Source organism: Odocoileus virginianus, chromosome 31 (assembly GCF_023699985.2).
Source record: "Odocoileus virginianus isolate 20LAN1187 ecotype Illinois chromosome 31, Ovbor_1.2, whole genome shotgun sequence".
In the NCBI taxonomy this organism is placed as follows: domain Eukaryota; kingdom Metazoa; phylum Chordata; class Mammalia; order Artiodactyla; family Cervidae; genus Odocoileus; species Odocoileus virginianus.
Genome location: NC_069704.1, coordinates 16,371,162 through 16,493,057, shown reverse-complemented (window position 1 = coordinate 16,493,057; position 121,896 = coordinate 16,371,162). Strand labels below are relative to the sequence as shown.

The 121,896-nt window shown below is 39.0% G+C and overlaps 1 protein-coding gene, 1 non-coding gene and 2 pseudogenes across 3 annotated transcripts; 1 reads left to right on the top strand and 3 right to left on the bottom strand.

Annotated features, from left to right (window-relative positions):
• Positions 1–365: 365 nt before the first annotated feature.
• Positions 366–529, bottom strand: LOC139032491 (U2 spliceosomal RNA; annotated as a pseudogene).
• A 4,226-nt stretch (positions 530–4,755) lies between these two features.
• Positions 4,756–71,937, top strand: TMEM38B (transmembrane protein 38B). 2 transcript variants are annotated; one of them, XM_020869476.2, is made up of 7 exons: positions 4,756–4,965; positions 23,534–23,690; positions 39,720–39,904; positions 40,395–40,457; positions 40,909–40,996; positions 45,975–46,092; positions 70,009–71,937. In XM_020869476.2, the coding sequence occupies exons 1-7, from the start codon at positions 4,854–4,856 to the stop codon at positions 70,222–70,224; spliced, it is 939 nt and encodes a 312-aa protein (XP_020725135.2). In that variant the 5' UTR covers positions 4,756–4,853; the 3' UTR covers positions 70,225–71,937. The 2 variants fall into 2 exon arrangements, with proteins under 2 accessions (XP_020725135.2, XP_020725136.2); XM_020869477.2 differs by lacking the exon at positions 40,395–40,457 and having other exon boundaries at positions 4,761–4,965.
• Positions 71,938–85,353: 13,416 nt separating this feature from the next.
• On the bottom strand, positions 85,354–85,458 carry LOC139032518 (U6 spliceosomal RNA). The gene has a single exon (XR_011485059.1). It is a non-coding gene; the product is annotated as a U6 spliceosomal RNA (small nuclear RNA).
• Positions 85,459–101,587: 16,129 nt separating this feature from the next.
• On the bottom strand, positions 101,588–102,396 carry LOC110122094 (large ribosomal subunit protein uL30 pseudogene; annotated as a pseudogene).
• Positions 102,397–121,896: the final 19,500 nt, after the last annotated feature.

Here is a 121,896-nt window from a genome sequence, read left to right as displayed (position 1 = left end):
TCAATGTATGACAAAACCCACTGCAATGTTGTGAAGTAATTAGCCTCTAACTAATAAAAATAAATGAAAAAAAAAACAAAAAACAAAACAACAACAAAAAAGATTGTGTGGTGTCAGTCCTTCAACTTCATTCTTCTTCACTTTGTCTTTGGAAGCATGTCAAACAGATATACTTAATTTTCATTTGCCAATATTCTAACACATGGCCACCCCTTGCTGAGAGACTGGAAAAAACATTAATGTTTTAACTCAGCATACAAAGTTGGATATGCCTGTTGGGTTAGCCATCTGATGGTCTTTGCCATAACTTCAGGTGATGGGGAAAACATGCTATCCAGATGTCCATGGTATCTTTGTGACACTCACAGATGTACCCCATGAATGAGTCAGCTCTGGGAGCCTGCTGTAGAGAGTATCTATAGCAAAAAGAAAAAAAAAAACTATAACAAACACTTGTGAACTAGAAAGCCTTTTGTTCCTTTTCTGTAATTTCCTACACTTGATCTTAGCCAAAAGGCCGAGAAGCAATTTTTCTGTAATTTCCTTATCTGATACCTTGACCCTGGAGGACACAGAAGGCGTAAGGGACAGAAGATCAGGAAAGGCTGAAAGACCACCCCATGCCCCTTTCCCCCACTGCAAGGCTCTGGGCCAGGCAGACCTGAGCTGAGGGACTGGGGAAAAGCTCTGAATTAGATGCAACATTGACATTTTAACTGGATTGGACTTTTAACTTTTTAGTATCTTAAATGATGAGGAAGTCATGGAATTTGCTGACATAAAGGTTGGGGGCTTTGTCTGGAGGATAATAAATCCACTTCCTGATGGCCTCACTGAGTTCAGCCTCTTCACACTGGTTACGCTGGAAACTACAAACTCCTTTAATCCTGGCTGTTGACCCACAGCCCTGACTCCTAGTAGGTCTTTCTTGCTCTCATCTGGTAGCATTTTCATTGCTGTGGGGATGCTAGATCTGTCAGTAAAAGGCAACTTTAGGAGAACCATTTGGGTTGTATGGGACCAGAGAAAGCCCAGTAGGGAGATTGATTATAGCAAGATAATAACAAATCCTGGTCTGTCACTGCCTGCCTTTGTGATCTCGATCTACCTCTGAGTTGCCTTCTCTGAAATAAATGGCCTAAAAATGATTGTAATAGACACCTCTTGTGATGGCTGTGTGACTCCATCCATTCTCAGGACACTGCCTCCGATACCTAGGGAAGTGACCCAGCATCCCTCCGAGGTGATTAACCAGGAGAGGGCATGTGTCCCAGGAGAGAGCAGGCTTTCTTTCCTGGCAGTATTGAATTGGGGACACAGAGACTAAACAATGTTGACATTGACTATCGTTAGTAACTAAGAGCAGCCCACACCCACCTGCTGCTGCCAGCCTCAGAAATGCCCAACTTTTTGTTCTTTTGGGGGATTGATGGCTGATTCCCTGGTAGCCTGGTAGCCAAATCCCTCACTTTGTTTAAACTGTTCAGAACTGTTTTATTTGACTCACAACCAAAGTTACTTTTTTTAAAGAGTCCATTCAGCTTGCACAATTCTATTATCCTTTGATTTAATGGTACCTGATACTCTTGAACAGAGATGAATACTAACTTGAAGGACCGGTAACCATAGACATCCAGAGGCCACGGCACCAGTGGGTGACTGCAGTTTTGGCAGTCCTTACACTGATGAACACTAGAGATAGCCCTTTTAATAACATCAGATCGTTAAGTAGGTAAATTTGTACTTGTTACACATGGAGAATATTTTTAGTGTAATAGTTTATGTTACAGGTGTAAATGATGTTTACAGAAAAAGATTTTAGTTTCCAGTGTAAGAAATGTAAGCCAAGTTATTATTTTCAAGTCACCACATTAATGCGTACTATTAGATACACACTGAATCTAAAGAGTTGAGTATATAATTCAATTGGTTTATCACTTAAATCTCATTTGCCAGCATTTCATTGTACTGATTGAATTCAGGGCAATTGATGCTCTTTAGTTAATCCTCCTTGATAATGAGGACCATTAAAAAGTAGAGTTAAAATTAAACATATTTTGTCTTAAATGTCATACATTATTACACTATAATTTGAAAATGCATAGTTATCAAATCCCTATAAAAATAACTTTAGAATGAAAATACCTAACCAGATACTAAAGATTAGAAGTGAAATTGGCTCCTCTAATGTGAAACTTCCTCATCATGGACACTTCATGGTTTTTAAAAAGTTATTGTTATGACTTCCCAAAGTGAAAGGCCTGCCACTCAGTGGATAGAAAGCAGTATTGCAGATTAGTAGCTACCTTTGTGGTGGGCTTCCCATGTGGCGCTAGAGATAAAGAATCCCCCTGCCAGTGCAGGAGACACAAGAGACGCAGTTTTGATCTCCAGGTCAGGAAGATCCTGTGGAGTAGGCAACGGTACCCACTCCAGTATTCTTTCCTGGAAAATTCCATGGGCTAAGGAGCCTGGGGGTTGCCGTCCATGGGGTCCCAAAGAGTTGGATACAACTGACCAAGTGATCACACATGCACATGTACACCTATGTGGTGCTGGGTTTTGAGATGCTGTCAACTTGGTCCAGGGGATAAATGATCAAGTTATGCAGAATTAACTTGATGATTAATATTAGATGCATATCGATAATGTTTGTATATGCATTATGGAACATGCGGTCCAAAATTCATTTTTTATAAAGTAATTCTGAACTAGGAATTTTTTGCTCTCCTCCCACCCCCTGCCTCAGGGACATTTGGCAATTCTGGAGACATTTTTGTTTGTTACAGTGTGTGTGTGTGTGTGTGTGTGCACGCGAGCGTGTGCGAGCTACTGGCATTTATTAATAGTGGGTAGAGGACAGGGATGCTGTTCAACATTCCATAAGATATCCCATAGGAATACAAATTATTCAGCCCAAAATATCAAGAGCATTGCTGTTGAAAAACTTGGTGTATGACAATTAGTTTCACATGTTTTTGTACTAAAAATGCTTCGAATATGTTTAGTCAAAACTCTTTTCCAGATTTCATATGATTAGGCCAGTTTTGCATTCTATTATATAAGCAATACTTTTATAATTTGGATTTCTTTTATCTGCAATAATTGTGTAACTTTGTAAACTGCTTCCCTGGTGGCTCAGAGGATCAAGTGTCTGCCTGCAATGCAGGAGACCCGGTTCGATCCCTGGGTTGGGAAGATCCCCTGGAGAAGGAAATGGCAACCCACTCCAGTATTCTTGCCTGGAGAATCCCATGGATGGAGGAGCCTGGTGGGCTACAGTCCACAGGGTCCCAAAGAGTTGGACATGACCGAGCGACTTCACTTTCTTTCTTTCCAAAAGTCAGGGCAGGTTTTAATTTTCATGAATAATTTCCTCAAATCTTGCCTTTCCCTGTTACCAATTTAAAGTCTCCCCTCCTTTCATTGCCTGCTTCATTCTTTTCCACCCATTTCATTGGAACAACTGAAGCACTGACCAGAAGCAAATACGGTGAGCACAGTTAAAATGTAGATAGAAGGTGTCTTTTTGTGAGGTTATGATTTCGCTTCTCTTAGATTAAAAAAAATTCTTTAGGCTCTAGGCAGATGAGGGGGGGATCTAGCATATTTTTAGTTTTGAAATAAAACAAGTTTCAGATTACTCGTAGAGTCTGAAATGATCAGTTATTTTCTGTTGGAATTAATGTTTAGGGTAAGAAAAATGTTTGATATATCTTTAAAAAAAAATACTAGTGCTTTTCACTCTTGCCCTATTGGTGTTAGTAATGAATTTAATTATGCCTCAGAGTGATGTTGGCATAGACATATGATTTAGAGTTATTATAGTATTTTAAGTCCAAGGACAAAACACATACTTTGTGGAGTTTAAGACATTAAAAGTAAAATTTTGGGAAATAACATCCAAGTTCTGCCCCTAAATTCACAATACTAAAATTCCAAAGATAAAGAAATGTATAAAAACTGTGGAAAGAACACACTGAAACATCAAAATGTAAATAATCACCAGTTGCTTTTTTTCCTTAGTTTGGTGCAAGATCACCTGGTAAGATTAGTAGTAAAGAACCAGTCTGCCAATGCAGGAGACATAAGAGAGTGGGTTTGATCCCTGGGTGGGGAAGATCCCCTGGAGGAGGGCTGGTGACCCACTCCTGTATTCTTGCCTGGAGAATCCCATGGCCAGAGAAGCCTAGTGGGCTCCGGTTAATGGGGTCAACATAGAGTCGGATACGACTGAAGTGACTTACCACGCACAACTCTGAGCGTCTCCTCTTGTGGACGGCGTTTATCGAAAATTATAGAACTTTATACTAAAAAGGGTGAATAAAATGTATGTAAATTTTAAAAAGCTGCCTTAAAAAAATTATAAAGGATCCCAGAGTCCTGCGACTTTATGTGGGTTTCATTTATCAATACTTAGCATATTAGAAATAACTAAGAAACATTTAAAATAGTTCTTTATTCGTTTTAAAAATAACAAATGAACTAAATGTTAACAGAAGTAATGCATTTTTTATTCATTACTTATGTTGCATTCATCTGCCCATTCACCAGGTCTGGCAAAGCCCCCTGCACCGAGAAGATGCCAGGCCCTTATTAGGAGAACAAGTTTCAACAGTGGGGTGCAGCCGGCTCACCCCGCTCACCCGCCAACCGCCCGCGCGCCCGAGGCTCCCGGGACACGCGGCCCCGCCCCTCCGCGCGCCAGCGTCTTGAGCCAGGGCGCACGCGCAGGTCTCCGGGAGGCCGCGTCGAGGAGCGCGCGGCCGCGGCCGTCCCCTCCCCCACCCCTCGCCGCGCACGCCGGGAACCCGTCTCCGCGCCTGCTTCGGCTGCGGCGGTCGGTAGTCGCGATGGACTCTCCGTGGAATGAGCTGACCCTTGCCTTTTCTCGCACTTCCATGTTCCCCTTTTTTGACATCGCCCACTACCTGGTGTCGGTGATGGCGTTGAAGCATCAGCCGGGTGAGTGTTGGGCGCCGAGGATCGTCCCTCTCAGGGACCACTCACTGCGGGGACGGCCTGAGCGGGGTGAGCGGCCGAGCTGCCTCGCGCCGGGAGTCCTGGAGTCAAGCTAGAGGGGCGCCATGGAGAGGGGGCCCGTCCGACCGCCGAGTAGAAGGGGAAACTGAGGCCGCGGAGGAAGGTGGCCCCCGACTCCGCCAGAGGAGTCACGGGGAGGAGTGCGGGGCCGCCCCACTGCCACGGGCGGGACTGCCGGGACAGGTGAAGGGCGGCCGCAGCCACTTTTGGCAGTCCAGGACTGCCCTCGTTCGCCCTGGGGTGGCGCCGTCTCCCGGCGGTGCCCCCTCTTTCTTGGGAAGTATTTTTAAATGACCTGGGAACCGAGCTCCCGCAGACCGCAGGTCTGACTTCGTCGCTTGGACTAGTAACTCGTTCTGGACTGCTCTCTGGTTCTGAAAGTTGTGTAAACACTGAAATAAAATGCCTCAAGTAGGCACCCGCTACATTCCCCTAACGCGAAGGTCTCCCACCTTGCTTAGCATGTTAGACACTGGTTGCTGAGAGGAAAGTGGATTCCCACTGGGCGGTCATATGAGTGACATTGCATAAGAAGAGCGCTTTGGTGTAGTTTCACTGCCAGTAGAATGGGTATGTGGTCTTAAAACAGAGTTTTGAGTTCCTTTAAGTGCATTACAGGGAGCAATGTTTGTTTTTTCTTGTATTTTTCATTCAGGATATGTTTGCTCCTGTATTGCTTGACTTTTGCTGTTGTTCTGCCTGCCTTTTCATTTTGTGCTCTCTTCTTTTTTCCGAGGTCAGGTATTTTCTTTGCCTTACTTTCTCCATGTTGATGCTGCCTTTGATATGCACTGTCCTACAGTCAGTGAGTGAAGGCTCCAGGATGATGCTGTGCCTCTTATGGTCTGATTTTTCATTTAACATTTTTTTAAAAAGTGATTTTTAATTTTTTGGCCGAACCAACTGCATGTGGGATCTTAGTTCCCCAACCAGGGATGGAAACCGCACCCCCTGCATTTTGAAGCCTGGAGTCCTAACCACTGGACCTATAGGGAAGTCTCTGGTGGTTTTTTTTTTTTTTAAACTCATGGACCTCTGAAATGTTTTTCATTTAAATTGAGATTGGTAGCTCAGTCTAAATCATTGTTTGATAGAAGTTTTGACCTGGATAAAGGGAATAGTAGTGTATTAAATTGGAATAGATAATCATAAGAGACACTTTACTTGATGTGAAAATAAGTATATTTTATTACTTTATCGTATTTAATACTTGATATTTTCTTGTATAGGTTAGATCAGAGCTTCTCCTAGTATGGTCCAGGAACCCCAGGGGTTCCTGACATTTCCAGCTCAAAATTATTTTTGTAATAATATGCAGGTGTTGTCTTTTTCACACTCATTTTCTTACAAGTATACAATGGAGTTTTCCAGAGGCCAAATGACCTGTCATACTGTAACAGGTTGAATGCAGAAGCAGATATGAGAATCCAGCTGTTTCCTATTTGAAGGCAGACATTAGAGAGACTGACTCAAAAAATGTGACTTTTCTCACTAAATATTTTTTGCTTTGGAAAATAGTTATTTTTCATGAAGAATGCATTATTTGTTTCAACATTAAGTGCATTTATTTTTTTAAAAATGAATACATAAAAAACTAAAGATTTTTGTCATTTAAAACTTTTTGATAGTTTTATTTATTCATTTTTGGCTATGCTTGGCCTTTGTGGCTGCATGAGCTTTCTCTAGCTGCAGCGAGCCGGGCCCCTCTCCAGTTGCGGTGCGGGTTTCCCTGCAGTGCCTGCTCTTTTTGCAGAGCACAGGCTGTAGGGCACACGGGCTTCAGAAGTTGTGGCTCCCAGGCTCCAGGGCACAGTTTCAGTAGTTGTGTCAAAGGGGCTTAGATGCTCTGTGGCATGTGGGATCTTCCCCGGTCAGGGATCAGCCTGTGTTTCCTGCATTGGCAAGCGAATTCTTCACCACTGAGCAACCAGGGAAGCCCTGATTTTTCTCATTTATAATTTCTAATATGCTAGATATTGGTAGCTCGAATAAATAGAAGCTCTTTGGGATCTTCAAAAAAAAATTTTTTTTTGAGTCAGACTTTTGAAAGGTTTAATTTACATATATTCCTTTAAATATAAAATTCTGTTATTTTGGACAGACATACAGTCATGTACCTACCACCACAGTCAAGATACAGAAGAGTTTCATCATCCATCCCAGATTCCTTCCTACGCCTTTGTAGTCAGCCCTCCCCAAACCCCTGGCAACCATTCATCTACTCACTATTTTGGGGGGCTGTAGAGGAGTCCTGAGACCAAAATCTTTGAGGACCACTGGACTAACTGGACACTGATGCAGTATTCCACCTGGTGTAAAAATGTTTTATTCCAGTACTAGTACTTGTCAACATATAAAAAGTGTAGAACTCACACTAGCATGTGAGATGAGTGCAATTGTGTGGTAGTTTGAACATTCTTTGGTATTGTCTTTCTTTGGGATTGGAATAAAAACTGACCTTTTCCAGTCCTGTGGCCTCTGCTGAGTTTTCCAAATTTGCTGACGAATTGAGTGCAGTACTTTAAAAGCATTACCTTTTAGGATTAGAAATAGCTCACCTGGAATTCCATCACCTCCACTAGCTTTGTCTTAGTAATGCTTCCTGAGGCCCACTTGCCTTTACATTCCAGGATGTCTGGCTCTAGGTGAGTGATCACACCATCGTGGTTATCTGGGTCATTAAGACCTTTTCTGTACAGTTCTTCTGTGTATTCTTCCCACCTCTTCTTAATATCTTTTGCTTCTGTTAAGTCCATACTGTTTCTGTCCTTAGTGTGTCCATCTTTGAATGAAATATTTCCTTGTCATAGTTTCATTGAGTTACACAAAACTGTGATCCACGTGATCATTTTGGTTACCACGAGGGCGGCGTAGAAGGGCGTGCACTCATCTTCTGCTGTGAGTATTTGGGAGTGTCTGGCAGAGGCCTGGGTTGATGGCGGCCTGCTGCGGAGTCAGAGGCACTGGCAGCAGCAGTCCTGGGAGGTGCAGCGTGCTGCCATAAGTCCTTTTGGAGAAGGTCGGTATTACCCCTTTAGTTGTGACTAATAGTGTAGGGTTTTTTTTCATTTATTTTTTCTATTTTCCTGGGTATCTTATTGGGCTTCCCTGGTGACTCAGCTGGTAAAGAATCCTCCTGCAATGAGGGAGACCTGGGTTCACTTGGGTTGGGAAGGTCCCCTGGAAAACGATGATGCTGTGAAAGTGCTGCACTCAATATGTCAGCAAATTTGGAAAACTCAGCAGTGGCCACAGGACTGGAAAAGGTCAGTTTTCATTCCAATCCCAAAGAAAGGTAATGCCAAAATATGGTCAAACACGCACAATTGCACTTATCTCACACCCTAGTAAAGTAATGCTCAAAATTCTCCAAGCCAGGCTTCAGCAATACGTGAACCGTGAACTTCCAGATGTTCAAGCTGGTTTTAGAAAAGGCAGAGGAACCAGAGATCAAATTGCCAGTATCTGCTGGATCATCAAAAAAGCAAGAGAGTTCCAGAAAAACATCTATTTCTGCTTAATTGACTATGCCAAAGCCTTTGACTGTGTTGAGCACAATAAACCGTGGAAAATTCTGAAAGAGATGGGAATATCAGACCACCTGACTTGCCTCTTGAGAAACTTGTGTACAGGTCAAGAAGCAACAGTTAGAACTGGACATGGAACAACAGACTGGTTCCAAATAGGAAAAGGAGTACGTCAAGGCTGTGTATTGTCACCCTGCTTATTTAACTTATATACAGAGTATATCATGAGAAACACTGGGCTGGAAGAAGCACAAGCTGGAATCAAGATTGCTGAGAGAAATATCAATAACCTCATTTATGCAGATGACACCACTCTTACGGCAGAAAGTGAAGAAGAACTAAAGAGCCTCTTGGTGAAAGTGAAAGAGGAGAGTGAAAAAGTTGGCTTAAAGCTCAACATTCAGAAAACTAAGATCATGGCATCTGGTCCCATCACTTCATGGCAAATAGATGGGGAAACAGTGGAAACAGTGGCTTACTTTATTTTGGGGGGCTCCAAAATCACTGCAGATGGTGATTGCAGCCATGAAATTAAAAGACGCTTACTCCTTGGAAGAAAAGCTATGACCAACCTAGACATCATATTAAAAAGCAGAGACATTACTTTGTCAACAAAGGTCTGTCTAGTCAAGGCTATAGTTTTTCCAGTAGTCATGTATGGATGTGAGAGTTGGAGTATAAAGAGCGCTGAAGAATTGATGCTTTTGAACTGTGGTGTTGAAGAAGACTCTTGAGAGTCCCTTGGACTGCAAGGAGACCCAACCAGTCCATCCTAAAGGAGATCAGTCCTGGGTGTTCATTGGAAGGACTGATGCTGAAGCTGAAACTCCAATACCTTGGCCACCTGATGCGAAGAGCTGACTCATTGAAAAGACCCTGATGCTGGGAAAGATTGAGGGCAGGAGGAGAAGGGGACGACAGAGGATGAGATGGTTGGATGGCATCACAGACTCAGTGGACGTGGATTTGGGTGGACTCCAGCAGTTGGTGATGGACAGGGACTCCAGCAGTTGGTGATGGACAGGGAGGCCTGGTGTACTGCGGTTCATGGGGTCGCAAAGAGTCAGACACGACTGAACGACTGAACTCAACTGAACCCACTCAGTGTTCTGACCTGGAGAATTCCATGGACTGTATAGTCCATGGGGTTGCAAAGAGTCAAGTATTTTATTAGGAAGTTGGAAAATGCTCTTTTAGGAGCTGTTGGCTAGAAACCATATTTGCAGAATATTTTTGTCATTAATTTTAATTTCTTATGCTTTTAATCTGTCCTCTCTTTTTTTCTTTTTTAAATTTTCATTAAAATAAGCACATTTCTTTAGTCCTGCACTGATATCAATCTGAAAATACTCAGACTGCTATTTTCTGTTAGACATCCTGAAAATTTAATCCACAGAGATTTTTACTTGATTTTCATACACAATCTATTATTTTTTATTAATTCTCTGACCACTATTTTGCTATCTTCCGTCAAATCATATGTAGTTCATTAAGCAGCTGTTTGATTTATTAGGTCTAATACTATATTAGATTGAGGATACTAGAATGAAAGATATTCTTATATCCCTAGAAGAACTTGATTGTTCTGTTGTCATCTTTTCCCCTTCCCCTGCTCATCCTCCCTTTCCTATTCTTTCCTTACAGTGTCACATAAGGTTGTACTACCTTTCTTTTTTTTTTTTTAAATATTTATTTTTTTTTTGGCTTCCCTGGGTCTCTGTTACTACACACTGGCCTACTCTAGTTGCAGAGAGTGGATGCTACTGTCTAGTAGCAGTGTGCAGGCTTCTCACTGCAGCGGCTTCTCTTGTTTTAGAGCGCAGGCTCTCGGCCTGTGGGCTTCAGTCATTGTAGCACATGGGCTGCATCGTGGTGCACAGGCTTAGTTGCCCCACAGCATGTGAGATCTTCCTGAACCAGGGGTCGAACCCGTGTCCTTTGCATTGGCAGGTGGATTCTTAACCACTAGACCCCCAGGGAAGGCCCTACAGCTGCTGCCTTTCTTACACAATAACAATATTCATTTCAGATAACATGCAAAACATTCCAGTATCTTTAATTCTAATCCTCATATATCTCTTTAGGTAGGTAGTATTGAACTCATTTTACAGATGAGGAATACTTTTATACGAATAAAATAACTTTACTTAAGTCACATAGTTTAGTTAATTATAGAGCTAGTTCTTAGGCTAATTTCAAAGTTTTGAACTTTTCTTTAGCTCTCTCTTTGCAGATTCTGGTTTCTCAACATTTAACAATTTCTCAGTAAGTTGTCATTTGACATGGTTATTTTCTCCCATGGTTTTGGCCATTTCTACATCACCAATCAGTTTCTCATTTGCTTTCAGGAATTAAATCCAGAAATAAAGTTTGTCATTGTTCCTTCCTATAATCTGTGACAGATGAAAAGATAAGTAAGGTAGGAATTTATCAGTTTTTAGGATTCTGGGAAGGTGGCAGCATAATTTTGCTATCTTTATGAATTCCCACGTAAAAACATACAGAAAAGTACAAAAATAGTCATAAAGGTACAGCTTAGTGAATTTTCAGAATATGCACAACTAAGTTAAGCAACATCCAGAGAAAATAGAACATCTGTGATATCCTCAATAGAACATCCATGCACCCTTTGTTATACCATGCCTTATAAAGCCAGAGCAGGTTCTGCCCAGTGCGGGGTAGAAAAGTGTATCTCAGAAATGATAGTCCATTATTTACTTCTTTGAGTTCAGAGAATCTTACTTAAATATCTTTAATATTTTTTAATCTAAAGGGAAGTTAGAATATTTGAGTGACCTGACCAAATATTAATCGAGAAGTGTGCTGTAGTAGAAAGAGTTCATAAAGTCAGAAGTCAGAAGACCACTGTTTAGTTCAAACTCTACCACTATCGAGGTAGCTTGGGATGAGAACTTAAAACTCAATTGCTTATGCAGTGAGTGAGCTGGACCAGAACACCAGCTGAGCAGTGTGTCCTCCTCGGGAATCTCAGTTTTGACTCTAAAGAGCTCTTTGTCCAAGCTTCTAAGTTTTAATAAGTTGAGCCTATCCTGTGTTCGCCCAGGAGTGGTAATAGCTTTCTGTAGTTATACCTGTATGGCACCACAGTATTTACTTTTTACCTTTTCAGATCTTATGATTTTATGCCCACTTCTTTATATTAAGTTCTCTTTGTTAATAAAACTTTATATTTTCTGTTTCCTGACTGGACTCTGACTGATGCAAAAACTTAAGGGTAAGGTTTAACTTACATGCTTGCTGGTTTTCATTATGTTGTGTTAAAATAGCTAAAGTGCTAGCTACTTCTTGTTTGTAGGTCCAGTCAGCATAATGCCTTCAGTGTAGCAGGCAGTTGTGACATTCTGTGGACTCTCAGTAAGATCAAAGTCTCTGTGGACTTTTTTGGAGAGCAGAAGCGTTGACAGAGATCTGAGGCAAGAGTGTGATAGTGTATTGTTAAACCTGCCAAGTAAAAGCAAAGTGCTTTTGGGATTCTTTGCAAATTAATATGGAGAAAAAAGCATTTCTTTACCAGGTTACAGGGATTAATATTAATTTGTTCAAGTAAAAATACTGTATTTTGAATACCAGTTGGAGTTACTACCTGTCTGCATTTATTTATAATTCAGTTATTTTTCAAGACCCATCTGCTTTACACATAAACAGGCAAGTTGTTAAATGGAATGTGATAGCTATCATTATCTTTCATGTTTTTTGATCATGGCACTCATCTCTGTAATACTGCTTTTTAAAAACATCTTGGTGAGAAGGAGAAGAAACTCTAGTGGCTTCTCCTTGACTGTGCTCAGTTGCTCAGTTGTGTCCTAGTCTGCAGCTCTGTGGACTGTAGCCCGCCAGGCTCCTCTCTGTCCATGGGATTTTGTCCAGGCAAGAGTACTGGAGTGGGTTGTAATTTCCTCCTCCAAGGGATCTTCCCCAGGGATTGTACTTATGTCTCCTGCATTGGTGTATACTTATATATAGTTGAAAGTCACTTAGTCATGTCCAACTCTTTGGGACCCCATGGACCATACAGTCCATGGAATTTTCCAGGCCAGAATACTGGAGTGGGTAACCTTTCCCTTCTCCAGGGGATCGTCCCAACCCAGGGATCAAACCCAGGTCTCCCACATTGCAGGCAGATTCTTTTTTTTTTCAATTGGAACTAATTCCTTTTTTATTAAATAAGCTTCATTTGGGAGCTGACTACCACAGACCTCAGGAGAAAATGCATCTTGCTTTTGCAGAGATCAACAAAGTTCAGCAATGCCCAAGCTCCTCTTTCAGAGAGGCCAACCTCAGCTTAGAGGAAGGGCTGAGAAGGCTTCCACACTGAAGGTGACATGGAGAAGACGTAGTAATCACATGGGAGCCAGTCCAGGAGCAAACCAAGTGCATGGCCACCTGCTGCTTCCCTGTGCCCTGCCAGGAGAGCACAGCGAAGCAGAGGCATCCAGGTTCCCAAGCGGGCACCAGCAACACCTCCAAGGCAGACCTGAGGAACCTGGGGATGAGGTTCCAAAAGTAGTCCCTGCAGAGGCCAAGAGTCTGATCAGGAATAAAAGTAGATGGGGGTGGGGGCCTGGTGTGTGTGTGCTCAGTCCTGTCTGACTCTGAACCCTGTGGTCTGCAGCCCACCAGGCTCCTCTGTCCATGGGATTTTCCAGGCAAGAGTACTGGAGTGGGTTGCCGTTTCCTTCTCCACAGGCAGATTCTTTATCAGATGAGCCACAAGGGAAGCCAAGAATACTGGAGTGGATAACCTTTCCCTTCTCCTGGGGATCTTTCTGACACAGGAATCGAACTGGGGTCTCCTGCGTTGCAGGTGGATTCTTTACCAACTGAACTATCAGGGTAGTGGATCCTTTACCACTGAACCACCAGCGAAGCCCTCTGCTTGATCATTCCTACCATAATGGTTCTTATTCTGTGGATCAGAGAATCAATATGGGGAGTGTGCCAGTTGCTAAGTATGTCTGTTCTCGTTATACAGTGGGGAACTGGGGGACAGGCTGAATCTGTGGTTTTACTTGGCCCACTATGATTTGATCTGAAACTCCTTGAATTGTGTTACAGATAATCTGTAAACCTCTGTTGCCTACATGATTATTTTCAAATAATTTCGATGAAAAAATGTACTTGAGGCATATAAGATATATTATGTTACTTTTTTTTTTTTTTAAAGAGATAAATCTATAAATGGGAAAGACTAGGACAGTTTAATATGCAATTTAAGAATACTTAACATCTGGTGATAAGGCTTTAAGATGGCTAGAACATTCCCCTGCTTCTTTCTGGAAGTCACATCAAGCACCAGCAAGCTTAATGCTGTTTGAAAATAGCTACAGTGCAACTAACTCTTAGAGATACGTTAGACTGAGTGTTTTACTGGAGTAAAACTAGACTGAGAATATGAAAATGAAGAAGTCAGGTGTGCAGTAATGCCCTTCTAAGCTTTTTTAACTAAGTTAATAAAACTGTTTTAAACATAGTCTAATAATTCATTTGGCCAGAGAATGGATTTATTTTCTGGGTGTGATTTTAAGTGAATTTAACAGCACAGAATGTGACTTTTATTTCTCAGCTTTCATTTCATAATGAAACTATTTTGATGTTAAAGTTGCCTGGTGGTTGTATGTTTCAGTGTCTCATACTTTGAATTAGATTCAGGTTTCAGTGTGACTAATTTTGCTAAGAGTTTGGGGGAAATAATTCTATTGATAATGTATCACAAATATCTTAAGGTAGGACAGATAATTTTTTTTTCCTCTTTTAAATGTCAGTATGTTTAATGTGTCTAAATTAACATAGCTTATTTCTTAGCCAGAGGAATACACCTTTGTTTAAAACTGAGGAGAAATTAGCAATATATTAACATTTTTTTCTTCTGAAAATTATTTATATGCCCTAAAGATATACAGCTGTTTCTTTTTTCTTTTTTCCTGTATTTTCTTTTTCTTTTCTTTAAGCTAAATTTTGAAAGCATTTTATTTTTATTTTGGTCATGTCATGTGGCCTGCAGGATCCCCTGACCAGTGATCAAACCTGCACCCCCTGCAGTGGAAGCACAGTGTTAGCCACTGGACCACCAGGGAAGTCCTTGTATTTTCATAGTTTAAGTTCACATTAAACTAACTCTGGTGCCGGTATGATATATACAAAGGAACACAATACCCAAATACTTTCTTGTAAGATTGTCTCATGGTGAAAAATGTATTACCACAATCTGTGTACTGAAGAAAGATTTAAAGAAAAACCTGTTTGAGTTAGAGAAATTTTTCTGGCTGACATAATTTTGAAAATTAGGCATAAAAGCCTGGTATGAGAAAGACCCTGCCTTTGACTATTTTTTCTTTTCCTTTTTGGTCTAATAAAACCTTAGTTTCATTGATTTAAGACTGTTGGGGTTACAAGTACCTTTTCAATGCCATGATGTGTCACTCTCATCCCAGCCTTGCAGTCAGAACTCAAAAGAGTTATATCTTGGGCTCAAGAGAATTGAGTCAGAAGCAGCCCAAGAGTTGCATTTTCCTGGCCTCTTTTCTCTGTTGTCAGTAATCAATCCATTCAGCAATTAAATCAACATGGTGTCTGACATGTACTGGGTAGTATATATGTGTTTTTATGTATATTCTCTCATTTTAAATTCTTAAAAGTTATGTATTATTTTCACTTTATGAAAGTTGAAGTTTAAACTAAGACAGGTTAAAAGTCCTACAAAGAGTCACAGAACTGGTACGTAATTACAGCTATCTCTCTTTGTGACTTACAATAAAACTAAGGGACATTAATGGTAGTAAAATTGTCATATATTCTTGAAATATTGCATATACATTTTTCTGCAGTACAGTAAACATTTATAGAACATCTACTTTATACAAAGTTTCATAAGTATCTCAAGGGGTAACAATCTTATAGTGGAATTAACACTTGTGAACAAATCTAGAAAATGATATATCTCAGGAGGAAAGGATAAAATACTGGTACATTGAGGGAAAAGGAAAGTTATTTTGACAGACTAAACTGGAAATGCATATTACATGAGTGAATAATTTATGTGAAAGCATCAAATTTAGTTAACTTGATTTGGATTGTTTTAATAGTCAAAGGAAAACATTTTGGATCTCTTTGAATTTGTCTCCAGTGGTCCCCAACCGTTTTGTCACCAGGGACTGGTTTCATTGAAGACAATTTTTCCATGGATTGGGGTGCAGGGGGATGGTTTCCAGATGATTCAAGAAAATTGCATTTATTGTGCACTTTTTTCTATTATTTCTTATTTAGCTCCACCTCAGATCTCAGACATTAATTAGATCCCAAAGGTTGGAGACCCCTGGTCTAAGCCAAATTTTTAGTGTCAAATGGATGATTGTAATGGGGATAGAGACATATTCCCTAATAGTGTATTTACCAAAAGTAATAAATTATTTTGGAATGTGCCTTCATAGTAACTGTGCAGTGATGGATCCGTTGTATTAATAGCTCTCATTCAGTTAAGAGCTCCCGTTTCCAGAATGTGTCTGCAGAACTAGTCTGGGTATAATATCTGAGAGAGGGAGACACACACAAGGCAAGGTTGAGGGAGAAGAAGGTCTTGAGCGGGAGAAGGAGTGTATGTGTGTGAGTGAGCATAGGAAAAAAGACTGGAAGCTGTCACCCTATAGAAAATGAGTGTGATTAAAAGGTAGAAGTAGAGAGGAAAGGGTAATTTTCTTTTTATTTCTGTTTACTTCCATAATATCTCTCTTCCCAGGTGATGCTAGTAGTAAAGAACCTGCCTGCCAGTGCAGGAGTTGTAAGAGACTTAGGTTCAATCCCTGGGTTGGGAGGATCCCTTGCAGTAGGATATGGCAACCCACTCCTGTATTCTTTTTTTTTTTTTTTAATTTTTATTAGTTGGAGGCTAATTACTTTACATCATTACAGTAGTTTTTGTTATACATTGAAATGAATTAGCCATGGATTTACATGTATTCCCCATCCCAGTCCCCCCTCCCACCTCCCTCTCCACCCGATCCCTCTGGGTCTTCCCAGTGCACCAGGCCCGAGCACTTGTCTCATGTACCCAACCTGAGCTGGTTATCCGTTTCACCCTAGATAATATACATGTTTCAATGCTGTTCTCCTGAAACATCCCACCCTCGCCTTCTCCCAGAGTCCACAAGTCTGTTCCATACATCTGAGTCACTTTTTCTGTTTTGCATATAGGGTTATCGTTACCATCTTTCTAAAGTCCATATATATGTGTTAGTATACTGTAATGGTCTTTATCTTTCTGGCTTACTTCGCTCTGTATAATGGGCTCCAGTTTCATCCATCTCATTAGAACTGATTCAAATGAATTCTTTTTAATGGCTGAGTAATATTCCATGGTGTATATGTACCACAGCTTCCTCATCCATTCGTCTGCTGATGGGCATCTGGGTTGCTTCCATGTCCTGGCTATTATAAACAGTGCTGCGATGAACATTGGGGTGCACGTGTCTCTTTCAGATCTGGTTTCCTCGGTGTGTATGCCCAGAAGTGGGATTGCTGGGTCATATGGCAGTTCTATTTCCAGCTTTTTAAGAAATCTCCACACTGTTTTCCATAGTGGCTGTACTAATTTGCATTCCCACCAACAGTGTAAGAGGGTTCCCTTTTCTCCACACCCTCTCCAGCATTTATTGCTTGTAGACTTTTGGATAGCAGCCATCCTGACTGGCGTATAATGGTACCTCATTGTGGTTTTGATTTGCATTTCTCTGATAATGAGTGATGTTGAGCATCTTTTCATGTGTTTGTTAGCCATCTGTATGTCTCCCTTGGAGAAATGTCTGTTGAGTTCTTTGGCCCATTTTTTGATTGGGTCATTTATTTTTCTGGAGTTGAGCTGGAGGAGTTGCTTGTATATTTTTGAGATTAATCCTTTGTCTGTTGCTTCGTTTGCTATTATTTTCTCCCAATCTGAGGGCTGTCTTTTCACCTTGCTTATAGTTTCCTTTGTTGTGCAAAAGCTTTTAAGTTTCATTAGGTCCCATTTGTTTATTTTTGCTTTTATTTCTGAAATTCTGGGATGTGGGTCATAGAGGATCCTGCTGTGATTTATGTCGGAGAGTGTTTTGCCTATGTTCTCCTCTAGGAGTTTGATAGTTTCTGGTCTTACATTTAGATCTTTAATCCATTTTGAGTTTATTTTTGTGTATGGTGTTAGAAAGTGTTCTAGTTTCATTCTTTTACAGGTGGTTGACCAGTTTTCCCAGCACCACTTGTTAAAGAGGTTATCTTTTTTCCATTGTATATCCTTGCCTCGTTTGTTGAAGATAAGGTGACCATAGGTTCATGGACTTATCTCTGGGCTTTCTATTCTGTTCCATTGATCTATATTTCTGTCTTTGTGCCAGTACCATACTGTCTTGATGACTGTGGCTTTGTAGTAGAGTCTGAAGTCAGGCAGATTGATTCCTCCAGTTCCATTCTTCTTTCTCAGGATTACTTTGGCTATTCGAGGTTTTTTGTATTTCCATACAAATTGTGAAATTATTTGTTCTAGTTCTGTGAAAAATACCGTTGGTAGTTTGATAGGGATTGCATTGAATCTATAGATTGCTTTGGGTAGTATAGCCATTTTGACAATATTGATTCTTCCAATCCATGAACACGGTATATTTCTCCATCTGTTTGTGTCCTCTTTGATTTCTTTCATCAGTGTTTTATAGTTTTCTATGTATAGGTCTTTTGTTTCTTTAGGTAGATATACTCCTAAGTATTTTATTCTTTTTGTTGCAATGGTGAATGGTATTGTTTCCTTAATTTCTCTTTCTGTTTTCTCATTGTTAGTGTATAGGAATGCAAGAGATTTCTGTGTGTTAATTTTATATCCTGCAACTTGACTGTATTCGTTGATTAGCTCTAGTAATTTTCTGGTAGAGTCTTTAGGGTTTTCTATGTAGAGGATCATGTCATCTGCAAACAGCGAGAGTTTCACTTCTTTTCCTATCTGGATTCCTTTTACTTCTTTTTCTGCCCTGATTGCTGTGGCCAAAACTTCCAAAACTATGTTGAATAGTAGTGGTGAGAGTGGGCACCCTTGTCTTGTTCCTGATTTCAGGGGAAATGCTTTCAATTTTTCACCATTGAGGGTGATGCTTGCTCCCACTCCTGTATTCTTGCTTGGAGAATCCCTTGGACAGAGGAGTCTGGCAGGCTGTGGTCCATGGAGTCACAAAGAGTCAGACATGACTGAAGAGACTTAGCACGCACACTTCTATAATAGTGATAGCTAATACTTGTTGCTTACTATCTGCTAGGTCCCCATTCTAAGTTTTTAAAATGTAGTCACTCATAGTCAGTAGATGGGGAAACAGTGGAAACATTGAGAGACTTTATTTTTGGGGTCTCCAAAATCACTGCAGATGGTGACTGCAGCCATGAAATAAAAAGACACTTACTTCTTGGAAGAAGAGTTGTGACTAACCTAGACAGCATATTAAAGGGCAGAGACATTACTTTGCCAACAAAGGTCTGTCTGGTCAAAGCTATGGGTTTTCCAGTGGTCATGTATGGATGTGAGAGTTGGACTATAAAGAAAGCTGAGCACTGAAGAATTGATGTTTTTGAACTGTGGTGTTGGAGAAGACTCTTGAGAGTCTCTTGGACTGCAAGGAGACCCAACCAGTCCATCCTAAAGGAAATTGTCCTGGATATTCATTGGAAGGACTGATGCTGAAGCTGAAGCTCTAATAGTTTGCCCACCTGATGAGAAGAATCGACTCATTTGAAAAGACCCTGATGCTGGGAAAGATTGAAGGCGGGAGGAGAAGGGGATGACAGAGGATGAGATGGTTGGATGGCGTCACTGACTCAATGGACATGAGTTTGAGTTAAGTCCAGGAGTTGGTGATGGACAGGGAGGCCTGGTGTGCTGCAGTCCATGGGTCGCAAAGAGTCGGACACGACTTAGCGACTGAACAATAACTAATTAAAACTAAAAACTATAGACAATAAGATGCTGGAGTTCAGCTTTGGCTCCATCTCTTCATTCTTTCTGGAGTTATTTCTCCACTGATTTCCAGTAGCAACTGGGCATCTACCTACCTGGGGAGTTTATCTCTCAGTGTCGTATCTTTTTGCCTTTTCATACTGTTCATGGGGTTCTCAAGTCAAGAATACCAAAGTGGTTTGCCATTCCCTTCTCCAGTGGACCACATTTTGTCAGAACTCTCCACCACGACCCGTCTGTCTTGCGGGGCCCTTCATGGCATGGCTCGTAGGTTCATTGAGTTAGACAGGGCTGTGATCCATATGATCAGGGTGGTTAGTTTCCTGTGATTGTGGTTTTCAGTCTGCCAGCCCTCTGATGGAGAAGGGTAAGAGGCTATGGAAGCTTCCTGATGGGAGAGACTGACTGAGGGGGAGACTGGGTCTTTTTCTGATGGGCGGGGCCATGTTCAGTAAATCTTGAATCCAGTTTTCTGTTGATGGGTGGGGCTGTGTTCCCTCTCTGTTATTTACCTGGGGCCAAACTATGGTGGAGATAATGAAGATAATGGTGACCTCCTTCAAAAGGTCCCATGCATACACCACTACACTCAGTGCCCTCAGCCCTGCAGCAGCCACCACCGACCCATGCCTCCGCTGGAGACTCCTGGACACTTACAGGCAAGTCTGGGTCAGTCTCTTGTGGGGCCACTGATCCTTTCTCCTGGGTCCTGGTGCACACGAGGTTCTGTTTGTGCCCCCAAGAGTCTGTTTCCCTGTCCTATGTAAGTTCTGGCAGCTCTATGGTGGGGTTAATGGTGACCTCCTCCAAGAGGGCTTATGCCATACCCAGGTCTACTGCACTCAGAGCCCCTGCCCCTGCGGCCATCCGCTGCTGACGCGAACCTCCACAGGAGACATGCACAGTTCTGTCTCAGTCTCTGTGGGGACTCTGGAATTTGTGTTATTGGTTAAAAAATATTTTATCCTAGTCTTTTGTTATATAGAGGTTAGAAAAATTGTTTTAACAAGTTGTCTTTATTTACTTATGACTGTGCTGGGTCTTCCTTGATGGGTGTGGATTTTCTGTAGTTGCAGTGAGTGGGGGCTGTTCTCTAGGTGTGGTGCACGAGCTTCTCGTTGAGGCGGCTTTGCTTTTTTGCAGAGCATGGGCTCTAGGTCTCATTGGCTCAGTAGTTGTGGCACATGGGCTTAGTTGCCATGTTACATGTGGGATCTTTGTGAACCAGGGGTTGAACCCATGGCCGTGCATTGGCAGGTGGAGTCTTAACCACTGGACCACCAAGGAAGTTCAGAAGTTTTAAATTTTAATGGTGTCAAACTTATAAATCTTTTTCTTCATGGCTTTTTTTTTTTTTTTACTATTCTTAGATGACTAGATTTTAAAAAAATGAATGTTAAAATTTTTATCAAGTGATTTTTTACTGTCTAAAGGAGTGATCCTATTAATTTGTTAGTATAGTGAATGATTTTAATGAATTTGTGTTGAACCTTCCTTAAATTTTTTGGAGAAAAATCTACCTGGTTATGATTTGTGATCCTTTTGAAAAACTACTGATTTCAGTTTGTTATGGATATATTTGTGTACTATATAAGTTAAAATTAGAGTGTGACTTACAGTGTCTTCTTCCTCTTTTTTTTCTTCCCTCCTGCCTTTCCCGCCTCCCTTTTTCCTGACTCCTGTCCTCCTTCCTCTCTCATTCTCTCTTCCTTATCTTTCTTCACATTTTTTTATGTTGGTGTTATGTTGTTTCACAGAATAATTTAAGTTTTTCTAAACTCTATAATGGTTATATAATATAAAATGAGTAATAAGAAATTATTTGGTATTTGTCCATTAGTTTATCTGGATTTCACACCTTTCTTAGGATAGATCTTGGACTACCCTGTAATTTTTTTCTCATAGTTACTTGTGTGTTCGAGTTTCTATCTAGCCTTAAGGGGATTTTGCAGTATACAGTTTTTTAGGAAAATTGTCCATTTCAATTTCCATTTCAACTATATGTTCACCTTTATTAAATGTTTTCTTATCATAAAAAACTCAAATATTTCAATTTTTTGCTTCTAATATTATACATTATTTTCATTCCGACCCCTCTCCACACCCATTTTTCAGACTTACTGAACAATATTCTGTTTTATTGGTCTTTTCCAAGAAGAGCTTTGGGTTGGCTTTATTGATTGCCTGTCTCTAGCATGTATTTAGTTTCTACTTTCATGTTTATAATTTGCTTTTATTTTTCTGGCCAGGTTAAAAAATTTTTTTGTACTGTTTCCTGTAATAATTTCGCTTATAGACAGTTGCTGGACTAGCAAGGAACTCCCATGTACTTTACCCAGAATCACCAACTGACATTTTGCCCCATTTATTTAGTTTTTTCCCCAGTTTTATTGACCTATCATTAACAAAATTATGTATATTTAAAGTGTACAATGTGATGATTTGATATACATAGTACATTGTGAAGTGATTACTACAATGAAGTTAATTAACACGTTTATCATCTCACATAGTTACCTTTTGTGTGTGTGTGTGTGTGTGTGTGTGTGGTGACAACACTTAACATCTATTCTCTTAGCAAATTTCAAGGATATAATATAGTATTATATAGTATTATTAACTATAGTCATTATGCTGTACATTAGATCCCAAGAACTTATTCATCTTATGTGTAAAAGTTTGTACCTTACCATTTCTCTGAATGTTTTTATCTCTGTATTTTTGCAGAACCACTTTAGTGTAAATTGGAGGCATTTTGCCTAGTTACTTCTGACTACTTCAGTGTGTTGATTTTAAGAGTCACATTACATTTATCAAAATCAGGAATTTTAACAGTGATACAGTGCTATTATTAAAGCCACAGTCCATGTTCAAATTTTATCAATTTGTTGTCCATAAAGTTCTTTTATAAATGTTCTTTCTCATTCTGAAATATGGTCTAGGGAAATGCATTGTATTTAGTTGTCTCTTTAATGTCATTTAATCTGAAACATTTCATCAGACTTTTTTTGTGTGTGTTCATGTTGTTAAAATATAGACCAAGTGTTTGTTGTTAGTTTTTTTTTTTTAAGAATAGCCCTCAATTTGAGTTTGCATAATTAAACTAGTTGAGGTTATACATTTTTTATATAGTAGAAATACTGCAGTAGCAGTGATGTGTCCTTAGTGCATAATATCAGAGACCACCTGATATTGTTTGTTTATAGTGATGTCTGCAAAGTTTGCCCAGTCTAAAGTTACTATTTCTCTCTGTAATTAATAAATAATCTATTAGGAGACATTTGATGATGTTAATACCTATTTCTCATCAGCCTTTTACCTCTGAGTTTATCATTCTGTTTCAAGTCTGTCATATTGAAACTTAATAGTTTTTCAGCTTTATTTTCTAAAGTACTTAAGATTATAAGTTTTTCTTAATATATTACTTTGATATATTAACTAACATACTTACAGTACGGTTGGAAATGAAGACAGTAGATGGGGAGATTGTCTATATAATAATGTACTATGCGGAAACTGGCAATAAGATCCTGAAGTGAAGTGAAGTCGCTAAGTCGTGTCCGACTCTGCAACCCCATGGACTATAGCCTACCAGGCTCCTCTGTCCATAGGATTTTCCAGGCAGGAATACTGGAGTGGGTTGCCATTTCTTTCTCCAGGAGATCTTTCCGACCCAGGGATTGAGCCTGGGTCTCCCGCGTTGTAGACAGTTGCTTTACCGTCTGAGCCACCAGGGAAGTCCAGTAATGTCCTAAAGAGGGTGTTTTAAAGGTGTCCCAAGTTACCCATGTCTTAACAAAATGTTTCCAGTGCTGATTTAAAGGACACGAGATACAGTTTATGATGATCATGATTGTCATACTTATGAGTAATAGTAAGTTCTGGAAAATTATAAAGTTAAGAAGTATGTTTCTTTAGTGCCACTAGTACCTCAGGACTTGGTCAGTGCACAGTATCTCAAACATTTACCTTATCATTTCAGGAGCAGCAGAGCTGGCATGGAAGAATCCTCTGTCAAGCTGGTTTACTGCTATGCTCCACTGCTTTGGTGGAGGAATTTTATCCTGTGTACTGCTTGCAGAGCCTCCACTTAGGTTTCTTGCAAACAGCACTAATGTATTACTGGCATCTTCAATCTGGTAAGCTGCCATTGTGGTGAACTATTTAAAAAATTGTTCTGTAAATTGTTAGTAAATGGTATTTTGTTCTTTAAAAAATATTTTATGTTCTTAGAAGTTAACGCATTTGCAAGGGAAGGCACCCAAATAGTGCCCAAGGTTTTAAATGCAAAGTATATCTCTTTCTCACCCATCTCCCCTGTTCTCTCTCAGAGGTAGGCATTGTTACCATTTTCTTATGTGTATTTTAGTTCAGTTCAGTTGCTCAGTCATATCCGTCTCTTTGCGACCCCGTGAACCTCAGCACACCAGGCCCTCCCTGTCCATCACCAACTGCCGGAGTCTACCCAAACCCATGTCCATTGAGTTGGTGATGCCATCCAACCATCTCATCCTCTGTCGTCCCCTTCTCCTCCTGCCCTCAATCTTTCCCAACATTAGGGTTTTGCAAATGAGTCAGCTCTTCACATCAGGTGGCCAAAATATTGGAGTTTCAGCTTCAACATCAGTCCTTCCAATGAACACCCAGGACAGATCTCCTTTAGGATGGACTGCTTGGATCTCCTTGCAGTCCAACGGACTCTCAAGAGTCTTCTCCAACACCACAGTTCAGAAACATCGATTCTTTGGTGCTCAGCTTTCTTTATAATCCAACTCTCACATCCATGCATGACTACTAGAAAAACCATAGCCTTGACTAGACAGACCTTTGTTGACAAAGTAATGTCTCTGCTTTTTAATATGCTGTCTAGGTTGGTCATAACTTTCCTTTCAAGGAGCAAGCGTCTTTTAATTTCATGGCTGCAATCACCATCTGCAGTGATTTTGGAGCCCCCCAAAATAAAGTCAACCACTGTTTCCACTGTTTTCCCATCTATTTGCCATGAAGTGATGGGACTGGATGCCATGATCTTAGTTTTCTGAATGTTGAGCTTTAAGCCAACTTTTTCACTCTCCTCTTTCACTTTCATCAAGAGGCTCTTTAGCTCTTCACTTTCTGCCATAAGGGTGGTGTCATCTGCATATCTGAGGTTATCGATATTTCTCCCAGCAATCTTGATTCCAGCTTGTGCTTCCTCCAGCCCAGCGTTTCTCATGATGTACTCTGCATATAAGTTAAATAAGCAGGGTGACAGTATACAGCCTTGACGTACTCCTTTCCCAATTTGGAGCCAGTCTGTTGTTCCATGTCGAGTTCTAACTGGTGCTTCCTGACCTGCATACAGGTTTGTCAAGAGGCTGTGTCTTTAGTGGAAGCATTTCAAATATGAAAGGACATCAAATACTTGACCCCCAACAGTTGATCTTGTGAACCTAACCTGTGCTTATACAACTTAATAATCAAGAGCGTGACCAACTGCACAAAAAGTCCCAAGTGATTATGATATCTCTGGTAATTGTTCTTGTCATACTCTGTTCGATTTTTCTGAGTCTTATGAAATTTAACATTACTTTGGAAGTGAAGAAAAAAATGTTAATAGGAATTGCTTTGGATTCTTGCAAATTCTGCTTCAGTTATCTTTAAGAGGAGAGATCCTCTAAGTTAAAAAAAAAAGTATAATACCAATCAGAGAGCTTTGTTAAACCAAAAGCAGAAACTTTTGATTAAAAATCAAATCAATGAAATATGTGACATTAGGAACATTTGAAGTTAATTTTTATTGTGACTTTTTTTTTTAATTTTTAAAAACTTTATTTATTTGGCTGAGTTGGGTCTTAGTTGCAGCATGAGAGATCTTCATTGCATCTTATGGAGCTTTTTGTTGTGGCACATGGATTCTCTAGTTGTGGCAGTTGGTCTTCTGTAGTTTTGACACAGGGGCTTCACTTACTCCACGGCTTGTGGGATCTTAGTTCCCTGACCAGGGATAGATCCACTTCCCCTGTATTGCAAGGCAGATTGTTAACCAGTGGACCACCAGGGAAGTCCCCATTGTGATAATTTTAAATATGTGTTCAGTTGCTAAGTCGTGACTGACTCTTTGTGACCCCGTGGACTGTAGTCCACTAGGCTCAGACTCTGTCCATGGGATTTCCTAGGCAAGAATACCGGAGTGGGTTGCTATTTCCTTCTCCATTTAAATATGTAACCAGTTATAAAAGGGGATGTTATAAATAGTAGTAGCAATGGGAAAAATAGTGGGAACCCGTAGCCATAGAAACTGTTTGGAGTAGAACAGTAAGTTTGGATAGCAAATACGTATTGAGCTGTTACCATATGTCAGCTAAATTTTATATTCATTGTCATATCATAAGGATCTAATGAAGTAGCTCCTATTATTTCCATTTGAAAAATGAGAAAACTGAGGCATAGAGAAACTTCACTGTTCTTTTCATACTTAGTACATGATTGAGCTAGGATCAAAACCAGGAAGCCTGACTGCAGAGCCTTGACACTTCACAACCACTTTCTCTCATTTGTTTGCTTAACTGTTTCTTAAAGTATAACCTTTCAGTTACTATGTGTTTTAAAACATTTTCTCAAGGACTTTTATTTCTATAGCAATATTTTAAAAGGATATTAACATTTTGGAGAATTTTTTTTTAATGTGTCTAAGATGCTGAAGCTATATGAGAGTAGGATATCCAGACTCTGACACTTTTCATCACTTTCAATTCTACTCCTATATACTAACTACCACTATTGCCTGGACAGTTGCAGTAGCTTCCTCAGTGGTCTAGCTGCTTCTTTCATTATCCCCCTGAGTCTTGTCTTTATTTTTGCTGCTGTTTAGTCACTGTTGTATCCAACTCTTTTCGATATAGTGGATAAAAAGTGATTATTTAAAAATAACTTATTAGAACATGTTACTTCTATGATCAGTATTTTCTTATCTTATTAAGAGGAAAATTCAAAACTCCTAGCATACCCTGTAAGACTGTAAAATCTTGCTTCCACTCTGTGGTAGTGGCTTTCTGGCCTGTTCCTGTCAGCCTGCTCTGGTCACGTTGGCGCTGCCGTTCTCTGGAACACAAAGGCATTGTTCCGTCTCAGTGCCTTTGTGCTTGCTCTCTTTTCTCTGTGGTGTGCTTTTCCCAGGAGGCTCATGTTTTCTTTCTTGGAGAGGTCTTCTCTAAAAAACATACCTCCTCTCCCATGACTATCTCATCATGCTTCTTTTTTTTCTTCCTAGATTTATTGCTGTCTGGTGTGTCCTCTGTTTATTTCTTTTTATGATGGTTTGTCTCACTCCACTAGAATTGCAGCCTATCAGAGCAGGGACTTTGTTTTGTTGATTGTGTGCCAAGTACTACTGTTCTAGGCTCAGTAAGTACATTGCTAAAGGAATGGACTGCTTGTGTTACATGGGATTTCTGTAATCGAGTGCTGGAAATTACAGATCTTGATTAGTGGTTCATTAAATGAAATAAAATTGCTTGTCTATAGATATATACTTCCTTGGCTGAAACTTAGAGATATGTTAGAAATGGAAAATAGATGCGTTTTTATGTAGTTAACTAATAGTATAGTATTTAGTTGTTAATTTGAAATCTTTTATTATTCCCATTTAATACAAGAGGAAATTGATGCTTGATATATTGATAAATGATAGGGTCTCAGTTTCAAATTAGCATGCTCTTAACCAAGAAGAACTTTCATTATAAACAATATGTTTTTTAATTTAAAAGTTTCAATTAATATTGAGTAGGTACAAAGGAATATTTATAAAATATGCAGAGTACAAAGAATTATGACACAATAAAAACTTGTATATCCATCATTTACATTAAAAAAATATTCAGTTCAGTTTCTCAGTTGTGTCCAACTGTTTGTGACCCCATGGACTGTAGTATGCCAGGCCTCCCTGACCACCTGGAGTTTACTCAAACTCATGACCATTGAGTCGGTGATGCCATCCAACCATCTCATCCTCTGTCGTCTTACAAAAATATTTTATTATAAAGTAAAAATTCATAAAACCAAGTATATCACCTGATAAATTATTGCTAGGTATATCCTTGAAACCATGACCCAAGTCAAGAAATAAAGCTTTGTCATCTGTCCCAGAAGTTCCTTCTGGGTGTCACATTCCAATCACAACTCCCTTTCCACCTTAAATAATAAAAGAAGAAAAGACTGACTATCGCCATTTTGAAATTCTCAATTAGTTATCAGACGAAAGTCATTAAGAGTGCTAACGTCAGCAAAAAAAGCTAATCAGACATTTTGGGTCTCTTATGGTCTTGCTAAATAAAGGGGTCTAACCTGAATTTGATTTGGATTCTTTCTTCCAGAAGAAAGTACAAGGTGAATCTTATATTAACTAGCAAGGAAGCTAATCAGTCTCAAGAGCCAATCTGAAGAAACTCCCCCTGGTCAATGAAGGGACAATTTGAGCTTTAATAATAAAATTCCAATTTATTGAAACCCATAAAATATGCCTAATCCATGAGCTCATACTTACTTAAATTTTTTTTTAAATAACAAAAACAAAAATAACTGGTCACTTTTGGAGAACATCAGGGGACCAATTCATATCCTGAAAACTGTAAACAAAGAGCAAGAATCTAGTATTTATCCTTCCTTTCCTAAATGAATGATACAACTAGGTAACCAAATAATAGATGATAGCACACCATTATCCTGACTTTTATGTTTATGACTTCTTTGCATACAAAATTTTATCATCCAGATGTTCATTACAAGACACTATAATTTAGTTACATCCATTAAAAATTTTAATGTCTCTTAAGTCTCTCTGATTTTATTAGTTCCCTTTCCATTCCGTTTTTCCTTATAGTTGTCTCTTGAAGAACCAGAGCTGTTTGACATGTAGACTTTTCTATGCTCATGAGTTTGCTGATTGCATACTCATGGTGCAGATCATTATATTGCTCTATTCTCTGTGTTTCCTGATAATTGGCAGATTGATCCAGAATCCAGAGCAGATTCATGTTCAGTTCAGTTCAGTCGCTCAGCTGTGTCCAACTCTTGCGAGCCCATGATCAGCAGCACGCCAGGCCTGCCTGTCCATCACCAACTCCTGGAGTCCACCCAAACCCATGTCCCTTGTGTTGGTGATGCCATCCAGCCATCTCATCCTCTGTCGTCCCCTTCTCCTTCCAGATCCCTTTAATTAGCAAGACCGTAAGAAACCAGAATGTGTGATTAGCTTTTTTTTTTGATTGATGTTAGTACTCTTTTAATGACTTTCATCTGATAACTAATTGAGAATTTCAAAATGGCAATAGTCCATCTTTTCTTTTATATATTAATTTAAGTAGTATTATAGATAAATGCTCCCCACTAATCATCCATTATTTGGTTTCCCAAGTTGTATAGTTCATATAGGAAAGGGGGGATAAATACTTGATTCTTGCTTTTTATTTACAGTTTTCAGGATTATGAACTGGTCCCCTGCTGTTCTTCAGAAGTGACCAGTATTTTTTGTTGTTGCTGTTGTAATTAAAAAAAAAATTTTTAAGTAAGTATGAGCTCATGGATTAAGCATATTTTATGGGTTTCAATAAATTGGAATTTTCTTATTATTAAAGCTCAAATTGACCCTTTGTTGACCAGTGGGAATCTCTTCAGATTGGCTTGTAAGACTTTGATTAGCTTCCTTACTACTTAATTAATACAAGATTCATCTTGTACTTTCTTTTGGAATTACTAATTTCTGTAGGAAACTGGTTCCTTTTAGGAGAAAAGGTATTTCAAGGTCACAGTCTGAACACTAGACATGTACATTATTCCTAATTACTTATGATTTTTCGATCTTCTCAGTGGACAGAGCTCGGAAAAATAAGGATAAAATAACTCATGAGTTCACTGATATTTCTAACTCAAATTCAGGATCATAGAATTTATGTAACTTTTCTCCGTTACATGTGTGTCTTCTTTCTTCCACACTAAGAATTTTGATTTAAGAATTCAGTATCACGGTAATCCTAGTCTATGCCCTGACCAGTAATGCTGAAGAAGCTGAAGTTGAACAGTTCTATGAAGACCTATAAGATCTTCTAGAACTAACACCCCCCAGAAATGTCCTTTTCCTTACAGGGGACTGGAATGCAAAAGTAGGAAGTCAAGAAACACCTGGAGTAATAGGCAGATTTGGCCTTAGAGTACAGAATGAAGCAGGGCAAAGGCTAATAGAGTTTTGCCAAGAGAATGCACTGGTCATAGCAAACACCCTCTTCCAACAACACAAGAGAAGACTCTACACATGGACATCACCATCTGGTCAATACTGAAGTGAGACTGATTATATTCTTTGCAGTCAAAGATGGAGAAGCTCTATACAGTCAGCAAAAACAAGACTGGGAGCTGACTGAGGCTCAGATCACGAACTCCTTATTGCCAAATTCAGACTTAAATTGAAGAAAGTAGGGAAAACCACTAGACCATTCAGGTATGACCTAAATCAAATCCCTTATGATTATACAATGAAAGTGACAAATAAATTCAAGAGATTAGATCTGATAGACAGAGTGCCTGATGAACTATGGACGGAGGTTCCAGACATTGTACAGGAGACAGGGATCAAGACCATCCCCAAGAAAAGAAATGCAAAAAAGCAGAATGGCTGTTTGAGGAGGCCTTACAAATAGCTGTGAAAAGAAGAAAAGTAAAAAGCAAAGGAGAAAAGGAAAGATATACCCATTTGAATGCAGAATTCTAAAGAATAGGAAGGAGAGATAAGAAAGCTTTCCTCAGTGATCAGTGCAAAGAAATAGAGGAAAACAACAGAATGGGAAAGACTAGAGATCTCTTCAAGAAAATTAGAGATACCAAGGGAACATTTCATGCCAAGATGGGCTCAATAAAGGACAGAAATGGTATGGACCTAACAGAAGCACAAGATATTAAGAAGAGGTGGCAAGAATACACAGAAGAACTGTACAAAAAAGATTTTCACGACCCAGATAATCACGATGGTCTGATCATTCACCTAGGGCCATACATCCTGGGATGTCAATTCAATTTGGCCTTTGGAAGCATCACTACGAACAAAGCTAATGGAGGTGATAGAATTCCAGTTGAACTATTTCAGATCCTAAAGATGATGCTGTGAAAGTGCTGCACTCAGTATGCCAGCAAATTTGGAAAACTCAGCAGTGGCCACAGGACTGGAAAAGATCAGTTTTCATTCCAGTCCCTAAGAAAGGCAATGCCAGAGAATGCTCGAACTACTGTACAGTTGCACTCATCTCACACACTAGTAATGCAATGCTCAAAATTCTCCAAGGCAAGCTTCATCAGTACATGAACCGTGACCTTCCAGATGTTCAAGCTGGTTTTAGAAAAGGCAGAGGAACCAGAGATCAAATTGCCAACATTCGCTGGATTATCAAAAAAGCAAGAGAGTTCCAGGAAAACATCTATTTCTGCTTAATTGACTATGCCGAAGCCTTTGACTGTTTTTGTCAGCACGAATTGTGGAAAATTCTGAAAGAGATGGGAATACCAGACCACCTGACCTGTCTCTTGAGAAGTCTGTATGCAGGTCAGGAAGCAACAGTTAGAACTGCACATGGAACAACAGACTGGTTCCAAAGAGGGAAAAGAGTGTCAAGGCTATATATTGTCACCCTGCTTATTTAACTTACATGCAGAATACATCATGAGAAACGCTGGGCTGGATGAAGCACAAGCTGGAATCAAGATTGCTGGGAGAAATACCACTAATCTTAGATATGCAGATGACACCACTCTTATGGCAGAAAAGGAAGAAGAGCTAAAGAGCCTCTTGATGAAAGTGAAAGAGGAGAGTGAAAAAGTTGGCTTAAAGCTCAGCATTCAGAAAACTAAGATCATGACATCTGGTCCCATTCAGTTCAGTTCAGTCACTCAGTCGTGTCCGACTCTTTGCAACCCCATGAATCGCAGCACGCCAGGCCTCCCTGTCCATCACCAACTCCCAGAGTTTACTCAAACCCATGTCCATCGAGTTGGTGATGCCATCCAACCATCTCATCCTCTGTCGTCCCCTTCTCTTGCCCCCAATCCGTCCCAGCATCAGGGTCTTTTCCATTACTTCTCGGCAAATAGATGAGGAAATAGGGGAAACAGTAAGAGACTATTTTTTTGGGCTCCAAAATCATTGCAGATGATGACTGTGGCCATGAAATTAAAAGATGCTTGCTCTTTGAAAGAAAAGCTATGACCAACCTACACAGCATATTAAAAAGCAGAGGCATTACTTTGTCAACAAAGGTCTGTTTAGTCAAAGCTATGGTTTTTCCAGTAGTCATGTATGGATGTGAGAGTTGGACTGTAAAGAAAGCCGAGCACCGAAGAATTGATGCTTTTGAACTGTATTGTTGGAGAAGACTCTTGAGAGTCCCTTGGACTGCAAGGAGATCCAATCAGTCCATCCTAAAGGAGATCAGTCCCGGGTGTTCATTGAAAGGACTGATGTTGAAGCTGAAGCTCCAGTACTCTGGCCACCTGATGCGAAGAGCTGACTCATTTGAAAAGACCCTAATACTGGGAAAGATGGAAGGCGGGAAGAGAAGGGGACGACAGGGTGAGATGGTTGAATGGCATCACCGACTCAATGGACCTGAGTTTGAATAAACTCTGGGAGTTGGTGAGGGATAGATAGGCCTGGTGAGCTGCAGTCCAAGGGGTCACAAAGTCAGACCTGACTGAGTGACTGAACTGAACTGAAATGTAGAATTTTGATTCTTAAGGACACAAGACATGATAGACGTAGGATATTTCAACACTGCTCATTTATTCTGTATCATTCATGCCATAAACAATAGTTTTGGAATAATAATATGAATACCACCACTGATATGATTACTGAAAATATTAATTTTTTGCATATACTCTTTTCATTCTCTTCCTATTTTCAAAATAGATGTATACTATTCTAAACTGTCATAGTAATAGTTATTATGTACTGTATTCTTCCCTTCTTAATTTCTTTTCAGTCTTTGTTTTATAGCTAACTGTATCTTTTATTTTTTTTTTAAATCAGGCCTTATGTCTGTGTCTGTAGTAATTTTGGTTTTCTGAAGGTTTTTTTCTCTAATTCATTCATCTGGAATAGTAGTTCCCAGATTCTCATGTGTTGATAAGTTTGTGTTTTTTGTACTTGAAAGTCAGTTTTATTGGATATAGGATCATAGAATCGTACTTTCTAGGTCTGAGTATTTTAAATATGTTACTCTCAGTTTTCTTGTGTTATGAAGCATTCTGTGAAAAACTGATCATTTACTTTTCTTTCTCTTTTAAGTCACATGCTCTTCTTTTCTGAATGCTCTGAAGTTTTTTTTCTGGCATGAAAGTCTAGTAATTTAAGTTAAATATTCCTAGTTGTTGGTCATTTAGGGGTCAATATTTTTAGGTATGTGGTCTGTCCTTTTTAGTAGCTGTGTATGTGTGTGTGTTTTAAATTGAGAAAACTGTTTTATTATATGTACTCTTCTCTTGCTTTGATTTTCTCCAGGAACTCCTATTGGCTCTTTTTTGCCTTTCTTCAATGAACCTTTTTATGTCTTTAAAAAAGTTTTTAAATTTTCTTTTTTACCTAATCTTTTTAAAATTTTATTTCTCTTTGATTTCCTTCTAGTTTGGTTTTTATTACTGAAATAATTTTTTCTTTATTTTTTTTTCCTTACTCTTCGTGAGTATTTTATATCCAGTTCTCAGTTTTTCTATTTTTGATGTGCATTGTTCTTTTAAGTGTTGTATCATTTTCTTAATGTCTTTACCTTGTTTTGAAATAGGTTGCAGTTTTGATCTGTTTTGTGAACACATTTACCTGAGTACTTTCATTATGGGGATTTTTTTTCTCTTATAATAATAAATTTATATAAATTTGACCTTGATAATTTTCTGTTGGTCATTTTTATGTGGAATCGTTTCTTGAACTTTTAAGATAAAGTGAAATTCATGAAAGATTGTCTGACTTCGTAGCGCTCCTGCATCTGTTGTTGTTATATAGTATTAAGAAGATGATGACTTGCTTCCTGAGCTTTCACTGGTCTCTTCCTCTTCCGCAGTTTGGTCTGTGCTTTCCCCTGCTTTTGCTGTTCTGTCCTCCTCAGTTTTTGTTTTTTTTGACCACATGTTTAACTTCCTGACCACGTGTCCAACCTGAGGCCCTCTGCAGTGGAAGCTCACAGTCTTAACCACTGGACCACCAGGGAAGTCCATGCTCAGTTTTGATTTTCACTATGGGACTTGTTCTAGAAGGGAGCCTAGGTGGATCAGCTTTCAGAGTTCATAGGGACTACGTTGGTCCAACCCCTGTGGACCTTCTTATCATGGACCCTTTGTCTCACCTAGTATTGGAAATGTCAGAATCCTTCCAGTTTCAGCTGTTGTTGTTTTCCAAGTTGGCCTGCTGTATTTTCTAGTGAATATCCATAGGTATTTTGAAGCTGTTTTGTTCTTAGGTCCATTAGTTTCCGCTTACCTGCTTCTTCCTGTCAAGCAGTTTAGGTCTGTGGATGCTGGTGATTTGCCTCTACCCGTTTACACTTTGGGATTTGAAGGGATACCTTGTCACATAGTTTTGTTGTAAGTGCTGTGGATGGGATTTTGGCTTTGCTATCTAGTTGCCCTTTCTGTTTTTATGTGGGGATTTGAAGAGATCAAAATCTGTGTGACTACTGCTGCCACCCTCTTCCCAGAAACTTGCCATTAGTTTTGATGTCCCTTGTGTGACCTGCCACGCTCAGCCCAATCCCATCTCCTTTCTTCCTTACTCACAGGTAATAATTACTCTTAATGTTGTACCTATCATTTCTTTACTTTTCTGTGTAGTTCTGGCATATATATTTCTAAACAGTATATTTCATGACAGTTTTATAAATGAAATTATATATATGTATTTTTCATTGACTTGCTTTTTTTGTTCAGCCTTTGTTCCTGAGATTCAGCCTTATGGCGTATGGTTATAATTTACTGATTTTCTCTCCTGGATAGCTTATCAGAATGAATTGTGGTGGTATTTCATCCATTTCTTTGTTGACATAGAATTGTTTCTTTTTTTTTTCTATTACAATGTTGCTAAGAACATGATACACATGGGCAAGATTTTTCTCTTGGTATAACTTAAGAGTATATTTATTGAGTTACAGGGAAAGTGATTTTTAAGCTTTACTAGATAATGACAAATCATTTCTCAAATGATTATGCTAATTTACATCTCCACTGTACTGCACTAAATCTAAGAACTGAACTGCACCAATAACTTAAATACTCATATTTCTCTCTCTCATCCCATCTCCCTGCAGTTTTCACACAGATATTTTCTACCTTGTTTGTGTTTATCTTACATTTTAAAAAAAGGTGTGTATCTTACATATGAATATCTGAACAGTGTATCTTTTTAGTTTTATTTGTTTTTTGCCCTGATTTGAAATGAGTATTATACTTTATATAGTTCTCTAGGGCTTTTTCCACTCAGCATTATGTTACTTAGATTCATCTCTGTTTTGTTTGTTAGCTGTGGTATATTCCTTCTCATTGCTGTATAATCTATTATATTAACATCTATATTTATTCTTATTCTGATGACCTTTTTTATTGGTTCTAGTTGTTTTGTTGGGTACTCCCAAACAACAGCAATAACAGCCACTGACATAGTACTTACCGTTTCAGACACTTTTCTGAGTGCTTTACATCTGTCCTCTCATTCAACCTCACAGGAAACCAGTGAGGCAAGTTCCGTTTTATTTTCATTTGGTAGATAAGGGATCTGAGACAAGAAGGCTTAAATAAATTGCCCAAGGAATCACAGGTATCTCGTAGCTGGAGCCAGGATTCAAAGCTACCTGGTCGTTTAGTCTACACTTGCACAGTGTTTTGTTTTGGATTGGGGAATACATTGTCTTTGTGTTCACAGACCCTTAAATACAAAAAAATGGTGCTTGCTTAAAGACAGTGTATTTAATGTTTTCTTTTTTCAGGTTTTAATGTTGAGAACAAGTTTCTAATCTTTGCTTCATTTGATTTTAATTTGAGGGATTAAAATAATGCTTGTATTATGCTTTTAACTGTAGCAAGCTAAACTAAGGGAGTATGTGAATACACTTACTGGGAAGGTCATCTTTAGTATAATAGCACATGGTGCTCACATCTGCAAATCAGCACCATCTGCTGGCAAAGGGAAAGAGTAACTTGGTATGTCATGGTATGTTTAGTGTTGTTTGGAAGACAGTATAGCCTTTCATAGGATTTTTCCTTTTGAAAACTGTTTCTGGGAGGAAATAAATATTTTATAATTTGTCTGTGTATTGATTTTTATGCCCCAGTTTATTTTCCTTTCACTTCTAAGTATGTTATTATATATTGCACATTTACTTAACAGACTGCATTTTTATGAGGAAAAATACAATAAAAAGTATAGTTATGTAAGTGTGTCATTCTGTAATAGTCTTTTTCAGAGAATATACATAAAGTTATTAATTTGTTAGAATAATGAGAGCCAGCGAAAAGCTGTCTTACTGGATTAATATGAACAGCATTTAGTTTATTGCTCTCTTTTGGCTTGGTTAAGTTACACTGTTTTTGTTAGTCAGAGGGGGGAGTTAAGGGGGATTGAAGGCAGAGTTCTCACTGATTAATCGTGGGAAGCTCAACTCTTGGTATTAACCTAAATTCTCATTTCATCTTCCTATTTTAACTGTTTCAACTTTCATTTGTCAGTGGCCTCACATCCTGTTTGTATTCTGTTTTAGACTAACTTTTGTTATTTAGCAACTCTCTCTGTTAATCTAAGTGACTTAAAAATATATGAGAAATAAATTGCCTTCTTGTTCCATTTCATGTTATGTTGCAGTCCTTCTTTTCTGATATGTTTTCTTGAAGCGCTTTAAAGTTAAAAGTTTCTTAGATGCTACAATTTTAATTAAAGTTGAAATTATAATCTTTACAGAAGGAGGAACATGATGATTCCTTAATGAGTGTTGGTTGAGTTGAGTCATCAAAGGAATTTTTAAAAGCTAACGTGTTATAGAGCAGGAATGGCTGTTTAGGGAGCCACTGGTCTGATTTGCTTACTTGTAAGTCTATGGAGCACAATAAACAATTCTTATTTTGCCCTGTGGCTGTTTAACACTTGACATGAGAACTATTTTTATTTGAAATATTAGTGTGTTATAGGTATACTTTAGAAATATCTGAAATGCTATAAAGAATTATTTATTAGAAATAGCAGTAATTACAGATTTTTAGACCATATGCCAAAATGTCACATAACTGGATATAAAAACTCCAAGATTGGGACTTCCTTGGTGGTCCAGTGGTTAAGATTCAGTGCTTTCACGGGAGTGGGCACGGGTTTGATCCCTAGTTAGGGAACTAAAGATCCTCCATGCCCCTGCATGCATTCAAAAAAACAAATGTCAAGATTGCTCTTGTAGTAGTTTAGGCTTTTAACTCATGCTGAAGATAGTTTCTGTGTAGAGAATGAAAATGGGGTCATTTGTATTATTTTTCTTTTGTTGCATTTTTGTCTGAGTATTTTGAGCATGCATTATTTTCATTTTATTTAAAAATATACTTTAAAAAATTGCTTAAATGTAACTCTTTTCTTTGCCTGGCACCTAGCCTACTTCCTGGAAATTTTGTTCTACCTTTAAAGAGAGGCTTTCAAAATATTATATAAACATGTAAAGTTTTTATATCATACCTGTCATTTTCAAAAAGCTTTTAACTAAGGTAATTTATTTCTTTCTTTAAAGCTCTTTAATTATCAGATGGTTCTTTGATTTGATATATTTTGTGTTTTGACTCCTGCTAATTATTTAACTGTTAATAAATGATTTAACTCAGGGCTACTTTTTATTATGCTGAGTTTTAGGTGAGGGGGTAACACAGTGAATGATTCCTGCCATTAAGGACTGTTATAATTTATTATAAAGAAAAGGTATAGAAGAGCTATGTTGAATATAGGAACCATCAGAATTTAGTCTGAACTGAGAATATTAAATAAAACTCCCAAAGTCAATGTATATGGTAGTATTTGAGTGAAATCGTGAAGAAAAGGAAGAATTCGTAAGTGGAGTTGAAGAAGAGAGGGTGTTTCAGGCCGAACAAATCATTGCATCTTATATTTGGTCTCTGAAGTAATGTTTTGGTGAACAAGTTTCATATTCCATGAATACTTTTGGGAGTTTGGGTTTATGAACCATGAAGTAAGATTAACAACTTCTTTTAGAAAAGATAGAGTACCTCTTTTAAGCAGTATATTCCTCTTTGCTTCAAGATAAATATTCTGCTTTAAGCACAAAATTGTCTGTCAGAGAGTGTTAGGACTATGGGGGTGGGGGGGTGCTGAGTCTTCCTATCAATCTACTGTTAATTGTTGGACAGATGCTTAGAACAAGTGAAGCTGCAGAAAAAATTCACCTGAGGAGTGAATTATTCTTAAACTAATATCACAGTTTGATTGGTTGAAACTTAAACTTACTCAACTGAGTTGAAGAACAAGCTTCATATTCTTTTAACTGAAAATGTGTTTTTCCTTAATATGAATGAATCTGTCTTGTTGAGAGCTATGACCTTTCTCTGTATAGGTTGAAGTTTATACACAAAGGGGCACAAGTGAAGATGTAAGTGGGGTTGAAATGCTGCTCCTTGCTCAGCTACCAAAGGCTCTTTTCTAATTCCAAAGACACTCTACCTAGAGAGGGCTTCCCTTGTGGCTCAGCTGGTAAAGAATCCACCTGCCCTGTGGGAGACCTGGGTTCAATCCCTGGATTGGGGAGATTCCCTGGAGAAGGGAAAGGCTGCCCACTTCAGTATTCTGGCCTGAAGAATTCCAGGGACTGTAGTGTCCATGGGGTCACAAAGAGTCGGACACGACTGAGCGCCTTTCACTTTCTGTCTAGAGAAACCCCAGAGCAGAAGTGATTATCAAGTTCAAGTTCAGTTGCTCAGTCCTGTCTAACTCTTTGTGACCCCATGGACTGCAGCACACCAGGCCAACCTGTCCATCACCAACTCCCGGAGTTTACTCAAACTCATGTCCGTTGAGTTGGTGATACCATCCAATGATCTCAGCGTTTGTTGTCCTCTTCTCCTCCCACCTTCCATCTTTACCAGCATCAGGATCTTTTCAAATGAGTCAGTTCTTTGCATCAGGTGGCCGGAGTATTGAAGTCTCAGCTTCAGCATCAGTCTTTCCAGTGAATATTCAGGACTGATTTCCTTTAGGATGGACTGGTTGGATCTCCTTGCTGTCCAAGGGACTCTCAAGAGTCTTCTCCAACACCACAGTTCAAAAGCATCAATTCTTTGGCACTCAGCTTTCTTTTTAGTCCAACTCTCACATCCATACATGACTACTGGAAAAACCATAGCCTTGACTAGACGGACCTTTGTTGGCAAAGTAATGTCTCTGCTTTTTAATATGCTGTCTAGGTTGGTCACAATTTTTCTTCCAAGGAGCAAGCATCTTTTAATTTTATGTCTGCAGTCACCATCTGCAGTGATTTTGGAGCCCCCAAAAATAAAGCCTCTCACTGTTTCCATTGTTTCCCCCATCTACTTGCTATGAAGTGATGGGACCAGATGCCATGATCTTAGTTTTCTGAATGTTGAATTTTAAGCCAACTTTTTCACTCTCCTCTCTCACTTTCATCAAGAAGCTCTTTAGTTCTTTGCTTCCTGCCATAAGGGTGATTATACACTTGCTTTATATTGTTGGTGCATTCAACACTTAGCTTCTAGAGTAGTACAGACAGAGATTAGGAACTTACTGCATATATAGAGTACTCAGAAGTACAAACTTTATATTCCTCTTTCATTATGACTTTTTGGCAGATTTTTTTATGTGCTTCATGTGATTTAAAAAATTCACTTCAGAACTTCCCTGGCAGTCCAGTGGTTAACACTCTGTGCTTTCCTTCAGGGAGCATGGATTTGATCCCTGGTTGGGGAACTAAGATGCCACATGCCTCATGGATCAGCCAAAAAAAAAAAACAAACTGACTTAATTCAGTCTGTGGTCTTCTTGCAGTCAAATTCCATGTCTATTTGGATATTCCATTTGTTGTGTTTTATCAGATTGTTATTGCTGATATGCTAGATTTTTTTGTTCTGATTACAGTCATATTAAAATATTTAAATTTTAATTTCAGGTATATTGCATTTTTTTGCCCATGTGACCTAGTTTCCCAGGGATACTCATTCCTACCTGTTCAACTGTTGGCTGCGGGAATGAAGGAAGTGACCAGAACTTGGAAAATAGTAGGTGGAGTCACACATGCTAATAGCTATTACAAAAATGGCTGGATAGTCATGATAGCTATTGGATGGGCCCGAGGTAATATTAACAACATGTGTTCATAAATATTCTGTTATTGGTATACTACAAATGTTCTTTAGTTACATTAATGGGAACCACATACTTTAATAGCAGAGACTTCTTTGGAAGATGAAAACATTGTTTATCTTGGCTGGTTAATTTAATTCAAAACTGGCACTCTTAACTAGTGCTAGTCATCAGCCATTATTTTATACCTGATTATCTTAAAATATAGAATATTTATTATTGGTTTGATTAATACCTGTAACCAGAGAGATTCATAGTTAATTAAGGTGTAGCTGCCACCATAAATAAAACAAGTTTACATAAGACATTATGTGGTGTATCTAATTAAAAAAACTTTGCTTTGTTCTTTCTGGCTTTTTTTTCCATCTTGAATACTCTGAAATAGTAAATGTGATTGATTATGGGTTCATGTTCACTCTATATTACCTACCTTTATTGTTCTTTTGTAAGTTGAAATTAAATTTTCAATCTGTTGTTACAGTTACTGCACCTAAAACTAAAATCAGAGAAGGAAATGATAAAGCAGAGGAGTTTATTTTTTCAGGTCAGAAACAAACCTCAAATTACATCTCTGTCTGAGACCCCACTTTTAACCTTAATTATAGTGCAATAGACAGCTGCCATGAAAGAATTGCAGTTATCTCAGTACCATAAATGTACAAAGCAACTTTTTTCTTCCTCATAAAAATTATAGCTTGGAATTTTAAGTCAGGAGGTAGAATTATGGCTGTATTTCATATATTTTCTCAAGAATGTCTGGTTAAGTATTCTTGTGTTGGTGGCTCAGATGGTAAAGTATCCGCCTGCAGTGCAGGAGACCTGGGTTGCATTCCTGGGTCGGAAAGATCTCCTGGAAAAGGGAATGGCTACCTACTCCAGTATCCTTTCCAGTATCCATTGACAGAGGAAACTAGTGGGCTATAGTCCATGGGCTTGCCAAGAGTTTGCCGTGACTGAACAACTAACACATTCCTATCTTATCTTGGTCTTTTTAGGTGCAGGTGGTAGCATTATCACGAACTTTGAGCAGTTGATAAAAGGATGTTGGAAACCAGAAGCGGAGGAATGGCTGAAGATGTCCTAGTGAGTTGGTATAGACTATACTGAGACGTGGTCTTTTATCTTTAGATTTTACCAAATTTATTTTTAAAGCATTTTTGGGACTCTAAATGTGAATGAAACAAACAGAAAGACAAATAAAATGATAATGGGACGAAAACTAGGAAACCTATTTTTTTTTTTTTTTTCAGAAAGTCTACTGTCTTAAATGTAGCTTTAAAAATAAATATTGATTACTTTTACTGTGGGTTCCTCCTCTTAGAAAATAAAACCAAACAAAAGCTCTTAGATTATTGTAGAATTGTGGGAAGAGAGTGTATTTATGAACTGAGAACAGGAGCAGACTTCTCTGGAATCAGTGGCAGGCTCTTGGCATTAATGTAGCCATTAATGAAAAATGGCTACATCATCGCCCAGATTTCAAATTATTCATAATTCTGGTAGTAAAATGTCAAACTTATGTGAATAGTCAATACATTATCATAAAGCTCTGTTAGTTACTTTAAAAATGAGAGTTGAGTAACTACATACAAAAAATAAGAAAAAGAGGAAATAACCCATTCTGTGCTTGTACAATTCAAACTACCTTTGCGCCCATTTAGGAGAATCTAATTGTTAGATTTTTCTAAAGGCACTGACCCAATCAAATAAGTCACAAATGTATTCCTGATGCAACTGAAAATGAAACAGAGAAATATAGTTACCATTTGCATAATTCAGTAAGGAAAGACTTAGGCTTTAGTGGCCATAATAAGTAAGGTGAGGAAGACTTAATGTAAAATAAACTCATTAGAATGGATTAAAAATGAGGGTTGGGAAGTAGTATGAATGATGAGGTATGTGTTTGAATGAACCAGTAGATTTCAGGATGTTTAACTTAAAATGTATCCCTTAAAGCTTGAAGGAGGTAGTTTAGAAATAGAACAAAGGAAGCTTTGATTGATAAATAAGTAAATAAGTTATAAATAAGGCATTAGTGAAAGGGGATATTTTTCTCATTTTGAGTATATGCTCTGAAATTTCTTCCATGAAACATTTCTCAAGGCTGTAAAACTGAAATCAAGTTGTGATTCTCCTGTGTTTAAAACCTTGTAGTGTCTTGCCCAACTGGCCTCTGAGACCCTCCAAGATACATGTCTCCACCACACCCAATTTGCTTTGACTTCAGCTCTCACTGTTCTCTTTCTTGCTCACTGCACTGTATCCTTGAACAAGCCAGGTGTTGTCTGTTTTAAAACTAACTTCTCTCTCTGTCTAGAATCTTTTTCCTTCGGTGACTAGCTCCCTTATCTACTTTGCTCAAAGTAGTTTTTCAGAGCTTAACTTCTCAATGAGGACTGCCTTACTTAAAATTGAAACACTTCTGTCTCTTCCCCCCTACCCAGCATTTATCATATTTTATAATTTACTTATCCATTATGTTTGTTTTTCTCTCTCCTTGGCTTCCCCTCATGCTTCAAAGAATACCAGAGGTCAAGTACAGGGATTTTCTCTCTTCTGATTGCTTTTATAACTGGAGCACCTACCACACAGTAGATAGTAAATGCTATGTGGATGATTGAATGATTAGCAGTTTGTCAAGTGAAATCATGGGGTCCATTATGATATTTTGTGTATGTGTGGAGATATATCTATATATATGTGTGTGTGTGTGTGTGTAAACTTGGAAAATAGTAGTTCTGTGTGTGTGTGTGAGAAAGTGGAAGTGTTAGCTGTTCAGTCGTGTCTGACTCTTTTGCTACTCCCATGGACAGTAGCCTGCCAGGCTTCTCTGTCCATGGAATTTCCCAGGCAAGAGTACTGGAGTGGGTTGCCATTCCCTTCTCCAGGGAATCTTCCTAACCAGGGATCGAACCCATGTCTCCTGCACTGGCAGGCGGATTCTTTTACCACTGAGCCACCAGGGAAGGCCATGTGTGTATTTATGTATACAGTCCATGGGATCAGGAAGAGTTGGACATGACTGAGCAACTGAGCGCACACGCATACAAATATGACACAGGGGATCCATGCCATTAGTCAAGATGATCCTTCACAGACCTTTCCTGGATAATCTCATCTTTATTCCTGGCTTCTGCTGTGAGAGCTGAATGGATCCATGAATTACACACCTAGTCTCTTAACACTAGCAAAAGTTGCCCAGCCACACCCTTAACTCTCTCTCCACAGCTAGCTTTTCCTGAGAATAACTCTCCTAATTTTGTCATTTTTTACAGTCTGGATAGGCTGATAATTTCCCAAATCATCAAGTCTTGGTTTCTTTGTTTAGCAGTTATTTCCTCAATTCAAAGCTTTCCTCTCACACATCATTGAAAGAAGCAAGAAGAAACCAACTCAGACCATCAGCAGTTTGCTTCCAAATCTCAACTAAATATCCAGGTTCACTGCTTACAGATTATGCTTTCCACAAAACTGTAGCACATATAACTAAATACCTTTCTTTCAGTTTCCAGTATCATGTTCCTCATTTCCTTCTGAGACCTCACCAGCACCTCTAATGTTCATGTTTCTACCAACATTCTGTTTATTCCAACATACGTATTCTCTAAGACCATAAAGGCTTTCTTCACTATGCAAAACTATTTGGTAAAAAATATATGAAATATATGAATACATATATGTGTTGTTTAGTCTGAGTCATGTCCGACTCTTTGTGACTCCATGGATTGTAAACTGCCAGGCTCTTCTGTCCATGGGATTTCTGCAGCAAGATTACTGGAATGGGTTGCCATTTCCTACTTCAGGGGATCTTCCTGACGCAGGGATTGAACCAGTGTCTCTGGTGTCTCCTGCAATGGCAGACAGATTCTTTACCAACTCAACCACCTGAGAAGCCCATGTGTCACACATAGGAAGCCCAAAAGATTTTTGAAGATGTAATATCAACAGAATCACTGTCAGGTTGGACTGAAAAGGACAGAGATAAGATGAAGTAAAAGAAGTTAGACTCTCAAAATTCTATGGGTAGTAATAGGCTGATAAAACTTCTTAGCTGTAGACATATGCTACCATTCAGGGAAAAGGTGGAAATTGTGGTCTTAGAAACCGAGGCTGGACCCATAGGCTGGAGTCACAGGTGAATAAGCCAGAGTCATAAGTGCAGAGATTAGAGCTGCAGACTCGGAAGATGGACCCCCTTAAGCCATGGAGAGTTAGTCCTGGGTCTTGAAATCTAATGGAATTTGATCTGCTGAATTTTGAAATTGCATAGGTCTGTGATCACTTTCTTCTTTACATTTCCTCCCTTTTGGAATGGCAGTGTCTATAGCTGTTATCCTGGAGCCTGTTCCACTGTTGTATTTTGGAAGCAGATAGCTATTTACTAGATTCACAGGAAATTAATAAGCATAAGAATTTTCTGAATGCATTCTGATCTTCCTAATCAATCTCACCGACTGTCTTCTAAATCCCAAGGCTGCTTCAACCACCTGCTCCAATTTATTGTTTACACAATCCTTGCTCCTCCGATTCATTGCTTGTGAATTTATGCTCTAAGAGAACACAGTCCAAAATACTGTGTGTGTGTGCTGAGATGCCCTTGATGAGGCACTCTGTTACAGAAAGGGAACTATTAGAAACAGAGTAGCAAAACAACATTAAGACGGTGTCTTAGTGGAATTAACCAATTTTTAAATAAATCTCATTCTTTTAAAAAGTCAGTTTGGTGTACATTTTATGATATAATTTATGATGTACATTTGTGATATAATGTACATAATTATAAAATAATTGATATATATTAAGGAGTGTCTTAGACACTTTTACCATTAGAGACGCACAGTCAAAAAGCTTGTGAACCACTGTCCTAAAACAGGAATGCTGCCCAGTTATTGGTAAGCAAAATCCAAATCCTGTTACCCAGCCTAATTCTGTTTTCAACTCAATCCTTAGTTTGTAATAATTAAAGAAAGAACTTATTTTTCACAAAGTTATTTATAAGGACTTTTACATTTGTCGTATTTTACACTATGGCTTTCTGAGAGTTTATTATTTATCTTTTTCTAGTTGTAAGCATAAACAGCTAGAAAATGATGTTACTGAGATATACTTTTAAGTGTGTGGCAAATATATGACATGAAAATAGTACTTATTTGTAGATTAATATCTTATTATAGACTTTAAATTTAAGATATTGGCTAATGCTAATGTTTTGTACTGGAGTTAGGTAAGTAATGTGCTGGTGCTGTTTTATGAGAGTGATTAGGCACAGCACCCTGAAGTGGACTGTGGGAGTACAGTTGGCCCTCTGTATCCAAGGTTTCTGCCTTTGTGTATTAACCAACTGTGGACTAAAAATATTTTTAAAAAATTCCAGAAAGTTTCTGAAAGCAAACTGAATTTTTCATATGCTGAGAGCTGTTTACATAGTATTTATATTGTATTTACAACTGTTTACATGGCATTTACATTATATTGGTATTACAAATATTCTAGAGATTATTTACAGTTTGTGGGAGGATGTGCATAGATTATATGCAACTATGTCAGTTTATATAAGGGACTTGTGCATCAGTGAGTTTTGGTATTTGTGGGGGGTCCTGGATCAAATTGCCTGCAAATACCACAAGGTGTTCACACCATGGAAAATGAGGAACTGCTACAAATCAAGACTTTCTTTTCCGTTCCCCATCCCACCCAAGGAGCTTGGTTAGCACTGTAAGATTTTTCAGGATTAATATGCTTTTCTCAAATCATGCTATAGAATGTGGGACTTTCAAATCCTTTTGAAACAGTGTTATGTGGTCAATTCAGAAATATTGCATATAGAAAAGCTCTGTCTTTATCAGAAAGTCACAGTATGTATGAACCTTCTAAAATCTGATACTATATGCTGAGAAGAAAGGTGTTTAACTTTATATAACTCAGCATTTCCAAAAGTTTATAGAATTCATTTTTGTGTTACATCTATTAATAACTCATATAATATTTTGAGAATACTCTGAGAAATATAGAGATAAATCATGTTTATTACTTATTGAGTTAAAATATGTTTTATTTTCAGCACTGCCAAGGTAACCCTGCTGGGATCAGTTATCTTCACATTCCAGCAAACCAAGCATTTGGCAATATCAAGGCATAATCTTATGTTCTTCTTTACTGTGTTTCTTGTGGCCACGAAGGTAGGTGTTCAAAGTAGCAATAAATCAGTATTATAGATTCTGTGTAACCAGAATTCTGCATAAGGCAAGTAACAGAAATAATTATTTTGTATGATAGTCTAAAAATATCAGTTTTGGGGAGTTTATTCAACACGTCCATGACTTACTGAAACAGCTCTTCTATGATTCCTTATTTGATTTATGCTGAGGCTATCATGAAGGATTTGCAGATAGCCGTTTAATACATCTGCCTGCAATGCAGGAGACCTGGGTTTGATCACTGGGTCAGAAAGACCCCCTGGGGAAGGGAATGGCAACCCACTCCAGTATTCTTGCCTTAAGAATTCCATGGGTAGTGGAGCCTGGCAGGCTATAGTCCATGGGGTCGCAAGGAGTCAAACATGACTGACTAACCCTTTGACTTTGTAATACATTGGAAGCCAGAGAGTAGCGGAAATAGCCAAGGCTAATCAGAGACTGTGAAGTGTTGTGTCATTTGTAAAATGAGGTACTTGGCGTAGATGTTCTCTGAAGTTCTTTTAAACTTTTAATATTTTTATATTAGTACATATTTGTGGTAAATCTCTTTAATTACTATTGCCTGACTGGATGTTTTATCCCTTCTTAAAGATAGGAAATAGTATGATATCATAGGTTTTAGAGACAGGCAGTCTTAAATTCAAATCCTAGCTTTGTTGTCTAATCACTGAATAGGCAAGTTACTTAATATCTCTGAATCCTGATTTCCTCATCTTCACTGTACTGATTGTTGACAAGATTGGAGATGACATGTGTTATTCTATGACTGTGTCTGACACATATTATGAATTTTACTTGCAGCTTTATGATGAGACTAATTCTGATTATTCTTCTTAAAATTATTATATATTGTTCACTGGTATACAGTTGATTTTTAAAGTATTATTTAAGCCTAGAGAAATCTTATAGATAACTCTGTGTCAGCCTAGATATTTTTGGCTGAAAGCAAACCTATGAGATGCTTAGAAGGAAAACAGAATATGTTATATAAATTTATATCTTAGAACTAAATCACTGTAGAGATCATTTATTTTTTTTCCCAGTATTCTCTGCAGTAGAGGTGATCTGTGGTGGTTGTACTTCAGATATCTAAGGCAAAATCTCTTCATATGTGCCTTCTTCCAGTCATTAAATTTTGAGCTGTTTTTTTTGGTAATAGCTTAACTGAAGTATATTTTACACACTATACAATTCATCCAGGTAAAATGTTCAGTGGTTTTTAGCACAGAGATGTGCTACTGTTACCACAATTAATATTAGAACATTTTTGTCACCCCCAAATAAACCTCATAAACATTAGCATTCCCTTCATGTTTTTCCTCATTCCGCTCAACTGTAGGCAACCAGTGATCTGCTTTATGTCTATAAATTTATCTGTTCTAGTATTTCATGTAAGTGAAGTCTTAAGCGTTGGACCTTTGGGTCCAACCAAAGGTTGGACCAAAGTCCTCCCCAAAAAAATCTTTTTAGAAAATGATTTCTCTTAGAACTGCATTTTGGACAGTATATGTGGTTATTATATAACTGTATGTTATTGTTTGATATTTGTTGAGACTTCATTTTTATTCTTTTACTGATGAGATTTTGTAATTATTATTTGTATGTGTGAAAAGTAAATATATTCTTTATTTTGAAGGCATAGGGAGTCTGCGTTTATCTACATATATACTTGTTCGTTATGTTTCAGATGTATGGTTACATTTTCCCTGTCTCATCTATTAATTTCTTCCTTTCAGAGAGAAATATATTTAATTTATCCTTTCTTCTCCTCTTGTTTTTTTTTCCTTCTCTTCTTTCCTTCCCTCCTGTCTTTTTATCCTCCTTTCCTTTCTTCCATAGCTCAAGCAAGCTGAACATTCTTTGAATGTTCTGTCCTTGTTGGGGAGGGGGGTTCCCAGTTTCTTTCAAGGACTTAGTTCTACTTTTCCTACTTTCAAAAGTCCTTTGTGATTGTTAAAACTCAAGTCTCAGAGGAAAGAAACTTGTGCCAACTGAGACTCTTGGTATGGGGGAGGCACATGGGCTTTGGAATTAGACAGATATATGTTAAAATCTAAGCTTCACAATTTCGAGTAAGTCATTTGTTTTTCAGACTAGAATTATACATAACCCAGGGGATATATTTTGATATTATGTACAGTCATATTATAAATATGATACATTATGTATCATTGATTAAGCTTAATGTTAATTTATTTTAAATGCTTTAAAGTTGAATAGGAATATATTATGGAGTAGAATCCAAAATTCATGTACATTTTTAAGATAAAAATGACATATTTGGCTTGTTTTGGTTATTTTTTTGGCTATTGGGATATTTGTATACTGGGATATATTTGGCTATTGGAATTCCCTGATAACTCAATTGGTAAAGAATCCTCCTGCAATGCAGGAGACCCAGATTCGATTCCTGGATCAGGAAGATCTGCTGGAGAAGGGATAGGCTGCCCACTCCAGTATTCTTGGGCTTTTGTTGTGGCTCAGCTGGTAAAGAATCTGCCTGCAATGCAGGAGACCTGAGTTCGATCCCTGGGTTGGGAAGATCCTCTGGAAAAGGGAAAGGCTACCTACTCCAGTATTTTGGCCTGGAGAATTCCATGGACTGTGTATCTGTGGGGTTGCAAAGAGTTGGACACAACTGAGCGACTTTCACTTCACTTGGTTATTTTGGCCAAGTTTACTTTCTCCCACCAGAGACAACTTGAGAAAAGTTTCAGAAGCATGAAATATCTTTTGGTTCCTCAGTGTAAAACATTATGTGAAATAGTGTAATTGTGAAATAAAGCAAAAGGAGACTGGAGTGGTCAAGAATGATTAAAACTGAAAAGAGGCTGTTGAATTTTGAAATTAAGAGGTATTTGGTAACCTTGGTAAAAGTAGTTTCAATGGACTGTTAGAGAATAGAAAAATATTTTTAATAGACTAGGTGAATAAGAGGAAGTAAAGACAAAGAGTGTAAACTACTTTAAAGGGATTTAGAGTTGAAACAAAAACAACTTGGGAGAGCAGTTTGGCAATATCTGACAAAGTTGAAGATTTATGTATCTTGTAAATTAGTAATTCCATTTCTAGCTATAACCTGTATGAGTCTTGCAAGGTATACAGTACAGAGCCCAGCTTTATCAGGATCTCTTAAAAAATGTTTTAGCAAAGAATAATTTACAAGAAACTTAGGAATGAGCTCCTTTAAAAATTAAAAAAAAATCAACTTTACTGTAGTATAAGTTGCATAATAAAATGCACTCATTCTAGAATTTCAGTAAACTTGTATACCTTTGTAAGCACCACCACGACCAAGATACGGAATGTTTCCATTACTTGAATAAGTTGCTTGTGCTCTATTCAAGTAAATCCCAACCACCACCCATGATGAAATCATACAGTATGCATCTTTGGTGTCTGGCTTCTTTAGCTCAGCAGAAGGTTTTTGAGATTTACCCATGTTGTTGCATATTCTTTTTTATTGCTCAGTAGCATTATATTCTACAATTTGTTTATCTAAGGAGAGTAAAAAAAGTTGGCTTAAAACTCAGTGTTCAGAAAACTTAGATCATGGCATCTGGTCCCATCACTTCATGGCAAATAGATGGGGAAACAATGGAAACAGTGACAGACTTTATTTTTGGGGGCTCCAGAATTACTGCAGATGGTGACTGCAGCCATGAAATTAAAAGACACTTGCTCCTTGGAAGAAAAGTTATGACCAACCTAGATAGCATATTAAAAAGCGGAGAAATTACTTTGCCAACAAAGGTGTGTGTAGTCAAAACTATGGTTTTTCCAGTAGTCATGTATGGATGTGAGAGTTGGACTAAAAAGAAAGCTGAGCGCTGAAGAATTGATGCTTTTGAACTGTGGTGTTGGAGAAGACTCTTGAGAGTCCTTTAGACAGCCAGGAGATCAGCAGTCCATCCTAAAGGAAATCAGTCCTGAGTTCATTGGAAGGACTGATGCTGAAGCTGAAACTACTGGCCACCTGATGCAAAGAACTGACTCATTTGAAAAGACCCTGATGCTGGAAAGATGGTAGGTGGGAGGAGAAGGGGATGACAGGGTGAGATGGTTGGATGGCATCATCGACTCAATGGACCTGAGTTTGAGTAAACTCCAGGAGTTGGTGATGGACAGGGAGGCCTGGCATGCTGCAATCCATGGGGTCACAAAGAGTCAGACATGACTGAGCAACTGAACTGAACTGAATTACCTGTTAATGGATTTTGGGTTATTTCCAGCTTTTAATTATTTGACTAAGGTTGTTATGAATAAAGCTGCTACGAACATGTTACTTTGTGTGGAGATATATTTTCCTTTCTCTTGGATAAGTAGTAGAATTATTGGGTCATATGGAAAGCTTATGTTTGACTTTTTAAAAAATTTATCTTTAATTGAGGTAACGTTGGTTTATAACACACAAGTTTCATGTGTACATTTTAATTTTACTAGTGTAAAGACTACAGCTGTGTGCTTACCATCAGAAGCTTACTTTAGGGAATTCCCTGGTGGTTCAGTGGTTAGGACTCGGTGCTTCCACTGCCTGGGGCCTGAGTTCAATCCGTGGTGGAGGAACTAAGAGCTCACCGGCTGTGCAGTATAGCCAAAAGTTGTTTTTTTTTTTTTTAATTAAATATATTTTCCATCTGTCACCATACAGTTGATCTCCTTTACTCGTTTTTCCCTCCAACTTTGTCAGCTTTGCCTATCTTTTCAAAGAAACAGCTCTTAGTTTGGTCTTTTCTATTTTCTTTTGAGTGTCTGTTTTGTTTCCATTCTGATCCTTACTATTTCCTTCTTTCTACTTTATGTTCTTCTTTTTCAAGTTTCTTTTGGTGTAAGGTTAGATTGTATATTTGAGATTTTTCTTGTTCCTTGAAGTAGGCCTTTAGTGCTATAAACTTCATTCTTAGTACCACTTTTGTATCATCCCATAGATTTTGGTGTATTATGTATTTATTTTATCTTCAGGTAGTTTTTGATTTCTCCGTTGATTTCTTCATTGATCCATAGTTGTTAAGTAATGTGTTGTTTAGTCTCCACATATTTGTGACTCTTTCCATTTTCTTCTGGTAGTTGATTTCTAGTTTTATACCATTATGATTGAAAAAGATTCTTGATCTGATTTCAGCCTTCTTAAATTTACTGAGACTTATGTCCCAACATATGGTCTATCCTTGAGAAAATTCTGTGTGCAGTTGAGAAGATTATGTATTCTGCTGTGTTTGGATGGACTGCTGTATGCAAATCTATCAAATCTATCTGATGTAATGTTTCATTTAAGGCTGCTGTTTTCTTATTGACTTTCTGTCTGGATGATCTATCCAGTGATGTAAGTGGTGTATTAGAGTCCCCTACTATTATTGTGTTGCTATAAATTTCTCCCTTTAGGTCTGTTAATTACTTTATATATTTTGGTCTTCCTATGTTAGGTGCATATATAATATTAATAACTGTTAATGTCTTCTTGATGCATTGTCATCTTTATCATTAAATACTGTCCATCTGTCTCTTGTTAAATTTTTTGACTTGAAGTCTGTTTTGTCTGATATGAGTATAGCTACACTCGTTTTTCTTTTGGCTGCTGGTTCTGAAGAATCATCTTTCATCCCTTCAGTTGAAGCCTACGTTTGTCTTTGGAGTTGAGGTAAGTCTTCGGGAGCACACACGGTCGGGTCTTGTTTAGTTCATCCAGCTACTCTGTCTTTTGATTGGTAGATTCAGTTCATTTATGTTTAGGGTGATTGTGGCTAGAGGAGGACTTGGTACTGCTGTTTCGTCTTTTGTTTTTTGACTGCTCTGTATCTCCATTGTTTCTTCTCCTTGTGTTTCTGTCTCCCGTTTTGTTTGTTGGTTTTCTATGATGTTCTTCTCAGCTTCTTCTTTTTCTCTGTTTCATGTCTTGCTCTAGATTTATGTTTTGTGGTTAACATGAAATCATAGATAATGCCACGTCATAGATAAAATCATCCTTTTTCCGTGGATAGCATTTTATCTTCATTTACTTATGTAAGTTCTATTCTTTTTTCTTCTCCTTTTGTGTTTTTGTCATCTCAGATTTCCATTTTATGTTGTGAATTTGTTACCATATTGAAATAGCTGTAGTTATTTTTCTTTTCCCTCTGACCTTTAACCTTAATGCTATAATTAAAAAAAATACTTTGGTGTTGAGTTGCAGTTTTCTGATTCTGTTTGTTACCTTACTGAAAATATTGTGTGCTTTTACTTTTTTATTTCTTAAATTTCTTGTGAGGCAGCCCTAGTGTTAAACTCCTCAAGTTTTTGTCTGGGAACAAACAAGACCAAATTATAACTTTGCTGGATAGAGTATTCTTGGCAGACAGTTTTTAACGTTTCAGTATTTTGAGAATGTCATTTTACTTCCTCCTGGCCTATAGAATTTCTGCTGAGAAATCTACTGATAGCCTAATGAGGGTTCCCTTGTAGGTTACTATTCTTTTTTAAGAATTCTTTCTTTGACTGACTTTTGACAATTTTAATATAATGTATTTAAAAAGCTCTTTTTGCATTGAGGTAGTTGGGTATTTTTTCATGGATTTAAATATCTAGTTCTTTCCCCAACTTTTGGAAGTTCTCAGTTATTGATTTTTTTTTTTTAAAGATAAGCTGCTCCCGTCTTCCTCTCTTTTCTTTCTGGGTTACCAATTACTCTAATGTTGCCCTTCCTAAAAGAGTCAGATCTTTCTCATAGAATTTTCCTATTTTTAAAATATCTTGAGTCTCTTTCCTCTTCTACTTCTATCATTTCTAGGTTTTTATCTTCAGGCTCACTAATTCTCTCTTCCACGTGGTTTGCTCTATTTCCAGTGCTTTCTAATTCATTCTTCTGTCTTGTTTAGTGTGTTCTTCAGCTCCAGAATTTTTGTTTGATTCTGTTAATGCAGTGGATTATACTGATTTGTTTTTTTAAATGTTGTATAAACCTTTCATTTCTGTCATAAACCCCACTTTGTCATGGTGTATCTTTTTTGTGCATTGTCAGATTCAATCTGCTAATATTTTTCAAGTATTTTTTTCCACTGTGTTCGTGAAATATATTTTGTTTGTAATCTGTCTGGTTTTGTATCATCATAAGACTGAACTTATTAAATAGGTTGAGAAATGTTCAGTTCTCTACTCTCTGAAAGAGTTTATGTAGATTTGGCATTATTTTAGGCATATGCTATAGGACAGTTCACATTATCTATTTTATTTGTGTTCATTTTGGTAAGTTGTACTTTTCACTCATTTCTTTCTTTCTTTTTTTTTTTTTTTTGTAGCCATTCCCTTCTTCATGGGAATCTTCCCATCCCAGGGGTCAAACCTGGGTCTCCTGCATTGCAGGCAGATTCTTTACCATCTGAGACACCAGGGAAGCCCATATTCAATTTAAAATTGGTTGCCTGGATAATATGTAAATTATATTTTTTCTCGGTTTAATTGAAACTAGTTACATACAAAAGGGGTGTGTGTGTGTGTGTGTCCGGACGTGCGCACATGTGTGCATATGATGGATGTCTAAATAAAAAGGTTAGTCTAGGTTGATAAGGTCTCTTGATATAGATAATAACCACAATTTTATTATCACATTTGCAGCAAAGCATAATTCCTTGGCATTATTGAATACTCAGTGTCCAAATTTTTCCTGTTTCTCCAGAGAACATGGATACTTATATTCAATTTAAAATTTATTTTCTTGATAACATGTAAATCATATTTTCTCTCAGTTTAGTTAAACCTAGTTACATACAAAAGCTTGCTTTAGATGTGTGTGTGTGCATTTGTGTGTGTGTGTGTGTGTGTGTGTGTGTGTGTGTGTGTGTGATGGACATCTAAATAAAGAGGTTGATCTACGTTGAAATGGTATAAAGTGGGAAGAGCAATGCATTCTCAGAGAAAGTGTATTAGTCACTCAACAGTATCCGACTCTTTGTGACCCCATGAACTGGAGCCCACCAGGCTTCCCTCTCCATGGAATTCTCCAGGCAAGAATATTGGAGTGGGTTGTCATTTCCTTCTCCACACTCATTTCTTAAGTGCCATTTAAATTTTGATTTTGTTAATGTGAAATTGTTAATAGTAGTTCTTTGTTATCCTTTTTGTGTCTGTAGTGATGTATCCAGTTTCATTTCTGGTACTGATCATTTGTATCTTTTTCTCTCGTTTCAGATTGGTCTAACTAGAGGTTTATTAGTTTCATCAGTTTGAAAAATTTGGCCTTTGCTTTCATGTTTTCTGCTTTTTAAAATTTTATTGAAGTATAATCGACTTACAGTGTTGTCTTCATTTTTCAGATCTACAACAGAGTTTTATATATATATATACATATATTATTCTTTTTCAGATTCTTTTCCCTTTTAGGTTATTCAATTGAGTTCAGGTCAGTTGCTCAGTTGTGTCTGACTCTTTGCGACCCCATGAATTGCAGCACACCAGGCCTCCCTGTCCATCACCAACTTCTGGAGTCTACCCAAACCCATGTCCATTGAGTTGGTGATACCACCCAACCATCGCATCCTCTGTTGTCCCCTTCTCCTCCTGCCCTCAATCTTTCCCAGCATAAGGGTCTTTTCAAATGCGGTAGCTCTTCGCATCAGGTGGCCAAAGTATTGGAGTTTCAGCTTCAACATCAGTCCTTCCAGTGAACACCGAGGACAGATCTCCTTTAGGATGGACTGGTTGGATCTCCTTGCAGTCCAAGGGACTCTCAAGAGTCTTCTCCAACACCACAGTTCAAAAGCATCAATTCTTCTGTGCTCAGCTTTCTTCACAGTCCAACTCTCACATCTATACATGACCACTGGAAAAACCATAGCCTTGACTAGACAGACCTTTGTTGACAAAGTAATGTCTCTGCTTTTTAATATGCTGTTTAGGTTGGTCATAACTTTCCTTCCAAGGAGTAAGTGTCTTTTTAATTTCATGGCTGAAGTCACCATCTGCAGTGATTTTGGAGCCCCCAAAAATAAAGTCTGTCACTGTTTCTACTGTTTCCCCATCTATTTGCCTTGAAGTGATGGGACCAGTTAGTTCTAAAAGGTCTTGTAGGTCTTCATAGAACCATTCAACTTCAACTTCTTCAGCATTACTGGTTGGGGCATAGACTTGGATTACCGTGATATTGAATAGTTTGCCTTGGAAACGAACAGAGATCATTCTGTCATTTTTGGGATTGCATCCAAGGACTGCATTTCGGACTCTTTCGTTGACCATGATGGCTAGTCCATTTCTTCTAAGGGATTCCTGCCCACAGTAGTAGATATAATGGTCATCTGAGCTAAATTCACCCATTCCTGTCCATTTTAGTTCGCTGATTCCTAGAATGTCGACATTCACTCTTGCCATCTCCTGTTTGACCACTTCCAATTTGCCTTGATTCATGGACCTAACATTCCAGTTCCTATGCAGTATTGCTCTTTTAGCATCGGACCTTGCTTCTATCACCTGTCACATCCCCAACTGAGTATTATTTTTGTTTTGGCTCCATCCCTTCTTTCTGGAGTTATTTCTCCACTGATCTCCAGTAGTATATTGGGCACCTGCCGACCTGGGGAGTTCCTCTTTTAGTATCCTATCATTTTGCCTTGTCATACTGTTCATGGGGTTCTCAAGGCAAGAATACTGAAGTGGTTTGCCATTCCCATCTCCAGTGGACCAAATTTGGCCTTGGAGTACAGAATGAAGCAGGGCAAAGGCTAATAGAATTTTGCCAAGAGAATGCACTGGTCATAACAAATACCCTCTTCCAACAACATAAGAGAAGACTACACATGGACATCACCAGATGATCAAAACTGAAATCAGATTGATTATATTCTTTGCAGTCAAAGATGGAGAAGCTCTATACAGTCAGCAAAAACAAGACCAGGAGCTGACTGTGGCTCAAATCATGAACTCCTTATTGCCTAATTCGGACTTAAATTGAAGAAAGTAGGGAAAACCACTAGACCATTCGGGTATGACCTAAGTTAAATCCCTTATGACTATACAGTGGAAGTGAAAAATAGATTTAAGGGACTAGATCTGATAGAGTGCCTGATGAACTATGGACGGAGGTTCGTGACATTGTACAGGAGGCAGGGATCAAGACCATCCCCATGGAAAAGAAATGCAAAAAGGCAAAATGGTTGTCTGAGGAGGCCTTACAAATAGCTGTGAAAAGAAGAGAAGCAAAAAGCAAAGGAGAAAAGGAAAGATATACCCATTTGAATGCAGAGCTCCAAAGAATAGCCAGGAGAGATAAGAAAGCCTTCCTCAGCGATGAGTGCAAAGAAATAGAGGAAAACAACAGAATGGGAAAGACTAGAGATCTCTTCAAGAATATTAGACATACCAACGGAACATTTCATGCAAAGATGGGTTCGATAAAGGACAGAAATGGTATGGACCTAACAGAAGCAAAAGATATTAAGAAGAGGTGGCAAGAATACACAGAAGAACTGTACAAAAAAGATCTTCACGACCCAGATAATCACGATGGTGTGATCAATCACCTAGAGCCAGACATCCTGGAATGTGAAGTCCAGTGGGCCTTAGGAAGCATCACTATGAACAAAGCTAATGGAAATGATGGAATACCAGTTGAGCTATTTCATATCCTGAAAGATGATGCTGTGAAAGTGCTGCACTCAGTATGCCAGCAAATTTGGAAAACTCAGCAGTGGCCACAGGACTGGAAAAGGTCAGTTTTCATTCCAATCCCAAAGAAAGGCAATGCCAAAGAATGCTCAAACTACCACATGATTGCACTCATCTCACACGCTAGTAAAGTAATGCTAAAAATTCTCCAAGCCAGGCTTCAGCAATACTTGAACTGTGAACTTCCAGATGTTCAAGCTGGTTTTAGAAAAGGCACAGGAACCAGAGATCAATTTGCCAACATCTGTTGTATCATCAAAAAAGCAAGAGAGTTCCAGAAAAACATCTATTTCTGCTCTATTGACTATGCCAAAGCCTTTGTGTGGATCACAATCAACTGTGGAAAATTCTGAACGAGATGGGAATACCAGACCATCTGACCTGCCTCTTGAGAAACCTATATGCAGGTCAGGAAGCAACAGTTAGAACTGGACATGGAACAACAGACTGGTTCCAAATAGGAAAAGGAGTGTGTCAAGACTGTATATTGTCACCCTGCTTATTTAACTTATATGCAGAGTACATCATGAGAAACGCTGGGCTGGAGGAAGCACAAGCTGGAGTCAGGATTGCTGGGAGAAATATCAATCACCTCAGATATGCAGATGACACCACCCTTATGGCAGAAAGTGAAGAGGAACTAAAAAGCCTCTTGATGAAAGTGAAAGAGGAGAGTGAAAAAGTTGGCTTAAAGCTCAACATTCAGAAAACAAAGATCATGGCATCTGGTCCCATCACTTCATGTGAAATAGCTGGAGAAACAGTGGAAACAGTGTCAGACTTTATTTTGGTGGGCTCCAAAATCACTACAGGTGGTGATTGCAGCCATGAAATTAAAAACCGCTTACTGCTTGGAAGGAAAGTTATGGCCAACCTAGATAGTATATTAAAAAGCAGAGACATTACATTGCCAGCAAAGGTCTCTAGTCAAGGCTGTGGTTTTTCCAGTAGTCATGTATGGATGTGAGAGTTGGACTGTGAAGAAAGCTGAGTGCCAAAAAATTGATGCTTTTGAACTGTGGTGTTGGAGAAGACTCTTGAGAGTCCCTTGGACTGCAAGGAGATCCAACCAGTCCATCCTAAAGGAGATCTGTCCTCGGTGTTCACTGGAAGGACTGATGTTGAAGCTGAAACTCCAATACTTTGGCCACCTGATGCGAAGAGCTAACGCATTTGAAAAGACCCTTATGCTGGGAAAGATTGAGGGCAGGAGGAGAAGGGGAAGACAGAGGATAAGCTGGCTGGATGGCATCACCAACTCGATGGACATGAGTTTGAGTAAACTCCAGAGTTGGTGATGGACAGAGAGGCCTGGTGTGCTGCAATTCATAGGGTTGCAAAGAGTCAGACACGACTGAGTGACTGAACTGAACTGATGGGACCAGATGCTGTGATCTTAGTTTTCTGAATGTTGAGCTTTAAGGCAACTTTTTCACTCTCCTCTTTCACTTTCATCAAGAGGCTCTTTAGTTGTTCTTCACCTTCTGCCATAAGGGTGTTGTCATCTGCATATCGGAGATTATTGATATTTCTCCTGACAATCTTGTTTCCAGTTTGTGCTTCCTCCAGCCCAGCTTTTCTCATGATGTACTCCACATACAAGTTAAATAAGCAGGGTGACAATATACAGTCTTGGCATACTCCTTTCCCGATTTGGAACCAGTCTGTTGTTCCATGTCCAGTTCTAACTGTTGCTTCCTGACCTGCATACAGATTTCTCAAGAGGCAGGTCAGGTGGTCTGGTATTCTCATCTCTTTCAGAATTTTCCACAGTTTATTGTGATCCACAGTCAAAAGCTATTATAAAATATTAAATATATAGTTCCTTGTGTTATACAATAGGTTCTTGTTGGTTATCTCTTTTATATATAGTAGTGTTTATATGTTATTCCAAGATTCCTAATTAATCCCCCCTCCCCCCACCAGTTTCCCTTTTGATAGCCGTAAGTTTGTTTTCAATGCCTATGGGTCTGTTTCTGTTTTATATATAAGTTCTTTTGTAGCACTTTTTAGATTCCACATGTAAGCAATATCATATGATATTTATCTTTTTCTTATTTCACTAAATAATAATCTCTAGGTTCATCCATGTTGCTGCAAATGGTACTTTTTCTTGTTATGGACGAGTAATAGTCCATTGTGTATATCTACCACATCTTTAACCATTCATCTATTGATGGACATATAGGTTGCCTCCATGTCTTGACTGTTGTAAATGGTGCTGCAGTGAACATTGGAGTGCATGTATCTTTTCAGATTATGGTTTTCTCCAGGTATATGCCCAGGAGTGGGATTACAGAATCATATGGTAGATCTGTTTTTATGTTTTTAAGGAACATGGTACTGTTCTCCATAGCGGCTGTACCAATTTACATTCCTACCAACAGTGTAGGAGGATTCCTTTTTCTCCACACCATCTCTGGCATTTATTATTGGTAGATTTTTTTGATGATGGGCATTCTGACTGGTACACGGTTATACCTCTCTGTAGTATTGATTTGTATTTCTGTGATAAGTAGTGTTTTTCAGGAGTGTTTTTTCATGTGCTTACTGGCTATCTGTATGTTTTCTTTTGAGAAATGTCTCTCTAGATCTTCCGCCCATTTTTTGATTGGGTTGTTTGCTTTGCTGATACTGAGCTATATGAACTATTTATATATTTTGGAGTTTAATCCTTTGTCAGTTGTATCATTTGCAAATATTTTCTCTGAGTCTGTAGGTTGTCTTTTTGTTTCATTTGTGGTTTGCTTTGCTGTGCAAAAACTTTTAACATATATACACTACTATGTATAAAATAGATGATTATCATGGACCTTGTGTGTACCACAGGGAACTGTGCTCAATATTTTGTAATAACCTATAGGGGAAGAGAATCTGGAAAATGTATATATGTGTGTGTGTATATGCATGTATATATATATATATATATATCACTGTGCTGTATCCTGAAGGTAACACGACATTGTAAATCAACTATACTTCAGTTAAAAAAAAAGAAAAAAATCCCCTCTGTTCCACATATGTTTTATCATGAAAAAATATTTCATAACAAGATTTTAACCTTAAAAATATCTCTTGTAGAACTCTGAAAAGTCAGCAGTTCATAAACACTCAAACATTAAAAAAAAAATTACGGGATAAAGGATTAAAAACCTAATAGAAAAATTAAAGGGAATTTATCAATAGCCAATTCACATAGAAAAGATATGAAGGTGTCCCCTAAACATATGAAAACATTTGAGGCTCACTCATTTGGGAGTATATTAATGAAAATAACACTTAAATATCATTTCTTGTTTATTAGTTTGGCAAAAATTAAAGTCCGACTTCAGTTCAGTCTAGTCACTTAGTCGTGTCCAACTCTTTGTGACCCCATGGACTGCAGCACGTCAGGCCTCCCTGTCCATCACCAAGTCTCGGAGCTTGCTCTAACTCGTGTCCATTGAACTGGTGATGCCATCCAATGATGTCATCCTCTGTCGTCCCCTTCTCCTCCTGCCTTTAATCTTTCTTAGCATCAGGGTCTTTGCTAATGAGTCAGTTCTTCGCAGCAGGTAGCCAAAGTACTGGAGTTTCAGCTTCTGCATCAGTCCTTCCAATGAACATTCAAGACTGATTTCCTTTAGGATGGACTGATTGGATCTCCTTGCAGTCCAAGGGACTCTCGAGAGTGTTTTCCAACACCACAGTTCAAAAGCATCAATTCTTTGGCACTCAGCTTTCTTTATGGTCCAACTCTCACATCCATACATTCCTGCTGGAAAACCCATAGCTTTGACTAGACGGACCTTTGTTGGCAAAGTAATGGCTCTGCTTTTTAATATGCTGTCTAGGTTGATTATAACTTTTCTTCCAAAGAGCAAGCATCTTTTAATTTCGTGGCAGTGATTTTGCCAGGATGCAGTCACCATTTGCAGTGATTTTGGAGCCCAAAAGAATGAAGTCTGTCACTGTTTCTGTTGTTTCCCTGTCTATTTGCCATGAAGTGATGGGACCAAATGCCATGATCTTAGTTTTCTGAATGTTGAGCTTTACGTCAACTTTTTCACTCTCCTCTTTCACTTTCATCAAGAGGCTCTTTAGTTCTTCTTTGCTTTCTGCCATAAGGGTGGTATCATCTCTGTATCCTATTTACAAGGAGAACCGGGCACTTTTTCTTTTTTGATCTTTTCTGGATATTCTGGCATGTTTGTTTATTTTCAGTTTTTTCCTAGCTTTTTTGGCGTATTGATATGAACTTTTACTGGTAGTTTCCCTAATTCCGTAATAGAATTTGTTGGTATTTTACTAAGGTTGTATTTGCTTTATAAATTATCTTAGGGAGGCAGTTACATTACATAGGGACAAAAGGTAGAGACAGGAGAAAGGAAAGAGTCATGAAATTTTCTGATATTTAGATAAGGAAGATCTAGAGTGAGAAACTGGAAAGAAGCTGCTGAAAACCAGGAGGTGGTATTTAAAGGGATGGTCAGTTATGCTGAATGCTTCTGAGAGGTGTCTTCAGGTCAGTCAGAGTCCCTGGAGAAGGAAATGGCAACCCACTCCAGTATTCTTGCCTGGAGAATTCCATGACAGAGGAGACTGGTGGGCTACAGTCCATGGGGTCACAAAGAATCAGACTTGGCTGTGTGACTAACACTTAACTTAATTACTTACTATTCACATAGTATATAGTATTGTCGAATACATGAATGAGGGACAATGGTATTTAGCTCTTTGAGGGGTACAAATGGACACATAAACTTTGACTAAGACACAGACTCTTTCTTCAAGATGTTATTGTCTAAAAAGAAATACAAAGCACTGTGCTTTTAAACTTCATAATAGGGACCAAGTTTGTTTTATTCATCACTGTATCCCTAGCATTGTGTCTGGTGCCTGAAGTAGATTTTTAATACATATTTGGTGACTGACTGATAAATGACCAAAATGTTCTTTCATAGGTCTCTCTGTGTTTAATTATCTCATACTTATATATCTAAGGCTACACTACCAGATGAACAATTTACTTGCCCAGCTTACTGAAGAGATTTATAAAAATGAGGATCTGAAGATTTGACAGTCATTCAGGTTAATAATTATTAATGTCTGAGTGAATGACATCACCAGTTAAGAAGTATAGAGTGATCAGAAAACCTGGTTGAGTGTGCTATATTCTAGAAGCTTCATTAGAGGATGTTGGAGAAGGTTTAATGCAATAGTCACCTTGCAGTTACACTGCAAAGGATATTTGAATTTGGGCAGATGGAGATAGGAAGAAGTATGTTCTGGGTGGAGAGAAAGGTTAATTTTGCAAATTTTGCTTATATAGATATAATAGTCTTTGAATTATTCATGTGATGTAGAAGTTGTGTTTATTTATTGTACTCTATTCTCCTTGCTATGCACTATAGAGGATATAAAAGTATAAATGATGTAAAGTAATTAGCCTCCAACTAAAAAAAAAAAAAAGAAAAAAAAAAAAGAATTCCCTGGAAATTAAAAAAAAAAAAAAGTATATGAGTTCTGTTTGTGCCTTTGAGGAACTTATATTTTAGATCCCATTTTTTCCGGGCATATTTTGAAATGATACAATGGAGATATAAAGAATGTGGAAGAGCTTCAAACAATTTCTTTAGTGGAGTTAATTTATGTTTTAGGATATGTTTAAATATCAGTATCTTTAAAGTTTTTAGATTCTTTGGTTTCCTTTCCTTTTTAAATTAGAGACTGTGAAGTCAAATGCTATTTAATTTAGGTAATATGTTTTTTCTTTTAATAACTTGCTGAATAGGGAGAGTTTTATGTTTTATTTGTAGAAGAATAAGGATTCATTTCATTTGTCACCATTATATTTGTGTCACCTTGCTGAATCAAGCCCTCAGAAGAGGCTGAATTCACAGAATTCTGTCCATGAACCTCATAAGTCTATCTCAGCAGTAATTTCTGATGTCAACAGTATTCCTCAGCTGAGTGATGAGTCTACTGGGAGTGGAAATTCTATTAAAACTTGACTTTGAAAAATACTTAACTATAGTTCACATTCTCAAGAATTACTTTAGCTCCTGACACTCTTCTTTTCTGGATTTTATAAAAATACATTGCTGTTTTCCAGACAGTGGACCCGTGTTTGATCTGAATTCTTTTGTATTTTGTTGACAGTCCTTGAAGTCAAGCTATGACCAGAATAATTATGGTAGTACATCTGATTGTAACTGTTTATTCTAAAGAATAATTTTATCTAAAGAAATTCTTCTTGGGTCTTAACCAGTAATGACATAAATTCAGATGTTAACATTGTATTTGGACTCTTCTCATTTTATATTCTCTCTAGGTGATCACATTCATATTTATGCCTTTACCTTTTACTTATATCATAATGACTTCCAAATCCATGTCTTAACATTTCTGGGAAAGTGTCTGTTACTGCACTTACTCCATTGCTGTTGTATAATTACTGATTTACTTACCTGTCTGACTAGTCTGTAAGATCTTTGAGGTCAGGGATTACACTCAACATTCTTTTGGCAGCCAAGTTTAATGCACAAATCCTGTTAGTTTAGGCTTTGTTAGTGCTATTGTAGTTCAGATTTGCCTTTCTAGAATGTGATCCTTTTGGGAGTCTCAGTTTAAGCCCGAGTTGTACCCCCAGGCAGCTCCATCTTGCCTGACTTTGAACTCCAACCTGTCTTCCCAGCATCAAGGAGCAGGCTGCTCAGCTCTTTGGCCTTCCAGCTGTTGTTCTCTCCTGAAAAGAAAATGCCAAGATAAATGTGAAGTTCATTTTGTTCAACTTCCTTTCTTTTAGGGATCACAGTCCCACCAGGTTATACCTGTATTGGTTGTACTCCAGTGCCTTTTAACAGTTGCTTTATGTATTTGTGTCTTTTATATTGATTCTGTTGGGATACTGGTCTGATATAAGCTGTTTAGTCATGGTTGGCCTGTAGTTTATATACATGCAGTATAAGTATTCATTTTTTATTTGTTTATTTTTATTGAGGTCAAAGTGGCATAGCTAATTCAGCTATTTAAAATTTTACAATTCAGTGGTGTTTAGTACATTCACAATGCTATGTGTGTGTGCATTTTTAAATACCAATGATAGTACGTTAGAGCTTTTGTTCTTTGTAGCATTTTCATCTAACAGTATACAAGAATTTTTCCATATGACTTTATTATTTATTACTTTTAACAATTACACAGTGTTTATTTTACTTATACATTCTTCTTGTAATGGACACCTGCTTTGTCTCCAGCTCCCTACTACCTAAACTATATTGCAGATACTAGGAATTTACTCTTGATTCCATTGTCCTTAAGAAAGCTGACTATATAGGTACCTCTTGTGAATATTTAATTCCAGAAAATACCTAGTTTGATTCATTATCTGAGATCTGCTGGAGGAATTGACTCTTGGAAATTCATAGACTTTTTGGAACCTTTCTGAATCATAAAGTTCTGCCAGATTCATTTTGGTTCCAGGATGATTTCTTGAGCAAATCTAAATATCTCTGAACATTGTATATTTTGCCAGATAATAGGTTGGTACCTCTCTCCATTCTACCTCTCACTGTCTCAATTTATATATGGAAAATTTTGGATGGCTAAAGACTTAGTATATTCTTTCCTACTGGCACTATTCTATACTTTACTGGAAGACTGTGACTTTAGATAGTGGCAGACTGCAGTATATTTAGCGATTGAAGTCAAAATCTGAGTGTTCCACGCCAGTCAGGATGGCTGCTATCCAAAAGTCTACAAGCAATAAATGCTTTAAAGGGTGTGGAGAAAAGGGAACCCTCTTACACTGTTGGTGGGAATGCAAACTAGTACAGCCGCTATGGAGAACAGTGTGGAGATTTCTTAAAAAACTGGAAATAGAACTGCCATATGACCCAGCAATCCTACTTCTGAGCATACACACCGAGGAAACCAGATCTGAAAGAGACACGTGCACCCCAATGTTCATCGTAGCACTGTTTATAATAGCCAGGACATGGAAGCAACCTAGATGTCCATCAGCAGACGAATGGATAAGGAAGCTATGGTACATGTACACTATGGAATATCATGCAAAAGAATTCATTTGTATCAGTTCTAATGAGATGGATGAAACTGGAGCCCATTATACAGAGTGAAGTAAGCTAGAAAGATAAAGACCAATACAGTATACAATGCATATATATGGAATTTAAAAAGATGGTAACGATAACCCTATATGCAAAACAGAAAAAGCGACACAGATGTTCAGAACAGACTTTTAGACTCTGTGGGAGAAGGCTAGGGTGGGGTGTTCTGAGAGAACAGCATCGAAACATGTATATTATCAAGGGTGAAACAGACCACCAGCCCAGGTTAGATGCATGAGACAAGTGCTCAGGGCTGGTGTACTGGGATGACCCAGAGGGATGGGATGGGGAGGGAGGTGGGAGGGAGGATCGGGATGGGGAACACATGTAAATCCATGGCTGATTCGTGTCAATGTATGGCAAAAACCACTACAATATTGTAAAGTAATTAGCCTCCAACTAATAAAAATAAATGGGAAAAAAAAATCTGAGTGTTCTAAACTCTTTTATCACTGATTAGCTCTGTGACTTTGAACAAGTTACTTAACATGTCAGAACCTGAGTTCTACATCTTTATGATGAGAGTAATGATAGTTTTTAGATTACATTTAAATAGAATAAAGTATCACACAGCTCTAGCACATGTTAAGTGCATAGTAGTAACAGCTATTGGTCATTTGGTGTAGACTGTACATGATATCTTGTCTTCTTATTTTCTTTTGTTACTAAATGTATTCTTTTTTTTTGCTTATGCTGCTCATTTGGCACTCACAGATGTATCTTTTATTATTGTTAAGGAGTTGTGTTCTTTTCCGTTAGTTAAGTGTAAAGTTATAGAGAACAGAATTTTTTTTTCCTAGAATCTAGCTTAATTTGCTTCTCCTGAAGATTAAATTAAGAATGCATTCTGAACAGAGAACTTGAATACAGAAAATAGGAAATACAAGAAAGTACTAGAGTCACAGAGCTGAAGACTATAATAACTGAACTAAGACATTTACTACAGGGGTGCAACAGCAGACCAGATAGAAGCAAAAAGGATCAGTGAACTTAAAGACCAGGCAGTAGACCTCACCCACTGAGAGCTGCAAAAAGGAAGAAGAACAAAAGAAAATGAAGATAACTTTGGGAATTTATGGAACAATCTCAGAAGGACTAACATTCACATAACAGGGCTGCCAGAAGGAGATAGGAGAGAGGAAGGGGCAGAAGAATTATTTGAAGAAATAATGCCTGAAAACTTACCTAATTTGGGGAAGAAAACAGACATGCAGATCCAGGAAGCCTAGAGCGTTCCACATAAGAAGACCCCAAAGAGACCCACACCAAGACACATTATAATTGATGATTCTTTTTAAAAATATTAATTGATTTATGGTTGCACTGGGTCTTCATTGCTGTGCACAGGCTTTCTCTAGCTTTGGCAAGTGGGGACTACTCTTGATTGCAGTGTGTGGGCTTCTCATTGAGATGGCTTCTCTTGTTGTGGAGCACGGGCCCTAGAGCGTGCTGGCTTCAGTGTTCTGTGACATATGGGCTTAGCTGTTCCATGGCATGTGGCAGCTTCCATGTGGGATCTTCCTGGACCAGGGAGTGAAACCTGTGGCCCCTGCATTTGCAGGCAGATTCTTAACCAGTGGACCACCAGGGAAGTGAGCATTATAATTAAAATGGCAAAAGTTTAAGGCAAAAGAGAGATTCTTAAAAGCAGCAAGAGAAAAACAATGTGTAATGTATAAAGAAACCCCCATAAGACTATGAGCAGATTTTTCCAACAGAAACTTTGCAGCCAGAAGGGAGTAGCATGATATATTCAAATTACTGAGGGGAAAAAAATTCCAGTCTAGATTATTCTACCTGGCAGAGTTACATTAAAAATTAGAGGAGAGTTAAAGAACTTTTCCAGACAAGCAAAAGCTAAAGGAGTTCATCACCACTGCATTGGCCTTACAAGAAGTGTTAAAGGGACTTCTTTAAGCTTAAAGAAAAGGATGCTAATTAGTAACAACAAAACATGAAAATATGAATCTCACTGGTAAAGAAGAATATATAGGAAAGGTAGTAGCTTAATCACTTAAAAAGCTAGTATGAATCTTAAAAAATAAAAGTAGTAAAACCATAACTACAACAATGAGGGAATACATGCAAGATAAAAAGATGTAAAATATAATATCAAAAACAAAAAATGTTGAGGGGAAGAGTAAAAATATAAAGCTTTAAAATGCATTTAAGTTGTTGTCAAAGTAGACTGTTATTTATGTAAGTTGCTATATGAAAGTCTCATGATAAATACAAAAAAGGTGATGAGAAAGTAATCTAAGCATGCTAAAGAAAGTCATCAAGCCATAAGAGAAGAGAGCAAGGAATGAAAGTTCAGAGAGGAACTACAAAACAGCCAGAAGACAGTTAACTAAACGACAATAAGTAGGGTCGCAGAGAGTAGGACACAACTGAAGCCTTAGCACACAAGCATTCACATACTTATTAATTACTTTAAACGCAAATTGACTAAGTTCTCTATTTAGAATACATAGAGTGACTGAATGGATAAAAAAAGTAAGTCCCATTTCTGTGTTGCCTGCAAGATATTCACTTCAGGTGTAAGGAGAGAAACAGAAAGTGAAGGGATGGAAAAATATATTTTCTGCAAATGAAAGCCCAAAGAAAGTTGGCGTAGCTCTGCTTACATCAGATAAAATACTTAAAAAAAAAGACTAATTAGAAAGAAGGGTAGTAAGTAATGATAAAGGGGTCAGTCTAACAGGATATATAACATTTGCAAATGTTTTGTTGCTGTTCAGTTGCTGAGTTTGTCCAATTCTTTGAGATCCCATGAACTGCAGCATGCCAGACTTCCTTGTCCTTCACTATCTCCCAGAGTTTACTTAAATTCATGTCCTTTGGTTACAGATATTTGTGTATCTACATAAATATATAAAGCAAATAATAACAGACCTAAAGAGAAATAGGGGGCTTCCCTGGTGGCTCAGGCAGTAAAGAATCTGCTTGCAATATGGGAGACCCGGGCTCGATCCCTGAGTCAGGAAAATTTGCTGGAAAAAAAAATAGCTACCCACTCCAGTATTCTTGCCTGGAAAATTCCATGGGCAGAGGAGCCTGGTGGACTTCAGTCCATGGGGTTGCAAACAGTCAGACACAACTGAGCAACTAACACTTTGTAAAGAGAAATACACAGCGAAACAGTGATAGTAGGGGACTTTTATTAAAATCTCTTCACTTACAATAATGGATAGATTACTAGACGGAAAATCAAGAAGGAAACATTGCCTCAAAGGACTTAACATTGCCTCAGATAGACTTAACTACAGATTAGATAGGGCATTCCATCCAAAAGCAACACAGTACATTTTATTCTGATGCACACATGGCCTATTATCCAGGGTTCATCATATGTTAGATCATAAAACAAGTCTTAATAAATTTAAAAAGATGAAAATCGTATCAAGAATCTTTTTCTACCAGAAGAGTATGAAACTAGAAATCATTTACAAGAAGAAAACTGGAAAAATCACAGACATGTGGGAATTAAACAGAATACTATAGAATAACCGATGAGTCAATGAAGAGATTAAAAAAAAAAGTACTTTGAAACAAAACTATAAATACAACATTCGAATCTTATGGAATGTAGCAAAAGCAGTTTTAAGAGGAAAGTTCATAGTGATAAATGCCTACCTCAAGAAATGAGAAAAATCTCAAATAAGCAACCTAACTTTATACCTAAAGCAAGTAGAAAAAGAAGAACAAATGAAGCCCAAAAGTAATAGAAACAAGGAAGTAACATAGAGTGGAAATAAATGAAATACCAGCTAAGAGGGCAATAGGAGAGATCAGGGTAAGAGATGGTTCTTTGAAAAGATAAACAAGATGAACATACTTTTAGTTAGACTCACCAAGAAAGAAAAAGAACTCATGGATTCATTTAGACACGAAAGAGGACATTACAACTGATAGCACAAAAATACAAGGGATTGTAAAAAAACTACTGTGTTACTGTGTGCGCTTACATGCCAACAAAGTGGAGAAGCTAGAAGAAATGGATGTATTTCTAGAAACATATAACCTACCAAGACTGAATCACAAAGAAATAGAAAATCTGAACAGACCAGTTACTAGTAAGGAGATTGTATCAGAAATCAGAAACCTCCCAACAGAAGTCCAGGACCAGACAGTTTTGCTGGTGAATTCTACCAGACATTAAAAGAATTAATACCATTCCTTCTCAAACTCTTCCAAAAATAAAAAAATGATGGAATGCGTCCAAACTCATTTTACAAGGCCAACATTACCCTGAAACCAAATCAGACAAGGATGCTGCAAGAAAAGAAAATTACAGGGCAATATCCCTGATGAGCATAGATGCAGAAACCAACAAAATATTAGCAGACCAGGTTCAACAATACATTAAAGAAATTATACACTGTGATCAAGTGGGATTAATTCCAGGGATGCAAGAATGGTTCATCATCTGCAAATGAATTGGTAAATCACATTAACAAAATGAAGGATAAAAATCATATAATTATCTCAATAGAGGCAGTAAAAGCATTTGACAGATTTCCACGTCCACTTACAATAAAAAACTGGGTATAGATGGTATGTACCTCAACATAATAGAGGTTATATATGGCAAGCCCACAGCTAACATTGTAAGTGGGCATTATGCCAGGTGAAAAAAGGAGACAAAGACAAATACACTATGATTTCATTTATGTGTGGAATCTAAACTTTAAAAAAAAAATCAAAGCTCATAGATAGAGCAGATTAGTTGTTGCCAAAAGGTGGGGGTTAGGGGTGGTGAGGCTTGGTGAAATAGGTTAAAGGGAGGCAAAAGTTCCAAACTTGCAGTTATAAACAAGTCATCAAGTGTGTAATGTATAGCATGGTAACTGTTGTAATATTTGAAAGTCATTACGAGAGTAGCTCTTAAAAGTTCTCATCACATAAAAAATTGTGTGTATATGTAACTGTGCGTGATGAGGAGTGTTATCTAGACTTACTCTGGTGGTTATTTCACTTTATATATAAATATTGAACCATTGTGTTGTACTCCTGAAACTAGTATACTGTTATATGTCAGTTATACCTCAATAAAAAAATGGGTTTTGAATCTTTTCCTCTTTTCACTTTCTCCTTTCAATTTTGGGAAACAGAAGACATTTGTATTTAAATTCAAAATTGAACTTTTTTTTTTCAGATAACCATGATGATTACAGAGACTGCTCTTATGCCTTTTGCTTGTTTTGAAGATACATTGAGTCAGATGCTGTTTGGCTGGCAGCAGAAGTTTTTACCATGTGAAAAGAAAAGTGAAACAAAATCATCTTTCAATGGTACTGGTTCATCTACCTCAAAACCTGTAGCTAATGCTTCAGAGAAAGTTAAAAAGAAACATAGTAAGAAGACTGAGTAAATTCACTTGATGAGCTTCAGAAAGCAAAAAATTTTCTTATCTACCTGTCAGATTGTGATAAATATTTCTTGTAAATGATGTAAATAAAGATTATATATAAGGATTGGAGGTGACAAAAAGAAAGAACTTCTTTCTGTTTCAGGGAGACTGTCCCTTTCTGGATTGTAATTTTTTGAGTGTTATGAGTATATCATGTGAAATTGTTTTTCTAAGTTATATATAAAAGATTCTATTGTGATTTTTAAAAGTTTTATATGGATAAAAGAAGACTGAATTTTTAAAAAAATGTTAGAAAAAGTAAACCTACTGTCATTGCAAAATTACAAAATTAAAGTCTTGCTGTTTAATCTAGATATTTTCATAAATTTTTATTTGAATCTATTTGAGTTTTAGTTCAGCAAAATTAAACTTTTATTTTCATATTACCATTATAATTCCTAGATATGAAAAACAGTTCTTGTTTAATTTTGAGTACTTTGGGAAGAGTAAACTTTACCTAAATCACTTTATATTATGAATGAAAATAAATTACTAGCTTATATCTCAGAAATGAACATTGTATTTTTTGCCCACATTAAATGGAAATATCTGAAATTTAATTGTTTTCTACTAGCATTTTTCAGTGAGAATAGAATATTATTAGTCTTAATCTTAAGTGTGTTTCATGCCCTTGTTTGTACTATTTCTTTTTTCTCAAAAGAAAATCAGGGGCATAATTTTTAATAAGTTACTAAGTCCATGTTTTGCTTTGTAAATTTTGAGGAGCTTATTTTTTTTTCTCTCTCCTTAAAACACATTTGTTTTAACTGTGGGAGATATTCTTCACAGCATTTTGTATATTCTTAAGGATTATTTAAATTAAAAAAATTTACCTTAATGTTTACTTTCTTATAAGTACTTCTCAGTTTTCTAGTTGAATGCCTCTTACTAGTTTTACATATGTTTGTTATGTTTTAATGTACATGTACATATATTACTAATTTTATTTTACATTAAAACTAGTTACATTAAAACTAGTTACCCTTATGTGTAAATACTCAGCTCTAATGAGAATTGTCCTCGGGCATCTGACAGCATCCAGCTAATGAAGAAGAAACAAACTAAAATCTTGTATGGTAGTAGTCTACTTGAGTAAAGAATGATGACGTTACATTTTGTACCTATTGGCAAAAATAATTAAAATAATATAATAATAAGTAGAAAAGTTATTAAATAATGTTAAACTTTCTTTATTTTATAGTTTAAAAGTCCAGTTATAATTTTAAAAACTCTGTGACTGACATGAGTTCTGCTAAGACCATGAGCCTGCATAGAGTTAGCATGTATCAGGCATTTTTGGATGACATAGAAATATTCAAATCATACTCAATTTGGAAGTCTTGGTTTTTAAGATTTTTAAAAATATATATATAAACACCAGCAGGTACTATACTTGCTAAGAAAGTTTGTTTTGAGGGGGAGGACCTTTGATAACTTTGGAATGATAAGTTAATTTTTTAATATTAAGTTAATTTTTTAATATTCTGAAAAGTCATTAAATATTTAAGGGTTCTGTATTATATTTGATACTTTTATAGTTAACTTTTCAGAATTAAAATGTTGCTAATTACTGGCTTAGTTTTGAAGTTTGGGTTTCACTGTAATTGAAATGGCAGGAATCTTATTTTACACTTGTATTAAAGATAAACTTATTGCAATAAATTATTATTTCTATGTTTTTTTCTATTTTTCTTGATATAGGAGTTTATAGCTCCTGTGGCCTTTTGGTTGATTTGCTATATATCCAGATATTACTGTCTGCATGAGATATACAAACTTATCTTTTCCAGTATCCATAACCTTTAATTCAAGGATTTTAAGAGCTCTACTAGAGGACATGGCTTAGGCCTGAAACCTCCCAGTTCATGCTGCCTGCAGAGACTTGACTGGATTTGCAAAGCAGATTGTTACATTCCTTACCCAACATGTAGTATGAATGAAGCCTGTGGGCCTGCTTCACACAGACAGATAGGTAGCACTGAGAAAATTAAGGTCTGGTAGGTTTTCTTAAATAAGAGGAGACAAGAAACTGGCAAGAACATGGGCTGGCTTAACTCAGTGATCTCACCCTCTAGTAAAATAAGGCCAAATTAATATCAAACTCTGATTTATCAGATTAGTCACTCTTCCTTGATGAGGGTGTAATGGCTGGAGAGGGACTCCACAGATAACGTGGAGTGAATGGATTTCAGGGAAATTCCAGCTTTCCTGTAGGCAGAAAGCAAAATATGGAGAGAAGAGGAGAGACTTTCCCTCTTTGGTGGTTTTTTTTTTTTTGGTCTATTCTTTTAAGGCGTACATTATTCTGTTAAAATCTACCACAGATCACAAGTTATCACAAATGAGTGATACATTAGAGGTGGAATAACATGTTCAAGAATATCATCTCTCCCCCTACTGCTTTCTTGTTTACATTTTACTGGTGGTGAGACATAGAATAAGCAAACAGATATGTTCTTGTGGTAATACTAAAGGTTATGAATATATATTAAGCAGGACCCAAGGACAGAAAGTGAGAGAGCTGGGGGTACTTGTTAAGTAGGAGTTAGAAAGGCCTTTCTGTTAAAATTGTATTTTACTGGAGAGGAAGTGGGGGAATAAGTCAGGCAGACATCTGTGTTAAGTGCAAGGTCATTCTTCACTTAGTTGAGTTAGATTATGTATTTTTCCCCAAAATTATTGAATTTATTTTTTTAATTTAGTACAATTACACACTTGTTTTTAACAGACATATTTCTTTGATGGAATTTTTCTTGTTTTTACAGTTTGTTCTTTTTTAAGTTAAAATTCACATACAGTGAAAGCACATATTTAAAGAGTTGACAAATGCATACAATTGGTACAGTCTAAACTCCTATCATTACCAATGCCTCAGGAAGTTCATTTCTAGTTAAGCCCCCTCCCCACAACTGAATAGAAATAAAATCATGCAGTATATTCTCTTTGGCATAAGACATCTTTCAAACAGCATAATGTTTTTGAAACTCATTCATCTTGTTGCATTTATCAGTAGTTCATTCCTCTTTAATTATTTATAGCATTGTACTATATGACTGTGTCACAGTTTGTTTATCCTATTGATTCCCATCAAGGCTGTTTCTAGTTTGGGATGTTATGAATAAGCTACTGTGAACATTTTTTTGTACAAATCTTTTGGGGACCATGTGTTTTTATTTTTGTTGAACAAATACGTTGGAGTAGAATTATGTTTTATTAAAAAAAGGCAACTGCTAGACATCTTTTCCAAAGTAGTTGTACCATTTTACACTTCACAACAACGTATGAGAGTTCCACAGTCTTATACAGGATTAGTGTTGTCAAGCATTTTAATTTTGTTCATTTCTAATGAGTGGTTTATAGGTTTTATGGTTTTAATTTTCATTTCCTTAATTAATGTGATGTAGAACACTTTTGTGTGTGTACTTATTGGCCATTTGTATATCTTGCTCTGTAAAGTGTTTCTTTGGATGTTTTTCCCATATTTTATTGGATTTATCTTTTTATTATTAAGTTCTTCATGTATCTTGGATATCCATTCTTTGTTAAGTAGGTGTTTGGTACATATTTTTGTGGGGGCTATGGACTACCTATATAATGATGTCATTTTTATAACGATGTCATTTAATGGGCACACATTTTAAATTTCAAAAAGCTAATTTCCCAGAATTCTGTTTTACAGTTATTATTTTCTATGTTTTAGAAACTTTTGCCTACCTCTAAGTTACAAGTATGGGCTTCCCAGGTGGCACTAGTGGTAAAGATTCTGCCAGCCAATGCAGGAGATGCAAGAAATGCAGGTTCCATCCCTGGGTCGGGAAGATCCCCTGGAGTAGGAAATGGCACCTCACTCCAGTATTCTTGTCTAGAAAATTCCCTGGCAGAGAAGCCTCACGGGCTACAGTCCAAGGGACTTCAAAGAGTTGGATGCAACTGAACACACAAGTCAAATACATTTGCCCATCTGAGGAACCCCAAATAAAGGAGTGCCTCGCTTTTATTCTGAAAAGCACTTAAAAGAGGAACACTTTATGCTATTATGTAATAATTCTATTATTTGGGCCTAATTTTTGGTTCTTCTCAAAAAACACTGTACATGCTATATATGCAGTCACTTTTTCTGTAGGAATTTATAATGTGTAAATTCCTATAATGTATTCTTTAAATACATTATAGGAATTCAAGACTTTTTGTGTTGTGCTTAGTTGCTCAGTCATGTCCGACTCTTTGCGACCCCATGGACTGCAGCCCGTCAGGCTCATTTGTCCGTGAGGATTCTCCAGGCAAGAATACTGGAGTGGGTTGCCATGCCTTCCTCTAGGGGATCTTCCCAGCTCAGGGATTGAACCCAGGTCTCCCGCATTGCAGGCAGATTCTTTACCAGCTGAGGCACCAGGGAAGCCCAAGATGGAGTGGGTAGCCTATTCCTTCTTTAGGGGATCTTCCCAACCCAGGAATCAAACCAGGTTCTCCTGCATTGCAGGTGTATTCTTTACCAACTGTGCTACCAGGGTATGTCTATTTAGGGAGTTTGTATGTAGGCTTGTCCTTGGTTTATCACAACTTTGGTATTTACAAGGGATGGTGAATAAGAATCTGACAGTAAAAATCCTCTAAACTCAGTCTAGGTATGGGATTAGTTGGGAAGTTAGTGATCCATATTGAAATATACAATCCAGATACGTCTAGTTTGAAAATCAGTATAGCTTTGTTTACATGGCTGTCTACTAATCCATGACAATACAAAGTTATATGGCACTCTGAATTGAAGTTGAAAACTATCATTTTTTTTTACTACATTTAATAAAGAGAATTAAGATTTAATTGGGATAAAAATAAGCAATTCATATGGTGGGATTGTGGTTTGGTGTGGGGAGAAGAGGGGACTCTCCTGCTGTATAAAGTAACTTAAGATATATTTTCACCCCTGTAGAATGTATTAGTAAAGAGAATAAAGTTGATAATGAATATTTGTATTTTTAGAAATATTTTGTGTAATTGTATGAAGTTTGATGTAAAAATTCAGTCTATCAGTAAAATAAACTGTAGACTGAAACCTTTCTTGAGGATAATATGAAGTGAAAGGAATAGGCTACAGTGGCTGATAAGCAACACTGTTACATTGACATCTTAATGAGATGTGAAGAGAAGTACATAACATCTTGATTAAATTTTCAGAGGACATTTGGTATTATGAAAACCTGTGTAAGTGACAGGAAAAATTCAAAGGACTAATAATATGCTTGGGAAATGATTCAGCTTAAAAATGTTGAAGTATACAGCTGGGAAGAATTACAGGAGGTCTAAACCTAAGGAAAAATGCATTCATTTTATAAAAATATGAATAACAAAAATTAATGAAACATTAGTTTGTTATAGTCTTCATTTTGAGCAGCTGGTATTTTGGGGGTTATATTACTGAGGAAGAGAACAGTTTATTTTAGAAGACACATGTCTTTGCCATGTCAGCTTACATTAAAGGACTGTTTAGAAAATAAGGTATATGAAAAAATGTTTAAAACATTATTTCACAGAGAAGCATCTAGTTGATTTATGGATATAACTAGAGTTCTGCAGTTTGGAGTGCAGAATACTGTACCACAGTCATTTCCTATGTATAATATTTAAGTACCACAGGTCAGTAAGATTTGTTCAGAAGTCTCTTCTCTTCAATACACTATTACTGTGTTTTATTTTACTGTTATGATGTTATGGTGGTATAATGGTATTGTTATGGAGGAGCTCAGTTGCTCTGTATGGCCTTCTGACTCATGCACTTAAGTAATTCTTTCATTGTTGTTACTGCACTACTATGCCAATTACTGCATTCACCTTATATCTGATCTTTCATGTTATTAGTTGAATACAAGTCCTCAGAAGCTCACATTATACTTCCCTCTGATTGCAAGTAGGTATTATGATAAGTTTTGTGGTAATTAAATTCAGTTGAACACAATATTTAAAAATTTTTCTGTCTCGCTCTAAAGTGGGTTCGTGTTCAAGAGGCTTCAGGTTTGGTCCTGCCTTCTTATCTTGAGCAGTGTTATTAATGTTGTTCTTTATAAAAAAGACTTGAAACCAAACTGTCCAGAATCTTTTAAGTTGCAATCCCTGTCTGAACCAAATCTTTGGGGTTCTAGACATTTAGGTTCATAAATATTCTAGGTTTTTATACCTGATTCAAGACATTGTTTTCTTTTTTTTTCTTTGATAGTAGCCATCCTGATCAGTGTGAGGTGGTATCTCATTGTAGTTTTGATTTGCATTTCCCAAATGATTAGTGACTTTGAGCATCTTTTCCTGAACTTATTAGCCATTTGTAAATCTTTGAAGAAATCTTTATCCAAGCCATGAATTTTATCCAAGTTCATGCTTTAATTTGGTCGTTTCTTTTCTTTTCCCCCGTCCCTGAGTTTTAGTTCTGTATATATTGTTTGTATAAATCTTTTGTCAGATATATGACTTACAAATATTTTATCCTATTTTGTGGGTTATCTTTTTACTCTTAATATTCTGGTGCATACATTTAAAAATATTTATGAGGTCCAATTTGTCTACTTTTTATTTTGTTGCCTTTGCCTTTGGTGTCATATTAAAGAAATGATTGCCAAATCCAGTGTCATGAAGATCTGTCCTATATTTCCTTTTAAGAATTTTATAGTTTTAGGTGTTATATTTAGGCCTTTGATCCACTTTGAGTTAATATTTGCATATAACGTTAGGAGAGTTCAGCTTTTTTCTTTTGCATGTGTTCATTCAGTTTTCCCAGCACCATTTATTAGAAAGGCTGTTCTTTCCCCATTGAACAGTCCCTGCACTCTTGTCAAAAATTTGACCACATATGTGTTTAATTCCTGGTGGCTCGATTCTATCTAGTTGGGTGTATATGCCTGTATGTCTGCTAGTATTAACACTCTTCATTACTGTAGTTTGTAGCAGGTTTTGGGGTCTTCCCAGGTGGCTTAGCTGGTAAAGAATCTGCCTCCAATGCAGGAGACCTGGGTTCAGTCCCTGGGTCGGGAAGATCCCCTGGAGAAGGGACTGCAACCCACTTAAGTATTCTTTTCTGGATAATCCCATGGGCAGAGGAGTCTGTCAGACTACAGTCCATGGGGTCACAAAAGAGCAGGTTTTGAAATGTGTAAGTATTCCAGCTTTGCTCTGTTTCAAGATTGTTTTGGCTATTTGGGGTTGCTTGAGATTCCATATAAATTTTAGGATGAGTTTTTCTAAAGAAATCGAGATATTGACAGGAATTCTATTGTAGGTCATGGGTATTATTGACAACACTATTAAAACTTCTAATCCATGAACATAAGATGTGTTTCCATTTATTTATGTCTTCTTCAACTTCTTTCAGCAATATTATAGTTTTTATTGTGTAAGTCTCTCACCTTCTTGGTTAAGCTAATTACTAAACATTTTTTTCTTTTTTGATGCTATTGTAAGTGGAATTGTTTTCATGATTTCCTTTTCAGATTGTTCCTTTTTTAGTGTATAGAAATGCTATTAATTTTTGTGTTTAATTTTTATCCTGCCTTTTTGATGAATTCATTATTTTTAACTTTTTTGTGATATTTAGAGTTTTCTACATAGAGCACCATCAGCAGATAGAGACAGTTTTATTTCTTCCTTTCCATTTTGAATGCCTTTTATTTCCTTTTCTTTCCTAATTGCTTTGGTTAGGACTTCTAGTACTATATTTGAAAGAAGTGGCAAAAGTGAACAACTTTGTTTTTTTCCTGATCTTTGGTGTAAAATCTTACAGTCTTTCACTATCATGCATGATGTTCTCTATATGTTTTTCCTGTATGGCTTTTATTATGTTGAGGTAGTTTCCTCCAATTCCTAGTTTATTAAGTGATAGTTATTCGTGATAAAAATCATGAAAATGTGTTGAGTTTTGTTAAATGCTTTTGCTGCATTTGTTGAGGTGATCATGTGGGGGTTTTTTTCCTTCATGGGATTAATGTAGTGTATTACATTGATCAGTTTCCTATGTTCAACAGTCCTTGAATTCCAAGAATAAATCTCACTTGATCATGGTATACAATCATTTTAGTATGCTGTTGATTTTGGCTTGTAAGTGTTTTGTTGATTTTTGCATCAGTGTTCATAAGGGATATTGATTTATAGTTTTGTTTTTTCTTGTAGTGTTTTTGCTTAACATTGGTATCAGGATAATGCTGGCCTCTCATAGAATGAGTTAGGAAGTGTTGCCTCATCTTTAATTTTTTGGAAAAGTGTGAAAAGGATTAGTATTAGTTCTTTTATGTGTTTGGTAGAATTCACCAGTGAAGTCATCAGATCTGGGGCTTTCTTTGTTGGGATTTTTTTTTTTTACTACTCTTCACTAGTTACAGGTTTTCTCAGATTTTACATTTCTTTGTGATTTAGTCTTCGCAGGTTTTATGTTTCCAGGAATTTGTTCATCGAAGTTATATAATTTGTTGGTATACAGCTGCTTATGGCACTCTCTTACAGTCCTTTTTAATTCCTTTAGAATTTCCTTATTCCTTTTCACTTCTGATTTTGGTAATTTGAATCTTCTCTTTTTTTCTCAGTTCATCTAGCTAAAGTTTTGTTGGTTTGTTTTCATTACTTTTTATTATTATTTTTATGTTCTCTGTCTATTGCTGCTACAATCTTTTTTATTTTGTTTCTTCTGCTAGCTTGGGTTTAGTTTGTTCTTTTTATAGTTTTTTAGGTTGTAAAGTTAGGTTGTTGATTTGAAATCTTTCTTGTTTTGAATGTAAGCATTTGGGGCTATAAAATTCTCCCTTTGCCTGGCGTTCCCTTTGTTCTGTAAGTTCTGGTATGTTGTGTTTTAGTTTCATTTGTCTCGAAGTATTTTCTAATTTCTCTTGTACTTAACCTTTGGTCCATTGTTTAAGAACGTGCTATTTAATTTCCACAAATTTGTGGATTTTCCAATTTAAACCTATTACTGATTTTTAAATTTCATGCTGTTGTGATTGGAGAAGATACACTGCATAATATCTATTCAACTCTCTTGTGACTTAAGATATACTCTATCCTGGAAAGTGTCCCATGTGCACTTGAGAAGAATGTATATGCTCTTATTGGGTCGAATATTCTGTATATGTCTGTTAGATCTAGTTGGTTTATTATGCTGTTGAAGTCTTCTATTTTCTTAGCTTCTTTTTGGTTGTTCTGTTAATATTATTCTTAGTATGGGGTATTGAAGTCTTCAACTGTTGTTATAGAACTGTCTATTTCTCCCGTTAATTTTGTCAACTTTTTCTTTATGTATTTTGATGGCCTGTTATTAGCTATGTAAGTATAGTGAATACAGTAATGATTGTTGTATCTTCATGCTCTGTTGGATCTCGCCTTAATGTGTAATTATTAACGCATAATGCCCTTCTTTGTCTCTTAACAACTTTTTTTGATTTAAAGTTATTTTGTCATGCTCTCTTTTGGTTATTATTTGCATTACATGCCTTTTTCCATCTTTTCACTTTCAGTCTTTCTGTCCTTGGGTCTAAAGTGAGTCTATTGTAGAGGGCATATGGTTGGATCATTTTTAAAATCCATTCTACCAATCTCTGTCTTTTGATTGGGCAGTTTAATCTGTTTCTACTTTATTGTTAAACAATGCTAACCATCATCTGACTCTTTTGGAAAATTAATCCTTTTGCAATAGTAATATCATCGATCACTGATCACAGATTACCATAACAAATGAAAATGAAAAAGTTTGAAATTTTGTGAGAATTACCGAAATGTGACATAGAGACACAAAATATGAGCAGATGCTCTTGGAAAAATACACTGACTGACTTGTACTATGCAGAGTTACCAACAAACTTCAATTAAAAAAAAATAGTGCAATATGTGTAAAGTGCAATAAAATGAGATATGCCTGCAATTAGTGATGTAGAGGGACTTTCTCTTGTCACTTTGTTTGTTTCATCCATGCCACATAACTTTGTATTCATCATTTCCTGCATTACTGTCTTCCTTTGCATTTAGTTGATTTTTTTTGTAGTGAAATGTTTTAAGTTCCTTTCCCATTTCCTTTTGTATATATTCTACAGCTATTTTCTTTTTGGATGCCATGAAAATTCCATTTAACATACTGAAGGTATAACGTTCTTATTTGAGTTTATACCATCTAAACTTCAATAACATAAAAACTCTGCTCTTTAATACCTCTGTTTCCACCCCTTTTGATTGTTGATGTCATAAAATTACATCTTTATACATTATGTGCCCCCAAATATAAACTAATAATTAATATAAATGCATCAGCTTTTAAGTAGAAAACCAAATGTGGAGTTACAAATGATAGTTACAATATTACTTTTGAACTAATAATTGTTTTTAAAAGATATATCACTCTCTTACATTGTGGAAAACAAAATGTGGACTTGTCCACCATTATTACAATAATATCAGCTTTTATCATTATACATCTATTTACCTTTATTAGTTCTATATTTCTTTATATCACCTCAAGTTACTATCGAGTATCCTTTCATTTCACACAGCAGCTCACTTGAGTATTTCTTTTAGGGAGGATTTAGTGGTAACAAACTGAATTTTTGTTTATTTAAGAATGTCTTGATTTCTCCCTCACTTCTAAAGGATATTTATGCTGGATGTAAAATTTTTGGTCATCAAGTTTTTTTCTTTTAACATTTAGAATATGTTGGTTTTCTTCTGGCCTCCAACATTTCTAATTAGAAATTTGCTGACAGTATTATTGAGTATCCCTTATATGTGATGAATCCCTTCTCTCTCGGTGCTTTCAAGGTTGTCTTTTGAAAGTTTGATTATAATGTGTCTTGGTTTGAGTTTCTTTGAGTTGATCTTACTTGGAGATCATTGAGCTTCTTGAATGTTTATGTCTTTCATCAAATTTGGGAAGTTTTCAACCATTTTTTCTTCAAATGCTGTCTCTTATTTCTTGTTATCTTTTCCATTTGAGACTTCTACAATGTGGATAATGTTCTGCTAGACGGTAGTCAAGAAGGCTCTGTTCACTTTGCAGTCTTTTTTCTTTCTGTTCTAATAATTTTCATTGTCCTATCTTCAATTTTGCAGATAATTTCTGCTGCCTGTCCAAATTTGTCTTTGCCTCTCTCAAGTAAATTTTAAATTTCAATTATTGTACTTGTCTGCTGCAGAATTTCTTTTTGTTTTTTAGCTTTTCCATCTATAGATATTTCCTTTTTTTTTTTTTTTTTTTACACATTGTTGTCTTGGCTTTTCCACATCTTCTCTTAGATCTTTGAGCATCTTTAAGACTTTTTTAAAGTCTTTATCTCGTAAATCTGCCACCAGGTCTGTTTCAGTGACAGTTTCTGATTATTTTTTTATTTTGAATGAGCCACACTTTTCTGTTTCTTTTGTGAATTTTGTTGACAGCTGGACATTTAGATCTAATAATGTTGTAAATGCAAATCAGGTTCTCCCCCTTTCCTAGGGTTTGGTGGTTTATAAGAAATTGTTTTTGTTTATTATTTTGTTTTGTCTTGTGTTTGTTGCAGATTATTTTTGTGTTAGGAATTAGCCCAAGGTATAAACATAAGGTGTTCTCATGTCTGTTTTCAGCCTGTGCCTTTTATGGGGCATGCACAGTCACTTTCTTATTTCTTCCATAGATGCAATTGTTTTTAAATGTCCAACCCTTAATGTCTGGATCCTAAAAGGGCAAAGAGAGAAAAATGAAGAGAGGAAAAAGGGCACTGGTCCTTTATATCCCTTACAAGTTATTTGGGGAGGCGGGGAGTGGTGAAACAAAAATGGCTGCCTACTTTGCACCTTTGTGATCAAAAACCTCAGTCAGCAAGCAAAGCATAGATCCCTGATATTTGGAAGGCAGTCTTTTTTGCCAGCCCTGGCTCCTGCAAGTTGTGTGCAGATTATTCCTGGAACACATGTGTGGATGCCTGGCAAGAGGGCTAGGGTGGGGAAATGATTAGCTACTATTATGCTAAAAGTGTAAATTGACCAACATTAAAAAGAAGCAATCTATGAATTATTGGAGTCCCAGAAGAAGAGAGGTAGAAGAAGAAAGAGTTTATTTATAGAAATAACAGCGGAGAATGTCCCGAATCTGGGGAACAATTTGGATATTAAAATTCATGAAGCTTGTAGGTCACCAAACAGTCCCAACTTAAAGTGATATTCTCCAAGGCACGTTATAAGAAAGCTGTCAAAAATTAAAGACAAAAAGAGAATCTTAAAACCATCAAGAGGGAAGAAAGTTGTACTTATAAGGGAACTCCTATAGGCCTACTGGCAGATTTCTCAGCAGAAACTTTGAGGGCTATGTGAGAGTAGTATGGTACATTCAAAGTGAAATATATACAACTGAAAGAAAATAGATACAACTGAAAGAAAAAAACTGCCAGCCAATAATATCTCACTGGCAAAGTTGTATCTCAATAATTAAGGCAATATAAGTACTTTCCCAGACAAAAGCTGAAGGGAGTGGCTCACCACTGACCTGCCTTGTAAAAAATGCTGGAAGAACTTATTCAAGCCGAAATGAAAAGATGCTAATTAATAACATGAAAATGTGAAAAGATGTTAATTAGTAGTGTGAAAATATACATGAAAACGTAAGTATGTAGTCAAAATCAGGATACCCTAATACTGTAATATAGTGATGTGTTAACTACTTAACTCCAGTGTAAATGTTAAAGAACAAAAGTATTAAAAATAATAATTTATCAATACATAATATGAAAAGGTAAATTGTGATATTGAAAACATGAAAGGGGAAGTAAAAGTAGTTTTGTATATAATTGAAGATAAATCATTATCAGTGTAAAATAGACTGGTATATCTATAAAATATGTAAGCCTCATAGTAACCACAAAGCAGAACCTACAATAGATAAACTAAAGCTTAGAGAATCAAAGCATATCAAAATGAAGAATTATTATCAGTTCACAAAGGAAAGCAGCAAGAGAAGAGGAAAGGATAAGGGAACTGCAAAACATCCAGAAAACAATAAGATGTCATTAGTAAGTCCTCGCTTGATTAGTAAGTCATCAAAAAATAACTTGTAAGTGGATTAAATTATCCAATGGAAAGTCATAGAGTGGCTAGATGAATAAGAAGATAAGACCCAACTATATGCTGCATGTAAAAGATTCACTTAAGCTTTAAGGATACACATATGGTGAAAGTGGAAACAGAAAAAGATATTTCATGTAAGTAGAACTCAAGAGACCAGGGGTAACTATATTTACATCAGACAAAATAGACTGTAAGTTCAGTAACAAGAGACAAGGTCAATAGCTAATGATAAAGGGGTCAGTTCATTAAGAGGATATTCAATTCATTAAGAGGATATAACATATTTATATGCACCCAACATGAGAGCACTTAAGTATATGAAGCAAATACAGGTCTGAAGGGAGTAAGAAATGCTATAATAATAGTAGGAACTTCAATCCTCTATTTTTAACAATGCATAGATTGTATAGACAGTAAATAAGAAAACAGTGGGTTTGGACAACATTATAGAGGAAATGGGCCTAATAGACAAATATAGAATATTTGAACAGCAGCAGAACATACTTCTCAAAGGTATATGGAACATTCTCCATCATAGTCCATATGTTAGGCCACAGAACAATTTCAGCAAATTTAAGAAGACACAAAACCTCACTGAAAGAAATGAAAGGAGACCCAAATAAATGGAAAGATAGTCCATGTTCATGCATTAGAAGACTTCAATATTGTTATATATATCCCAAAGCACTCTACAGACCCAAATGTAATCCCTATAAAAATTCCAATAATCTTTTTTTCAAAAAGTGGAAAGGCCAATCCTCAATTTATATTGAGGTTATGTATGAGCTCAACAACATGGCCTTCTCTCCACAGCCATCTTGACTGTAGCTGCTGCTGAATGCCCCATCTGCCAGCCATAGAGAACAGTACTAAGCCTACATCATGGCACCAGTTTGATTACATTGGACTGCTTCCACCATGGAAGGGGCAGCACTTTGCTCTTACGGGGACAGACACTTTGGACATGGATTTGGTTTCCCCAAATGCAATGCTTCTGCCAAAACTATCATCCTTGGGTTTACAGAATGCCTTATATACACCATAGTATTCCACATAGCATTTCTTCTGATCAAGGAATTCCCTTCATGACAAATAAAGTGCAACAATTGGCCCATGGTCATGATAATTCACTGGTCTTACCTGTGTTCCCTGTGCTTCTCCCTTGTGTCTCATCTCTGCACTCTTCTGGTTCAGGTTCTAAGCCTCTCAAGCATGGCCGGAAGAGTATATTTCAGATAGGGATCCAGAACACTGCTAACAGTGTTTATAACCTGGGTTAACAGAAGTTCCATCTGGTTTCAGAAGTTCCTAATTACCCTAAAGAAGGCAATTTCCACATCTATCACAATAGCAACAGCAAACTACTCTAGAAAAGCAAGGGAAGTGAGTAATATGTTGATTGGAATTCTTTTGGATCCTGTCATCTCTTCACAGAGTGAAAACTGAAGTTACAGGCTTGCATTCCCTCACTGAGGGATACCAGTCAAGCCACTCCTGGATGAGTGGATTGAGAGAAACAGGCTCAGGGCTGTGCGTGTGTATGCATCCTCATCTCCTTGCCTTAAATCCAGCTTTTCCATCCCTGAGTTCATAGACTGCTATGCATATTTAGATGGGACTGGCAGATAAGAAGCTGGGATCTTACATGCGTGGTAAGAGAAGCCAGCAAGCGGAGACTGAGTGCAGGGCCAGGGAGGTTAACTCATCTAGGAGGAGGGTACTCGTGGATGATTCTCCAAAGGGTATTTAGTGAATTGGGAGTTGATCCACTTGTATTCGTTGGTTGGGCCAACTGCAGTAACCAAAGTTTCCAGAATGTATAATGGCTCAAATACTTTCAGGTTGATTTTCAGTTCCAAGAAGAGTTCAAGACATTTCAAGTTGGTGGAGAACAATGCTTTGCACAGGCATTCAGAGAGCCAGGCTGATAAACTTTGCAGTTTAAAAAAACAAATGAAGTATAGTTGATTTACAATATTGTGTTTTAGTAGCAAAGTGATTCAATTATTTTTTTCCCTCAGATTATATTCCATTATAGATTAAGTGAAAGGCGTCACAAATTTGGGTGCCATCCTTGTGCAGGGGCCATGCTAAACTCTGTATCAGTCCAATTTTTAGTTTATGTACTGCTAAAGTGAGCACAACTTTGCCATTTTAAATAAACAACTTTCAAGGTTGCCCTGGAAGGGGAAAGAGGCACATAAAAGGTTTTTATGAGCTAAACTTGAAATACCATGTCTCATTTCCCTTTGGTGAAACTGAATGATACAGCCACATCTAGCTGAAGGAGACTGGACTATGTGCCCAAGAAGAGGAGATGAATTTGGTGAGAACCAGCAACCTTGGACACAGATGTGTCCAGCGGGCAGTGTTGTAGTGTCTGGAGCAAGGCAGCAGGAGCTAAAGCCAAGATTTTGCTGGAATTCAGACAGGAGGCAGCATTCTGTCAGTGCTGTTCTGCCCAGTCTGAAGTAAGATGTTAGCCAGCTGCAGGCGTGGAGATAATTTTGGTGGTGGGACTGTTACAGATACTAGTGCCTAGGCCCTGGAAAACAGGATGGGAGGGCTCCTGGAATCAAGCAGAGTGAGACTTCCAGACCTGAGCCTCAGGAACTGAGAGTCAGGCCCAGGTTCGTGCTGATATTGAAATCCAGTAATATGGACAGAGATTTGGGAGAAGGCTTACATATGAAGGCTTACCTTGGGAATTCTTTGTCTGCGACAACAAACCTAATCCCAGGAACCCTGCTTGTGAGCCTCGGACTGTCTGGGTCAGGCTTGGTTCTGGGACAGCTTGGGGAGGGTCCTCCCCCTGAAATTTTCTTTAGCACTGTCTTTTCCAGAAGGGCACTCACATATGCCCTTTAAAGAGTTTCATGTCCTCACAAGAGGGGTGCCCTGATCCATGTGGCTTCCTCAAGCAGCCATACTCATAATCCCCAGCTTTTAGGAATTTACATTAAAATAACCCTGGGATACAGGTCACAGTTTTTTGGTTTTTTTTTTTTTGGCTGAGTTTTTGTTGCTGTGCGCAGACTTTATCTCTAGTTGGGGTGAGCAGGGGCTGCTCTCTTGTGTTGCCTGGGTTCTAGAGCATGTGGGCTTCAGTAGTTGTGGCGCCTGGGGTTGGTTGCCCCATAGACCGTGGAATCTTTCCTGAGCAGAGGTCAAACCCGTGTCCCCTGCCCTGGCAGGTGGACTCAACCACTGGAGCTCCAGGGAAGTCCGAGGTCACAAATCTCTGATGCCGTATAGTCTCATAGGGCACATTCTGTCCCACAGTTTAGGCGTGTAACCTAGTGGCTAAATAACTACTAGATTCTAAATAACCAATTGATCTGCATATAGAGAGCTGGGACTTGAATTGCTTGCTTTGTTTGCTTTCCTCTTTGGAGGTGGCCAAAAAAAATCTTAACAACGGCTTAGGGCTTTCTGAACATTGTCTTTTAAGGATGATACTGCATGTACTGTCTAGAGATGTTGTTGGAACAGATGTTGTGAGAGGTTCTTACACTCTAATATGCTGAGGATGCCCATGTATCCCCCAGGCGTCATCACAGAAAATCCTCAAACACAATCATAGCACTACAGGGCGTTGCTTTCCACTTGACCCTTCCATTTTCTTGATTGTTCAATGCACAAGGGTTATTAAGAAGCTGAAAGATGATTGTTAACACTCCATCGTGTCTGCCAGCTATGTGCTGGCAGATTTTTGCAAACAGATTCAGGAAACCACTGTAGGCTAATGACATAATAGGATGTGGAAAAATTCTGGTCTTATTCTATGAAATAGCTAACCTATTTTATAGAACAAAATATAGGATGCTGAAGGGTGTGGTAAACTATAGTATTGGAGCGTAGTCTCTAGTAAATCTGCCATTTAATAACTTGACCTTGGGTTGATTTTAACTGTGTCAGTATGATAAAGAATCCTCCTGCAATGCAGGCAACCCTGGTTTGATTTCTGGGTCGGGAAGTTCCTCTGGAGAAGGGATAGGCTACCCACTCCAGTATTCTTGGGCTTCTCTGCTGGCTCAGCTGGTTAAGAATCCGGCTGCAATGTGGGAGACCTGGATTCAGTCCCTGGGTTGGAAAGATTCCCTGGAGAAGGGAAAAGCTACCCACTCCAGTATTCTGGCCTGGAGAATTCCATCGACTGTATAGTCCATGGGGTTGCATAGAGAGTGACTTTCACTTACTTAGCTCTTATCCTCACCTGAGACATGGGAATTCTAGTGGTACTCACTTCCATGGGACTAAATGAGACAGTGTATGAAAAATGTTTGGCATGATGCCTGGCATATAGCTGACCTTCAAAAAAACACATTACCTATTATTATCGGCTAATGCTTTTTAAAACCCTGTCATTTGAGGAAAAAAATGGGAGATTAAGCACCACTAAATACAAACACTTGTTCTTAAGGGTTAGAACTGAATCCTTGAAATCCTGCTGGTAAAAAGGAACATTTTTTATCATCTCCACCCACCCAGAGACGATCACAGATCAAGCAGGGTAAACAGCCCATACAAAAGTCTAGAGTAGAGGTTCTTGTGTGACATCCAGGTCAGGTGCATCAGCATCACAGGGAATTTGCTAGAAATATAATTCTTGGGGAGGGAACCCTAGATCTTCTAAATCGGAAACTCTGGGATGGGGTCCAGAAATATGTGTTTTAACATGCCCTCTCAGGGATTGGTAGCTCAGGTTTGTGGACCCAGGTGTAGAAACTCCAGAGATAAATTTGTTGATAAAATGCAGCCGACGGTGCTTGCAGAGAACTTCTGTGAGTTCATGAGCCCAGACCTACATTCGTGGCTGCCTTCTGTGGCCCCCGCCTGAGCCCCTCATGCCCCCTGCCCTGCCTCCTTCCTGTGGCATCTTGGTTAATAGTCCCACCATCCACCCAGCTGCCCATTCTTCTGGATTCTTTTACTCTCTCACTTTTCATCCAACCAGGCTCTAGGAACCTGTTGATTTCCCATCCTGAACACTTGTATCTGTCTGCCCCTCTCTCCCACTACCTCTTATTGGGTTTAGGAGGAGAGTGCCATGTTTTTGATGTTTCTGATCTTTGCTCTTTAGTTTCCCCACTCTCCTCTCCACACTGCTACAGAGTGACTTTATAAAACATGGATGGACTGGTTGCTCCAAGGCTTAAAATTAACTTCAAGTGCTGCAAACACATCCTTACTGTGATATTCCAGGCTCTTTACTTCTTCCAGAGACTCCGTTTCCAGCCTCCCCTCTTCTTCCTACCCCTCTCATACCGTATGCTTCTGCCACTGTCTTCTGTCAGTTCCAAGCTCTTTCATACCCTCTTGCTCTGCATATCTTCTTGTCCGCTGCTTTGCATGTTCTTACTCATTATGTGCTTACTGAGGTTCTAGTTAACAGCTCAGTTCCCACATCGCCAACCCTGGAAACCATCCTTAACTCTTCTATGCAGATCTGGAATCTTTCTTTTTGGTTCTCTTGCTAGATTCCATTTTAAAAGACATTCACCATTCATCCTGATGGTTTCCCTGCTAGACTGTGAGCTGCTTCAGGGCCAGAGAATTTATTGTCTTACTCATTTCCTCACTCCAGCTCTCCGCACTGTGCTTAGCACTTATTAAGTAGCTGCTTAATAACTATTTGCCGAAGGAATGAAGGAATGAGAGTAAGTATGTAGTTACAAGAGGATTTTCCTTTTAAGGAACAAAACCTCAGCTGCCCAGGCATAGAATACTGCCTTTGAGAGAGTATTTATGTTCTGGATCACGGCAGCCGTGGAAGAGGAATATGCCTCTCAGGGGAAGCCACGGGGGAGTCTGGGCAGGTGAAATGTAATTATCCAAGCTGGCCCTGGGCCAAGGCTACTCAGCGCTGCAGCGAGGCCAGGGCTCAACACAAATGGGCACGACCTTCATCTCACATCTCTTCTGAAGAGCTGCTCCTCCGGCAGCCCCGAGCCCCCTCACAGCTTGCCAGGGCCTGGGGTCAGTCTCACTCACAGGGAAGGGGCACCCGAGCCTCGTGACCCTGCTGAGCTGGCTGCTTGCCTCTCGGCTGCCTTTGGTCTAAGCACACAGCCTGGTGTGGAAACGGAAGCTGGACTGTGATCTCTCGTTCATCCCTTTCGGCCGCGCTGCTCAATTCCTTGCCGCTGAAGTTAGACCGCGCACTTGACTTTGAGGACACAAGACCCTAGCACATAACAATAACTTGACCTCAAGTTACTGGCAGCTGATTTCCTCACTGTGTGTGCGTGTGTGTTCATTTCTAAAAACAATCAATTCCCCTACCCAAATCACCAGGCAACACGTGTACAAATGCACAGAATTGAAAAGCCTTTTTTTTTTTTTTACAGATGACCTTAACTCTTTTGTGGAAGAAAGTGCAGGTTAAACAAAAAGTGGCTGAGCTAGGATTTAAACTCGGGAAATCAGACTCCACGGTTCGAGCTCTGAGACCTCTTGACTTTGTGGCAGGTTGACCTCTCAGAAGAGCTACCTGGTACATGTGCTGTCTCTCAGTCAAGTCTGACTCTTTGCAGCCCCATGAACTGTAGCCGGCCAGGCTCCTCTGTCCACGGAATTTTCCAGGCAAGACTGCTGGAGTGGGTTGCCATTTCCTCTTCCAGGGGGTCTTCCTGACCCAGGGATCCAACCCGCATCTCTTGCGTCTCCTACATTGACAGGAGGATTCTTTACCACTGCGCCACCTGGGCTACACCTGAAACTAATGTAATATCCTTAAATCAACTATATCTCACTTTAAAAAAAGATTTACTTGGGAGGGTTGGGATAGCAGAAGCTGACAAGCAGAGCCAGGACTCCTGGGCCCTTGTTTTTTTCATATCACTAAAACCATAGAGCCTTGGTACTTGCACAAATAAATGACCTTGGAGACAGCCACCGGAGGCCGACAGAGGAATGCAGAGTGAAGAACAAGGCACGTCCTTTATACAAAGCAATCTTGCGTTCAGGCTGTACTGTGCCTCTCAGCCATTCTCCAGACAAGATTTTATGCCCAGAGCAGAGACTTTCCCCTAAACAGCAATATTCCTGTATGTTCTACTTTTCATTTCCTTGATTCTCCCTCCAAAGGTCTCCAAGCAATTTACAAACTGTAGGTTGTGTTTGCAATTCGGACCCTTAAAGTTTATCTGTCTTTCTCTCCCCTCTCACTTTTTCTTTGTCTTTTATGATTGTGATTGAAAAAGAGGAAGAGTTGGGAGACCAAAGCTCATGAATGTATATGAAGCCATTATATCTGCTGGGTGAGATGCGTGCACAGGCACTGTTTTTTAAATGGTTGTCTCCACATCACCAGAACTGCTTTAGAGCTTTTTCCTCCAATTGCACAAATTCATTATTTACTCTTTTACTGCATCTATTTATAAGTCCACATGGACCCTCTGGGAGGCCCAGTTCTAGCCTCAGAGCTCCCGTAATGAAGCCTAGCTCACTCTGCTTTGATATATCTCCCTGCTACTGCTGCCCGGGGAATAGAGAGTGTGCCCACCTGGTTTTTGGAAGGTCAGCCTGACTGAGGACAAAGGATTTTAAATTGTGCTCTGTGGAATCCTGGAATCCTGAGTAGGCTGCCTAGAGTTCTAGGAAATAACAATAATAAAATCAGCCATGGACATTCTTTTATTTTTCAAGGCACTATGATTTTATTTTGGCTGTTAAACTTTTTCTGGGGTTAAAATAAATATGTAGCGCAAGCCGACTGGACTCCCTGCAGTTTGTTGTCAGAGTTACCATAGGCGTGGACCGAGCCGGTACTGGGGACATTCTCTGGTTCTGACTTGTCCCAGAGAGAGGTTTTTTTTTTTTTTTTTGCTGCGCTGGCTGGGTCTTCGTTGCTGTGTGCAGGCCTTCTCTAGTTGTGGTGAGCAGGCCCTGGTCTCTAGTTGTGGTGCACAGGCTTCTCATTGCGTAGCTTCTTGTGTTGTGGAGCACGGTCTCTAGGTGCCTGGGCTTTAGTAGTTGTGACGCATGGACTTAGTTGCCCCTTGGCACATGGGATCTTCCTGGACCAGGGATTGCACCCGTGTCTCCCAGGGAAGTCCCCCAAATAGAGATATATCACTTGACTAGGATGTCAGCCCCTAGAGTACCTGGCAATAGTAGGCACTCAATATTAATATTTGTGGGATGAATAAATAGATGAATTTTCTGACCACCCTATCTCCTCTGACGGCCCCCACCTGTAGCTTCATTCTACTTCAGACCTTGTGTCCATTTTGACCAAGGGCAGCTTTGCTCTAGGGTCACATGCTTTGAGGCAAGGTCCTCAGGCCTGATTGGGACCAAGTGACCCCGTCACAACTCCCCCAGTCTCCTTTCCTGCACGAGATTTGCTCTCGAGGGAATTCCTGAGTGCTCGGCTCGCCTCTGGTCCCAGCTCTTCCCCCTCCCTTCTGGTGATGGCGCAGGTGGTAATTCTGGTCCCTGTTCTTTAGTTCCTCTGATTCAAGGACAGAAGCTCTGGGGTCGTGTCACTCTTGGGTTTTTCTCCAAGTAAGTGCCTATTCTCTTAACTTGAGAGTCTTGGCCACCAACTGAGATAACCAGGTCTCTGGAACTGAGAACTTCGTGGCCTGGCTGTTCCCTGGAATTTGCTTCTCTCGGTAGCCAGACTTCCCAAACGGAGAGCGGAGCACCTGAGCATGTGGGCAGGGCTGCCAGGGTTTGACTAAGTTTCTCTTCCAGCTAGTCGCTCCAGTCTCCCAGCCTCCAAACTCTCCAGAAAAGAGACTGGAGTTTGGAGGGGAGGGGAGTCTCTGACTTCTACCCCACCTCTCATAGGTAAGTTAACGACAAGTGCCTCAACTAACACATACAGTGACTCCTTGGGGACATTTTGGAGACCCTGGCCTGTTTGCTCTCTGAGGTTGCATTTTTAAGAAATGGACAAATTTATTACCAAAAACTTTCTTTATTACAGTTACCTTGGGAAGATCACACAGAGCGAGAGAACCTTGCTTCTTAGAGCAATCGACCCACTTCCCTCAGTGGGGAGCCGTCCTGGGTGGTGGGAGCAGAAGTCCTTCTGAGGATGTAGGGGGGATGGTTCCACGAGGAGGGAAAATAAAGACCTTACAAGGACAGGGTACCTGGGGAGGGCTCAGAGAGAGACGTGAACATTTTAGAGGAAGCAGCTCTGGAATCTAAGAATGGTTCCACGAGGAGGGAAAATAAAGACCTTACAAGGACAGGGTACCTGGGGAGGGTTCAGAGAGAGATGTGAACATTTTAGAGGAAGCAGCTCTGGAATCTAAGAATGGTTCCACGAGGAGGGAAAATAAAGACCTTACAAGGACAGGGTACCTGGGGAGGGTTCAGAGAGAGACGTGAACATTTTAGAGGAAGCAGCTCTGGAATCTAAGAATGAAGGGTAGAAGGGAAAATTTTAAGACGCCTTACTTGGATTACAATTGCAATCTTCTTCACAGTTTTTAAAGACCACAACAAAAGGTTCAAACCATTTTGGCTGCTGGATTAGCTTACTTGAATGAGATACCATGCTGTGGTCACACAACTTGAGAACCAGGGATTTCAAATGTTGTGTGCCAAGCTACGGTGGACGTAGCAGTGGATGAAACAGACCCAAAACCCCTCCTTATGGAACTTCCTGGAAGAGACAGTAAATACAGTATGTAAATTATGTCACCTATTGTAAAGCTGGAGAAGCTGTAGGGAATTCCATGTTGAAAATTTTAAATATGGTGGACAGGGAAACCCTCCATGAGAAAATGTCATGAGAACACAGAGTGGAAGGCTGTGAGGGGGTGAGCCAGGCAGGTATTTCGGGGCAGAGTACCAGAAGAGTTAGAGTTAGGGCATGTTTGCAGGACAGCAAGGAAGTCAGTGTGGCTGGAGTGGAGTGGTGGAGGCAAACCGTGGTACAGGGGATCACCTTCATCATACAGGACTTTGCAGATGCCTTTAACTCTCTCAGGAGAGCTCTGAGTAGAGCAGGGAGCGCTGATAAATATTATGTCTAAAGTCTTAAAAGGAGGAAAGATGGACGAGGAGGCAGATATAAGGCAACAGTTAAGAATTACTAGAAAAATTCAGATGATAAAGATGTTGGCAGTGAATATAGTGAGAAGTGTGTTCATTTCTTAACATTGCACATCCATTTGTTTATTAACTTAATACATCATTTGATAAATGAATTAGTAAATATTTAGTGAATACTGACAGAGATTACATCTTAAATGGAAGACAAATAATTATTATAAGCTCATTCAACTCCAGAGTTCTAGGAGCCTAGGAATCAGAGAAGAGAGCAATGCTCCTTCCTGTCATAGAAAATATTTAGAAGCATAAACGAGTATTTGGCAGGTGACATTCCTGTTTTGGGTAGAGAGAGGACAGACAGAGGCAGTGGCCCAGAGCATGGGGAATGCTGAGGAATGCAGATTTGGAGCCTCGTGTTTGAGGGGTGTGGCTATGCGCCAAAGGCAGATGGGAGACAACAGTGAAGGGTGTGGTGGATGAGAAAGCTGCTGGTTGGGGCTGGTGGTGGGACTCCCCTTGGCAACAGCAGTCACAGGGGACCAGCTTCTCTCAGGCTCACCTGTCCTGGGGGGAAGGAGACAGCTAGAGTGCCTGCAGCTCAGTGAGGTGCTGACGCTGAGAGTCAGGGCCAAAGAGCCCTCAGAGATCACCAGCCACATCTCACCATCCAGAGCATGTATGGAAGCTCAGAGAGGGGAGGAAGTCTCCAAGTTCATCAGTTAGAAAACGGCAGAGCTGTGCCCTGAAGCCTGGACAGAGCTCTCTCCTATTGCACTTTAATATGTCAGAAGGTTTTTTCAATCTCCTTCTCTCCTTTGTTCAGTGGAATATGACCCTTTCTCTTTGGCATCTATTGCTCAGGATCCATCTCTGCTGACGAGCTGGTTTCCGTCATAGACTTCATACACCTCAAAGTCACACTGGCCTTGGGCCCTTCCTCAGGAATTTTGACCTGTGGCCCTTTGTGCACCTCTGGTCATCTGCCTGGATTCGTGACTTGCTGTCTTGCTTGTGTGACTGCTCCTACCTGGGACCCATCTGAGGCTATGCCCAGCTAGATTCTCTCTTTACTAATCTCCCATACAACACACTCCATCAAAGCGTCACTGCTTTCCCACCCCAAGCTCTAAACCCAGCTTGTCAGGTCTCTCATGTCTGGATACATTCTTTCCATTTGTTCTTCTTTACCTTTTCTGCTTTTAATTCTCCTTTTCCTTTGAAGAGCTGTCCTCTCCTTCGTACATCCCCTCCCTTACTGATTACCCCACTATTCATAAAAATGTCCAGGGACGGATTGAATAATTGGCAAGAAATAATCGCTTAGGGAATGAGGGGTAAGAAAGAGGCTGTGAGCAGTCATACTTCACTGTTACTTTTGTCACATCTGTGTTTCTCATAACAAACACGGGCTAGAGATTTCGATTTGACCTAGACCTTGGAGAGTAGGGCTATGTCTCCCCTGCCCCTTCCTCTCTTTCCTCCTCCTCCTCCTTCTTACTATGCATTTTCACATATTAGACAAAGATGTCCATTCTTCAGATGGTGACTTCAGACTGCTGGCAGTGTGAGCTTCCTTTTCTTTAACCTGCTGCCCCTAAGCCAGGCCATCTTGGTTTGTTTATTGGAACCCCACTGTGTCATTTTTCTTGGTTTCAAGTTTTGATCGACCTTCAAATATTTCTTCTATTCTGATGGTCACCAATATTGTACCTCCAGCCCAAATATCTTTCTAGATTTAAGACCTTAAAGATTGTCACAAAGCTGTCACTCATGGCTGTTGCAAGTTTGGGGCTGAGTTCTAATCCCATTAATTGTCTGGCTATCATCTAAGGTCAATTTCTTAGCTCTTGAGCTGCTTCTTTCTCTGCTGAAAATAGGAAAGAATATGAATACCCAGTGTGAAAGCTGGTGGGAGGAAAAAACGATATGTAGAATTGTCTTGTAACTTGTAATTGGATGTTTTAAAAAATCTCTAAGAATAGCTTTGAGTTGTATTTGCAACTTCAGCAGATACCAGGTAAATTTAGACATTGCCCCTGCAATAGACATATGTTGCCACCAGGTGGCAGGAGAAACCTGTGATGCAATCAAGGAGAACACACGTTCCAAAGGCTAGAATGAGATAAATTGTGATTGTTGAAAGAAGCCAATTTAGTGATTATTAAATAAGCAAAAAGGCCTGTTTACAAATCACAGTGTCCCAAATAAACCAAATATAAAGCTTCTAATACAATGTGTTTCAAACAGTTCTTTTAGGCAATGGTGACCATTTTTCAGATAAAATCATATACAAAATCTCATATATATGAAATAGATGAGAGTGGCAGGAAGAGTGGTACTGTTTCTGAAGTAGGGCGGGGACACTGGGAGTCCGTTCTCTCATCCTCCTCTTTCATCCTTGAGCTACCTTTGCTGAACCTCAGGGCTTCATGGGACAGAGTTTCATTTTAAAATTATTATTATTAAATTTTTATTTTTATTTTACTTTTACAAAATGGTTCTTTATGAGAAAATAGCTTCATTTTAACTTGATCTGTCAATATCTTAGGCTATTGTGTAAATTATAAGTTATATCTATTAAATGTATTCTCTAATAATACTTTTCCCCCACCCCCTTATTGCCCCTTCCCCCTTCCCTCTCCCCACTGGTGACCACTCGCTTGTTCTCCATATCTTTGAGTCTGCTTCTTTTTTGTTATATTTGGTAGTCTGTTGTATTATTTTGGATTCCACATGTAAGTGATATCATATAGTATTTGTCTTCCTCTGACTTAGATTTATTTTTTTATTGAGGTGTAATTGACATACATTATATTAGTTTCAAGTATACAACATAATGTTGTATTTGTATTCAGTATTTGTATATATTATGAAATGATCACTACAATAAATCTGATTAACATGTCGCCAACATAGTTATAGAATTTTGGGGCAGAGTTTTAAGCCACTATTCTGATATTTTCCCAACATACTCTTAAAACATTCTTTTATCATTATGGAAAAATTATATGGTACTTTAAAAAATACGGAATTTTAAATAGTTTATATAAAATATAAATTATCAATACATAAAATATATAAATATAAATTATAAAATTTATAGAATTCATAGAACAATTTTTATAGAATATCCAGGATTATGACACATAATTATAAAATTTTAAATTTTAGAATAAAATATATTATTTTAAGGCACTTAAAGTATCTTAAAATAATATTCTTTTAAAAAGTTTTTATTGAAACATAGTTGATTTACAATGTGTTAATTTCAGCTGTATAGCAAAGTGATTCAATTATATATATATATATATATATCTTCTTTTTCATATTCTTTTCCATTATGGTTTACTACAGGATATTGAATATGCTTCTGTGTGCCATACAGTCATACCTTGTTTATTCATTCTATATATAATGGCTTGCACCTGCTAATCCCAAACTTTCAGTCAGTCTCTTCCCCACCTCTCTACTGCTTTGGCAACCATGTCTATTCTCTGTGTGAGTCTATTTCTGTTTTGTAGATAAGTTCATTTGTGTCATTTTAGATTCCACATAATTGATATCATATGGTATTTGTCTTTTTCTTTCTGCCTTATTGCACTTAGTATAATAATCTCTAGGTCCATCCATGTTGCAGCAAATGGCATTGTTCCATTCTTTTTTATGGCTGAGTAGTATTCCATTATTTTTATACACCACAATTTTATCCATTCATCTGTCAGTGGACATGTAGGTTGTTTTCATGTCTTGTCTATTGTAAATAGCGCTGCAATGAACATAGAGGTGCGTGTATCTTTCTAAATTACGGTTGTCTCTGGATATATGCCCAGGAATGGGATTGCTGGATCATATGACAAATCCATTTTTAGTTCTTTGAGGAACTTCCATACTGTTTTCCATAGTGGCTGCACCCATTTACAGTAAAATAGTATTCTTAATATTCTCTGCAGTTCTCTGTCTGTTCCGTTAATTGTTGGAAGTTCTCTGCCCAGGTTTCAGTTCATGAAGACAGACTGAGCACAAGCGTTCAACCCCTTTCACCCTTAAGAGTATCAGCATGAATCATTAAAGTGAGAAAGTAGTGTGGCGTATTAGAGCAGCAAATATTTTGAAGCATTTCTAAAAAATAGAAGGCAGATTGAGTTTAAACTCATGGGCTAGCCAGAATGGACAGGGCCAGGGCTCATTCTCGCCCTAGAGACAGCAGCAGAACAGAGTGGAGGCAGGTTTCTTCGGGAAGGGGAGCCTGCCCACCTCCCAAAGTCAACAGTATGGAGGAACACAGCCAACTCCAACAACAACAGAGATTAATTAAGAAAAAAAGTCTGTAGGGTGGCTGGCTGGTTCAACTTTTAAACTTCCCTCCTTTCCCCCATTAAATCCACCTGCAGAGTGGGTGTCCTTTCCATCTAAGGCTGAAGAGAAGAAGCATATTTTCTGAAGAAATCAAGAAATCTGCATGCAAGAGGCCAGGCCGCACAAATTTTACCAGTTTTCTTTATCTTGACATTGGGGCCAGTGGCCGTTGGAGATGTTGCTGCCTGTCTGTTCCGCACCCTCACACCTTAAAGAGATGCTTCCCAGTGAACACACTCCACCTGCAGAGGGAGAGCCCACGTTCATGCCTCTCCCTAAGGGGTAGGGAGGGGAACGCTGGTAATGGTTGAGCAAGCACACACTCATCATTAATCATTAATCAACCTAGTCCTTTATTCAGCAATATGAATACAACCACTGATCACCAGATGCATGAAGAAAAGAAGCAAAAAATCATAATGCAATAACAGAATTGACCCCAGAGAAAACAGGGATAATTCATGGGAAAGAAGAAAAGTAGAGTTTGGAGGTCAGACACCTGGATTCAAGTTTAGACTGTGTCACAGCTGGGGAGATGGCTTGACTTCTCTGGGCCTTAATTTCCTTCTGGCTCTGAAAATTGTAGGACCAGGAATATACCCAATGAGGGCACAGCATGAGGTATTTTCCTCTCTTTGATGTTACAGATATTGATTTCACAAGTCGCCCTGTTTAATCTCTAGGTTGCTGAATCACTGCATTTATAACCTGTTGCTTCTTTTTTCTCCTGTTGATTTGAATATAGAATATGAAGCAGTTGAGAGGACACCCTCTTTTACTACTCATCACCCAAACACTGACTAGTCTCTAGGCAATTCTTTCTTGGTAATGCTTCAATCCTGGCCAAGTATATTATCTCTTTCATAAAGATGAGAACAAAAAAAAATCAATATAAGGTTTATGGAAAAATTCTCAGCATAAGAGAAGCATGGTAATGTACTGTGACTAAGCAAATTCACTTTCCCCCGAAATAAATTTCTTATGAGAAACCAGAAATACATTAAAAAATATAATTCCTAACAAGATAGACAAGGTACTTGCTTCTATTTAACTGACCAAACTGTTATGGAAGGGAAAGGAATAAGAAAATAAAAGGATGCAAACAGAGGAACAAATAAAGAAGCTAAAATAAAGTTCATATAGGAACCAAGAAAGTGGAGACCATATACTATTAAAAGAAGCAATTAAGTGAGGTGGAAGACAAATTTTAGATGTTCTTAGAATGCAGAAGAAAGGGGCAAAGATATTAGAGCAATATCAAACAAACTGACATCTGTAAGCAATAGAAAAGAGTTGTTGTTTAGTCGTTTCTGTCATGTTCGACTCTGCGACACCATGGAATGTAGCCCACCAGGCTTCTCTTTCCATGGGATTTCCTAGGCAAGAATACTAGGGTGGTTTGCCATTTCCTCTTCCAGGGACTCTTCCCCACCCAGGGATTGAACCCCCATCTCCTGCATTGGCAGGTGGATTCTTTACCACTGAGCCACCAGGGAAACCTCTATAAGCAACAGAAAGCAGAAATTAACTTCATAATTAATAGGCAGTCTAGGAAAAGAATCCAGAACAAACGGAGTAGAGGAAATAGAGGAAAATATGAAAAAAGGATTTATGGATTAGAAAACTTTAAAAATTAAGAAAATTGAATTTCAAAGAAAAAGAAGTAATCTTACAAGCATCCTGATAAAGAAGGAAAAAACCCAGTTCTGGCAAATGAGCAAAAAGTAGATTGATTTCAGAATTCTTGGCAACAGTAAACGTTAGAAAACAGCGTAGTAGTGGATGTAGAACTTACTGGAGAATGCTGTGGCCTCATATGAAGGGAAGACACCGTCAGGTATGTTTGGTACCTGGAGAGACATAATACCCACATAATACTGCTTAACACATTAGTAACAAGGTGTTCTAGATCAGTAAGACATATTTTACCCTGCGGTGAGCACTGAATTTATTAATTTAGTGATAAATGTTAGTGGCACAGGAGGCACAGGACTATGTATTAAGAAATTATACATATTTCATATGTCTAACAGAGAAAATGATATTATCTGAATTCAAAATGAAAGAAGGAACGGAGGGCAAGGGAAAAATACAGCTGCTGATTTTCTTGTCTTTAATAGATTACAGGAAAAACGAGAGTCTTTGTATTTGGTAAATAAAGATAGATTTGAGAGTGCTTTTGAAAGTTTTACATGCAATTCACGACTAGATTTTCAAAAGTTTTAGAAGAGTAACATAAAGTTTAATCTATAGAATACTAGAACAGAAAGGAAATATCAAAGAAACAAAAACCAGAAAGCATAAAATGGCATTGTTGTTGTTGAGTCGCTAAATCGTGTCTGACTCTTTTGTGACCCTGTGGGTCTGCCAGGTTCCTTTGTCCATGGAATTTCCCGGGCAAGAATACTGGAGCAGGTTATCATTTCCTTCTCCCGGGGATCCTCCCAACCCAGGGATCGAGCCCGTGTCTCCAGTATTGGCAGGCAGATTCTTTACCACTGAGCCACCAGGGAAGCTCCAATGGCATTAGAGAGACCAAATATAATAAGTATGAGAGTAAATGTAAAAAGCTTAAACTTTACTGTTTAAAAAAGTTAAAATTTCTGAAATTTGATCACAAAATAAAATTCACTGGTTTGCTATATTCAATAATAAAATGCAAAAATATGTCAGGAAAAGAAACAAGAAAGAAAGTAGGGCGCTTATAGTAACTGTTAACCAAGTCATTAGAATCATCTTTTACTGCTAGAACAGCGGATATAGATCTGTGATCCTTTGAGTTAAGCTGCTTCGGAATCACCTGGAGGCTCTGTTAATAAGCAGATCCCTGGGCCCCACCCACAGAGTTTCTGATTTTTTAAGTCTGGGCTGGGTCATGAGGATTTGCATTTCTAAGAAATTCCCAGGTGAGGCTGATGCTGCCAGTCACTGAGAAACACTAACTGGGAGTGGAGATTTGATAGTAATGAAAGTGCATGTGCTAAGGAAACATCAAAATATACATAGCAAAAGCACTGGAAATATTAAGAAAGAAAATAACACATTTCAACACATTATTATTCTTAAACAGAAGTAATTTTTAAAGGGATGAAATTACCTAAATATTTTAATTAACATATAATATAATACATATTATATTAATATCATACAAATAAAAAACATCCTTTCAAGGATGCATGGAATATTTGATTTAACCAGAAATTAATGTACCTTTATAGACCTTTATAAATAATCCATTTACAAAGATTGACATAGAAAAATATATAATTAAAGTTTTTGGAAAAAAATATTAATTTTTTATACCAAGAAGCTAGAAAAAGAATAAAAACTTTAAAGAAAGTATAAATAAGGCAGTTATAAAGAAATACAAGTAGAAAACTGTGGAATTTGTAGATTTGTCAGAACTGGTTCTTTAAAAAGAGACAAACTTATGGAAATTTTAATTACAATGGAAGGGGAGAAATTATGTAAATAAAAGTGTAGCTCAGAATAGTAATATAATAATAGATATACAGAATATTAGCAAATTAAAAATCAATCATGTGAACAGCTGGAGCAGAGTAACTTAGAATTGGATGGTTTCCTGGGGAGGGAGGAAATGATCAAAATTGATTCTAAGAAATAGAAAGCCTGAGTGGCATGATAATCAAGGAAAAAAATAGAAATAAAATTATTAAATCTCAAAAAAAAGAAAACATACTCTAAGCTAGAGGTAATTATGGATAATTTTTCCCCAGTTGACAAGAATTGGAGATTTTCATATCATTTGTACTGTTCTAGAATATGGAACCTGATGAGTTTAAAGCCAATCACAAAGTAGCATAATCTACATATTCTCAACTGAGATGGATTAAAAAGAAACCTGGAGATCATTCTTTTTTGTTTGTTTGTTTCAAATGTTTATTAACGGACCAGATTACAAAAATAATCCTGGCAGATACCTTAGTTCATCCTTCTAATAAGCCTGTTGATCTGGTCTTCCCTGTTGCCAGCATCTCCACCTTCTACAAAATGGGTGGTCTTTTTCTTCATTCCACCTCCTGGAGAAGACAATTTAAAGGGCCACAGGAAGTTGTTTGCTTCTTTGAAACGTTTTCCAACAGTATAGATCTCATGAATCAGATCCTCCATGCAGATGATTCCGTATTTCCCAAGAGATCGAGCAATCAATGCGTTGTCTGTCAGAGCAATTCGCTTTTTGTTGATTTTCCCATAACCACGCTTGTAGATCAATCCATTTACAGACTTCAGATTTGGGTACCCCCATGCAATGTATGGCTCCACAATTCTCAGCATGTTAATTGATGCCTTGTTGAGCTTCACAAAGGTGCCATTGAAGATCTGCCGGAGGCGAAGGAGCTGCAGCCCCTTTCGAACCTTTGGGCTGACACCGTTGACACCTCTGATTCTGATGACAAATGCCAATTTGGGTTCCGCGGGTACATAGAAGTTGCCAGCTTTTCGTGCCATCCTAGCCATTCGAATTTCAGTTCTGTACATCTGCCTGTATTTCTTGGTGGTAATGCTTAGCTTTTTCATAAATAAGCTTCCTCCTTGCCTTTCGAAGCATCTTTTGGGCAAACTTCTTTCTCAGGCGCTTGATCTTAAGCTCTGTGAAATTCTTTCGCTTTTTCTTAAGGGTTTCTGGCACAGCAGGAACCTTCTTTTTCTTCTCTTCTGCACCCTCCATGGTTCCAGCCGGGAAAGAGCCTGGAGATCATTCTTAAGAATCTGAAATCTTAAGAAAAAAAGTGAATGGAGAATGACATAACAAAACCAAATAGGGCTTATTCCATGGAGGAAAGGATTACTTTCAGGACTTTATTACAATAAGACATCGTATCCACAGTGTCACAGTGGGATTCTTAAAAAAAGATGTCCAAGCCAAAATCATCTTTGGTATAATCGGTTGTAATGATCAAGAGTTCCCATTAATCTCACAACTTTAGTGGGAGTATTTACACTTCCCAAAATAGAGGATCTGATGGTTTCAGTTTGCCCTCACATATATGGTGTATACCTCTAAAGCAGTGTCTATATCAAACCATCTTAAGAGTTCATAGGGCTTCTCTTGTGGTCAGACGGTAAAAAATCTGCCTGCAATGCAGCAGACCCAGGTTTAATCCCTGAGTCAGGAAGATTCAGCTTTCTTCATAACTTTGCAACTGCTCCCTGGTACCATCAGCTGTGGCTGGAGTGGCAAGGTTGTATTTGTGACATATATGGCTTCAGCCAGGCCATGCTTGTGGAAGAGACCTGCTTGGGATCCCTTTTCTCAGGAGGAAAATGAATTGGGAGGCAAACTATGGACTTCTTTTGCAAAGTGTACAGTTCGTGGGCATCTACTTTCTGAGCCATATAGCGTCTGTGACAGAAAAAAACACAGAAGAAAGAGGTTTAGAGAGATGATGAAGGGTAACACATTTCTCTATGCAGGAATCCTTAAAAATAGTGGTGATGGCACTGAACTTCCTACAGCTATGTGGGTTGAGGTTTTGAGCTATTTCTCTTGGCTATTAACAGAGTGACTTAAAAGACTAGAAGTGGTGCTATGATAGTGTGATATCCAAATGCACAATAATGAAGTCAAACCCCTATTGCACTCAATACAGGAAAATTAACTCAAACTGGATTAATAACCTTAATGTAAGCCGTGCTACTATAAGATTCTTTATAAAAAAAAAAGGCCTTAATCTTCATCTCAGTGTAGAAATTGTTTCCTCTGTATGGCAACAGAAGCACAAGCCTCAAAGAAAAAATAGCAAATTGGACTTCATCGAAGTTAAAAACTTTTTTGCTTCAAAAGTTTTCAAAGGACATCATCAGTAAAATGAAAAGATAATCCACAGAGTGGAAGAAAATATTTGTCAATCATGTACCTGATAAAGGACTTAGATCTAGAATAAAGAATTTTTGCAATTCAATAATAAAAAAACAACACAATTAAAAATGGGCAAAGGTGCTGAATAGATATTTCTCCAAAGAAGACATACCAATGGCCAATAGGCATAGGAAAAGATGCTCAACATTATTAGCTGATTAAAGAAAATGCAAATCAAAATCACAATGAGACACTGCTATATCCCTACTAGGATGGCTATAATTTAATAGACAGATAATAACAAGTGTTGGCAAGGGTGTGAAGAAATTAGAACACTCATATACTGCTAGTAGTTATGTAAAATAGTGCAGTTACCTTGGAAAACCAGTCTGTTCCTGAAAATGTAGACATAAGAGTTATTCTATGACCCAGTAATTCTGTTGAAGACAGACAAAAAACCAAACTTGTGCGTGAATATTCATAACAGCAATATGTATTATTATATGTATGTGATATATTATTATTATATAATATTATATATTATGAGTACATAATAGCCAAAAGATAAAAACAACCCAATTGTCCATTACTGGATTTTGAAAAGTATTGAAAGGAATGAATCTAAAAAATACAGTATATGAAAGAACCCAGCCACAGATGACAACATATTTTATGATTCCATTTAGACAAAATATCCAAATAGGCAAATCTATGGAAAAAGAAAGTGTATTATTGGTTTCCTGTGATAGTGATTGATGGGGGATAAGGAGTTTAGGGATTCTTAAGGGGTATGGAGTTTCTTTTGGGGTTGATGAAAATATTTTAAAATTATTTTGTGATAATGGTTGCATATCTCTGTACATTGAGTTGTGCACTTTAGCTGGTAAATTATATGGTATGTGTATTATATATCAATGAAGGGGCTTCCCTGGCGGCTCAGACAGTAAAGAATCTCTCTGCAATGGACAAGAGACCCGGGTTTGATCCCTGGGTCGGGAAGATCCCCTGGAGAAGAGAATGGCTACCCACTCCAGTATTCTAGTCTGGAGAATTCCATGGACAGAGGAGCCTGGTGGGCTATAGTCCATGGGGTCACAAAGAATCTGACATGATTGAGCACAAAGCTGTTATGAAGATTAGAATACTGCAGACATTAGGGTCATGCAGTTTGAATCTCAATATATCCTGCATGTCTTCTTACATTTAAAAAATGTTTATTTTTCCACTTTGCTCTTCTACTTCAGTAATCTGATTTTTTGCAGTATCTATTTGCTTCCATTGCAGCTTTAATTCCAGTTTCATTTTTATCTCTATCCAGTCTATCTTGGTGTTAGATTATTACTTCTTCATGACTCCTTGTTTTAGTTTCATAGATGCAATATATCCTTGAATCTTGCTGAGAGCATGACACAAATGCTTCAAAAATTTCTCCTGCTACTTAGAGTAAATCTCTTTTGTAAGAGGATTAAAAAAAAAAAAAAAGATATTCTCTCCCTTTGACCTTCAGTATTATTTATTTTGTAGATGTGACTTTACTGTTTCTCCACTTGGGGCATCCCATCTCCAAGACAGCACTGCCTGGCCTTCCACAATGAACACTAATTAGCTGTTTCCTAAATGTTGTACATGCCCTGGGGTAATGCCAGTCTTAGTTGTCTTCCCTGGAATCAGCCTACAAATAGCTAATGGAGTGTTAACTCAAGTTTGTTTGCCATTTTCATTTAAATTTGTGAGTGGGGATATCAAATGTCTGCTGTAAGATATCAGATATCAGCTCTATTTGCCAGTCCCTTTTTTTTTATCTGTTAAAAGGTTTGGTATTGAATTACCTCGACATAATTTAGGAAGATTGAGAGTCACAGATGTAGTGGTAGGAATTCACATAATTAGAAAAGCACTTGGAAAACTTCAGCTTTGAGAGAAGAATGCCTTACCTTGTGATAGTAATTGCAGGAAGAGGCAACAAGAAGACTTTTATCAGAAACACTGGTTAGCTAGACAAGTGGATCTCAGATTTGATTCCTACCATATTCAAAATGAATTCCAGATAGAGTCAAGAGTTTAAAGAATGTTTAGTAAGAAAATGAACAAAAGTAAAATAGAGTTGTTATCATTTTTTTTTCCTCTGTAGCAGAATACCTTACCAAAGCACTGAGGTCACAGAAAAATAATCATAAAAGGTTTCAAGTTTGAGTCCATAAAGTGAAAACTTCAGTCCATCAACAAAAATAACAAAAATTTAAAAGGTAAACCTACTTTGAGTGGTAATGATAATGACAAAGTCATGATCCTAGCATTTAGTATCTACATGGAACCTGAGGAATTATTGGGTTGGCCAACAACTTCGTTCAGGTTTTTTGTACTATGTTGTAGAAAAACCCAAATGAAATTTCTGGCCGACCCAGTTCTTCGGTCATCTTCCTCCCCAGATGCAGTGTAGGCTAGTAGACCCATACTGAACTTCTGACTAACTTGAGCTATGGGCAGGCTGTCAAATAAGTGTACTGGTTAAGAGCATGGCCTTTGGAGTGTCTAGACTTGAGTGTGAGTTTCAGCTTTACTACCTACTAGCTGTGTTGCCTTAGGGAATTCATTTCCCTCTGAGCCTCAGTCTCTTCATCTGTTACATGGAGGATAATGACCATTTCTCCCTCACAAGGTTATAGTAAGGGACAATAAGAGGAGATAAAGGACTTAAAATCCCTAACAACGCCTAGCACATAGAAAGGGCTTGATAAACGGTACCGCTTTATTTATCGTCACTGTTATCCTCATGCTCTTCATCATGGATCTTTACCATTATCCCCATCCTCATCACTCTTCATCATCATCATCACGACCTGTGATTGAATCCTCCTTCAGGTTCTCTGAGGGTTAGGAGCTTCGGTGGATGAGATAAAATGGGGTCAGATTGGGCAGAACGTCACATGCCCCTGCTACCGTCCTGCCCTGCTTCCTCTCCTCCCTTGACTGATTTCCTGGTTTGGTACTTACCCGCTAACTCCGGCATTCCATGCCCTAGCCAGTCCTGATGTGTTAGGGCGCTGTGTGACATTGGGAATGTTATGAAACCTTTGTTTCTTCCAGCGTCCTCACTTGGAAGTTGGGAATAACAATTGTACATTCCAGTTGTAATGATTTTAAAAAGTGCATGATGATGAAATTTAGCATAGTAGCAGACATGTTGTAGGTCCTCCAAACTCTTAATTAATTTTGAGAGAGGGTGACTTGCTCAATGTCACATATCTGATTAAACTAAGGAATGCCCTTGGGCACCGTGTCTAAGTATTGTTAGATTTATGGCCTGGTCTCACGTTAAATACAAAAGGACTGGCTGTTGCTTGGGTGTTCTAGGCTTGACCTGGTTTTCTCTGAGCACCATTTTCATCCACTTCTGAAATTCCTGGGGTGGCTTTTCCTCACTCAGTAGCCTTTTGGCTTTCTGTGATAGCTTACTTTTCTTTTGTTTCTTTTCAAATTACTTATGACCACTTGGTTTTTTTTTTTTTTTTTTATACATAATTTAAAGAACTGAAGCTCACACCCCTCCCCCATGTAACAGTTGGCAAAAACACTAAAAATATGCCAAACCTTAATTTTATGTGTGTACTTTTTTTTTTTTACCCCTTAAGAAATAATAAAAAAAAATTATACTTGCAAAACATGCAGTGTGGGTCTTGAATCAAGTAATCAAGTTACTTCTGCCAGATGCCTCTGACAGCACCCAAGAAGGTCTAGATTTCTGGGAATTGCATTCCCGTGTGTTCCCGTCCACATGTCTGCACTTTGCATGTATGTAAGGTGTGGGCTAAATGCAGCTCCCCCACCCCAGGACACAATTCCTGGTGTTAGAAAACAATGCCGAGGACATTTTGAGGGGTTTCAAACAGCATATTTTTGTCTCAACAGTCTGATGCTGAAGCAGACCTCCTCTGGAAAAGCAAGTCTGTTCCTTGTGCAGTTTATCCCCAGCCCCCTCCCACCCTAGCCATATGCCTTTTCTATCTAACTCCCTTCTCTTGGATGCCATAAGGTTTGGCAGAATCTTGGCATGGGGCTCAGAGATCTGAAATTATGTTGGGTGTGATGTCTGACCATCCTCTCCTTGTCTGTCCAGCTTTCCTTTCCGTGGTGAAATGGATATGCGTGGTGATGTGGATTTTGATGTGTCCCTCTGGCAGTTGGAACCAGTTGCATCTCATTGATATTGACATGCTCACTCTGATTTAAACACTGCCTTTTAATTTAAAGCATTTTATTGGGAAGGTGTTCTTAGCATATGTTCCCAAGTGACATTATTCTTCTGTAGCTGTAATTCAGTGGGAACTAGATTCAGTAGGAGCTGGATCATTGCCCCTTGGATGTGATTCCTCTACTTATAGGATGTAGTGCCACAGTGTTAGGCATCAGAGATGAATGGTTGTCCTTGTGTTATTAATATTTAATACAGAAGATGTACTCCAATACTTTGGCCACCTGATATGAAGGGCTGACTCACTGGAAAAGACCCTGATGCTGGGAAAGATTGAGAGCAGGAGGAGAACGGGATGACAGAGGATGAGATGGTTGGATGGCATCACCGATTCAATGGACATGAGTTTGAGCAAACTCTGGGAGATGGTGAAGGACAAGGAAGCCTGGCGTGCTGCAGTCCATGGGGTCGCAAAGAGTCAGACAGGACTGAGCGACTGAATAACAACGTTGTTACAGCCCCTATGCTATGAACAATTCAGGGTCATTCATGAAACACTCTAAAAGACCACAGTATTATAGCTGCCATCTTGCTTCCCTGAACTCTGCCTTCCTCAACAGTTTCCCACTGGGTGCCCTGACATTGTCCACCTATAGGATTTCTCTTCCTCGAGTCCTGAGCTCATCATGATTGAGAAAGCTTCTGTACCCCTTTGCCTTAACACTATGGTCCTTAAAAGGAATTCACCTGTACCCTAGATCCAGGCTCCAGCAGCTAGCCACCACTCACGGTTTCTTCTTTGACCCACCCCCTAAACCATCTACTAAAATCTGTTTGGTGGTAACCAAATTTTGGACCTATGCACTGCCAGGAGCTAGTTCAAGGTACCTATGCAGTTCTTCCTCCCTTCCTTCATTCATTCACTCAACCACTCAAGAAAGATTTGCTGGATCCCTGCTCTCAAACAGACTTTCCCCCAAGCCTTGTGAAGGAGACAGAAAAGCAAGGGGACAACTACACTATAGTAAGATAAAGCTAAATTACAGGGAATCCCAGAATGCTATGAAGAAGAGATTCTTAACCCAGTCAAGGGCTGAACAGACAGCACAGAGGGGTCGATTGTGCAGAGACATTTCGTTGGAAGCAAATTCATGGAACTGAGTTTGCACACAGCTGGCGCTTCTGCCTCTGTCCATGGGACTTGTTTCTGCCTTAGTTCTTTGCCTTGTACTTTACTGGTTGCTCTTTCTAATTCTCCAGTCCCACCTTTGGTTGGAAGATCTTGACTAGAAGTGAATTTGACTAAAGCCCAGGTTCCATGCTTAATTCCCACCGGTACCCCCTTCTCCTCCTGATATCTGAGCCTTGAACTCCCATTGCTACAGCATCTCCGTGTGTAGTTGGACTGGCCCAGACAGGTATGAGGAGAACCAGGCTTTAGGAGCTGGGTTGGGGAGGTCACATACTGGTCCACACCAGCCTGTCTTGAGCCGGGTTAGCTCCCCCAGACCCCTTCTCTTTGGTCCCATATTCTGGATTCTCTCCCAGCTCAGAGTCCACATAAATGTGGACCTGTCTCCTGCAAGGTTCCAGCATATCTTACATCTGAGCACAACCAAACTACAGGTATAATTTATATATATATATATATATATTGAAAGGGCTGAATGTTATAGAGTAAAATCTGAGAATAATTTTTTTTCCCAACCAAGACTCTTTAAATCAATACCCACTTCCTATTTGTGGGTAAAATCTCAGAGATATGAGCTTTTCTGGCAATTTCATGTATCAGAACAGACTCATTTTTAGAGTACTAACAAGTTCTGTTTGATTTAAATTAAAATTTCACTCTCTTACCCAATTCTCTTTGTCCTTCAGTCCTCAGCTCAGGGCAGACTCAGATTCAGCCTCCTGCCTTGGAAGGGAGGTCTGTTTTTTCACCCTGCCTCCCAACTCCTACCCGCTCCTCTCCATTCACCTGCTTCTGGGGAGAAGGAATTAGAGGGAAGCAGTAATTCTTGTTTGACACTTGCTGGCATAATTGGGTCTTGATGTTCTGAGTGTGGCAGATGCCCAAATGCTCAAGGAGAGATTCTGTGAGTCCCTGAAGCCATGCTCCCCCACCCCCCCGGGGGGGGGGTGTGTGTGGAGGGCGAGTATTTCTGGCATGGATGATGCAGCCTCTGGCTGACTAGCAGCCTCCCCTCAGTTCAGACTCCGAGAACCTCTCTGGACTCTTCCTGCTCGCGTGTCTTCAGCCGGCCATCCTCCTGTATAACTCCAGCCCAGTACTCTCAGTGGAGTCCAGCTAACCCGTGGTAAACCTACACTCATGCTCACCTTCTGGGTAGGGGGTTCCTTCTCCACTCTGCAGTCACAGGCAGTTCCCTGGGGGTTGAGGTGGGCTGAACACCTGACCCTTGTCATTTCCTTCCTTCATGGAGAGGGGATGGGGATGTCACATACTTCCTGCCGGATGGGCAACCTTGTCCACAAAACCCTTCCTCTGACTCTTCTAAGCTTGTCTAGGCTGAAGGTGGGTGATGAACTGGAGGATGCATTTGTGGCCACTTGTGACCTTCGTACTTCAAAGAAAATTCTGACACCAGCGATATTCCCATATAACAAGAGATACGGTGTGAACTGTTTAATTTGAGAAAAAGTACCAGACAGGAACAGGCCAGGCTTGGAGGAACCCGATTGGATTCATGAACTGAGACCCCCACCCCCTCACTCTGCAGGAGGCTTCTGGAACCGCTGCTGGTGCTGTCTTGGGGACTTCTGCCGCTGTCCTGAGTCTCTATCAGCACATCTTGAGCCACAGGATCTGGAGGGAACCCAGTAGACAGCTGGAATCGAATTGTGAAGTGGATTAAAGCGATGCCTGCTATTCACTGTGGGCCACAAACATGCAATAAAGAGGGAACCCGCTCTGGACAAAAGCTGGTTGTGGAGACTGGCCGCGCACGTGCCTCCAGCAGACCGGACGTCGGTGGACTGGCCCCACCTCCTGCCTAAGCCGGTGGTGGGGGTGAGCTCCGGGAGGGAGGAGAGGTGGAGATAGTGCATGTTGAGGTTTAGTGTGCTTAAGCGAAAGCCCACTGGAAGAAATTTTGAGTCAGGAGGGGAGGGTGCAGGGTGGGGAGAGAGGAGGAGGTAGGAAGAAGAGACAGCAAGTGAGAGTGAGCCAGAGAGAAGGAGAACGCAACCCGGAGCGAGAAAGCCAGAGTGTAGGTCTAGAATGACCTGCGCCCTGGCCGCCTCGCCCAGTTCAGTGACCGCGCAGGCCTGAGCTACAGGGCTGCATCCTGGCCTCCCGGCCACCCTCACGCGACTCCTGGTCCAAGTGGCGGAGAGGGTTAGTATGAGGGGTTCAAAGTAAGGGACTCCAAGGGAAATGCAAGTAAGGGCTTCCTGGAGGTTCAGGTATCCGGCTAGGGGGGTGTCAACAGTCAGGGCTGCGGTAACTGGGGAAGGGGGCCCTCAGGAGGTGGGAGCAGCGGCAGGAAGGACACAGACCCCCACCCAGACCCCTACCCAGAGTAGACTGGACAGAGGCCAAGAGTTGGGTCAAGGGTCAGAGGTCACCAGCACCTTGGCTGGCCTCTGGGAACTTGGTTGCTTGCGTTCTTTGACCTTTAATAATTTCCATGCCCCCCAGTGTAGTTGGAGTCCAGGCCCTGACGCTTCCTGCTTAGACCGCAGTGATATGGTCTCCGTTACAGTGAGTGAACCGGCTTACCTTCGGCGCGGCCCCTCCGACCCGCCCAGCTGTATCTTGGCCTCTCCCCTCCCCTCCTCCTCCCGCCCCGCCGGGCGCCCAGGTGGACGCGATGTCCGCGGAGACTCTTCGCGGCTGCTGTAGTCAAAGTCTCTAGTCTCCACCAGCACACCACCGAACGAAGGCGCGCAGGATAACGAAGAGGCAAGAGCGTGGCTGACTCTGGAGTCGGAAAGCCTAACTTCATCATTTTCTCCTGGACAGGTAAGTCACTTACCTTCTTTGTTTCCAATTTCCATTTAACCCCCCTGGTGATTGTTTAAGAGTCCATTGAAGTCGCTGCTGCGTAATGCACAAATATCAGCTGTTTAACAAAAACTACAAGGCAGGGGTCCCCAGCCGGGTCTGTGGGCCTGTCCGGGTCCCAAGGCCTGTTACGAACCAGGCCGCAGGGCAGGATGCCAGCCGGGGTGAGCGAGCGAAGCTTCGTCTGCCGCTCCCCATCTTTCCCCATCCATCGCATCACCCCCTGAGTCATTCTCCGATCCTGTCTGGGGAAAACTTGTCTTCAGCGAAACCGGTCCCCAGCGCGAAAAGGTTGGGGACCGCTGCCCTAAGACAATGGTGTTAACTGCATAGGATTGTTTTCTAGCTAAGAAATTTTCCAAAATTACTTATCATGGCCTTACGTGTTATATCAGAGTTTTTCAGTGTTTCTCAAAGGTAAGAGTTACCTGGAACTCTGCTTAGAAATACAGATTGCTGGGCTGTTTCCCAGAATTAGAATTTCCAGGGGACAGGCCCGGTGATCGTGCTTTTAGCAAGCATTCCAGATGATTCAGGCTGCATTCTAGTTTGGGAAATCGGGCTCTGTGATGTGATATAAAACTCAGGTGCTGGGAAACCAGTAGAGGTGGTCAGAGCGAGACATGTAGGTTGAGGGTGTGTGATAAGAGATGCAGCCAATAATTTGTTACAAGTGAAGCCTTATTTTTTAAGCGTCGGGCATTATAGTTATTGTTTTTTGTGCTGGTTGTGAATCCGAGTCTTTGCACTGAGGAACCAGGCTGCCCTTCTCCCTGTTGCTTTCATCCTGAAGATTAACAGCCATGTTCTTCAGCAGCTTCCTGTGGGAGAGAAGGCCAGGACACTGAGACCATGAAGACAAATAAAATCAGACTCTTGAGGGGATAACCACCATTTCGTGTTCTCTGCGGCATTATTCACAGTAGCCAAGCTGTGGAAGCAACATTCATCTGTTGATAGATGAATGGATAATGGAATTGTGATAAATACACACAACACACACACAATGGAATACTATTCAACCTTAAAAAAGAAGGAATCTTGCTATTTCCAACAACACTGATGAGCCTAGAAGACACTATACTAAATGAAATAAGTACTGAAAGAGAAATGCCACATGGTCTCACTTATAGGTGGAATCCAAGACGGTCAAACTCATAGAACCAGAGCAGGGGAAGGGTTGGGGGGAAGAGGAAATGCTAGTCAAAGGGTACAGAATCTCAGTTTTGCAGGATCAGTAAGTTATAGAGGTCTAAGGTACAGCATGGTGGGATTATGGTTATAACACTGTATTATGATATTAATACTGTAGATCTTAGATGTTGTTACTACATTAAAAAAAGGTAACTGTGAAGTAATAGATGTGTTAATTAGCTTGACTGTAGTAATCATTTCACAACATGTATATGTCAAAACATCATGTTGCAGACTTTGAATATATACAATTTGTATAGAATAATAAAGTGTAAAAAACAGAGGTTTACCAGCACTGATAGTTTCAGGCTCCTAGTAGACCCTTAAAGACTGCTGAATGAATGAGCTACTAGTAGATGGAAGCCCAGAATCATTTTGTGATGGCCAGGAGTTCATCCTAAACTGGGACAATTCCTAGCAAAGGATGCGCTGGACAAACAATCCAGTTATATCTTCCCGGAGTGCTATTTTCATTGGCAGTAATCACAGCCACCACTAACTGAGCAGACGCCACTCGCCAGGCATTGTGCAAAGTGCTTCATTGCCAGCTGGGAGGCAGGAGCTACTGGTATCACTGCTACCCCCTTTTCACAGAGGATGCTCAGAGAGGATAAGTAAATCCTTAAGTATCCGCAGCCAGTGGGAGGGGACCTGAGATTTGAACCCGGGCAGCCTGACTGCAGTGCTGGAGTTATTATTGTTAATATTTTATTTATTTATTTGGCTGCACCAGGTCTTAGTTGTGGTACAGGTAATCTTTTAGTTGCGGCATGTGAAGTCGAGTTACAACATGTGGAATGTATTTTCCTGACCAGGGATTGAACCTGGGCCCACCTGCAGCACAGTACCTTAGCCAGTGGGCCACCAGGGAAGTCCCTAGTGCTGGAGTTATTATTGCCAACCTGAGCCATATCTCAGGCATCGTGTGAGTTACTGGATATCTTTTACTAGAGGAATCAGGTTGGGTCCTCAGGTTGCAATGTGAGATGGTGCTTTAGCAGACAGTTCGTGAGGCTGGAGGCAGGGTGACTGCTCGAGATCAGGGCAGACAGAGATGAGGAGGTCTGGATCAGGACAGAGACTCGAGGGCTGGAGGGGAGACCCTGGAGGGGACATCCGACCTCACACCCACCTTCCAGCCCCACAGCCCTCACACCTGTCTCTGATTTATGGTCTTCAGGCCCAGGGCACCACGTTCAGTGTGATGAACCTTTGCTGAGCCCGTGAGTCTGCTGCACTCCTGTGCTCTTGGGGCTGGCACCTGGTCAGGAATAATGGCCTATTCTCCGTCTTGGTAAGGACCTTTCAGTGTTGGGTCTGCCTTGACAAGCTTTATCCCCCGCACAGCTTTCAAGATTTATGAGGTTGATTTGCAGTCACTGGTCACTTTCCTGTTCTGAATTCTCTAATGCCTTCTCTCTGGTTTTCTGCTTAAGAGTCCTTATCCTTCTCTTCTCTTTATATTTTATTCTGCTTGAGTCACAACAGTTTTCCTCTTTATTGCATTGCTTCGAAGAACCCCTTTCCCTCTAACCCAATATTGTCTGTCAAAGCAGCTCCAAGTGTACAATAACCAGGAATCTAGAATCTGAAAAACCTGTGCCCAGGGACCATTTGATAATTAGCTTGAGCCTTGATCTCCTTGACTGTAGAGTCAAGATCATTTACCTCGCAGACTTGTTCTAAAGGTTAAATGAAAAGATGTTTGTCTAAAAAGGCTCTGTAAATCCTAGGACATGATGTAAATGTTGATTCACTTTGTTTAGTTCAGTTCATAATTTCTTCCCATTCATTCATCTCCTTCTGCCCTGTTGTTGTGACACCTTCTCTCTGGCTGGATGACAGGAGTTACTAACATGTGAATCACCTGCCTGGGGTGGCGGGGAGGACCTGATTGAAGTCTCCTGGTCAGAGAGAGACACTGGATCACTTTCTCTGCTGGAAGTGGGCTTCTCCCTTCCAGCGTGGTCAGAAGACTTTCTTTACCGCTCGGGGGACAGACAGTTTTCATACTGTACTTTCTTTTTTGAAATTAATTATAGCAGTACTTTTCTTTATTAAAAGTTAATTGTTAGTCACGTTAGGGAATTATTTAATGATTTGGTAGTTGCATTGCCAAAAATACTTAAGGCCAAAATTAGTGGGCTCATGGGGAGGTGAAACATCTTGAAATTTGCAAGTTGGGTTTGACTAGTATTTTCCCAATTCGCTGGGTTTCAGGAATAACCTGGGGTGCTTGTGAAAGCACAGGTTTCCCGCCCCCTGCCCCCCACCCTTGAGGGCATTAATCAGCTAATTCTTAGCATCAGGCAACTCTGGAAAGCACTGATTTTGTACATCGGGGAGATATTTTTTATACCTGTCTTAGTATTCCTGCCTTATTCCTAAATCATAGTTTTAAAAGCTAACAAACTCAACATATATAGTAACAAATCCAGTGTGTGTATTTTTATTTTTTGCATATCCCCTACATACTCACATATAGCAAAAGTGAAACACACTCCCCGGTTTATAAAAATAAAAAAATTTATAATATGAGTTATGAAGTTAGTTTAGTTTCTATTGTCTTTCTGTTTTGGGGCTTCCCAGGTGGCACTAGTGGTAAAGAATATAACTTGGGAAAGGAAAGGTGAACTCCCTTGCCGTTTCTTTGTTGTTGTTATTTTTTTTAATATTTATTTTTAATTGAAGGATAATTGCTTTACAATATTCTGTTGGTCTCTTCCATACATCAGCATGATTCAGCCATAGGTATACCTATGTCCCCTCCCTCTTGAACCTTCCTCCCACCTCCCCCCCGCAACCCCGTCCCTCTAGGTTGTTACCGAGCTCCAATTTGAGTTCCTTGAGTCCTATAGCCGGTTCCTAGTGGCTCTCTATTTTGCATATGGTAATTACGTTTCCATGCTACTCTCCCCATTCGTCCCCCACCTCTTTCCTCCTCCCCACCGCCCGCGTCCATCAGTCTTTTTTCTATCTCTATGTCTCCATTGCTGCCCTGCAAACAGGTTCATCAGTTTTTACTATCTTTTTAGATTCCATATATATGCATTAATATATGATATTTGTTTTTCTCTTTCTGACTTGCTCCACTCTGTATAATAGGCTGTATCCCTTGCTTTCTTAATTCCCCAAAAGAATTTGTTCAAGGAAATATTTTTTTATAGCTACAAAAGTAATCAAGCCTGTTAGCAGTGAGGTTATCATTTTAGTGGTTTCTGACTGAAAAGGATTTTCCAGCTATTTCAGGAGGACTAATTTGAAGACCCAGATTAAAAACATGGGCACTGTGCTGAGTGCTTTCTCATATATAATCTCAATTAATTTATGTAGCAACTTTGCAAATATATGATAACCATTGTTCAGGTGAGCAAATAAAGGCTCTGAGAGTTTAGGGAATTTACCCCCAAGTTACATTGCTAGTAAGAGTTGTGACTTTCTTGAAAACCTCATCATCAAAAATCACAGTTATCCTTGAAATGAATTGCTCTTGAGCCTGAAGAGTTGAATTTGGGTGTACTTTTTTGAGAGATTAATGATTAACCTTAGAATTTAGAATAACAGCATGGATGTTAGTAACATGCAGAAACATATTTGCTATAATAGAAAGAGAACAGATTTAAACAGTCAGAAAAAAATGGTATTTAGGAGTTTTGTGACCTTGAACAAGTTACTGAAGTTTCCTGAAATTTGGTCTTTGAAAAATGAAGACAGTAAGTGCCTAATTGTGAGAAGTGAATGAGACTGCGATTTAAAGGGTCTAAGAGTGTCTGTCACACAGTTAGTGCTTAATAAAGTTGAATTCCTTCTTCTTTCCTCCTTCTGGTCACAATTTGAATATCAACAGTTTAACCCTGTCATTATACATTTTATTCTCAAGCTTTCTACCAACGCTTTTCTACTGTAATAGGATTCTTAAGAATAATATTTAAATGTATCCATAATAACTAACATTTATGGAGTGTTTTACATGCATTATCTTTGAATGCTCACCACAACTTTTTGAGGAAGATAGTATTATAATTATCATTTTCAATTTACAGATGAGGAAGCAGGCTGAGAGAGGGAAGTGATTTTCCAAGGGCACACACATAGTAATGGCAGATATGAGATGAGACTAGATCCACCTTATATTCTTTTTTAAACAATATTTGTATTTATTTATTGGGTTGCGACAGGTCTTTATTGCAGCATGGAGGATCTAGTTCCCCGACCAGGGATTGAACCCACATCCCCTGCACTGGGAGTGTCCTACCCCCTGGACCACCAGGGAAGTCCCCTGCCTTATATTCTTAACTGCCATGTTCTATTGCTTCCAGAAAGATAACCACTTGCCAATTTTTCCTAGTCTGGAGAGATAGGTCCCTGCAGAGGGAAGGGGGACGGTCAACACAAGCCCTCTGGTTTTCTTGAGCCCAGGACTGTCAATTTTGGTTCTGAAGAATGGTTGACTTGTTCATGTCTTTCTTTGGGAACTGGCATTTTGTGATGATTAATCTCCCGTGTCAATTGGACTAGACCATGGGATACTCAGAATAGACATTAATTTCTGAGTGTATCTGAGATACACTCAGTGTTTTTGGATGTGATGAGCATTTGAATCAGGGGACTCAGTCAAGCAGATTGCCCTCCCAAATTTGGATGGACATCATCCAAATCCATTGAGGACCTGAACAGATCAAAGAGGCAGAGGAAGGGGGAATTCTTTCTCTCTGCCTGACTACTTGAGCTGGGACATCAGTGATGTGCCCACAGGCTGGGACTTGTACCATCAGCGCTTTGGTTTTCAGACCTTTGGAATTGGATTGAAACTTACACCATTGGCTTTCCTAGGCTGGTCTTTAGCTTGCAGGTGGCAGGTCATGGGGCTTCTCAGCCTCCATAATCACAAGAGCTAATTCCTCATTATCTGTCTGTCTCTCTATCTCTTTCTCTCTCCTGTTGGTTCTGTGTCTCTGGAGGGCCTGGACTAATACACATCTAATCAGGCTAATTTCTAACGTGATGCTTAGTCTCCTATCATGATTTCCCCTGAGTTTTCTTGTAACTTTTCTAAGTAGCAGTAGGATCAGTGGCAGCAGAACCAGCAAGAGTGATTTTGATCAAGTATGTACAGTTTCTACAACTTTCTCCAGTGCTTCTAGAACACCGAGAGGACTTGTCAGATGAAGGCTGCATCTGTATTACTAATTCCAATGTTTGTCACTGATTTAATCTCGTAAGTTTATTTTCCCTGACAAAGCTAGCTCCCAGATTCTTCAGCTTTCTTTACCATTCGTTCTAGTACCACTGTTCCCTCTTCTCTATGCCTTCTTGGCAAGTAAGAGCAACAACTGGTGTGACTGGAGCCCTTTATACTTTATAAGGTACTGTGTAGTTTAATCTTGTCCCCACACTTGCCCTTGCTATGCCTTCTGTCTGGAACACACTGCCCCATTTAGGTCTGGCAGACTCCTATTCAGGTTCCCAGGTGGCTCGGTGGGAAAGAATCTGCCTGCCAATGCAGGAGGTGCAGGTTTGATCCCTGGATCGGGAAGTTCCCCTGGAGAAGGAAATGGCAACCCACTCCAGCATTCCTGCCTGGGAAATCCCATGGACAGAGGAGCCTGGTGGGGCTACAGTCCATGGGGTCACAAAAGAGGCAGACACTGCTTAGTGACTAAGCAATAACAACAAACTCCTGTTCATCCTGTAATACCTAGGTCAGATATCCTGTCTGAGGCTTTTGGATATTCCAGCATTCTGCCAATCTGATAGCTTTGAACATGCCAATCATATCCAGCTCTGGACCTTTGCATTGACTGTTCTCTCAGGTTGGAACATTCTTTTCCCCGATTTCTGCATGACTTATTTAATTTCAGATTTCACTCAAAACTAACCTCCTCTGAGAGGCCTTCATCCTTCATAGACGTTAGCCTGTTACTAATGTTCACAAATATTGATTAATTTAGCTCTCTAACGCTAGGGGGAAAAAAAGAAAAGATTAATTGTCTATAGGTCTGTGGGTTTATTTGTGGCTTTCAGTTCTCCATTGATCCACATGTCTGTTTTTGTGCCAATACCACACTATTTTGATTACTGTAGCTTTGTGGCATTGTCTAAAGTCTGGGAAGGTTATACTTCCTGCTTTGTCCTTTTTCCTCAGGATTGCTTTGGCAATTCTGGATCTTCTATGGTTCCATATAAATTTTAGGATTTTTTGGTAATAGTTTTGTGAGAAATGTCATGGGTAATTTGATAGGGATTGCTTTAAATCTGTAGATTGATTTGGGTGGTGTGGCCAACAACTCCCCATTTTTAAAGTGTGGGCTGCATGTAATTTCCTTTCAAAGAGTAAAGTAGGGAAGTGACTGAAAAGGAAAAAAGAATAGCATTATAGCAGAGAAAACTGACAAACACTACCTCCGTCAGGTGATTAGAGTCAGTGTCAACAGTAATGTCACGTTGACTGTTTGCACCCAGGCGATACGATGTGATGAGAGGGGTGCTTGACCTCTCTGGCTTCCCTCCTCAAGTCCATAGCCACAGACTGATCATCAGAAAAACATCAGATACACTTCAGTAGAAGGGAAACCCATAAAATACCTGACCAGCTCCCCTCACAATGGTCAAGGTCATCAAAAACAAGGAGAATCTGGGAAATTGTCACAGCCAAGAGGGGTCTACGACCTGATAACTAAATGTGACATGGTATCCTGATGGGATTCTGGAACAGAAGGAGACACTAGGTAAAAACTGAGGGAATCTGAATAAACTATGACCATTAATAAAAATATCTACATTAGTTCATAAATTTTAATAAGTGTATTATGGGAAGGTAAAGGTGAGAGAGTGTTTAGGAACTCCCTGTATACTCTCTTCCCAATTTTTCTGTGAATTTAAAACTGTTCCAAAAAATAAAGTCTATTAAAAAAAAATGTAGATTCTGGATGAAGTCACTGGGTGTGGGGCCCAGGAAGCTGTGGATTTCCAGGTCTGGAGGCTTCCCAGGTGGCGCTAGTAGTAAAGAAAAAGTGAAAGCGAAAGCTGCTCAGTTGTTTCCCACTCTTTGGGACCCTATGGACCGTAGTCCATGGAATTCTCCAGGCCAGAATACTGGAGTGGGTAAATTTCCCCTTCTCCAGGAAATCTCCCCAACCCAGGATTGAACCCAGGTCTCCCACGTTGCAGGCAGATTCTTTACCAGCTGAGCCACAAGGGAAACCCAAGAATATTGGAGTGGGTAGTCTATTCCTTCTCCAGCAGATCTTCCTGACCCAGGAATTGAACCCAGGGTCTCCTGCATTGGCAACCCACTCCAGTATTCTCGCCTGGAAAATCCCATGGGTGGAGGAGCCTGGTGGGCTACAGTCCACAGGGTCGCAAGGAGTTGGTCACGACTGAGCACTTCACTTCACTTCACTTCTCCTGCATTGCAGGAGGATTCTTTACCAAGTGAGCTTTCAGGAAGCCCTAGTAAAGAGCCTGCCTGCAAATGCAGGAGAAATAGGAAACCGTGGGTTCCACCTCTGCGTCGGGAGGATCCCCTGGGGGAGAGCATGGCAGTTCACTCTGGTATTCTTGCCTGGAGAAACCCATGGACAGAGGAGCCTGGCAGGCTGCACAGAGTCAGACATGACTGAAGCGACATAGCACACACACATGTACTTACTATCAGTCAGCGTTTAAAAAATCACTGGCTCATCATACAGTTGGTTGCTTGGCTGCTCCCCACTTGGACATGATTTAATCAAAGTCATGTCTCCTAGTCTCTGAGACCCTGGGCTGATACAGAACCTGGCTCAGGAAAGTGCTCCATAGAAGTGGACTGAATAATTAGTATTAACGACCAGTTCTGCATCTGTGATGGCACCCGTGGAGAGAAACAGTCAAAACAATAACCCCCTAGGTTCGGTTTCAACTAATCTTAATGACACAGCACTTGCTTGCAGTCGTTTCTCTCTTGACTCCATTAGGAGGCATTTACCCTGGGCAATGCTGCAATTGTTAACGATTCCTGGTCCCCATTGACTGGCCTTTGCAAGGCTGGAGTTGCTGCTTCCAGTCTTGGGGTGTGTTCTCTGCTCCCATGGGTCCTGGGGGATGAGAAGGGGTACAGGAAGGGGTGAGGGCCAGTCATCTGCAGATGTCCAGGGTGCATGATGAGGGAGGTGCTAATTGAGCAGAGCTGGGAATCAGCCAGGCCACCGCCGGGGCCACTGCCTGCTCATTCACAGACTCTTCTGGGGCACTGGCTTCCTGCTGCCTGGCTGGAAGCTTGGGCCAGAGAAGCTCAGCAGCCTGGGGAACCTCTGCTGTAAACTCCAGAAGTGCTGGAATCTCCTCCCTCCTCTCGTGGCTTCCCTGTGGCCTGGTCTCATTTCCTGTCATTTCCTGGCTTTGATCTTTGGCTCTGGCTTCTGGTCCCAGTTTCTTTTTGACTCTGGGGCAGCAGCATCTAAGCAGACCGAGCCTCTGCTGTTACGTTCTCTGGCGCGGCCCTGGGGTGACCCATTGCGTTCTGTCTTTGGAGGGACCATGTGGACTGTCAAAACAAATTCAAGAGCAGCTTTCAAAAAGGGCTCCTGTGTGTGAAACAGGAGCAGCAGCTGGCTCACTCTGGGCCAGGCAGTATGCTTTGCATGTATTCTCCCAGGTACCCCTAAATACCAGCCCCATGAAGAAATATTATAAGTAGACCCATTTCTCCGGAGGAGAAACTGAAGGCCAGAAAAGTTCAGCCCCTTGCCTCTAATAAGTGGTGAACATGGGCTTTGAATGTAGGTAGTCTCATGCTAGTGTATAAAGTAGGTTGATCATTAACAGAAACGTATGCATTAACAGAGACTAAGTAATGGTGACTTAAGAAAATAGGTTTATTTATCTTTCCTAAAATTCCAAGCTAGGACAGAAGGATGGAGAGGTGGGTGAGTGTAGCAGACGCATATGTATGATGAGATAGCCAAGGCCCCTCAAGACTTATCACATCTGTTC

Excerpts from the sequence above, each read along its gene's own strand:
- TMEM38B (XM_020869476.2), top strand. The coding sequence starts at position 4,854 with ATGGACTCTCCGTGGAATGAGCTGACCCTTGCCTTTTCTCGCACTTCC. Across the intron at positions 39,905-40,394 it reads AGCTATTGGATGGGCCCGAG|TTACTGCACCTAAAACTAAA; the intron begins GTAATATTAACA and ends CTGTTGTTACAG. Across the intron at positions 46,093-70,008 it reads TGTTTCTTGTGGCCACGAAG|ATAACCATGATGATTACAGA; the intron begins GTAGGTGTTCAA and ends TTTTTTTTTCAG.